The 144,179-nt window shown below is 40.2% G+C and overlaps 2 protein-coding genes across 6 annotated transcripts; both read right to left on the reverse strand.

Annotated features, from left to right (window-relative positions):
• Nucleotides 1-1,362: 1,362 nt before the first annotated feature.
• On the reverse strand, nt 1,363-17,298 carry pdcd5 (programmed cell death 5). The gene is made up of 6 exons (XM_060837668.1): nt 17,115-17,298; nt 13,546-13,589; nt 13,009-13,070; nt 7,966-8,057; nt 3,291-3,362; nt 1,363-2,199 (listed from the first exon to the last, which is right to left on the reverse strand). Exons 1-6 carry the CDS (start codon nt 17,178-17,180, stop codon nt 2,152-2,154), a joined length of 384 nt encoding a protein of 127 aa, XP_060693651.1. The 5' UTR covers nt 17,181-17,298; the 3' UTR covers nt 1,363-2,151.
• Nucleotides 17,299-23,546: 6,248 nt separating this feature from the next.
• dpy19l3 (dpy-19 like C-mannosyltransferase 3) lies at nt 23,547-97,674 on the reverse strand. Of its 5 annotated transcripts, none has more exons than XM_060837671.1 (19): nt 97,337-97,674; nt 96,546-96,669; nt 85,997-86,121; nt 74,887-74,977; nt 73,741-73,862; nt 73,451-73,596; nt 72,962-73,085; nt 63,816-63,950; nt 62,095-62,226; nt 58,648-58,749; nt 57,049-57,122; nt 53,794-53,952; nt 48,059-48,184; nt 44,975-45,086; nt 42,802-42,858; nt 27,186-27,268; nt 26,147-26,279; nt 25,247-25,405; nt 23,547-23,850 (listed from the first exon to the last, which is right to left on the reverse strand). In XM_060837671.1, exons 2-19 carry the CDS (start codon nt 96,637-96,639, stop codon nt 23,677-23,679), a joined length of 2,148 nt encoding a protein of 715 aa, XP_060693654.1. In that variant the 5' UTR covers nt 96,640-96,669; nt 97,337-97,674; the 3' UTR covers nt 23,547-23,676. The 5 variants fall into 5 exon arrangements, with proteins under 5 accessions (XP_060693654.1, XP_060693652.1, XP_060693653.1 ...); XM_060837669.1 differs by having other exon boundaries at nt 96,546-96,676; XM_060837670.1 differs by having other exon boundaries at nt 96,546-96,676; nt 97,280-97,346.
• Between the last annotated feature and the right edge of the window lie 46,505 nt (nt 97,675-144,179).

Below are 144,179 nucleotides of genomic sequence, written 5' to 3' on the forward strand. Positions count from 1 at the left end.
GCTGTACAAGAGACAGCAATTTTACAAGGGAGAGGAGCAGCAAAGCTAGGCCCCAAACCCTACTGAGCAGAGATTTAAACAGCTGAATGGTTTAATCTTATTGGCTTGAACTCTTAATGAGAGTTTATCTACAGTGTTAAGTATTTAGATTACTTGCCAAACATCCCAATATGCTACTATGTGCTTTTGAACATACAAAATAAATTTAATATCCATCTGCTTTATTATCTAAACTACCAATTTGCATTCACTTCCCTTCCAACTGTAGTAGTTCTTTGAGGAAGATAGCAAGTGGGTCTGATAACTATTCTGTACAATTCATGTAAAATTTGTGTCAATCATAAAACAGTGGATGACAATTTTTTAATTCACTGTCTGTGTGCATCTCTGGCTGGTAAAAAGTGAGGTCTGCAGATGCTAGCGATCAGAGCTGAAAATGTGTTGCTGGTTAAAGCGCAGCAGGTCAGGCAGCATCCAAGGAACAGGAAATTCGACGTTTTGGGCAAAAGCCCTTCATCAGGAACCTGTCGAATTTCCTGTTCCTCGGATGCTGCCTGACCTGCTGCGCTTTAACCAGCAACACATTTTCAGCTCTGCATCTCTGGCTGGACCAGCATTTATTACCCAACTCTAATTGCCTAGAGGGCAGTTGAAAGTCAACTCTACTGGGGTGGATCTGGAGTCACATGCAGGCCATGCCAGCTAAGGAAGACTAATTTCCTTCCCCAAAGTGAACAAAGTGTATTGCACCTCCCCCCCCCCCCCCCCAACACAAACAACAATCCACAATGGCTTAATGGTCAGCCTTACACCCAAAATTCCAGATTCTTTGAATTCAAATTCCACTATCATGTCAGAACCTGTCAGAACATATAGTTGAGTTCAAAGTTTGGGAGAAGATTTGTAGCTCGGGTGCTCGTTGTTGTGGTTCTGTTTGCTGAGCTAGGAATTTGTGTTGCAAACGTTTCATCCCCTGTCTAGGTGACATCCTCAGTGCTTGGGAGCCTCCTGTGAAGCGCTTCTGTGATGTTTCCTCCGGCATTAATAATAGTCTAGTGAAAATACAACTAGGTCATTGCCTCTCCAAAAATCTTTGCGGTTTTGATGATCTTGCTGCCTATGACTGGAGATCATCTCATATGGTAGACTGGATTTATTTTTAACTCAAACAAAACCAAACTTTAAAAGTTAATCAATTTTCCATTGATCCATACCAAATAGCCATACACATTATTTGTGTTTTGAGTTACACTGACTCAATATCTATTTCTCTCTTTACAGCTCCAGCTGGTTCTGTTGTACATTCACTGCATCTTGTTTTGATTTCAGGTTTCTAGCAGTATTTTATTTCAGTCAGTGCATATTTCAACAATCTACAACAAGCAGTAATTTCAGACTACACCCACATAACCGAAATGAAGTACATCTTTATTATTGTACAGGCAATGAGGTTTGGACTAAATTTGGGAATTGATTGAAAGGTAACTTTTTAAATTAAATTTCAGAATTGTTACCCACATAATAACAAAACAAAAAAGGCTAACTGCACATTCCCAGTTGGGAGTACATTGTGGCCCATAGAGTCTATGGACTGAAAATCTGTTTGTCAACAATTTTCCATAAATGCAGTCCCTAAAGATTAAAGTTAAAAAAGAACAACACTTAGGTGTGCAAAACAAGTTACATATTTCTTTTCTTACACAAAATCCCCAATTTACATGTCATATTTGTTTCTAATATTCCACATTGTAGCAGTTTAATTCAAACTTGATTGAAATGAAACTGCAAATATTTCCTCCATTTAGACATCAGGATTACCTGCACACAATTGTACTTGGCCTTAGTGGCTGTTCTCAGAGTAGTAAGTGGGGTAATCAGAGAAGTTGTTTGTCAAGGTGGTGTTCCGTCTTTTCAAAAAGTCAGTCATGTAAATTTCCGCACAACCACCGCCTATGCCTTCTAAACAGCATTCTGAACCACCAAGTTATCAAGAATTTGTTATTTCCACCCACAGATATCAAACTATACAGAGAAAAACTCTCTCAGTAAACAAGGGGAAAAATATCAAATGCATCCATCCATCCTCTCTCAGCATAGTTTTCTCGCTGTAATTCCCCATATTATTAAATTAAGTTTTTGGATGTTCAGAAGTCAGTAATCGTCCTCTTCATCAGAATCCATTACTCTTCTTCTGTTAAACTGAAACAAAGAAAGTATATGAAAAGTGTCAGTTTTTCCAAAACTCTGTGTGGTTTCTGTATCCAGTTCAGATCCTATTTAGTTCAATGCAGAGCGTTTATCTAATGATCAAGTCGCTCTTCCAAATATTTAACTCCAAGCTCTACCTAAAGAGCAAAGTTTGCTCCAAGTTTGAGATAATTTGTGGGGAGAAGGTAGCTGCTAATCTAAAAGCTCTATTTCCCAACAAAGAATATTTAAATAATGGGAGCAGCAAGATTAGTATCTGATCACACAACAGTGCTCCAGACTTTAAGCTGCATTTGAGAAAAATAATCCACATGCTTACATTCCCTGAATCGTGCAGATGTTTTAAGATCTATTTATGAAAAGCATTTTTAATTTGTTCAAAAGATCAGCAAAGATAAGCACTTCTATAAAATTTTATTTTCCTAAATGATTAGTAGTGGAATTAAGCCTAGGAGACTTCCATATTATGAATAAAGCAGAAAGGTATCGCTGTATGGTAGACCTGTAACCAATACAATTGGCACATTTGTCTCAGATGTTTGAGACACAGTTAAGAAAATTGCGCTCCCAATCAACCAAATAATCTAACTTTTATTGGGGGAGTATTGGTGGTGGGGGTGGGGAAGAGATCATATTTCTTTGGAAAATGGGCACTTTACAATTCAAGTCATGGTTTAAATTGCCTTTTTAGGTTGATAAATGGCATGTTTGGATTGTGTGGCTTATCATGCAGCATCTTAAAGGAATGTTATTTATCTCAATAGTGGGGTTTGGGCACATTTCAAATTCCTTTAGTAAAATTACAGGATGTTTTAGATCCTGGTCTATATCTTTTGATTTTAATTTTCAAATTGTCCAAAACAAACACTTTACACAATTTCATCTAAATAGCTAAAGCATCTATTTTACTTTCATTTTCAAAAGATGAATGCATCTGTAGCCCCACTACACTTCAAATTGAACCAGACTGTTTTGCTAAAACAGTAAGATAATAAAACAGATTTTTAAAGATGAAATATATTAGAATTTAAGTCATTAGGCAATACAATCCGAATATATCAGTTACAAATATCAGCAATTACCTTGACAATAGTTTGCTTTCCCGTTTGTTGGTTGACCTTCTCAAGGATTTCAATCAATTCTAATTCAGAAATCTAAAAACAAACAGTATAATAAGGTTTTCTATGTTTGTCGTGAGGTCATGTCATACTTTGTGTTCATGTGTGAACTTAAAATAAATGAGGAACAATACATTCCAGACAGCCACAACAACTGGCCTCATATTCTACTTAAGTTAGGATTTACTGTAAACTCAAACATTGAAAAATATTTAAAGTATTAATTAGCTTCTTCATCTCCCATCTTGTCATGGGGAACTTCCCAAGAAGCCTTTCACCCTTCACATCTCTGAGCACAGCACTCAGAAATACCAGCGGTTTTGCGCAATCATCATTACTAGGTAGCTTTTTCTCAGTGGTCAGTATAGGCTGGGACAACTAGCCACAACCAGCCTCTTGATGGTACAATTAGAGAATGATAAGAATGAAACTGTATCCTACATTTCATGGTCGACCATGATGGGATCAGCAGCACATACCATGTTCAATAAACACCAAAACTTGAATTATTTTCATCATGTTAGTTTGCTAAAGGTAACTGCAGTCAATTAAGACAAAAATAAAAACATTTTCTAAATGCATGAAAAACAGTAACATTAAAACATAACTAAGAGTATTAGAATAGGTGGCCTTTGAAGCTCTTCCTTCCATTCAAGAAGGTCAAATCTAATGAACAGCCAGAAATTGTGTTACATATTGGCACCAATGATATAGCCAGGAAAAGGATCAAGGATATAAAAAGTGATTTCAGGGAGTTAGGATGGAAGCTGCAAAGCAGGACGAACAGAGTGGTGTTCTCTAGTTTACTACCGGTGCCACGAGATAGCGAGGTGAGGAACAGGGAACGGGCACAGCTCAACACGTGGCTGCGCAGTTGGTGTAGGAGGGAGGGCTTCAGATATGTAGATAATTGGGATGCCTTCTGGGGAAGGTGGGACCTGTACAAGAAGGACGGTTGCATCTGAACTGGAAGGGGACCAATGTCCTGGGTGGAAGGTTTGCTTGAGTAGTTCGAGAGGGTTTAAACTAGTATGGCAGGGGGGTTGGAACCTGAGCTGTATACCGGAGGTGAGAGCTGATGCAGATGAGGTAATAGCAAGAGGTAGACCAGCTAGTGGGAAGGATTTTCCTGGCAAGGAACCAAGGGATCAGTTAAAGTGTGTTTGCTTTAACTCAAGGAGTATCAGGAATAATGGGCCGAATGGCCTTACTTCCACTCCTATGTCTTATGGTCTTATAAAAGTGATGAACTTAGAGCGTGGATCAGTACCTGGTGCTATGATGTTGTGGCCATAACAGAGACATGGGTTTCTCATGGACAGGAATGGTTGCTGGATGCTCCAGGGTTTAGAGCATTTAAAAAGAATGGGGGGGGAAGGAGGGAGGGAGGGAAGAGGAGGGTGTGTAGCACTACTAATCAGACAGGGTATCACAGCTACAGAAGCTTCCATTGTCGAGGAAGATCTGCCTACAGAGTCAGTATGGGTGGAAATTAGGAACAGCAAGGGAGCAGTGACCATGTTAGCGGTTTACTACAGGCCCCCCCCAATAGCAGCAGGGAGATTGAAGAAAACATAGGTCGGCAGATTTTGGAAAAGTGTGGACGTAGTAGGGTTATTGTAATGGGTGACTTTAACTTTCTCAATATTGATTGGAACCTCCTTCGAGCAGAAGATTTGAATGGAGCTGTTTTTGTAAGGTGTATTCAGGAGGGTTTCCTAACTCAGTACGTTGACAGGCTGACGAGGGGAGAGGCCATTCTAGACTTGGTGCTCGGAAACGAGCCGGGGCAGGTATCAGATCTTGTGGTGGGACAGCATTTTGGAGATAGTGACCACAACGACCTCACATTCTACATAGCTATGGAGAAGGAGAGGATTAGGCAAAATGGGAGGATATTTAATTGGGGAAGAGGATTAGACATGAGTTAGGAAGCATGGATTGGGAGCAATTGTTCCATGGTAAGGGCACTATAGACATGTGGAGACAGTTTAAGGAACAGCTGTTGCAAGTGATGAATAAATATGTCCCTCTGAAACAGGCAAGAAGTGGTAAGATAAAGGAACCTTGGATGACGAGAGTGGTGGAGCTTCTCGTCAAAAGGAAAAAGGTAGCTTACATGAGGTGGAGGAAGCTAGGGTCAAGCTCAGCTCTACAGGATTACAGGCAGGCGAGGAAGGAGCTCAAAAATGGTCTGAGGAGAGCCAGGAGGGGACACGAGAAAGGCTTGGCAGAACGGATTAGGGAGAACACAAAGGCATTTTACACTTATGTGAGGAATAAGAGAATGGTCAAAGAAAGAGTAGGGCCGATCAGGGATAGCATAGGGAATTTGTGTGTGGAGTCGGAGGTGGTAGGGGAAGCCCTAAATGAGTTTTTTGCTTCTGCCTTTACGAAAGAAATGAACTTTGTAGTGAATGAAACCTTTGAAGAGCAGATGTACATGCTGGAATGGATAGAGATAGAAGAAGCTGATGTGCTGAAAATTTTGTCAAACATTAAGATTGACAAGTCGCCAGGCCCGGACCAGATTTGTCCTCGGCTGCTTTGGGAAACAAGAAATGTAATTGCTTTGCCACTTGCGAAGATCTTTTTATCCTCGCTCTCCATTGGAGTCGTACCTGAGGACTGGAGAGAGGCAAATGTAATTCCTCTCTTCAAGAAAGGAAATAGGGAAATCCCCGGCAATTACAGACCAATAGGTCTCACGTCTGTCGTCTGCAAGGTGTTAGAAAGGATTCTGAGGGATAGGATTTATGACCATCTGGAAGAGCATGGCTTGATTAAATGCAGTCAACACAGCTTTGTGAGGGGCAGGTCATGCCTCACAAATCTTATCGAGTTCTTTGAGGATGTGACTAGAAAAGTTGATGAGGGTTGATGAGAAAAGTTGATGAGAAGTTGAAAAGAGGTGAATCTTTTCTAGGTTCACTAGAAAAGATGATGTAGTGTATATGGACTTCAGCAAGGCATTTGATAAGGTTCCCCATGGTAGGCTCATTCAGAAGGTCAGGAGGAATGGGATACAGGGGAACTTAGCAGTCTGGATACAGAATTGGCTGGCCAACAGAAGACAGCAAGTGGTAGTAGAAGGAAAATATTCTGCCTGGAAGTCAGTGATGAGTGGTGTTCTACAGGGTTCTGTCCTTGGGCCTCTACTGTTTGTAATTTTTATTAATGACTTGGATGAGGGAGTTGAAGGATGGGTCAGCAAGTTTGCAGATGACACAAAGGTTGGAGGTGTCGTTGACACTATAGAGGGCTGTTGTAGGCTGCAGCAGGTCATTGACAGGATGCAGAGATGGGCTGAGAGGTGGCAGATGGAGTTCAACCTGGATAAATGCGAAGAGATACATTTTGGAAGGTCGAATTTGAAAGCCGAGTACAGGATTAAGGATAGGGTTCTTGGCAGTGTGGAGGAACAGAGGGATCTTAGTGTGCAGGTACATAGATCCCTTAAAATGGCCACCCAAGTGGACAGGGTTGTTAAGAAAGCTTATGGTATTTTGGCTTTCATTAACAGGGGGATTGAGTTTAAGAGTTGTGAGATCTTGTTGCAGCTCTATAAAACTTTGGTTAGACCGCACTTGGAATACTGTGTCCAGTTCTGGTCGCCCTCTTATAGGAAAGATGTGGATGCTTTGGAAAGGGTTCAGAGGAGGTTTACCAGGATGTTGCCTGGACTGGAGGGCTTATCTTATGAAGAGAGGTTGACTGAGCTCGGACTTTTTTCATTGGAGAAAAGGAGGAGGAGAGGGGACCTAATTGAGGTATACAAGATAATGAGAGGCATAGATAGAGTCGATAGCCAGAGACTATTTCCCAGGGCAGAAATGACTAACACGAGGGGTCATAGTTTTAAGCTGGTTGGAGGAAAGTATAGAGGGGGTGTCAGAGGTGGGTTCTTTACACAGAGAGTTGAGAGAGCATGGAATGCGTTGCCAGCAGCAGTTGTGGAGGCAGGGTCATTGGGGGCATTTAAGAGACTGCTGGATATGCATATGGTCACAGAAATTTGAGGGTGCATACACGAGGATCAGTGGTCGGCACAACATCGTGGGCTGAAGGGCCTGTTCTGTGCTGTACTGTTCTATGTTAATCAACTCCGCCTTCCCACATTACCGTCACAATACTCAGTACTCAAAAGCTAATTAGATCAATTAACTCAATGCATCAGGCACTGAGAATTGCAGTGCATAACTCTACACAGTTTAAAAAAAAGGATTCTCATCAAACTCCTAAACGAGGTTATCTATGGCCCCTTTCTGGACAGCCCAGCATCCACCCTGCCATGTCCTTAATAATTTTGTCAGTTTCAACCTCTCATTCACCTGAATTCTAGGGAATAAAAGCTTTCATTGTTCTTTAAGGAGAGGTTGAGCAATCACCTCATCCAAGGAATCTAACAAACTTTACTGTACTTCCCCTGATGTAGGTCCATTCATCCTTGGATAAGAAGGCTGAAAATATACACAGCATTACATTTCTCACTAATAACTGTTGTAAAATAATCCCTTTGTATCGTACTACATGCATTCTTAATTGCTTCCTATAGCTGCATGTTAATTTTTTTATATAAGACAAAAATGATGAAAACTCAATTTTAATAAAGAGAAGCGCAGAAGTGATAATGCCTTACTTTTCTACCAAGCTGCCCAAACCTTGCCATCTGTATAAGGTAATTCTCCACCGATTTGGCTTTCTCAGGCTTCACCAGAGCCAAATTACTCACTGGAAATGAAAAAATATAAAATGACATGAAGGACACAGGAAATATTTCAATGAAGATTTCTGAAAAGGCCAACAAAAAGATATTTGCTAACCAAGGCATTTTGTAAAATCAGAATGCATCAATACTTTTTAAAAATTTCCCAATCATTATCCCACTTGCTGGATGAAAGGAAATGTTGTATTCTTGCAATGCTGTGCAAGAAGTAATACAACATATTGCTAGTTGGAAATGTTATTCACACGAAGCACTAAGGGTGCAAAACATCCATCTCACAACCCAGCAATTCATTTCACTTGAACTTCAAAGTTAAAAAAATTACAGGTAAATTTGCTTTTAGCATTTAATCACAGGAAATTTTAGTTAACCAGACAATTCTCACATAAGTTACTTACAAGACTAATCCTTGAACTATGCCTTTTAAGAAAAAAAACTATACACAATAGACAAGGGTATAATGCTAATTTTTCAATCATGAACAGTATATGGGCACCACCAGATGAGCAACAATGAGTAAATGGTTCTTTTACTTTCATCACCTGATATCCAAAACCCCAGTAATACTCAGTAGGATAGGCAGCGTCTGTGAAGAAAGGAACAGTTAACCTTTTGGTGTGATGACTTCTCATCAGAACTGGAGAAACTTCAAGATGTAACAGGTTTTAGGCAAGTACAGAGAAGGTCTGTGGCAAGATGAACAGCAGGAGAGGTAAAACAAAAAAAACGAAAAATGCTGTGAACTAAGAGATGGCAATGAGACAAGCAAAGAAACAAAAAAGCTGTTGAGGTGGTGAAAATGGAAATCACAGAATCATCATCAATAGCTGTTACCTGCTAAAAGATTTACACAAAGGTTTTGAGCTGAAACTGTTGAACTAAACATTTAATCCTAAGGGCTATCAAGTGTCTGTTTGAAAGATGAGATGCTGCTTCCAAAGATTACATCTATCTTCAATGAAACAGTGCAGAATGCTGAGGTTAGCGAGAATGGAACGGAAAATCAGAATTGTTGGCGAGTAGCTCCAGATGATATTTAGGAATTATTGGCACACACACAGGATTCACCCAATCTGCACCTGACCCATCCAACCCTCTCTCATCCACTAAATGTACAGGAGGTCATACATAAATACTGAATGCAATACACTAAATTGAAATGATATGCAATTAGCACTTTCATCTGAAAAATACGTTTGGGACCATGGATGACAGAAAGTAAAGAGGTAAAATGCAAATATTGCATTTCTGATCTTGCCTGGGATGATAGCTTGGCTGGGGTGCTCCTTTCAAATGCAAAGGGCACTGGAAAGGGAAAGAGGAGTTTGGTGGTGACAGCATGCAGGAGGTGGTGAAAATGAAGAGGACAAAATGTGGAATAGAAGGTGAAAATAAGGGAGACCAGACTAAGGTTTTATGTGGTAAGGAAATTGAAGACCAGAAATTCAGGACATAGGATGGATGTTGCGAGAATCCTGTTAACAAAAGTGGAGGGAAACACACATTTCGTACTGGTTTGGAGGTGGGATTGACGAATTTGGATAAAGAAGCTGGAAAAAAATAGATTCTTTGAGGAAAGGCCATAGGATGAAGTATAGTTAAGACAGTTGCGGAAATGAGTGGTTTCTACTAGATGCTGGTTGATAGCCTATGCCTACCCCAACCACTGAAATGGAGACAGAAAAGGGAAGAATCCAAAATAGGCCACTAGAAAGCAAGGGCAGGATGGGACCTGAAAGCAACTTAAATTAAAGTTTCCAGTTCTGGACACCACAGGAAACACCACTGATACAATTGTCAATATATTCGAGAAAGAAATACAAAGATAAAATGCACCTCAGTAAGTCTGCAACACCAATATTCAAAACTGAAGCTGGTCCAACCCAGGCGTGTACAGGTCCAACCACACCATTTATTGAGGATGCGAAAGGATTCAATGGACAAGCTATCCTATACAAGAACGAGTTCAGCATGGCAGAGATGATGGGGTGGACACGACCAGCTAGGTCTCTATTTAAGAGAGAGATGGTATGCTTCAGACTCTTGTGCCTGGTGATAGATGACCGGAAAATGTGATTGGATGACCGGAAAATGATGAAAAGGATGTGGATACAGCCTGAAAACTGGAAACCATTAAAGTGGCAGAGGATGTCAGAAGGGTTGGTCAGAAAAGTTGTAGGGAACAAGTAGAATCTAGACGTGAAGAAATCAGTTGTATGTGACAAGAACAGAGCGAAACAATGACTTGGGAAGGAGATAGAGATAGAGTGAGCATTCATGTGGATCTCCTCTCCATTGGGAAGAGGAAATACAAATTGGGAGATTGCTTTACAACCACCTCTTCACACTGAAAACATCACCCTGCTTCACTATTACAGTTAAGCTTAATTTAATGACAGGGAGCAGCACCTCATCTTTGAATTGTGGATATTATAGTTCCTGACACATCACTACATTCAATAATAGCAGACTGTAGTCTCTGCTCACATTTTTCAGGATAGCAGCAATTTTGTTGTGCTTTCCTCTGGAAACACCTTTTATTTCTTTGTTTCATTGTCATCTCTTTCCACTTGCAGTATTATCATTTGGTCATGTAATCAATCCTGAACTCCACCATGCATCTGTACTTGCTAAAAACATGACACGTTTCTATTTTTCTCTAGTTCCAAGGAAAGGTTATCAAATTGAAATATTAACTCTGCTTTTCTCCACTGCCTGACCTGTCTTTATTTCATATTTCCAACATCTGCAGGATTTTGCTTCAGTATCAAATACGTATTCAATTTGTTCTTTGGCAGTTATGATCATGTGCAAATGACCAGATTATCGAGACATTGGTAATTAAATTAACTGCTAGAACCATTAGTTATATATATTATCACTGTAACCACTAAACATATCCATTAATGGGATGAGAATTTTAACCAAGGTTTGAGGAATGGAAGCCAGTATCAGAGTACTGCATGTACTACACCAGTGTGTAAGACAGGAGAGAGGAAGCAGAGTTGTGGACAAATTAATGTGTCCAGTTGGTGGAGCATTGGTCGGCAGAATTCTTGAAGAGCTGAACCTGTAAATGACAAAGGCACAGTGCTTCAGCAACAAATGAGTTAAAGGAGAGACAGGTGTGGAGGATACTGGAGACTGAGTTGGTGGCATTCGTAAAAGAGAGGATATGGAGTCAGAGGCTTAGTTTTGGTCAAATATATTGCTGGGGTTGCAAAGTAATAATGGAAGGAATAGCAGTTGAACTGGCAATGGTATAATTTGTGATAGATTTCAAAGTCAGTGGCCTTTGTCTTCCCAATGTTTAAATGGGAACCCATCCATAACTGGGTAGGGCAAGCTACATGATGATACAGAGGCCAAAAGGGTTCTGAGAAAATGTCCGAGAGGTTGAACTTGATTTACAGAATACATGTGAAACATTAATCTACATGTCTGGAGCACATTGCTAATCAGAGAATCAAGGAATCCCTACAGTGCGGAAAAAGGCCATTTGGACCACTGAATCTGCACTGACCTTTTGAAAGGCATCCCAAATAACTTCAGCCTTCTACCCTAGCCCCATGGCTACTCCATCTACCCTGCATATTGCTAGACACTACAAATAATTTAGCATGGTCAATCCAGCTAATCTGCACATCTTTGGACTGTGGTCGGAAACCACAGCACTCAGAGAAAACCCACAACATGGGGAGAAAGTGGAATCGAACCTGGCACTGTGAGGCAGCAGTGCTAACCACTGAGCTGCCCTTATGATTTAGACAAATATGCAGAAGCAAATGATTCTTTGTAAAATCCTGAAATAATGGAGCCGGGGCCAGGAGAGAGGGCCCTGCCAGAAACGCTTTGGCTGCAAACAGATAGTAAAAGTGTAAACAGGCAGGAACAATGCACCAAATTGGACAATAGAAAGGAAGCATTAACAAATCTCACCTACGTCAAAGATTATTAAATGGTTGAGAAGGATGAGAAAGAACAATGCACATATCGAAGGATTTCATTTATAACTTAAATTAGCTGGTTTGAGGGGCAACTTGATTGAAAAGACTCAAACACAAAGATAAAGGAAAGTTCAGCACAGATTTGAAAAGACAATGACATTGCCAAAGACAGGTATGCTCAAGTTGTAGCTGTAATTTGTGAAGACAGAGGATTAGATGTGTTTTGCTTTTGATGATAGCCAATTTGTGAAGAAGGGGTCTGTATCAGAGGAGAGGAAACTGTTGCAATGACAAGAAAGAAGCCTAGAATGATCCTTGGGTGGTGTCTGCTATCGGGAAAATTCGAAAATGCAGAGCTTGAAGTGGCCAAATCATATAAAGCTTGGCCTAATTCAATTTTGTCTGAGATCCAGTAAACCTGAGGAACTGAAGATAGGCATCATACCAAACTGAATGTCCAGGATGAATAGGAGTAACAGTGCGCTGGTCACAAGGACATCAAATGAGATGGTGAACTACTAACTGTTAATCTTTAAAGAGAGTTAAGACAGCTTATTCCGCAAAGGTGAATAAAGAAGAAAGTGGAATAGAATGAAGGTAGGCCAATGTCAGGGATAAGAAGTACAAGGAAATGGTAAAGAATACCTGTCAGATTAGAAAGTTGAGATGGCTGTAAACATAAGAGAGAGGGGATGGTTTTGATAAAACAGGAGGGCCATGAAATCAGAAAAGAAGGCAAGAGGAACAGAGATTAAGGATGAGTTTGGTAAGTACAGAAGCTGAGGGCGGAAGATAAGATGAATATCTTGATGAGAAACTGAGAATGTGGGTCTTTCGTGTTGCTACTGCTTGCTGATTTTGACCAAAAGAAAACTTTGATAATGTTTTTCATCTAGTGCCTGGAAATCATTCTGTTACACCAATCATTTTAAAGACCTTACAGTCTAGTAAGTCACTTTCGACAATATTTTGTAATTTGAGTTGTAACATGCAATCTTCTATTACTTACATCTAGCACGAGCAGATTGATCTAAGACCTGAGCAAGAATACTGTTCCTCATTTCTGACTCCCTGCAATCACAATTTATTCACAATAAGAAGGCATAAATAAAAAAATGCAACACTGCATTACTTCCAATAAAATCAAAAGCAAGAAAATATATAAGTTACTAAAGGAGGACTACAGCAGACTTCTTACAGTAGAATCAAAATATGAACTTAAAGTAATCAGAAAAGTCAGAATTAATGATGCCTTCAATAGTAAACTCTGATAAAGAAACCAAGTTTAAAAACAGGAAAGCACATCAATGACTGTGTAAACCCCTTTACACTGGGTGTGTTAAAACGTTAAATCATATCAATTATTTCTCTAAGGGACCATAAAAGATAAATGTGGAGGAAATGGCATTCATCCCATCTCACTATTCCATGACCTCCTCCCCCTCACAAATCCCTTTTATGGGCAGGCTTTTTTTGAAAATGTTCACTCATTTACCCTTTCGCTGGGAGGTACAATTGGTAAATCAGGCAGTCTGTGATTTCTTACCGCTGTTTCGCTTCTTGCTGGTTTTGCTGATCATCAGGTGCATCCTAAATTCAGATAAGATAAACATAATTAACAAACAGTGACATCTGATGCCCAGATTCTGACTGATTTAACAAGTTGACAATTAATTATGATAACATGTCTAAGACATGATTATTGAAGAACCTTGCAATACCTCTGCTAGGTAATTGTGAGGGGAAAGATATAAAAGGGACCTAAGGGGCAACTTTTTCACACAGCAGGTGGTACGTGTATGGAATGAGCTGCCAGAGGATGTGGTGGAGATTGGTACAATTGCAACATTTAAGAGGCATTTGGATGGGTATATGAATAGGAAGGGTTTGGAGGGATATGGGCGGGGTTCTGGCAGGTGGGACTAGATTGGGTTGGAATGTCTGTTCGGCATGGACGAGTTGGACCGAAGGGTCTGTATCCATGCTGTACATCTCTATGATTCTAAAAACCTGTCACATGATTGGAATGTTTTCATCTATCAAACAAATTGTAAATGGCAACAATCAGTAACTGATAGCCAGACAGAGGCAAATCAAAATACATGGGGCACTGCACCCCAAAAGTCCATGAATTGCCCACGAAAATTAATTTGCAAAACAACCAGGGAAAAGTCATTCATATAAACAGTATAGAAGGAAATAGTGAAGAGTTGCTTCTGTAATCACAGGCTATTCAATCCTGTGCTGGCTATTGATTGCTCATGACTGAACTTATCGACAGCAAAGGTGGGAGGGAAAGAGCCTGCGCTGGAGAAGCAGTGACTATTTAAAAAGTCAGAGGTGATTGAGCACCTTCTACTGGGAGCCGATAGTGTTGCACCATTCAGAAGCCAAGGTCAGGAAGATTGGGACAAGAGTTCCTTTGGCAAGATCCAGGAATTCTGTCTGGTGGATCTGAAGTGTGGTGGGGGACTTGCTACAGCAGTGTTCAGAGAGGAGGAAGGTGGCTCTAAGAATGGAATAGAGGAAGAGAAGAGAGAAGGAAGCTGCAAGAGAGGTGTGGGGATTAAAAAGGCTCAAAAGGGATAAATGAGAGGGTTGGGAAATGAAGTTTCCAAGGAAAGGCTTCAAAGGAAACAGAAGTTTTAAACCTGTTAACAAACAAATACTCAGTTAAGTGGGATCCAAGAAAATTTTAAAACACCAACATAATACATTCCTTGAACATGAATATAGAAACTCCAGGATTGTATAAATGTAGGAGTCACTATTAGGAAAAAATGTAGTGGATGCTACTGTAATATACACTTAATTGTTAAATCTACATCCAAGATTAAGATCCAAAATGTAGTAAATAGGGTTTTAATTGCTTAATTAAAACATTCCAGCTTCATTCAAGTACAATGGAGATGCATTGGCCTCACCAGTCTATGCAAGATGTATTTAGGGTAATGGCTTTTCATATGTAGAAGTGTTTGTCAGCTTTTTTGGAAAAATCTTTATTAGTTTACACCTATTGTCTTGCAGCAATTTAAATACTGCCATGTCTCAGAAATTATTACTTTCTTTGAGATTCACTACTCAGAGTAGAAATTTCTCATCTTAACGAGGAGTTGATAATTACATATCAATTAATTATTCAAATTTGCTTTCATCTGCTTCCAAATATCAACACAAATACAAAAATCATGGTTGCTATGTGACAGCATCACTTATAAATAACTGAGTTACAGTAAATGAAAAAGTAGCCATTAAAACCCCGGAAACACTCAAAAAACATATTCTGAATAAAGATAATGTTTACACCGGTGTAGTAGTTTATTTGTGTAAACAATTTATGCCTATAATATATCCCAAAAGCTAAAGGAGGGATTTCAACACATTTGATGCACAGTTAAGGTATGATCCAAGGAAAATCTGATTAGTTTTAGGCAAATGTGTAATTCCAGATTCTGGAATTTTTGAAAGGACCCAGTAATATTAGGAGATATGGCAAGTTGATTATTTCAAATGTTCTGGTTGTTTTACGTGGAATGTTGTTGACTGTCTCAGCTGCTGTGGTAGAATTTGTCAAAGCCGTCAAATGTGGGCAGAGTTTTCAGTTTCCGTTCTGATGAAGGGTTACTGGACTTGAAATGTTAATGCTCATCTTCTCTCCACTGATGCAGCCAGACCTCCTGGGTTTCTCCAGAAACTTGTTTTTGTTTGTTTCAGATCTCTAGCAACCATAGTTCTTTATTTTATTTCAACGTAGGGTGTTGGATGTGGATTGGCCTGAAGTCTCTTCAATAAGATGAAAGCCCTTCATAAAAATGTCAGGTTTGTGCTAACAGGCAGGAAAAAATTCTTAAGGAAGAGCTATGTAAATGTAATAACATTGAGTTAATAAAGTGTGGCAGAGGTGTGCATTCTACTGATTGCCCTCTTCACTTGCTCCTTTTGAAATGCTAATTTAAATCACATCTTGCCACATTATTCACTAGTGTTTCACTAACATGTTCTAAATAGTGCCTCAGCATTATATTTTAACATAAGCTTATTCACAGAATAAGGATTTTGCTTTCCATGTACGAGACACCAGGCCAGAAATTTTTACCCTCTGGTTTTGTCTATTCTTAAGATTCAAAGCCAACCAAGAACCATTTTCCTGTCTACAACAACTAATATGTCAACTCCTAGTCATGAGATTCTGACAAAGGGTTATTAAGCTGAAACATGGTTTCCTACCATAAAATTTGCCTGATTTGCTGATTGTTCCAGTATTTTATATTTCCACAAGCCATTCCAGACACCTGATTGTTCTATGTGTACATATAGGAATGAAACAGAGTTTAGATTGACTAGCTAGTAGCAACATAAATTTGATTATTAAAAGGTGGACTTGTGTTGACTGTTAGGGGCTTTTATCTTCCCTAGTGGGTCTTTGTAAGGTAAGTGACAAAGCAAACTGTCTAGCATACTACAGCCATTTGCATTTCTTCAGGCATTTCTTCCTTAACACAAGTCCTTGAATGATTAATTATTGAGACAATGTATTTTGACAGCAAAATATTAAGTATAAACACAACTAAAACTGCCAACAATTCTGAGTTTAACAGTTTTGCTTCACTGTGTATTGTAAACATTCTAACAATCTGGTCATGAAATCAGATCATAGTAAATGGCTGGTGCTAGTGAACATGTGACAACTTGAGAATTTCTTGGCTGCCTTAAAAAGGGTAAGTCAGCTGGTATCTTTGCTGCAGACAGTAACCAAACTTCTTTCCAGCAGGACAGGGGGGAACCAATGCGAGACAGCCCTCCTCTGGCAGAATAACGTCCTCTATCTCAGAGATGGTCACAGGTGAGATGCTGACAGGATATTATTCAGCAAGGAGTTAAAATAAAAGCATAGGGAAAGGTGAGTGAAATATGCAGCTAACCAAGACGTGAGGGGAGTTCCAGACCATCTGTGCCTCAGCAGAAGGTCAGGGAGCTCCCCTGCACAGCCTCGCCAGCTCCCAGGCAGTGATGAAGGGGAACACGGCCCACTACAGCGGCCAGATCACCAGGCTCCCGGGGGTGAACTCGGCCTCCACACTCTCAGCACCCGCTGTTCACGGCGAGCGGCCTTACCCCGCGATGTGCCTGGAGCTCAGCGAGTCTCTGCCGCCGAATCATTTCCAACTCCTGATCCTCCATCGTTAAAGGCCTCCGTTCGGTTTTTAAAAAAATGCAAAAACACACCGACTACCAAATTACCGCAGCGCGGCCAACGGGAACTCTCAGATTAGCACCACCAGCGGAATCTGATTTAACTACAGCACCCTCCACCGACAGCGCCTCTGGCGGAATCTGATTTAACTACAGTATCCTCCACCGACAGCGCCACCAGCGGAATCTGATTTAACTACAGTACCCTCCACCGACAGTGCCATTACAGGAATCTGATTTAACTGCAGCACCCTTCACCGACTGCGCCAGCAGCGGAACCTGACCTAACTGTAGCACCCTCCACCGACAGCGCCACCAGCGGAATTTGGTTTAACTACAACACCTTCCAGCGACAGCGACATTACAGGAATCTGATTTAACTACAGCACCCTCCACTGACAGCGCCACTAGCGGAATCTGATTTAACTACAGTACCCTCCACCGACAGTGCCATTACAGGAATCTGATTTAACTGCAGCACCCTTCACCGACTGCGCCAGCAGCGGAACCTGACCTAACTGTAGCACCCTCCATCGACAGCGCCACCAGCGGGACCTGACTTAACTACAGCACCCTCCACTTAGTGCTTCTGGAGGAATCTGAGTGGAAATGCCCCAATTATCAGCATAATTTGCACTGCACTGAAACTTGTAGAAAGGAAGAGTTCCATTTATAGCAGAGTTTCTCAAATCTTTTCATATTGTGACCCATTGGAAGGCTGGAAATTGTTGCAACTGCTCTGGGATCAGAGAGAACCAGTGTGGCTCGTGGTCGTAGGTGTCTACATCGATAAAGACTCTTTGGCTACTCTGATCCAATTTTCCACCCTTTGGTCCATGGATTTGCATGGCCTGGCTTTGCAAATTCACATCTAAATACTATTTACATATTATGTGTATCTGTCTCTACAACCCCACCAGACAGTGAGTTCCCAATTCCCTCTAAGTAACAAAAACTTAAGATTCCCTTTAAACCTCCTGTCTCTCACTGAAAATCTGTGTTTTGGTCATTGATCACTCTGCTAGAGGCAGAATTACTTCCTGTCTACCTTGTCTATGTCCCTCAGAATCCTTATACATTTCAATCATGTCTTTCTCAGTTTCCTCTGGTATCCAATCTCTCTTCATAACTAAAACTCTCCAATCTAGGCAACATCCTGGTAAATTTTCTCTGCACTCTTTCCATTGCTATCACATTCTACCTTTGATGTAGATTCCACAGCTGCGTACAATACTTTAGCAGTGGCCTAACCAACCTTTCTTCAGTATTGTTTCAACACAAGAATCAGTTCATAGAGCACAGCAGGCCAGGCAGCATCCGAGGAGCAGGAGAATTGACGTTTCGGGCATAAGCCCTTCTTCAGGAATGAGCCCCAATTCTCCTGCTCCTCAGATGCTGCCGGCCTGCTGCGCTTTTCCAGCACCATACTTTTCAACTCTGGTCTCCAGCATCTGCAGTCCTCACTTTCTCTCAGTTCATAGAGAACTAATTCCCAGAAAGAAATGTTAGCTGGAATGTTCGTTTAAAAAAAAATTCATTGGAATACCAGATGATTTCTTGTCTCAGAATTAATCGTATATACACAGCAAATTAAATGGATTATCCAACCCATTCTAGTGATGTTGTCCCATTAATATTGGAGTAGTTTTCATTCAATTAAATTCAGGTGGAGCACTGAACCTCGCTGTCTACATCCTGTCCTTTAAACAATTCTTAAAAGTGAACACTTGTAAGATGTGAGGAGAGTTTCAAGCTATGGGTTTTCTGTCCTTATTTTGTTGCATATGAAGCTTGTAGTGTCAAAATGTTGTCTGATGATTGCTCCTCTGAAGATCCTTGGGACACTTGCTAAATCTAAGTACTTATATAAATGCATAACCAAACTACTGAGGATTCTATAATTCTGAAATAATAAAAATGCTGCAAAATCTCAGCAAGTCAGACAGCAGAGCTGATCAACTTGAAACATTAACTGTTTCTTGCCATAGTTGCTGACTAACAGAGTCATAGAAATGTACAGCATGGAAACAGACCCTTTGGTCCAACCCATCCATGCCGACCAGATATCCCAACCCAATCTAGTCCCACCTGCCAGCACCCAACCCATATCCCTCCAAACCCTTCCTATTCATATACCCCTCCAAATGCCTCTTAAATGTTGCAATTGTACAAGCCTCCACCACTTCTTCTGGCAGCTCATTCCATACACGCACTACCTTTTGTGTGAAAAAATTGCCCCTTAGGTCGCTTTTATATCTTTCCCCTCTCACCCTAAACCTATACCCTCTAGTTCAGGACTCCCTGACCCTATCCACGCCCCTCATAATTTTGTAAACCTCTATAAGATCATCCCTCAGCCTCTGACACTCCAGGGAAAAACAGCCCCAGCCTGTTCAACCTCCCCCTATAGCTCAAATCCTCCAACCCTGGCAACTTCCTTGCAAATCTTTTCTGACACCTTTCAAGTTTCACAACATCATTCCGATAGGAAGGAGACCAGAATTGCACACAATATTCCAACAGTGGGCCAACCAATGTCCTGTACAGCTGCAACATGACCTCCCAACTCCTGTTCTCAATATTCTGACCAATAAAGGAAAGCAAACCAAAGGCCTTCTTCAGCATCCTATCTACCTGCGACTCCACTTTCAAGGAACTATGAACCTGCACTCCACCTGCTGAGTATTTGCATTTCTTTTCTATATCAATAGAAATACAAATTATTGTTCATTCTATTGCTTCCATGCCTTCAGCATTTTCTTTGGAAAGACTGTCAGCAGTTTGCCATTTGGAACAATAGCAGAGAGAAATAAATCTTGCTTTTTGAACACTTGGGGAATTGAGAATCTTTGGGAAGAGATATGAATAGCTTAGTATTTTCTGTAAGAGCTAAGTCAATGTAATTTAGGTTAGTGATTGCTAGATTCTGAAGCGGCTCAGCTCAACACAGCTGTGTTTGTTATAGTTTTGATGTTACGTAGAGCCACGGGGGTCACAATTTTCTCTTCGTATCAGGAGATAGTACTGATCTGTCATTGTAAACATTGCAAGAATTTTGGGTGGCAGGCTGTACTGGGGTTCAGCTCTCACTGCCCTGGAGATGAGTCTGCTATATGATGGGCTAGTGGACATAGGCCCTAAAAATCCTTAGCTAGGTGCTTTGAGGCATTCAGCAGCTCTGTTTTAGTTAAACCTTCTGACCATTTTAAAAGTCCCTCACCCATCTCTTCACCTTTACCTTCCCTCATGGTCATCATTAACCTATCAGCTGTCTCCCACCATCCACTTTATGTACAGAACTCACTAGCCATACTATAGCGGTTGGAAGTCATTCATAAGCCCATAAAATTTTAAGTAAATAAAATGATTTTAGAATTGCCATATTTCAAATGAATACATAAAAGCACAGAGGAAAAAAACATTTACATATGGTTATTATACTAGACTACCCCTTGAATAGTGTGAAATGCACTTTACCTTTTTATCCATTAGATTATGTTGTGCCCAAATCCAAATTTGTTAACAGTTCCAGAATGGAAACCCACAAATCATTAAGCTCTTAAGTAAGAAGCAATGAACTAAGCCCTTGGTTATTCACTATCCCTTGTGGATACTCATCTTACCCAAACTCAAATGATGCTTTGTTATTACTTTAAGCCAGTCTAACAAAGCTTCCTTGAATTAACAAAAGAATGAGTTTACGATTTACAAAATGAGAAATAACATGAAGTGTAGAACTAAGAGTGCAAAAACATAAAAGTAAAAATTAAGATTATTCGTATTAGTTTCTGATTTGTTCATAAAGAGCAGATAAGACGAAGTACAGTCTGTTACTTGATGGCACTTGTAGTGTTGACACTGACAGTTGACCAGTCAGTTTCGAGATCCATGGTTTTTCAGGTTAGTTGAAATTCTGTTCTTCTCACTCTTTTCCTTAGTGACTAAATCCATATTCACAAAGATGGCATTTTACCTGCGTTGCAAGGGTTGTTTAAAATGACTATTCTTAAAACTGGCCCTTGCAGCATTCTAGGAGAAAGTGAGGTCTGCAGATGCTGTAGATCAGAGCTGAAGGGCTCTGATCAGATTCCTGATGAAGGGCTTATGCCCGAAACGTTGAATTTCCTATTCCTTGGATGCTGCCTGACCTGCTGCGCTTTTCCAGCAACACACTTGCAGCATTCTAGCCCTGAAACTATCATGTTTGGCTAATATAGATAGACTAGTGTTTCATTCAGCTTTTAATCCTGTTTTTTTTGTACTCCTTGTAACATGTTTGCAAAAGGTGTCTTTCTGCTGGGCAGTTAGACCCCTCCCCATCTCTTGTTATGTTTCCCTGTTTGAAGTTTCCCTCATAGTTTACAAGCGAGACGTTCCATGGGTTTCACAGGACTTTGCTAGTCACTGAATTTATATTCACCTTTTTAAAAAATGTGTAGCAGTTCATTTTTTTTGAGAAGAAAAATACAAAAAAAACACAAGGGCACAGATTTCAGGTCATTGGCAAGAAAAGCAATGGTAACGAGGAAAATATTTTATACAATGAGTGGTTATGATCTGGAATGAATTAAGTGGCTATTTGAGGTGGAAGCACATTCAACTGGGGCATTTAAGACGGTGTTAAATCATTATCTGAAAAATAGAACTGTGGAGAATGATGGGGAAAATGGTAGGGAATTGCTACCAGGTGAACTGCTCATCTGTAGTGTTGGTACTGACATGACAGGTGGAGTAGCTGCCATTCAGTAAGGATTCCCTTGATGAATGCTTTCTTAACGTAAAGTGTTTGTAAAAATGGCTCATATTTAGTTCAGTTGCTTCAATATTCCCACATGACAGCAGTGAGACTGTGAACAGGTACTAAAGATAAGTGTCTACTTGAAAAGTTACTAAGGATTCAGTTTGAAGGATTACAGAATTCAAGAGGTTCAATGTTTGACTCCTTTACAACTTTAAGTTTTGAAACCTGTTTAAAGTATTTTAATAAGTTATAATTTGGTAAGAAAGGACAATATCCATATGAATAATAATTTTTTTTAATACTTAAAAATTTTGCTAAACAACGGAATGGAATGAAACAGTTAATGCACACTGGTCCATTTCAAAGTCTATATTTGCTGTACAAAGTGGATAAAGAAATTAAACATACTTCTAAAAATATAAAATTCAGTAGTGACACTAGTAGCATTTTTCAACTGCAATGTTGCCACAGAAAACCAATTGTTTCATTTCACATAAGTTAGCAGTTTGAAGACAAAATTACAGAATCAAGTACCAATTGGAATATTTTTACATTACTACAACCTAATATCTATAACCTTATAAGGGGTGAGCTCTGGACTAGGAAGAGGTTTAATACTGGCAACGAGCAGTGTGTGTTTTGTGTCAACAGAATAATACACTGGGTTATATTACCTCAATACTGAAAAGGACAACATAGGATTAGGGTTTAACTGGTTAAGAGAAATGGTCAAAGGTAGCTGTTTTTTAAAAAAAAGCTAACCACTCTGGTTTCCAGAAGTGTGGCCGATATTATACAACACACCTCAGTAGTGTTAATCTTATTAGTTGTTGCCAGTATTTAGTTACAAGCAATAATTTTAATCATGCAATTACTGTATCCAAAAATCTTATCAGTTTTACATTCAGCTGAACTAAATGTTTTCCAGAAATGGATAATGCTACAACATATAGCCATCTATTCGGAGGCTTGCATATGTATTTGGTGGGAAAAGCAAAACTATCAGCTAAAATTTCCTCCATTGTCAGCTGAAGTGGTCCATTAATTCAGTAATTTTATAGGACACAAAAAGGCTCAACAGTGGACAGAATCATAATAAAAATATTTCTTACATTGTGATACTGCCCAACAACTTTAATCATTTAGTTTGGCACAATTTATGTAGAGGTGTTAACATGCTATAATTTAAGACCATTTACATTACCAATAATCTGTTCACAGATTTTAACTGAAAGTGTAACTTGTTTTACATGAATGGTTTACAAAAGAAATTGTTACATGACATAAAGCATAGAATGCATACAAGTATGTGATTATGCAGATAAAAAAAAACTGTAAGAAATGTGTCTCCAATGGCAGTATGGATTAACAATTCAAATAAATACAGCCATTAATTCAAAGACAGGATAACAAAAGCCCTTTTGCTGATATCTGTAAAATAACATTCAATTTCTAGGAGAAAAAGTCAGCTTGTATGAATGAAATATGAATTATGTAAAATGAATAGAAACTTAAAAGAAAAATACACTGTTTGAACTAGTAAAACATTCAAATGAAAAAGGACTTTATCTGACTATTATCTTAAGTTTCAATCCAAAGTGTATGATAATTAATTCTGGAATTCAGCTGATAAGTACTCAATTCCAAACGCAAGATTAGTCCTTCCATAAATGCAGTTTTGTATTTTCTATTTGTATAGCCAACACCTATTCTTTCGCAATGTAATGAATAGCTGCAAACATTCTAATAATGTACATTTTTCTTCTTCTTTAGCTTGTAAACGTGGAATGTTTTGTTTTTAAACACACGAGAGAAATAAAGTGTATAGGGAGGTTTACCATATTTTATTTCATCACAAAAGCGTGGATAAGGAGAAAGCTTCAAATCAGGATCATTTGCTCCAGGACCATCCATTACCTGCAAAAAGGATAATTACATTTATGTTTTAAGAAATCTGACCTTAAATGAGCACAGCGCAAAAAAAAATACAAGTCACATTACTATATAAATATCTGCGTAAATCAAGTTTCTTGACAATGGAGTTAGATTGTTCTGCATGTTGCAATTTAATGAGATGAATCAATTTATTTTAACAAACAAAAATATATATCAAACCCAATACCATGGATGGAACCTTGCGGTCCTGAAGGTGGTGGGCAGAGAGGCAGGAACATAATTTAATTAGGCAGAATGGTGCAGTTCCCCACTGCCAGGCACAAGTGAAGACTGCAGATACTGGAAACCAGAGTTTAGATCAGAGTTGTGCTGGAAAAGCACAGAAGGTCAGGCAGCATCCGAGGAGCAGGAAAATCGACATTTCGGGCAAAAGCCCTTCATCATTCTGGGTGGGAAGGTCATACCTTGACCTTAGTCAAATATTAATTTCTTAGTTCTTCATGAAGGGGCAGTGCTCAGAAAGCCTGTAATTTCAAATAACTCTGATCACACACAGAACTCTACAGCTCTTTAAAGTCAAAACTTCATACAATACGTTTCAACAATCTCTCCCAAGACCTCAAAACTGGCTACTCTATCATCTTCCCCCTTCTCCACACAGTCTCGTAACAACCCAAGGTTGGTATAATTAATTGATTTCTCTCATTACTCTTCTACACAATCTCAGTTGTATTCTGCACTTTTTGCATCATACTATCTTAGGATGTTATCTTGTCTTCTTAAAAAGAAAATGGAAAAATGTCTGCAGACAAGCAACATAGAACTATAGAATAAATGCCATACAGGAGTCATTTGCCTGTCAGGTCTCTGCTGGCCCCCTAGAAAAGCAATTCTCCTTATGAAACAACCTACCATGTCCCATGATCCTTTACATGTTAACTTTTAAATAATGATCCAATATGCCATTTGAATGCTTTTATAGGATGCACCTCCACCAGAGTCTCAGACAGCGCCACAACCACTCAATGGCCAAAGAAAGTTTGCCTCATATCTTCATTGCTTCTTTTGCTAATTATATTATTTGGTGGACATAGATTATTCTGATGATTAATTGCTAATTTGAATCTTTAAAGCAAGGTTTGTTTGTAAATCCAGGTAATGTAGCCATTTGAATTGGGAGGTCAATTACTTGTAAACTTCAGGGTCTAGGCCAGAACCCCAGCTTTGTAATTCTGAAGCAGGAATTTCCAGGCATTCTCTAGATGACCAGCAGATCTACCATCATTGAATGAAATTATTTTTCATATATTTCATAAATCACCAAGAAAGATTTACTGGACAATTTTTAGAACTACTGAAATGACAAGTCATGCCTTTATAAAATAAATCTACAAGGCTAAAGACAAATGTTACTTACATGACCATTTGCGACATCAAGCAGGTCTCTCAAACGGCAGCCTCTACTGTGTCTCCTTTCATAACAAATACTGTCCTCAAGGAGAATGTAGTCTGTTCCATATATCCGTAGGATATTGTATACCTCTTCTGGAGACCTCTTGGAGTATATCTGATAGATCTTTATAGAGGACAACATAAGCGTTATCAAATTCAATTTAAGGCTAATGATTGTCTTCTAATCAATTGTGTCAGCATATGCCATCACAGACTCTTCCTGTCTGAAATATCTGTTTGTAAATATGACTGAACATTTGTATGTCAGACCCTTAAATTTAACAGCGATATAGGATCTCGTTCCTAAGTCAGATGTTCATTAGTTGGGGAGCTAGTAAAAAGGATATTAATTCGTAAAAGCTACCTTTATTATTAGAAATTAACATCTAACCTTCTAGCTAATTTTATGGATATGCTTATTTGTGGAATAAGACAGTTGGAAAACATTAAATTAAGGCACGGTATAGAAGGGATACCAAAGTAGGGGGATTCTGGGAGTCGGTGTAAAGTTTTAAAATTACTCAAATGAAGTAAAAAAATTAGACGTCACTCTCTCCCAAATTTAAAAAAAAGGGAATGTAACAGTATTGAAATATAATGGACATTACTTTTGTAACTATGTAAAATTAGCAAGTGATAACCTAACCTTGGTTGGTCAAGGAAAGGATGGGCATACATGAGGCTGAAGAGAATCAGATTAACTGATTGCAGCCAGAATAAAGAATGCCCTGACTTTGCCTTGTTCATGGTATAGAAAAAGGCCATCCAGAGATAAAAAAAAAACAAGTCAAGAGAAAGAAGCTTGAAGATCAAAAGACCAAAGCTGAGAGAAATCAATATGACCAACTGTTTGAGAGATAGTTACCTGTTTTGTTCTTTCTCTTAACTTTTTGTCTTCATAGTGAGGGTGATTAGTTATGGATCTCCCAGTACACAGTTTGACCCCTGCTAATAATTGCATACTTCCAGCAAATACCGCATTTTTGGATGTTTTTGACCTATGAGCAGAGAAAAAAAACTATATTCTAAACATTAATATTTAGGTTTCTTTATAGGTAATTTTTTTGGTAGCTTTAGTTTTTAAAAAATACATGCTTAACTTTCTCATAAAATGAGTGCAAGAAACACATCCTTGATGATCATGAGAAGTTCAATTATGAAAGCACAAACTTCAAGAACTGGAATCCTAACAGGAATTGCGTCAATATTTTATTAATTCATTCAAAGGATGTGGGCTTCGCTGACTGGGCCAGCATTTGTTGTATGGCTCATTCCAGAATAATGTCTCCTTCCAGCCTCACCAGGACAAATCCTGTAAATTTTAAAATGTCATAGATTCTTCCCTTTGACCAGAGACTGTGCTACCCCAAAGATCTATAACCTTCCCCTCTCAGTGGACTGCACTAACTGCAACAAGACCACGGTCTCAGTCCAAAAATGGAGACAGGAAGTCTGCCTGCAGTCAAGCTAGACTCTGCAGCTTGGTTCTCGGGTGTGGAACATTTAGCATGTTGCTCTCACTAAGTTTCATTCTTGACCCCAGTCTCCATGGTAATCAAGTCACATATGTAGGCTTGTTAATCAGAAGTAGTATCAAATCACATCACATCTCTTCATTTCTTAATTTTATGATGAATTAAAAAGAGTCAGTCCAAAACCTTAAATTTCATATTCATAACTCAAAACTCCTGCACAAAATTTCTCAGATGTCCTGGAACAAACCACACTGCTAGACAGTAGTTCATTGACTTCTACTATAATCTGGAAAATTCAACCCAATAAACTGTAAAAGCATCAACTCAAAAGCAAGAAACATAAGTTATGAGTCAGGCTCAGAAACTTTGCACAACTTTGATATTAAAAATTCAAAGGCAATTTTATAGGTAGAAAATTATTTAACTTACTTTATCCAGTTCATTAATTCAACTGTATCAGGGTCATAAAATTCCCTCAGATCTGACAGTTCAATCATTATCTTTGGCCAGAACTACAAGAACAAGAGACCAAATAATGAACGAATATAATGATTCTGTTCCTTTTTCTCACATTACCAGTACTTCTGAAAAACAGCAGATGTGTAGCTAAAGTATATTCCCCCAAAGGATGCCACGTTCTGACAAGATCACATGTATGGGGGTTATTAAGGACTGAAGCTTGATCAAAGTGAAACAGATCACTGCAATGTATTCAAATACTTTGCTCCACTGCATCAAAGATCCAGCAGCCATTTACTGTCCAAGAAAACCCAAATTCAAATATCTGTTTAACTGAGTCAGGCTATCAATTGTAAGCACTACATTACTCATGCAAATGGGTATGAATGAATTTAAGTATTTTTCACAGATATATACAATTAATTAAGAAGATCCTGACCTATGCAAGGCAATATATTAAATTTTAATTCATAAGATGCAGTTATAAACTTGTAATAGGTCATGTGTTAACATGCCTACAATTTACTTGGATAAAATAGACCTGAAATTGCAAGATAAACAAATAAACTTTCACAATAGGTCAGATGTGAGCATTAACTCCATATTTCCACACTGAATAATTATAGCTATAGCTATAATGTACTCAATAAGCCTTTATAAAACCAAAAATGGAACTTCGGTTTATTAATAAACTCTACGTATAAAGGACAAAAAATGTAAGATCACATGTCCAAACGTGTACAGGTAGTTTTTGGATAATGCGCATTCCGGCAATGTGATTTGGCTATAACGTAGCTGAAGAATTAGGGAACAGTATTTTCAAAAACACTTACCTCTGTTCACAATAATACTATTCCAGTGGGGACCGGTTTGCGCGCTTTGTGCTGCGCATGTGCTGAACTCCACACTGAAGTCACTGTGCCATTCTGCGCATGCGCAATGTCAGCGCCAGTCTTTGTGCCGTCCTGAGCATGCGCGATAACAGCTGCTGACAGCAGCTTTCTGTGAGAGATACTGTACAGAGAAGCAGCTTTCTTACATTTTTTTAAAGTATACTGGGTTAAATTTACTTTTATTTTATTAATAAATATGATTTCAACCTTCATTCAGGCTGTGCTACACTTTGCGTTAGACTTTTGGGTGATTTTTAAACGATCCTGAGTGATATTTTTTGCTGGTCTGCCCCTAACCCCACTTTTCCATAGGCCCCGTTACTTATATTGAGAGATTTTCATTTAAACGAGGTTTCGCTGGAATGCAGCTATGGCATTATAGGAGAACTACTTACATATGATCTATTTGTGAACTTTGCACTGTTTGTAATATTGAAGAAGTGTGAACTTTACAATGTATTTTCCCATTAACAAAAGTTAGAATACAAAATCCATTTCAGAACTAGCCTTAGCATAAATAGTTTTAATCCCTACAGTCACAGACAAAATGGATATGGAGTAGAATACTGTTTTCCAACAACAATCCATTAACACAAACTTGGAAATGTTAGTTTGTTAAGCTCCACACCTGAATTAGCATTACTTCTGTTTGAAACCATAAATATTCTCTGAAACATTTATTGCAACCAGTGAGCTATAACCAACAATTGATGAAACACCTTATAAAATGCAAACAGATGCTAAATAACTAAAACTAGGGCTCACTTAATTTTGCCTGCAGAGCAGATCAAACAAAATACTTGTAATCTAAGGAGATCAACAGATAATGACAAAATGGAGATCCATCTGTGAAAGCAACATACTCATGTGATTTCTTTTTCACTGATACTGATACCTTAACTGATTCTTCTGTCTTTTGTTTCCTGCATATTTAACTGGCTTTTCTGCTGCATTAAAATTTAAAGCTACTTAATATAATTAAAACTGACAGATGCAGAATATCTCAAAAGCAAGAAATAAAAATAGATACACCAAGTGGAAGAGTGGGACTGGCGTTTGAGTGAGCAAAGGCCAAACCTTCTTGATGTTATTGATTGACATGAGACCTGTGTTAAAACCTGGGACTCATGTCCTGTTGGTCACCAGCCCAGTTAAATACTGTAAACGAGCTGTTGGCTGGCTGCCTCCAAGTAAAGAATAGATGGTCACTCTGAAAAGGTATGAAGTAGGATTTCAAAAAGCTGGTGGGAAAGTGAAGGGGACAAACCTGGTCAAGCAGACCCCCATAAATAGTAATACAAAAACAAATGTTTGGGCTTGTCACTCCTGTGTGAGGAATGTTTTCTCTAACAGAGTTCATTCTTGGAATGTGTATGTCACTGGCAGGGGCAGCACTTATTTTTCATCCTTGAGAAGAGTGTGGTGATCTACCATCCTGAACACAACTGAGTGACTTGTTCGGCCAGTTCAGAGGACAGTTAAAGGTCAACCACATTACTTTGGAGCCACATACAGGTCAGACAAAGTAAAGAGGAAGATTTTGCTTTATGACAATTCAGTAACTGAAACTAGTTTTTTTTATTCCAGAATTACAAAATCAAATGAATTTAAATTAGCTGGCTGCCATGGTGGGGTTTGAACTCACGTCAGTCATTCATTAGTCCAAACCTCTGGATTGCTCATTCAGTGAAATAATCACTATGCTATTTGTTGCACTTTCAATTGATGGCACTACTGTACAAGTCAGATCCTAGAATTAAACTTCATTTCATCGATCACAGGTTGTAGGTTTCATTTTTTGTATTCAGTTTTTATGGTGCTTAGACTTAAAAATATTTTCCACGTTGCAGATGTTCTTTACAACAAAAATGAGGAAAGATATGATAAAACAAACCTGTATCCAGTTAGAAAGATACACTCAGAGATGTACAGCATGGAAACAGACACTTCGGGCCAACTTAGCCATGCCATATCCTAAATAAATCTAGTGTCATTGCCAGTATTTGGCCATATCCCTCTAAATGCTTCCTAATCATATAGCCACCCAGATTTCTTTTAAATGTTGTAATTATACCAGCCTCCACCACTCTGGCAGTTCATTCTGTACATGCACCACCCTCTGCCTGAAACAGTTGCCCCTTAAGTCCAGGTTAAAATTTTCCCCTCTTACTTTAAACTTACAGCCTCTAGTTTTAAACTCCCCTCCCCACCCCATCCCAATCAGGGAGAAAGACCTTGTCTATTCAGCCTACCTATGCCCCTCATGATTTTATAAACCTCCATAAGGTCACCCCTCAGCCTCCGACAGTCCAGGTAAAAAGTCCAAGTCTATTCAGCCTCTCCCTAGAGCTCAAATCCTCCAACCCTAGCAACATCCTTTTAAATCTTTTCTGAACCCTTTCAAGTTTCATAATATCCTTTCTGTAGGAGGGAGACCTGAATTGCACACAGTAGTCCAAAAGTGGCCTGACCAATGTCCTTTACAGCCACAACATGACCTCCCAACTCCTATACTCAATGCAATGACTGATGAAGACAAGCATACCAAATGCCTTCTTCATATCCTATCTACCTGTGACTCCACTTTCAAGGAACTATGAACCTGCACTCCAAGATCTTTTGTCCAATACTCCCCAGGACCTCACCATTAAGTGTATAAGTCCTGCCCCGATTTTCCTTTCCAAAATGCAGTACCTCACATTTATCTAAATTTAAATCCATCTACTACTCATCGGCCAACTGGTCCATCTGATCAAGATCCCTTTGTACTCTGAGGTAACCTTCTTCACTGTCCACTGCATCTCCAATTTTGGTGTCATCTGCAAACTTACTAATTGTACGTCCTATGTTCACACCTAAATCATTTATATAAATGACAAAAATCAGTGGACCCAGCAGTGATCTTTGTGGCACACCACTGGTCACAGGCCTCCAGTCTGAAAAGCAACCCTCCGCCGCCACCCTCTATCTTTGAGCCAGTTCTGTATTCAAATGGCTAGTTCTCCCTCTATTCAATGTGACCTAACCTTGCTTATTAGTCTACCATGAGGAACCTTGTCAAACTATCTTAATACAAACAGCAAAAACAAAGTTTAATCTGTTCCCCATTGCAACCGTTTCATGGATACGCAATTTCAGAGAAATTACACTTCTCACTCAGTTTTATAAGTCTTTACTAAACTGACTTCCCTCAATTTTTTTCATGGAATTTATTATTCCTGTCTGAGTCTGCTTGCAAACACCTTTCACAATTCTGATGGTCAAGCCTTTTCAGTTCCAAGCTCTTCTGCTTATAAACTCCACAACTAATGCACTTAGGCCAGGATGACTCTTGCCTGAACTAAAAGGCTAATTTATCTAATCAGAGAAACTACTCGCTTCTGAACTGAACTCTTGATTCTCCTGAATGGAATTCAATACTAAGACAGATAGCTTTCAGGTCTATAAACTCAGAATTATAAACATTCCATCAATTAACACACATGACAGGGGTCTGCCAGGCACTTGACTGTAGTCACATGCCTCCTTGGAATTGATACCACACTGGCCACTATTTCAATGGGTTTTCTGACCAGTTTTTTAAAAAAAGTCTTTGCATTGACCTAGATTCATGCGTCTCTATTTCAAAATATAACATATATGGTATACACCTTTCACAATGTAATATAAACATGAAGTAGGGATGTAATAACATATAGAAGCATGATTTGCATAACTAATAGACTCCGCATAGTCGAGTAGACATATCAGTTTTCTAAAATAAATGATCAATTAGGGTGGCGATGCTGGCTGTGAATGGAATAGATCGGATCTATAAAGTTTATGGCAATTTTAACTGAGCACTTGCTGTTAGATAGGTGGGTTAAAATCAGCCTCTATATGCCAGGAGATGTTCAAAATGCGAAGTGATCCGCAGAACGTAATTGAAAAATGGTAAACATTCACAAAGTATTTTCATCCTCTTATTCAGAAATTTATGTTGTGCACGCATAGACTCCAAGGACGAGATAGTTAAAAAAATTACAGATCAAGAGAATTTGGTCTTCATATGCCCAATTAATAGTTTCACATTACCTCAAGACTTAGCTTTGCTGTTTGCCGAAACTGAAACTTATTTTAAAGAATGTTTTGTAATGGGATGCTCTGAAATAGGTCATGTAACAGTATCATTGGAACTGTAGGAACGGATTTAAAAATAAGAAAAGCTGGAAAGTAAAAATTGGTACCTTTCACAAAAAAACTTCCATTCAGCAATAATTTTGAGTAAGGTTCCTGTGTGAACAGTAGTTCAGTAGTAATGCTGCCAAATCAGTTGGATACAAGGCTAGACTAAGGCTCTAGAGCAATACATTCAAATTTCAGTAACGGTTTTTCAAAAAATAAATCTGGAATGAAAGGCTAGTCTCAATAATCATGATCACACAAATACCAGGTTATTGTAAAAACCCATCTCGCTTACTGACGTCCTCGGGGAAGAAAATACACTGTCCTCATCTGCTCTGACCTACGTGTGACTTCTGACACACAACAATATGGTCAACTCTTAACAGCCCTTTGGAATTGGCTTAGTAAAGTGCTCTGTTGTATCAAAAAACACCAATTAAAATACTATATATGGACTGTAGTGGGTCAGCAAGGCAGCACATAACCTTATCATGGGAAATTCGAGATGGGCAATAAATGAGACTTCCATAACAGAATGAGAACAAATGAAAAATATGAACACATTTTTAACAAAATAAATTCTGAAGTTAAGGACAGAAAATAAACAGCAGGTCCATCAGCATCTACAAAGGTAAAATATAACAATAATTCAGTTGTGCATCCTTCACCAAAACTGAAAAGTACAAGATTAACAAAAGGCCTTGTAAGGTGAAGGTGAGGAAAAAAATGGGTTTGGGATGGAAGAGATAACATACATTCTAATAACCTAAAGGGTTTTAACTGGTTGAATGACCTTCAGGAACTTATCAAATGATGTAAAACAATCACTTGAATAAATGATTGAAAAGGTAGATTAAAGCAATGTGTACTAAGGGATAACATGACTAACATTAATGGTCAAAGGCTGCAGAGTTCCTGGGAAATAGAAGAGATACTCCTGCTGAAGCTATTGGTTGGTTAAAACAGAGTAGGAAGCAAAGGTGTAGAAATCAGGATGAATCTAGAAGAGATGGCATGTGATAAGGGGATCAATGGCACTGACCCAACTGGTCTAGGCTGGAGTGTAAACTCAACACAAGCACCCTACTATCTAATACCAGTTTCCACACTGCCCCTCCCACAAAGGTAGGTAGAGTGGTCGAGTAAGAAATGCAGTACATTGTTTAGAGAAGATACATATAAATTTCTGTTTCCCATTAAATAAATATTTTTGGAGTTCCCTAGTAATGTTGAAAGTGGTATAGACAGAGGTTGTTTCTCCTATAGCTTCATGGGAAAATGCCAGAATGGTCAACAGATAGAAGTGGTCATGGTAAAACACAGAGAAAATGGAATTATTCCACAGGCAGATGGATTGCAAGGTTTCTGGGATGGAACGTGTCAACAGTTAGTGAAAGGAGCCAGGATGAGAAAACGCAAAACAGGCCTGCAGTTCCCAAAAACAGAGGAAAAATAACTGACATACACTAGAACTGATGCAGAGCAAACCAGTCCATGTTGAAGTGCTTACTCCATGGAATTAACCTACAGTTCTCATTATCTCCTACCATTTTGCTCCTTTACTTCCTTATTCCACTCTCTAAGATGTTCACATAAAACTTCTTAACATGTTTTCTACCATAACCCTTTATGTGGCAGCAAGTTTTATATTCTCACCACTGTGTTAAGGCATTCTCTGCTAAATGCTTAAATTAATTTGTTAGTGACTATCTTACATTAATGCGAACCTATTCACAACTGGAAAGTGTTTCTCTATTTTTACCGTATGGAATTACTTTGTGATTTTAAAGACTCCATTAAGTTGGATCTTCATTTTCTGTTTATAGACAAAAGAACGCAACCCACTCAATCTTTCCTGATAGCTACAGCATCTCACATGTGGTAATCAACATTCCCATTAAGCTGCATGGCCACTCCAAGGTACCATGCATGCCAGTGGTGTGCCAGCACCATTTCCAGAGTTACTTCCGGTTTCGGAAGTCACCACCACGCGTGGACCTGGGAGGTTTGCACAGAAGAAATGTAGCTGGTGGCATTAACTTTTTTTTGTACACTTTATCCCTACTTTTTCTCGGATTGTTACCTTTGTGCTACCATGAAGATACCACTTTCTTAACTTCACCTCTCAGATTAAATATCACCAGTTATCTCTTTCTAATGAGAGCAGCCTATGGTCCTCTGGGATTATGGTGACTTGAGTTTATTATTTCCTTCTATTTTCATTTTATATTTCCTCCTTGTCTTCCAAATTGTCTTTTCAACCTCTTTCCAAACCTTGTTCTTCAAACCCACTTCCTTGATCAAACTTTTAAACACCTTTTCCAAATTGTCTTTGACCAGGTGTCAGTTCTTGTCTGAGTATGAAGCATAATTCAGCTGTCATTGAAAAAAAATTAAGCTCACAAATGTATCCCTGACACCACTGAATTACATAATTACACAGAATTTAAATATAACAAAGCAGACCATTCTCTCAATCAGTCTATGACAGTGTTTATATTCTACATGAGCTTCTTCTAAATCTCACCCAAATTCCTTTCCACTTCATGCACTTATCTGGCTCCCCTAAATGTTGCTTCAGCCCATTTCGTAAGATCCGGAGGCGGAGAAGTCAGAGACAGAGTGCATATAGTCAAGTCAGATTGTTATGATCCCAGCTGATGTTAATAATGGACAAGTCAGGCTACTGAGTGACACCTGGCATATGTTTTATTTTTGCAGTTTGGTTACCATGGTTGTCAATCACAATGTATTTACAAGAGGCTACCAATGTTCTTGTAATTAAAGAACACAAGTTTATTATGCAAAACAGAAGCAAAATTGACAAATTTAGAAAGATAAACATTAACACCAAAATAAAAATTCAACCCTTCTCCCAGAAATATACTTTACAGATACTCAAGCTAGTAGAGTATCACTCCTATATGACCGTCTTAATTTCTTTCTTAACTGACAAGTTTGCATGAATTCTTTTGGTAATTTGTTATAGCTTCACTAGATGCGATTCTCTTCATTACTTTCTCTTGTATACATATAGCAGTTTTTTTCACTGACGTTCCCAAATAAACCTTAAGAAAAGGCCCATCTATTAATGCAATTAAAACTCTTTTAGAACTCCTTTCAGGCACTGAAAACCTGGATTGCCATAAACCAAACCACTCTTCTCCTGTATGAAATGATTCTTCCTAATTGAACTCTGATTGTGACTCACTGTTTATCATTCTGTACATTTTGAAGGTTCAACTTTGTAAACAGTTCAACAATTAACTCCCTGGCTAGTTCATCAAGTCATTTAGATCAAGTCGCATGCTTTCTTGGAATTATTTAACTATTCAAAAATTATTTTCTGAAGTTATCTTTGCAGAACTAAAACTCAAAATCTGTTTTACCTTAATTTTAAAATCCAAGTTCCAAAATCATAATGTATAATCAGAATTTTTTTGTCATAGGATGGATATGTACCTGATCCCTGTTGCCCTTCCACTTCCACTGGAATTAAAATTTGGGTGGGAAAATTCATGACTGACTTTCCTCTCACTTTAATTGTAACTGTTAAGTGGCCAATAAACAATCATTTAATTTTTCAGCCTACTGCAGGGATTAACCAAGTGCAGATGGAATGCTGACAAGTGACAGCCAGTTGCTTTTTTGGGGGAGGGGGAAGAAATGGATTAAAGGCATCATTTCCTGATTGAGAGCTTGGACATTGAGCAAGGAGATAGATACTGAAAACTATTTCCTTTCCCTTGTTTCCAACTCACCCTACCTCCATCTCTTGATGATTCCCATGTTGTATCTCTAAACTCCAAGACCTAGGTCTCGGCTCACCCCTTTCTAACTGGATTCTTGACATCCTGACCTGTAGGGTGCAATCAGTCAGAATAGGTGACAACACCTCCTCCACCATAATCCACAATGCCGTTGCCCTACGAGGCAATGTGCTTAGCCCCTACTATATTTGTTATATACTTATAACTGTGTGGCCAAATTCCACCCTGACTCCATTTATATGTTTGCTGGTGACACCACCATTGTAAATGGGATCACAAATAACGATGAAACAGAATATAGGAAAGAGATTGAGTGTTTAGCTGCATGGTGTAAAGACCCAACAATTTCTCCATCAATGTCAGGAAAATGATGTCAGGATGCAGAGTGGAAGGCACGCCCCTGTCTGCATCAATGGTGCTGAGTTGGAGATGGTCAAGTTCTTGGGGATGATGACCACCAATAATCTGTCCTGGTCTACCCATGTCAACATTATGATCAAGAAAGCACAACGCCTCTGCTTCCTCAGGAAGTTAAGGAAATTCGGCATGTCCACAAAGACACTCACCAATTTTTATAGATGCACCGGAAAAAAACACTTTATCTGGATACATCACAGCATGCTGTATGGTTCCCATGTTCCCAAGCCTGCAAGAAACTACTGACAGTCATGAACACAACCCAGTCCTTCATGCAAACCAGCCTTCCGTCCGTTGACTTCACCTATACTTACTGCTAACTCGGGAAAGCAGCCAACATAAAGACCTCCTCCTACCCCAGTTATACTCTCTTCCACCTTCTTCTGGCAGGTAGAAGATATAAAAGTTTGTATACATGTATGAACAGATTCAAGAACAACTTCTGCCCTGCTGTTATCAGACTTCTGAATGGACCTCTCAAATGTCAATTTTGATTTCTCTCTCCACAGCTGTAACACTAAAAGGACTTATCTTGAGTGTCAGGGCCTTCATTTGCAGCAGCAGCAGGAACAGACAGAGTAAAGAACAGAGTGGGAGCAGTCAAATTGTGCTCTGGGAAGGTGAGTGAACCAATATTTGGGCAGCAGCTGAATCTGAGACACTACATGTGTGGGGGGTCTCCCACTTGCCGCCCTCCTCTAACCAAACAAAAACTCTGTGGTGTCTTGATGAGGTAAGATTATTCAATTTTTTTATTGTGTGATTGGTCAAATCTTTTCTTTCCTTTTTAATTTATCTAAGTTAAAACATAGTTCAGCTTAAGATTAAAAAAACGGCAGGAGATCTCAGACCCGTGTTATGCTTCTCTTACTCAATGTGGGAGCTCAGGGATGTGGCTGATGTCTCTGATTCCTTCACACGCAGGAAGTGTGTCCAGCTGCAGTTCTTGTTAGACTGCATGATGGCTCTGGAGCTGAGGATGAACTCACTTTGGAACATGCCTGATGCTGAGGAGGTTGTGAAGAGCACACTTACTGAATTGGTCACACCGCAGATTAGGATTGCTGAGGGAGAACGGGAATGGGTGACCAAAAGGCAGAGAAAGAGCAGGAAGACAATGCACGTATCCCTTGTGGTTATCTCCCTCCAAAACAGGTACATCATTTTGGATAGTGTTGGGGAAGATGGCTCACCAGGGGAAGGCGGCTCACCAGGGGAAGGCAGCACTAGCCAGGTTCATGGCACCATGGCGGACTCTGCTGTAGAGAAGGGTGGGAGAGAGTGTGGAAGGGCTATGGTCATAGGGGATTTAATTGTAAGGGGAGTAGATAGGTGGTTTTGTGGTCGATAACAAAACTCCTGAATGGTATGTTGCCTCCCAGCTGCACGGGTCAGAGATGTCTCAGCTCGGCTGCAGGACATTCTTAAGGGGGAGGGTGAACAGCCAGCTGTCGTGGTGCATCTAGGCACCAGTGATATAGGTAATAAATGGGATGAGGTCCTACGAGCAGAACTTAGGGAGTTAGGAGCCAAATTAAAAAGTAGGACCTCAGGAGGTAGTAATCTCAGGATTGCTACCAGTGACACATGCTAGTCAGAGTAGAAATGAAAGATTTGGCAAGATGAATGTGTGGCTTGAGAAATGGTGCAGAAGGGAGGGATTCAGATTTTTGGGACATTTTGATTGGCTCTGGGGAAGGTGGGACTATTATAAATTGGACAGTCTACATTTGGGCCGGACTGGAATTAATGCCCTTCAGGGTGCTTTTGCTAACGCTGTTGGGGAGGATTTAAACTAATGTGTCAGGGGAATGGGAACCAAATGAGGAGGTTAGTGGATGGTAAGGAGGTAGTGACTAAAGCCTGTAAAGAACTAGATAATGAAATCAGCGTGACTAAGGGGAAGAGTAGGCAGGGGACAGATGATGAACACAAAGGGACTGGTGGTCTGAGGTGCATTTGTTTTAATGCAAGAAGTGTAGTAGGTAAGATGGATGAACTTAGGGCTTGGATTAGTACCTAGGAGTATAATGTTATTGCTATTACTGAGACTTGGTTGTGGGAAGGGCATGATTAGCAACTAAATATCCCAAGATATAGATGCTTCAGGCAGGATAAGGGGGAGATAAAAGGGGTGGAGGAGTTCCGTTTGTGGTCAGAAAGGATATCAGAGCAGTGCTGAAAGAGGGCACTATGGAGGATTCAAGCAGTGAGGCAATATGGACAGAGCTCAGGAATAGGAAGGGTGCAGTAACAATGTTGGGGCTGTACTACAGGTTCTCCCAACAGCGAGCATGAGATCGAGGTAGATTATGGAAAGATGTAGGAGCAACAGGGTGGTGGTGATAGGAGATTTTAATTTTCCCAACATTGACTGGGATTCACTTAGTGTTAGAGGTTTAGATGGAGCAGAATTTATAAAGAGCATCCAAGAGGGTTTTATAGAGCAGTATGTAAATAGTCCAACTTGGAAAGGGGCCATACTGGAACCTGGTGTTGTGGAATGGGCCCAGCCAGGTGTTGAAGCTTCAGCAGTGGATTACTTTGGGAATAGTGACCACAATTCCATAAGTTTTAGAATACTCATGGACAAAAGACGAGAGTGGTCCTAAAGGAAGAGTGCTAAATTGGGGGAAGGTCAACTGTACCAAAATTCAGCAGGAGCCGGGGAATGTAGATTGGGTGCAGCTGTTTTGAAGGTAAATCCACATTTGATATGTGGGGGGCTTTTAAGGAGAGGTTGACTTGAGTACAGGAAAGACATGTTCCTGTGAAAATGAAGGATAGAAATGGCAACATTAGGGAATCATGGCTGACAGGTGAAATTGTGAGACTAGCTAAGAGGAAAAAGGAAGCATACATAAGGTCTAAGTGAAAGAAAACAGAAGCAGCTTTGGAAGAGTATCGGTAATGTAGGACCTATCTGAAATGAGGAATTAAGAGGGGCCAGGAAATATCTTTAACAAACAAGGTTAAGGAAAATCCCGATGCTTTTTATTCATATGAGGGTAACTAGAGAAAGGGTTGCCCCACTCAAGGACAAAGGAGGAAAGTTACGTGTGGAGTCAGAGAAAATGGGTGAGATTCTTAATGGATACTTTGCATCGGTAATTAACAAGAAGAGGGAGATGATGGATGTTGAGGTTAGAGATAGATGTTTGTTTACTTGAGGTCAAGTTGGCCAAGGGAGGTGATGTTGGGTATTCTAAAAGGCATTAAGGTGGACAAATCCCCAGGTCCAGATGGGATTTATCCAAGGTTACTGAGGGAAGCGAGAAAGGAAATAACTGGAGCCTTAACAGAGGGCTTTGCAGCATCCTTGAACACAGATTAGGTCCCGGAGGACTGGAGAATTGCTTATGTTGTCCCCTTGTTTAAGGAGGGTGGCAGGGATAATCCAGGTAACCACAGACTGGTGAGCCTGCATCAGTGATAGGGAAGCTGCTGGAGAAGAGACTGAGGGATAGGATCCATTGACATGTGGAAGAAAATGGACTTATCAGTGATTGGCAACATGGTTTTGTACAGGGAAGGTCATGTCTTACCAACTTAATAGAATTCTTTGAGGAAGTGACAAAGTTGATTGATGAGGGAAGGGCTGTAGATGTCATATACATGAACTTCAGTAAGGCGTTTAATAAGGTTCCCCATGGTAGGCTGATAGAGAAAGTGAAGTCGCATGGGGTCCAGGGTGTACTAGCTAGATGGATAAAGAACTGACTGGGCAACAGGAGACAGAGAGTAGTCGTGTGAGTTTCTCAAAGTGGAGAACTGTGACCAATGGTGTTCCACAGGATCCGTGCTGGGACCACTGTTGTTTGTGATGTACATAAATGATCTGGAGGAAGGTTTTAGATTAATTAGATTACTTACAGTGTGGAAACAGGCCCTTCGGCCCAACCAGTCCACACCGACCCGCCGAAGCGCAACCCACCCATACCCCTACCCCTACATATACCCCTTACCTAACACTATGGGCAATTTAGTATGGGCAATTTAGCATGGCCAATTCACCTGAACCGCACATCTTTGGACTGTGGGAGGAAACCGGAGCACCCGGAGGAAACCCACGCAGACACGGGGAGAACGTGCAAACTCCACACAGTCAGTCGCCTGAGGTAGGAATTGAACCCAGGTCCCTGGCGCTGTGAGGCAGCAGTGCTAACCACTGTGCCACCGTGCCGCCCTTCAAGGTGTAGGTGGTCTGATTGTCACTAAGATTAGTGGATTAGCAGATAGTGAAGGGCACTGTCAGACAGATTGGAGTTGGGCAGAGAATTGGCAGATGGAGTTCAATCCGGGCAAATACGAGGTGATGCATTTTGGAAGATCCAATTCAAAACCGAACTATACAGTAAATGGAAAAGTCCTGGGAAAAATTGACGTACAAAGAGATCTGGGTATTCAGGTCCATTGTTCCCTGAAAGTGGCAATGTAGATCAATGGAGTGGTCAAGGAGGCATACGGCATGCTTTCCTTTATTGGACGGGGTATTGAGTACAAGACTTGGCAGGTCATGTTCAGCTGTATAAGGCTTTGGTTCAGCCACATTTGGAATACTGTATACAGTTCTGGATGCTTTGGAGGGAGTGGACACAAGGTTCACCAGGATGTCGCTTCGTGTGGAGGGCGCTAGCTTTGAAGAGAGGTTGAGTAGATTAGGATTATTTTCATTAGAAAGAAGGGGTTGAGGTCTACAAAATTATAAGAGGTATAAACAGGGTGGATAACAAGAAGCTTTTTCCCTCCCCCGAGTGGGGGACTCAGTTACGAGGGATCATGAGTTCAGAATGAGAGGGGAACAGTTTAAGGGAGATATGCATGAAAAGTTCTTTACAGAGAAGGTGTTGGGTGCCTGGAACGCGTTGCCTGCGGAGGTGGTAGAGGCGGGCATGATAGAATCCTTTCAGATGTATCTAGACAGATACATAAATGGGCAGGGAGCAGAGGGATACAAATCCTTAGAAAATAGGTGACAGGTTTAGATAGAGGATCTGGATTGGCACAGGCTTGGAGGGCCAAAGGGCCTGTTCCTTTGCTGTAATTTTCTTTGTTCTTATTCTGCATTCTGTTCTGCTACGTAATGCACTTTATATGGTATGATCTGCCTACATAGCACGATAAACAACACTTTTTGCTGTATTTCAATACATGGGACAACAATAAATCAAACTCAAACTACTCAAAAAATCAATTACCTCTGGCCGGAATCCTAGGCCCTTGGATTATGAGGCTACTGACCTAGCAGGAGCTACAGAGTTGAAAAATGTGGTGCTGGAAAAACACAGCAGGCCAGGCAGCAACTGAGGAACATGAAAATTGACATTTCGGGCATAAGCCCTGAAGAAGGGCTTATGCCCAAAACATCAATTCTCCTGCTCCTTGGATGCTGCCTAGCCTGCTGTGTTTTTCCAGCACCACATTTTTCAACTCTGGTCTCCAGCATCTGCAGTCCTCACTTTCTCCTAGCAGGAGCTACAGTCTTCTATGTGGTGCTACTGACTGCAAGAGAAGCTAGTCTGCTTGACCAGGCTCCTCCAGCATCCTTGGGGACCTGATTCTGGACTGACTACCACCGGTGCTTTATTGGCAGAAGACCCAGCAGGCAGCATTCCCTCTTAGCTGCAGCTGCTCCGGGAGTCCAAGCGTGCCAATTGGCTTGCTGACAAAGTGATTGCTGGTTTGGAAGTTGCTGCTGCACATGGATCTTGGGGGAGGTCTCCACAAAAGAAAAATAAATCTGAGGGAGGGTAGCACAGGTCTTCATTAGAGATCCACACCACCACTGGGAGATTATGCCTTTAAATTTGAAAACCTTTGTTAGGTTACCTCTCAGTTTTCTCTTTCTATAGAAAAGTGTGTTATGGAAAAACATGAAATAGATAATAGTTGTGTCTTTTCAGATCTTCTTCTACACTTGTCCAATGTTTCCTTAAACTTCTTGCAATGTGAAAATCAGAAACATGTATGATACTCAAGCATGCCCTAACCATGATTCCTATATATATTTGCTTTTGAATTCTATTCTGACAAAACTAACCTTACTGCTTTTCATTCTACAGTTTTCTTAACTAGCTTTGGTGCATTTAATGATTTTTGTATCTGTATTCCAAGATCCCTTTCTGCCTCTACCCTATTTGGACAAGTTGGTCTCATTATTTCATCAAGATAGACTACATCATACCTATCTATAAGAATGGTACTCCATTTGTAGATTTCCAAGTGATTCTGATAATCAGTTTTTAGTAAACTAAATCATAAATTAACACATCAGAAACTTAACATGGATGAGCTAAATGTTTTCATTTTCTCAGGTATAATATGTAGTGGAGTGAGACTTACTTCATGATAAAGGTAAATGAAGATTAATATAGGAACTGCAAACCTCATCACACGGACCTATAAAAATAATTAAAGATATAATTACATAACAATACATTAGAAAGAGACTTACATGATAGTCATTTTCAAATAGGTCAGAAAACAAAGCAATGAACAGTAAAGACATTAGAGTTCATTCAAATGGTGTAAAACAATAGCATTAATTATATCCAGTAAAACGTTGGATTAACTTTTCAAATAACTTAGATACGCTATTCAACATGGATTCAAAGTGAAAACATCCTGTTTAACAGTCTTCCAGGCATTTTAAAGGCAATGGCATGCAAATACTGTTAGGGTAAGCACACAACCTAGTGTAGCTAGCTTTTTAAAAGGCATCCAAAAACCTGTAAGCAAGAGTCTATAAAATTAAGGTTAGAACAGTAGGAAATTCAAATTAAGTCTTCAGATTTTTCAACAAATACTAAGTAGTTACGTCAAAGTAGATTTCCTCAAAGATCAGTAGAGAGAGCAAACTTTCTAATTTCCATCATTGCCTTGAATTTAGAAATTAAATGCAAGAAAGTCACATTAGTGGATATTACTAAAACAGGAAGAAGTAATTGCTTCTCCAAGTTAAAATCAACTGGAAGAAATAAGTGGACTGATCAATGATAAACTAACTCCACATTCACTCATTCAATACAGTCATTATTTATCAGAAGAGTTGAAATTGTATATATTTTAAAAAAACCTCCAGTACACTGGTTTTCATCTAGACTAGTTGTTACATGGTTCATAAAAAGTATAAAATAATTGCAATTTTGAGAAAAATATGCAGTATAATTATCAAACTGGAATGGGTCTGAAGTAAATTATTGTTTGAAATGGCGCATTAATTAAGTAATTAAGTGAAAGTAATCTTGTTTTATAGAAAGAAGCAGCTTTCAGACCACTGACACCACGTAGCAAGGTATAATTACTATTTAAATTCAAATAATTAGAAGCATCAAAATATAGACACTTACCAATTTTAGGCTAACAATCCAAACAAATTAACAGCAATTGTCTTAATTTATAAGCCCTGTACTCTTTTAAACATATGTTGGATGCACAATGAAATCTTAAAATATAAAATCTCATCACACAGTTGCATTTGTTTGCATTACATTAACTTATAGTTACTGTGAATGGTTTAATAGAAGCAATTACTGTTACCACACAATCATAATTCTGACAGCCTGCGGCAGCAGCAGGAGCGATTTACAATGGCCTGCAGCAGCAACAGAAGAGACTCAGGGCTTTGGGAAGGAGGCCCCCTTACCTTATGGAGACATCACTTTAGGGGTCATAACTTTAGAAGTTTCAGATCTGGATGCTTCTCTCCTTTTTGGCTTTTTAAAAAAATTCTGTTTTTTGTATCTAAGATGTTTGCTTGTTTTTTAATTTGGGTTTTTTCTGAAGATGGCATTGGAGAATGGCAACTTTGTACAATTTTCACTGTACTTGAGTACATGACAATAACATCTAATTCTGAAAAAACCTAATTCTAATTTTTGCTGCACCTAATTTGAGAAATTCATATAATTGCAGTCACAATTCCTATGTAAAATCTGCATGTAATCATATTCTTAGTGAAATAATATTGACATCATGCAAAAAAAACCTCAGCTATTAATTAGACCACTTATGACTCCTAAATGTAGGCAACAAAGAAGGTCCAAATAAATTACTGCAAATTGCTTTGGCCAGGCATGCTCAAAGTGCTAGGATATCGTTGTACTGATTTAAAATACAAGTATTAAAATGGTTATGGATTAATATAGTACTTGAATATGTTTAGTGCTTAGTGATGCTAATGGGGTAACACGTTAGAATAATATATTTAACTTATTCTTAAAGAAATAGATATGCAACATCTGTCATTCCAGAGGGTGAAGAAATCGCAGATGTCATCTCATTTATACAAACACATTTGATAGTGCAGAACAAAACTAATGAAAAAAAGTCACTTTAACAAAATATGCAAGTCCACAATTAATAGCCACATATACACTTACTTTCATTATGCAGAACAATGGACATACATATTCAATATTCTATCAGGCATTTTGTTAACAAAATACATTAAATATAAACTTGAAGTTTGAATTCAAAAATAATGGTGCACTGTGTCTGTGCAAATGGCACTAACCCACTGAGGAGAATGTAGTCGAATTGCTTTGAGACTCAGACTCCATAAATGGCTGCTACAAATTGCTGCTGATGCAAAGACACACATATGAGATGTCCAGAGATATTTCATCCTGTAACAAAGAACAATTGAGCTAAAAAAACTGAGGTTAATCACAGGATCTTCTCTATCTACAACAACTACTGCCTAGAAAGACACGATCAGCAGGTCCATAGAAACACAACTGTCTGCAAATTCTTCAGTCATGCAGCATTCTAACTTAGAAATATATTTCAGTTTCTTAATTATTGCTAGTTCGAAATCCTGGAACCTCTTACATTATAACACTATGGGAACACCTACATGCGTATAGCAAAACTAAACTCAAAGTTGTAGAAGAAAATAGGGAAGGTAAATACATATTTCAGTAAAGCCCTTTATTTAACTTGAGTCATAATACAGAAAAAGCATCAAAGTGCATTGTAATGAGCATCATATGTATTAGTTCCCTTAAGAAGAATGAAGGAATCATTCCAATATTGTTAAATTTGAATTTCTGCAAGATAATCTTTTGAAAATTACAAATACGTTACAATATGAATCATAGTTTAAGCAACATTATAACATTTACCGTTAAGTTATCTAGCATTTTAATTCATAAAAAATCAGAAGGAGGACTAATTAATCCATCAAAACTTCATTGCAACTATTACAATTGCTTGGATTTATTTAGCTATTATTTTTATATATATCACTTTATGTATGTAAAGCACTTAGCAATTGTCAGTCTGCAAAAAGAGGGTCTGATAACTAAAACTTGCTGTCAGAAACACCTTGATGGAGATAAGTGGTGAAGAGGCAGAGTGTTTATGATCTGGATGACTGAAGACATGGCTGTAAATGATAGGGTGAAAGGAATGGGAAACAAACGAGCTCAGAATTGGAGGAATACACAACTCTTGGAGGGTTGTAGGGCTGGAAAATGCTGCTGATAGGGTGTTGTAAGGGCCTGGAGGTCTTTGAATTTGAGGACAGGATTTTACATGAATCATTAACCCTAGACCCAGAGCCACTGTAGGTCAGTAAGCATAGGGGTGAAATGTGAACAAGTCCTGGTGCAAATGGAGATGCAGGCAATAGATTTCTGGTTGATCTCAAATTTATGAAGAGTGGAAGGTAGGAAGCTAATCAGGTGGGAATTAAAGTAGTCCCATTCATAAATAACAAGAGCATCAATGAGACTTTCAAGACCAGACAAGTGGATGCAAGGTCAGACGAGGGCGATGTTGAGAAGAATGAAGTAGGTGGTTTTTCTGATATGAAGTAGAGAAAACTCAAACAAGACAATGTTGTGATGAGTCTGGTGAGCTTGAGTCTGGCATAGGCGAACTGATTCAGTTGGAAGGGAATAGATTCTATACAAAGTTTGTTTGGAATAAATTGTGATTGATCCAGATCTGAGCAATAAGGAGAAAGAAAACAGAAATAATGGAGCAGGGTATGGAGGGAAAAATCAAGAAGTGGCACACAACTGGACACAGGGAAATTTGGATGACACAGACATGGCAAATATTTGGGGAAGAAATGTCCTGGTTTTTAAATCTCTGCTGGACAGACAGTAAGATAGAGTCCAAAGTTAAAATCAGAGATCCCGTGGAAGAATGAGGTTGATTTTCAGAAAGTGGAGCAAATTTGGCCTAAGTAGGATCTAGGATCAACGGCAGATATAGGCAGCGTATGATCTAGTAATCTAATGATCATACACTAAGTTTACTATAGATTATAGATACATATCCATATAATTAGCCTACACATGGAAATATTAATGGACTAATTTACTATGAGATTACAGGATTTGAAATGTTAAAAAATGCCTGCATAATTATATTTCCTGTGTAACTAATTTATTAATAGCACAGGTCTTCCAAAAGGAAGATAGTAATTGCAGCAGCATAGACAGTAATTGCGGCAGCAACCATGTGGAAGTCCAACTACACCAATCCCTGCAATTACCAGAAATTGAAAATTCTGACATGCAATTACCTAGCATCTGGAATCCTCCACGTAATTCTCCAACTATGACGTATAGTCAGAGGCTTCACTTGGTTTTGACTTGCCTGAATAGTTAGCCAGGAAAGGTAGTAAAAATAATTTCTGCTGTAACTTATGGCAAACTATAAAACTAACAACCTTTACTCACTCACTTGCAATCTTTCTCCAACTCTAGAACTAAAACTCCACACACTGCTAACCTGAACCCCCAAATGTGCTCACCTTCCAAAGACCAACACCTTCTTCACACCCCCTCCACAACCTGACTTGACTGCCTTGATCCAATGACCCCGGAGTCAACACCCCATGGACCTGACACCCCAACCCTGACTGCATCTTAGCCCAAGCAAATTGAGCACTTCTCCCAATTCCCCACATATACCCCCTCTGATCCAATACTTTCTCCTCCCACTCCATTTCTCGAGGCCCAATACCCCATCCACTCTGCCTAATAGTTCTTCTGCCCACCAGAAACCAATACCCCATATACCTGGCCAAATCCCCTCAGAGTTGACAGATCTCCTCATCCTGAAGCTGACCTGCCCACTCTCTCGACTGGATCTGCCCTCACAGCTTCCAGCTCACACAGGCACAGTCCCTAACCACTCTAACCTCCAACCCACGCTGACCCACTAAGGACCCTACCCCATCAATTGCTTTCTTTCAGTATCTGTGAATGCAGCTTCAAGACTTTTAATCTACTGAAAATGGCACCTACTGCTAGAAAAGCAGCCTTTGTCCTGGGCCTAAGTAGAGTCCTGGACTCACCCTGCATTGGCTGGGAAGGCTCCTGCCCAGAAATTTTCAAAAATCTCAAAACATAAGTGGGCAAACTTTAAATAAGTGGGCAACTTTTAGACTGATCAGTGTTGGAAATTGGGATTATGACTCATACCTGAAGATTCGGGTTAATATTTGGTCTGTACTTGCATATTGGGCCAGTGAAGTCAGGGTTTTAGAACTTTATTTTGTTAAAATTCTATTTTAATTTATTTTGATTTTCAGAAAAAAACACCCACAAGACATGTGAACTAATGTCATAGATTACAATACCTCATTGTACTTAAAGCCAGCAGACCAAATAGCACATTGTGCAGTAGATTGTAAGCCATGTCGGGCCTCAACATAGTCATGTTCTGTTCTTTAATGGATGTGCTCTGGATTACAGCTGAACTATAGCTGGGGGGGGAAAATTACAGTTAAGTTAGTTAGTGATAAATGAAGGAGTCAAGCTGATTATCAATAAGTAAATATGTTGCTTGCAATGACATCAGCTCAAAATATTGAATTACTTCCATTTTACTAATTCCTGACCTTAAGTTATTTAAAACAAAACTGCATTGAGTTCAAAGTTTCACAAAGCATATGTTCATATAACATTGCTTTCTGTTCTCTTTGTGCAGGAGATAAATGCTGTACAGTTAAAAAGCACCATTGTAGCAAATCACACAGAAGTGTGTCGGAACACAGGGAAGTAGAGGAAGAAAAGGATTAATGCAGTACCTCTGTGCCCATCCACAATCACTCAAATCTTTCTCCAATTCTCCCAGAGCCTTCAAATCTCATACCTTTGCTAAGACCTGTGACCAGGAAAACTTACTCTATCAAGGCTCATTGTTATTAGTTCACCGGTCAGTGCAACATTGAGGGCCGAAAGGCTGTTCTGCATTGTATTGTTCTATGTTCTAGGTTAGCTGGCTTTGAAATCTCACAAAGATTTTGCAATATGCAATATATTGAGGTTGTCATCAGCTGTGAGATGTGGGACAAGCTTTTGACAAGTAATGCAGGATTAATCATCAAGGTTACTTTAGACTGGTCAACAAACTCAGGTTAGAGGTGGTATTTAACACATAATATTGCAAGGAGGCAATTAAGATCTTCCAAGTAACTGATGAAAAGAAATCTGGAACTGAAAGCTAGTCTCAGTAATGGTGACCATGAAGCTACTGTTAATTGTCGTGGAAATCCATCTGGTTTACTAGCTTCCTTCAGGAAAGGAAATTTGCCATCCTTATCTAGTCTGGACTACATATTTTAGATTTAGATTTTATTGTCACATGTACTCAAGAACAGATGTATAGAAGTACAGTGAAACGTTTTTCATGTCAGGACACAAGGCGCCATGTTAGATACTAAGGTACAAAAAAAACTTAGGTACACAGTCATCAACAAACAATGAAATTCACAAGTAATCTTGGAGGAACCTGTTTAAGAGAAATCACAGCACAGAAACTGGTAAGTGAATATTTTAAGTGTAGCCTTACAGTAAGTCTGCAGTAGTAAATAGAGTGGGTTCTTTCTTGATTATATGTTATATTGAGATATGTCTCTTTATTAAACTTAAAAATATAAGCCATAAGTATTAAGTTAGCCTGAAGCAGTGTTTTGTAGAGCACTTAGTCATTGCTATTTTTGGGTCTGTAGATTGAAAAAAGCAAAACTGGTCTTTAGTAGAATGATATGCTCTTCTTGTTGGATGTGGGAGTTTAGGGAGAGTTTACATGCTACTGAGGATTATATCTGCAAAAAATGCCATTGGTTGCGAATCCTATCAGATCGAACGGATTGGTTGGAGAGACAGTTAGAGGCAATGAGGAATTTACAAGAGCAAGGGGATGTGATGGAAGGGAGATAAGTTGCAGATACAGTCACGTAGATGGGTTAACTCCAGGAAAGTTAAGAGAGGGATGCAGGTGGTGTAGGGGTTTTCTGTAGCCATCTCCATTTCAAACAAATATACTGTTTTGGAAAATGTAGAGGTGATGGATTTTCAGGGGCATGTAGCATAAACATCCAATTTTCTGATATTGAGACTGGCTCTAAATATAAGGGGAACGTCGGGTTCCAAGAGATCGATTGTTTTTGGGGAATCTCTAGTCCAAAGCACAGACAGATGTTTTTGTGGCCAGCAGCGAAAAATCAGAATGGTGCTAAGATCAAGGATGTCTCAGAGAGAGTGCAGAATGTTCTCAAGGGAGAGAGGGACCAGCAGGAGGTCATTGTACACATTGGAACCAATGACAGAGGAAGGGAAAAGGAATGAGATTCTGAAGGGAGAATATATAGTTAGGCAGGAATTTAAAAAGGAGATCTTGAGAGTAGTAATATCTGGATTACTTCCAGTGCTACAAGCTAGTGAGGGTAGAAAGAGGAGGATAGAACTGGTGAATGCATGGCTGAGGAACTGTTGGATGGGAGAAGGATTCACATTTTTGGATCATTGGAATCTGTTCTGTGGTAGAAGTGACGTATACAGGAAGGATGGATTGTACCTAAGTTGGAAGGGGACTAATATACTAGCAGGGGAGATTTGCTAGAGCTGCTCAGGAGGATTTACGCTATGGGGGGGGGGGGGGGGGGGGGGGGGGGGGAGAGAGGAAGAGAAAAACCCAGAAAGATAGTGAGGAAAGAGATCAATCTGACACTGGTACAGTTGAGAAAAGAAGCGAGTCAAACAGTCAGGGCAGGCAGGGACAAAGCAGAGAACAAAGTGGGACTGATAAATTAAACTGCATTTATTTCAAAGCAAAAGGCATAACACAGAAGGCAGATGAACTCAAGGTATGGAACTGGGATATTGTAGCAATTACAGAAACATGGCTCAGGGATGGACAGACTGGCAGCTGAATGTTTCAGGATAGAAATGCTACAGGAAGGACAGAAAGGGAGGCAAGAGAGGAGGGGGAGTAGCAGTTTGATAAGGGATAGCATTACAGCTGTACTGATGGAGGATATTCCTCGAAAAACATCCATGGAAGTTATTTGGGTTGAACTGTTAAATAAGAAAAAGAGATGATCACCTTATTGGGATTGCATTGCATACCCCTAGTCAGAGTGAAATTGAGAAACAAATTTGTAAGGAGATCTCAGTTATCTAGAAGAATAATAGGGTGGTTATGGTAGGGGATTTTGACTTTCCAAACATAGACTGGGACTGCCATAGTGTTAAGGATTTAGGTGGAGAGGAACTTGTTAAGTGTGTACAAGAAAATTTTCTGATTCAACATGTAGATGTACCTATGAGAGAAAGTACAAAACTTGACCTACTCTTGGGAAATAAGGCAGGGCAACTGACTGAGGTGTCAGTGGGGGAGCATTTTGGGGCCAGTGACCATAATTCAATTAGTTTTAAAATAGTAATGGAAAAGGATAGACCAGATCTAAAAGTTGAAATTATGAACTGGAGTAAGACTAATTTTGACAGTATTAAGAAAGAAACTTCAAAAGCTGATTGGGGGTCAGATGTTCGCAGGTAAAGGGACAGCTGGAAAATGGGAAGCCTTCTGAAATGAGGTAAGATTCCAGAGACAGTATATTCCTATTAGGGTGAAAGAAAAGGCTAGTAGGTAAAGGGAATGCTGGATGACTAAAGAAATTGAGAGTGTGGTTAAGAAAAAGAAGGAAGCAAATGTCAGATATAGACAAAATAGATCGAATGAATCCTTACAAGAGTATAAAGGCAGTAGGAGTATACTTAAGAGGGAAATCAGGAGGGCAAAAAGGGGACATGAAATAACTTTGGCAAATAAAGTTAAGGAGAATCCAAAGGGATTTTACAAATACATTATGCGCAAAAGGGCAAGTAGGGAGAGAATAGGGCCCCTCAAAGATCAGCAAGGTGGCCTTTGTGGGGAGCAACAGGAGATGGAGGAGATATTAAAGGAGTATTTTGCATCAGTGCTTACTGTGGAAAAGGACGTGGAAGATAGAGAATGTTGGGAAATAGATGGTGACATCTTCAAATATGTCCACATTATAGAGGAGGAAGTCCTGGATGTCTTGAAAACATACAAGTGGATGAGGACCTGATCAGATGTACCCTAGAACTCTTTGGGAAGCTAAGGAAGTGATTGCTGGGTCACGCTGAGATTGTTGTATCATCGATAGACATAGGCGAGGTACCAGAAAACTGGAGATTAGCTAATGTGGTGCCACTGTTTAAGAAAGGTGGAAAGGACAAACCAGGGAACTGTAGACCAGTGAGGCTGACCTCGGTGGTGGGCAAGTTGTTGGAGGGAATCCTGAAGGACAGGATGTATTTGGAAAGGCAAAGACTGATTAGGGATAGTCAACATGGCTTCGTGCATGGGAAATCATGCCTCACAAACTTGATTGAGTTTTTTGAAGAAATAACAAAGAAGATTGATGAGGCCAGAGTGGTGGATGTGATCTATATAGACTTCAGTAAGGCATTCAACAAGGTTCCCCATGGAAGAACTGGTTAGTAAGGTTAGATCTCATGGAATTCAAGGAGAACTAGCCATTTGGATACAGAACTGACTCAAAGATAGAAGACAGAAGGTGGTGGTGGAGGATTGTTTTTCAGATTGGAGGCCTGTGACCAGTGGAGTGGCATAAGGATCAGTGCTAGGTCCACGACTTTTCATCATTTATATAAATGATTTAGATGTGAGCATAAGAGGTATAGTTAGTAAGTTTGCAGATGACACCAAAATTGGAGGTGTAGTGGCCAGTGAAGAAGATTACCTCAGATTACAACGGGATCTTGATCAGGTGGACCAATGGGCTGAGAAGTGGCAGATGGAGTTTAATTTAGATAAATGGGAGGTGCTGCATTTTGGGAAAGCAAATTTTAGCAGGACTTATACACTTAATGGCAAAATCCTAGGGAGTGTGGCTGAACAAAGAGACCTTGAAGTGCAGGTTCATAGCTCCTTGAAAGTGGAGTCACACATAGATAGGATAGCGAAAAAGGCATTTAGTATGCTTTCCTTTATTGGTCAGAGTATTGAGTACAGGAGTTGGGAGGTCATGTTGCGGCTGTACAGGACACTGGTTAGACCATATTTGGAATATGGCGTGCAATTCTGGTCTCCTTCCTATCGGAAAGATGTTGTGACACTTGAAAGGGTTCAGAAAAGATTTACAAGGATGTTGCCAGGGTTGGAGGATCTATATGGAGAGGTTGAAAAGGCTGGGGCTGTTTTCCCTAGAATGTTAGAGGCTGTGGGGTGACCTTCTTAAGGTTTATAAAATCATGAGGGGCATGGATAGGATAAATAGACAAAGTCTCTTCCCTGGGATAGGGGAATCCAGAACTAGAGGGCATAGGTTTAGGGTGAGAGGGGAAAGATATAAAAGACACCTAAGAGGCAACTTTTCACACACAGGGTGGTGCGTGTGTGGAATGGGCTGCCAGAGGAAGTGGTGGAGGCTGGTACAATTGCAACATTTAAAAGGCATTTGGATGGGTATATGAATAGGAAGGGTTTGGAGGGGTATAGGCCGGGTGCTGGCAGGTGAAGTTGGACCGAAGGGTCTTTTTCTATGCTGTACATCTCTATGACTCTAGTAACAGAAACAGAATTAAAAAGTTAAATATTACTTCATAGAATAAGTATAATTTTTTTAAAAATTAAGGTAATGGTACCAGATCCACAGCAATGTTGGAATGGAAATGGAAATTTGTGATGGGCAATAAATGCGGCCTTGGCTAACGACCCATATCCCATGAAAAAATGTACAAAAAGTGGCCAAGTAAAGATGACAGATGGGCCTTCATTCACAACGCTAGCAGCAGCAGAGAATTCAAGAGATCTCCATTGTGTGATGTCATCAGAAGGGCGAATTTGAATGCATTTTTTTGCAGGTCGAGCATAAGGGACTCAACAATGGAAGAAAATTCTTCAGCGCAGCATTTGTGAATCATTTACTGTCAGTGGTTGCAGTCCACCTCCATGCACAAATAAGTTATAATTCTTTTTGATTTCATGATAAAGAGTAATGCTGTCAAAATATTTAACACATGAAATAACTATACTTACCTGAGATTCTGAACAGCAACAATTATAGCAATGACCACTGTGATAACCAGAATTAAAATATATGAAGGCAAAATCAGTGTGTTCAAAAGTCTTTGGAAAGTATCAGAAGGCAGAAGGCCAAAAGCTTCTTCACACAGGTATAACTTAGCATCAAAATCCCTAAACATGAAGAGAAAAAACATTTCAAGTCAATATATTTGCATACAAGGGGTGTTGATGATCTCAATCTGGTACTAGTTTACCTTATTAAATTCTCTGAAGTAAACATTTTTCAATATATATCATGGTGTTCATGTATCCTGGTGGCTAGTTTTCTGCCCGTTTGTCTAATGTAATGTTTGTTACAGTCCTTGACTGGTATTTTGTATATGATGTTGGTTTTACTGATCATTGATACAAGGTCCTTTAAATTCATCAGGAGCTGTTTCAATGTGTTTGAAGGTTTGTGGGCTACTATGTTGCCTAGGAGTTGGAGTGGATTAGAGATTCCCTACAATGTGGAAACAGGCCCTTTGGGCCAACAAGTCCACACCCACCCAGACCCCTTTCCCTCTGACTAATGCACCTAACACTGTAGGGTAATTTAGCATCTTTGGACTGTGGGAGGAAACAGGAGCACCCGGAGGAAACCCACGCATACAGTGGGAGAATGTGCAAACTCCACACAGAGTCACCCAAGGTGGAATCGAACCTGGGTCCCTGGTGCTGTGAGGCAGCAGTGCTAACCACTGAGCCACCGCGCCGCCCAGTAGTCTGGTTATCATCTCCAAAATGTCTTGGATGTATGGTAGTGTAGCTAGAGTACCTGGACGTGTTGTGTCTTTCTAATTAGGTTTGTTGTTGAAGAATCGATGGACAAGCCACCAGGATACACGAACACCAACTAGCCACTAAAAGACATGACCAACTATCACTAGTATCCTTACACACAAAGAGGGATACCAGTTCAATGGGCACAATACATCCATTCTGGGACAGGCTAGACAAAGGCATGCACAGGGATTCCTAGAAGCCTGGCATTCAAACTGCAACTCCATCAAACACATCAATTTGGACCCCATTTACCAACCTCTCAGAAAAAGAACCAGAAGCGGTACCACCCATCACAACAGACCAAGACACGTTAATAGAAAGCAGGACAGAACACCAGCGCTGCAACAGTGGCTCACTGATGATGTTACCTAGCATGGTGACAAAACGTCTGAGAACAATCTACCAGCTCAGCAAGCAAACTTACAGTCAATTCAGTTTCTAACAAAACAACATATTTTGGAGATTTAGCTTCCCCCATTTCCACCTCCCACTTTGTCTTATCAAAATGCAACAGCTCACATTTACCTACCTCACGCTGTAGCAAGCAGCTATTGAGGCAAACATTTTACCACTTAAAAAGGAATTTTTCCATTTTAAAAATATAAGTCAAGGAAAAAGCAGCAAAACGGAATTACTCCAGTACAGATGCAACAGACTGAATGTCTCTCCTCTCCTCCCAACCCCTAACGGTGTAAATGGTATGATTCTATGAAAGGAATTAACACAAGTATTAAGCTAACAGTTATTTCATAATTAAATTCAACTCTCCTTTGTTCTCAATAATCATAGAAAATAGAAGGACACCTTGACAAAGCAGCTAAAGAGAGGCATAGAGCTATAGCACGGAAATAGACTCCTTGGCCCAACACTTTCTTGCTGACTAGGTTTCCTAAACTGAACTAGACCCATGTAATAAAATGGATTGATACTTACATTTGGCCCATATTCCTCTAACTTTTCCCATCCATGTACCCGTCCAAATGTCTTTTAAATATTGTAATTATACCTGCCTTTACCACTTTCTTTCTAGTTATACACTACCATGAGAGAGAAAACATTGTCCCTCATGTTTCTGTTAAAACCTTTCTCCTCCACCTTAAACCTATGCCCTCTAGTTTTGGACTCCCCTACCAGACCTTGGCTACTCACCTTATCCATGATTTAATAGACCTGTATATAGGTCCCCCCTCAACCTCCTATGCTCCAGAAAAAAATGTTCTAGCCTATCCAGCCTCTCCTTATAACTCAAACTTTCCAGTCTCCATAACACGCATGCAAATTTTTTTTTGCATTTTCCAGTTTAATAACATCCTTCCAGAGAAGGGTGGCCAGAATTATATGCAGTATTTAGTGGCTTCACCAATGTCTTGTACAGCTGCAATATGATACCCCCAACTCCTACATTCAATATTCTGCCGAATGAAGGGAAGCTTGCCAAGCGCCTACCTACTACCACTTCCAAGGAACTAGGTACCTGAACCCCTCGGTTCAGCAACACTCCCCAGAGCCCTATCATTAACCATATTACTCCCGCTTTGTCTTATCAAAATGCAACAGCTCACACTTACCTAAATTAAACTCCATCTGCTATTCCTCAGGCCACTGGTCCAGTTGATCTTTTAGATATCAACTATCCACTATAGTGCCAATTTTGCTGTCATCTACAAACTTACTAACCATGCCTTCCATATTCTCATCCAAATTGTTGATATAAAATGACAATCAACAGTAGATCAGCACCAATCCTTGCAGCACACAGCTAGTCACAGGCCTCCAGTCTGAAGAACAACCTGCTACTACCACCCTCTGACTCCTGCTGCCAAGCCCAATGTTGTATCCAATTGGTCTAGCTCTCCCTGAATTCCATGTGATCTAACCTTACTAACCAGTCTTCCATGTGGAACCTTGTTGAAGATCTTGCTGAAGCATGAGATACCTTGGCCTTGGAAATAGAAAATAACGTATGACTAGCATTTATGTTGTGCCTTTTTAAAGCTACTAAATGTCCCTACAGCCAATGAAGTACTCAGATGATTATTATGACCATGTATCACTTTGAAAGTCAGTGGTGGAATCAGATTCCAAAGAAAATTTTAAAAAGGTAGTTCGACGTGAACTTGAAGAGGACTAATGTTCAGGATTATGGGGATAAAGCTGGGAAGTGGAACTGAATTGTGTGGTTCTTTCAAAAAGCTAGCACAAATCTGATGGGTAGGGTAGCCTCCTTCTGTACTGTTAAGAATTGATCACTTTATCTTGCTACAGCAACTTGATGTATCATGGTTTGCATGAATATTATAAGCACATTTTTACCTCAGGTTTGAAGTCTGGGGGGAGAGGACAGATCACAACTGTAGTCATGCAGCTAGTCTTCTGTACAGGTTGTGAAATGTAATAAGTTGGATTTACATTTGTGTACTATAATAAAAATTGAACTTGTACCTTGTTGCCCCAAATCCAAACTTTGCTTTAAGGAACTTAAAAATATGTTCATCAGATTCAAGCCCTAGAATTTTCTACAATAAAAAGGAAGACACTGATGAGTTCACATTAGCAATACCATTAAATTGTTTCCATTCAACACTATTTATCATGGGTTATTCAATCACAAGTTACAATCCAAGATATCAGAATGTAAATAGTTAACAAATGAGAGAAGCTCTGAAGAATTGAAAAGGAATAGAATAATACAAATAATTCAACAAGTATTTCTGTTGCTACACTTAAATTAGATTTTGAAAATGTGGATTCATAGAATAAATTACTGATTTATGCATAATGAATTATGCACAGTAAATTTATTCCAACAAGCAGTTTTGATGTTTGGGAATGTGCTATCTATCTAGTATTTCTTCTGTAAACCTGTATAATAAATAAGAGGTTTGAATAGAACATAAATATCCTCACAAATGGACTGTTGGGTCAAATGGACTGTTTATTTTGATTAATAACAGGATAATTAAGGGGAAGATGCATGTTATTTCACATTGGCAAAAACAACACAAAATGTTGGAAAAGCTCAGCATCTCTCGGGTGAGAAACAGAATTAATGTTTCAAATTTAGTATGACTTGTCTACAGAATTGAATTTTAATGTATACTTGTTAACTGAGGTGGAGTAGCAGCAAAGGGTGGGCGGTGTAAAGACCTACTGAAAAAGATAAAAGGTTGCTAATGGTGGTGAAAAAGGAAAAGAAATGTAAAAAGAATGTTAAGCAGCTGTTGAAGAGAGATAATTGATCCTCTCCATTAAGAATCAAAAGGTGTGGTGCTGGATAAAGCACAGCAGGTCAGACAGCATCTGAGGAGCAGGAGAGTCGACGTTTCAGGCATAAGTCCTTCATTAGGAATGTGGAAGGAGAAGGGGACTGAGAGATAAATAAGGGGTGGGTAGGCCTGCCTGATCTGCTGTGCTTTTTCCAGCAGCACATCTCCCCCTCCAGGGACACTATCCTTCCACATTCCTGACAAAAGGCTTATGCCTGAAACATTGACTCTTCTGCTCCTCAGATACTGCCTGACCTGCTGTGCCTTTTCCAGTGCCACACTTTTATACTCTGACTTTCCGGCATCTGCAGTCCTCATCATCTCCTCTCCATTAAATGCAAAGTAAAGCATGTGTCTGTGAGTGTACCTGTGTGTTTCTTTTTGGGGGGGGGGGGGGGGGGGGGAAGGAGAAAGGAAGAAGGAAGAGACAATGTAAGAAAAATGGAGAAGGAATGTAGTCAGTTCCTCAAATTTTGGAATTCAGTATTGAGTCTTGACGTTGTCATATGGAAAATAAGGTATTGCTCCTCAAACTTGCATCGTGACTTGTTGAAGCATTATTCTGAAGAGTCAAACTGAACTTGAAATGTTAACTCTTGTTTCTATCTCCAAAGATACAGCCAGACTTGCTGAGTTTGTCCATCATTCTGTGGTTGCTTCAGATTTCCAGCACACACAGTATTTTGCCTTTACCAAAATAAAATCTGGAAGCAAGTTGTTTTGGAGTTTCCTCAAAGTTTCACAAAACAGACTTCGACTAATTTTACTTACATACCTTAGTTGCATTATTTGCTAGGATTGCTAAGCTGAATACTACAATTAAATGCAGCAATAGTTTCAAAACTCTTGCAAAAAAACTGCCAGACTTTAAATTCCTCTAAAAGAAAAGGAAAGATAGCAACATTAGATTTCTCATTCTCATAAAAATATGACAGCAAATGTAACAGAGAGAGAGAGGTTCAAACTCAAAATTATATGATTTGATAATTCCAAACGTTTAAGTTATCCCAATTTGCTTCAATATTGTACTACACTGACATTGTCTTGATGCAAATCAATATTATTTCCTTGAAGGCGCAATGTCTCTTAAAAAGATGAACATTTCTTCTACTTTTCTCACCTCATGACAGCCCTGAGTTCTTGCGCTCTCACTCACTTTAGTTAAGTAAAGAATGGAACACATTAATGAAATAGCATCCTCTTGTGGCCATTTGTGTTATGTTTCATTGATTCCGGAATAAAGTAGTTGGGTGTTTGAGTTCATGTTCTCCAAAAATAACACAAATGGCAAGAAGATGGGATTGTGAATGTCCCTGGCTGAACAAATTTGAGTCGGAGAGACCTTCAGCAAACCAGTAGTAGAACTGACAGCCCTTCTGCTTGCTGAGAAATAATTTTTAAAATCTGGACTTGGTGAAAATATGAGAATGGTTTTTGACAAGGACTGTGCGAACAGGTATTAATGGGAGACTGGCAGTGCACAGTCACAACCAAAGTCTGTCAGTGCTTAAATGTGGAGCAACTTACGATGTTTTTCACTTCTAATAATGTCCTGATATTCCTGCTAATGTGGCTGTTAATAGGCCTGTGGGGAATATTTCTGAGTGAAGCAGGCCCAGAGGTGTGTGAAACAATCAAAGCTTAGCTCCTGCTAAACCAAAAGTCTTGCTGTCAGACATTTTTCTTCATTATTCTTTCCTGGGATGTCAGGCCAGCATTGTTTCCTACTCCATATTGCCCTTAAAATAAGTCATTTGCTAGGTCATTCCAGGGAGTAGTTAAGAGCCAATTACATTGCTTTTGATTTGGACCACGGAGACCAGAAGAGCAAAGAATCACAGATTTTGTTCTCTAAAGGACATTAGTGAACCAGGTGACATAATTTGTACATAAATAAACTAAAATCCCTCATATTTCTCAAATGTTAATTTTCCATGTCTCCTCGTGCTTTGTGGGAACGCCCAATGATTGCAGCATTTGGTGGTGAGAGGCTGCCGATCTCCAATTCGGGAGACTGCAGATGGTGTTGGTGGGTGATCTCAAGAAGTTCCAAACTTCAGGATGCAATATCTTAATCACAGTAAGAAAATCCTTAATCCTACAACAAGGGCTCTGGTGGAATGTGAGGGATCAGAGAAAGAATGTCATCAATCCTGAGACAGGATTGTTGGCTAATGCTGTCTGGAGTAGTTGCCACTCTTTTGGAGGACACCTTAGCAATAAAAAAAAAACGAACACATGAATTAGAAGCAGGAGTAGGCAATGCAGTCCCTCGAGCCTGTTCTGCCATTCTAGATGATAGTTGTTTTTGCTGTAACCTTAAATCTGCTTCCTATGTATCCTTGATAACTTTTCACCCTTTTGCTTAACAAGAATCTGATTATCTATGTCTTAAAAATATTCAAAGACTCTGCTTCCATCACATTTTAGGAAGAGAGTTCTGCAGACTCACGACTTGCAGAGAGATTGATAAATACTGCTGTGACGTTTTGGACACTGCTTTGAACAGTGATATTCGGAGTCATGGCGACAGTAATCTGAGCTTCCACCATGGCACTCAGAAGCTGGACTGCAATGAAAGCAGTGACATCAGTGAATAGATGCTGTGTCACAATGAGCTCCACAGATGTTGATGGAAGTGGCCACACATTCTATGTTAGAGAGGATGAACTCCAATTTCAATGACAAGATGGTGCTTGACTTCTCCATGTTCTTGATCATTGGGTGCAGGCTTTCCAGTGCTGCAAGTATTTAATTACATGCATCTATCTGCTTTCTTCTGTATCCGAGCCCTCAGTAAAGTCCTCATTTGATTTGTCTGCAGTAAAACCTGTATGCAACATTGCTCTTTAGCTAATTAGCATCTGAGCTATCCTCGCCCGACATTCTTCACTTCTGTGTACCTCCAACTGGAGTTTTGTTTGACGTGAGGAGAAAATAGGTGTAGAAGGGAGAACCAGACCAGATACAAGCCAATTCAATTACAAAACAGGCTCAAGGGGCCAAATTATGTTATCCTGTGCCTAATTCTTGTTTTCTTGTGTTGGTACCTCCCCACTATCCTTGCCTCTGTCTCAGAAATAGCTGTCAGTCTCTGAGCTGGTGGCTGTGACCTTAAGGTCAAGTGATATTGCCATTTCATCTTTACTGTCCTCTAACTTTCTGCACTGACTGGCAAGATTTCAGTTCCTGAATTTCAAAAATGAAAAAGGGCAAATTGAATTGTGTTAAAGGGAGAGGAGAAAGTGCACGCTTATACTACCCGCAGCTTATATGTTGGGAGTGATAACTAGGTTAAGAGGGGAAAAAAGTATTCAACCTAACAGGAATGAAGGGCTTTTGCCCGAAATGTCGATTTTCCTGCTCCTCGGATGCTACCTGACCTGCTGTGCTTTTTCAGTACCACTCTGATCTAGACTCTGATTTCCAGCATTACAGTCCTCACTTTTGCCTACATATACCTAATGTGTGTATCATAGTTGAATGGCTGCTGGTATGTGCAAATCCCGATTTGTGAATATGTGATTTAACAGTACTAAGGGTAACGGTGAAGCAAAGCACATTAATTAGAGAGTTGAATACTGGTGGATAGAAAATTGGTAGTATATGGAGATAGAGAGAATGGATCAGTGGATTAGGCTATGGTGCAGTCACAATATACCATAAAAATATTAATTCACTGACCACTATACTCAAGTCAGGTCATTAAATTTATTCCTGCATATGTCCCATTTTGTGGAGAATGCGTCATGGCATTGAACTCCACCAGTGCCTCTTCTTTCCACCTCACCCATTAACATTTTCAGTTCATTTCACTCTCTTAGATTGGACCATTGTTCAAATCACCATATAGTCACTTGTGAATACAATCACCACTTTTTGCAGCACATAATGCATCTCCCTTTTAAATGATACCTTTAAAGTGATTAGCCACTCATGATATCAGGCATCCTGCTAATTTGTACAGCCAATGATCAATGTAAATTACGCTTGCTACAACCAGCTATCATTCAAAAGACCAGGAAATGGCAATATAAAGATGTAGCTTGCATCACAAGGGAGTGGCACAGGTTAAAAGCAAGCACATTCCAACAATCTTTTCAGCAGTTTGTGAATTACTCCCTGTATATTCTTTTTAATTTAGGATATTTCCTACCTGTATTTCAAAATCAGTATAATAACTATATGAAATGAAGTTTGCATTCAATAATGTTATTACTACCTGCAGATGCCGCACTACTAAAGCAGCCAGAATAAAACTTAGAACCAATGACCCCAGGAGCATGGAGTTGTTAAACTGCAGGATCCAGACAAGAAGTAAAGAAGCTATATGCACAAGGTATAGTGATGTAACCTGCAATAGAAGCAATATGATTTCAATGAATTGTTTTGTAAACAGAAACGTGCAAAAGTATGAACCATACAATTAGAATTTCTCACACAAAATAAATTTTGAAATCCAAAAATACAGAAAACTGTGAACCACATTTGTTCATTGTATTAAGATTTTAAAAGAAAATAATGCTTTAAATTTCTCACATTTACTAAAAGCAGACAGCTAAATGTGGCTTTTTCTAACAAAACTTTAGAATCTATAGTGATCATAGTAGTTATCTATTTTACAATGACATTCAGCCTTCTCCTTATTTATTCTGTTTTAACAAGTATCTGGCCAGCAAGTTTAAAAATTGCCAGAAGCCAACTTCTAGGTAATCACCATCTCAAACACTAAATTAAACTGACTTTTTAATTGAAAGCTCACCGAAGGTTTAGTTTTAAAATAGATTTGGTATACTTTTTAACTGTACTTTGAAAGCATTACATTAAAATAACTATATGTGATGGCCTCAAGTAGGAGCATGTGGATGTGGGAAAAAATACAGATAAATGATCTTACTTGTTTTAAGCAAGCGCTTACAATACAATACACCACAGAACAGGCCCCTCTGCACACCCCCCCAATTCACGTATCTATTAAGATACACTTTAAATGTTGCTAACACGCCTGCTTCCACCAGCTCCACTGGCAGTGCATTCGAGGCACCCACCATCCTGTGTGAAAAAGTTTCCCCACATTTCTCCCCTAAACATTCCCTCTGTCACCTTGAATTTGTGCCTTCTTGTAGTTGACCTTTCTACCTGGGAACAAGTCTCTGACTATCTATGCCTCATAATTTTGTAGACATCTAACAGGTCGCCCCTCAGCCACCTTCTTTTCAGTTTTAGTTCGAGGATTGTGCAGGATTTCTGTGCCCAGTTCCTCTCTTCTCCAGTGATTTAGTCTCCGACATCCACATGTAATTTGTGAATTCAGCAAAGGCATAACTGAAAGAACTGTGGACACTAAGTTGCTGGAAAAGCTCAACAAGTCTGGAAGAGACAGAAACAGAGAGAAATCAGAGTTAACATTTCCGGTCGAAAGACGCTTCCTCAGGACTCAAGTTCCGAGAAAGGGTCACTCAACCCAAAACGTTAACTCTGATTTCCCTCCACAGATACAGTCAGACCTAGTGAACTTTTCCAGCAACTTCAGTTTTTGTGCCTGACAGTTCAGGGAGAATGCTTAAATGAAAATGGTAATTTTATTGAACAGTTCATTCTTTCTTTCTATAACACTGAACAAACCAATCTTCTAATAGACACTACAGTGAAATTCAAATTTCACACCATCACTGCAAAATTAATAACCTTTGCAAAGCCTGTAAGCATTCCCTTTGAAATGGTTTCCAAAACCCAGAAGCTTATACACAAACTGACTAAGTTCCTTCCTCCATTCACAGGGCTTCTTCATACACATGTTGTCTATTAATCTCCACCCATGCAATCCAACACTGAAATCAACTTGTTGAATTAATCTGGATTCTTCTCTCCCAGGCTACGTTTCTTATGTTATCTTATACATGCACACACAAGATTTATTGCACAGTGTTAACCACATATTACCTTTGATGCAGGCACCATATCTAAACAGTCCATGGAAAAGAGAGCCAGCGCTTGTATTAGCAAGATAAATTGGTTAAACTGCCACGTAATGCAGAAAAGGAATGTTGATATCATAATCAATGTGAATGACCACCACTGAAAATACAGGAAAAGGATAAATTAAATCATAAACAAGGAATGATATTCATTTTGAGCATTTATGCATTCTAATTGCAATGTATTTTTAGTGGTTCAACTCTTCATTTGTCAAGTTATCAGAATAAGTAAAATCTGAGAACCTGAATACATTAGGTATGAAATCTACACAAAGTGGAAAGTTTAATCTCAACTCCCAAGAACAATACAGTGTTGTGTATGTATAGATGGATAATATTAAAGTTTAATTCAGTAAATCATTTCCTTTTTGTTTGGTGATTTTGTTAGAGTGCATTATAAGACTAGGCTTTTGGCTGTGCCATTGTTGAAAATGTACCAGGAAACCTTTGTCACTTGTGGCCTGAGGAGCACAATGACAAAGCTGATGCTATTAGAAAGCAAGATTTTTTTAATAATGATTGTAATAAAGTGGAAATTTTTGAAGTGAAATGGGGAACTGACAATTTTTAATGCTGTTAGGAATTTTTTTGCCATATTTGGATAGTGTACTGAAGATTAATTTTCCTAATATTTGCAGAGATTAATAACTTTAATTAAACTTACATTAACTTAAATTTAACTGAGAAGTAACAGTATTTACTGAGGTTCTGCAGTGAGTTACATAGCTAATGTGTATGTTCAACAAGGAGAAAGGAAAACGCTGAACAGAAACTAAAATAGATGGCATGAAGAATCAACCAGCGCTGCTGCCCACCACCCTGACTTAATCAATTTTCAGACTTAGAGGGAGTGCAACAGGAAGTTGTCAAGATAGCATGGCTGATCGGTCATCACTTGTAAAAACTAATTAACATGAAATAAGTGCAGTCTGCTCATATGCTGGCATCATGGTGCACTGAACATCATGATGTGCACAAGTGCTGTTGATGTCAGTAACATATGTGCAGATGCATTCTAAATCTGGTCAGGCCAGTTGACATCACTGGCCCTACCTGTGCACATGCAGGGGTCAATGGTTATTTTATTGGCCATTCTAAGTAGCACATTAAAATGCTGGGGTTATAAGATCATAAGACAGAGGAACAGGAGTAGGCCATTTGGTCTTTCAAACTTGATCTGCCATTCAAGAATATCGTAGCTGATCTAATTGTGACCTTAATTCCACCTCCTGCCTGTGCCCTCTCCACAACCCTTTACTCCCTTGTGCGTCAAAAATCTATATAAATCTACACTGAACATATTCAATGAGTCAGCCTCCAATGTTTTCTGAGGAGGACAATCTTTAAAGACTAATTACTCAGAGAATAAATTTCTCCTCATTTTAGTCTTAAATGGGAGATCCCTTGAACATAAACCCTAGTTCTAGACTCACCACCAAATAGAAACAAACATTCTCTCATAATCAACCTTGCCAAGCCTCCTCAGAACATTGTATGTTTCAATAAGATCATTCTTGATTCTTCAAAACTCCAATAAGTACAGGGCCAACTTGCGCTATCTTTCCTTTTGAGACAATCCCTTCATCCTAAGAATTAACCTAGGTGAACCTTATTTGAATTACTTTCATACAAGTTATACTTCCTTAAATATGGAGACAAAACATGTACACATTACTTGGCCTGACTAATGCCTGTACAGCTTCAGCAAAACTTCACTACTTTTGTATCCCTTTAATGAATATCAACATTCCATTTGTCTTTCTAACTACTTGCTGTATCTACCTTGTGGCCCATGTGTAAGGACACCCAGATTTTTCTGTACCCAATATCCTGCAGTCTCCTTTCATTTAAATAATATTCTGCTTTACTGCTGTTACTCTCGAAGTGGACATGTTTCCACATTATACCTCATCTACCAACTTTTTCTTCCCTCCAATCCAGTGACTATCTATCTATATCCTTTTGCTGACTTTTTGTTTCTTCTTCACAATTTAGGTACCAAACTATTTTTGTATCTACCAGAAAATCTGGCTCCAATACACAGTCTACCGTTTCATCCAAATCGTTCATAGAGATCTAAAATAATTGAGATGCTAGCACTGATCCCTGTGGCACCCTACTAACATTCCCACAACCAAACTAATAGACCACTTCCAACACTGTGAGGTCCCACCTTGTGTGGTACCTAATGTGACACTTTATTGATTGCCTTTTGGATATCTGAATATACTGTGCAGACAATGGGGGACCAGGCAACAAGGATGCAAATTGTTATATCCTCAAAGAACTTTTCAGAAATGTCAACATGATTTCCCTTTCACAAAAGCATGCTGACTCTGCTTGAATAGAATACACAACAGTACAGCACAGGAACAGGCCCTCATCCCATTATGTGCCAATACATGCCATTCTAAACTAATCTCATCTGCCTGCACATGGTCCATATAGTTCTATTCCCTGCCTGTTCATGTGTCTGTCTAAATGCCTCTTAAACATTGCTATTGTGCCTGCTTCTATCACCTCCCCTGACAGCATCTTCCAGGCAGCTACCAAGAAAAAAGAACAAAGGGAACCAAGAAAATTACAGCACAGAATCAGGCCTTTTGGCCCTCCAAGTCTGCGCTGATCCAGATCCTCTATCTAAACCTGTCACCTATTCTCCAAGGATCTGTATAGCTCTGCTCCCTGCCCATTCATGTGTCTTTCTAGATATATCTTACATGTTATTGCACCTGCCTCTACCACCTCCGCTGGCAACATGTTTCAGGCACCTGGGGATTAGTCCACCTTAAAGCCTTTTAGAATACCCAATACTTCCTCCCTCCTTATGTCAACCTGATCAAGAATAAACAAAAACCTTTCCCTTACCACAACATCCATCATGTCCCTCTCCTTGTTGAACACCAATGCAAAGTGCCCATTGAGAATCTTACCCATTTTCTCTGACTCCACGCATAACTTTCCTCCTTTGTCCTTGACTGGGCCAACCCTTTCTATAGTTACCCTCAGATATGAATAAAAGGTGTTGGGACTTTCCTTAATCCTGTTTGCTAAAGATATTTCATGACCCCTTTTAGCCCTCTTAATTCCTCGTTTCAGATTAGTCCTACTTTCCTGATATTTGTTCAAAGCTGCTTCTGTTATCAGTCGCCTAGATTTTATGTATACTTCCTGTTTCCTCTGAGCTAGTCTCACAATTTCACCTGTCATCCATGGTTTCCTAAAGTTGCCATTTCTATCCCTCATTTTGACAGGGACATGTCTCTCCTGTACTCTAATTAACTTCTCTATAAAAGCCTCCCACATATCAAATGTGGATTTACCTTCAAACAGCTGCTCCCAATCCACATTCCCCAGCTCATGCCAAATTTTGGTATACTTGGCCTTCCCACAATTTAACACTCTTCCTTTAGGACCATTCTTACCTTTGTCCATGAATATTCTAAAACATACGGAATTGTGATCACTATTCCCAAAGTAATTCCCTGCTGAAACTTCAACCACATGGCTGGACTCATTCCCCAACACCAGGTCCTGTACGGCCCCTTGCCAAGTTGGACTATTTACATTCTGCTCTTTAAAACCCTCCTGGATGCTCCTTACAAATCCTGATCCATCTAGACCTCTAACATTAAGTGAATCCCAGTCAATGTTGGGAAAATTAAAATCTGCTATTACCACCACCCTGTTGCTCCTACATCTTTCCATAATCTGTTTACATATTTGTATGTCTAGTTCACGCTCGCTGTTGGGAGGCCTGTAGTAACAGTCCCAACATTGTTACCACACCCTTCCTATTTCTGAGCTCTGCCGATATTACCTCACTGCTCGAGTCTTTCATAGTGCCCACCTTCAGCACAGCTGTGATATCCTCTCTGACCAGTAATGCAACTCCTCCACCCCTTTTACCTCCCTTTCTATCCCATCTGTAGCATCTATATCTTGGGATATGTAGTTGCCAATCTTGCCCTTCCCACAATCAAGTCTCAGGAATAGCAATAACATCATACTCCCGGTACTAATCCAAACCCTAAGTTCATCTGCCTTAGCTACTACACTTCTTATATGAAAACAAATGCAGCTCAGACATCTGTCCTTTTGCATTCATCATCTGCTCCCTGCCTACTCTTCCAGTTAGTCATGCTGATTTCATTATCTAGTTCTTTACAGGTTTTAGTTACTACCTTCTTATTGTCTACTACCCTCCTCATTTGGTTCACATTCTGCTGTCACATTAGCTTAAACCCTCCCCAACAGCGTTAGCAAAAACACCACATAGGACACTGGTTCCAGTCCGGCCAAGGTGTGGACCATCCAATTTGTACTCGTCCCACCTCCCACAGAACCTGTCCCAATATCCCAAAAATCTGAACGGCTCCCTCCTGTACCATCTCTTAAGCCAGAACTCATCCTGCCTAATCTTTCATTTCTATTCTGATGAGCACATGGTACTGGCAGCAATCATGAGATTACTACCTCTGACGTCCTGCTTTTTAACTTGGCTTCTAGCTCCCTAAATTCTGCTTATAGGACCTCATACCATTTTTTATTAACCTTGATCATTGGTGCCTAAATGCACCACAACAGTTGCTGTTGGCCCTCTCCCTTCAGAATGTTCTGAGACATCCCTGACCCGTGCACCTGAGAGGCAACATACCATACGGGAGTCTCATTTTTGACCACAGAACAGCCTATCCACTCCACTTGCAATTGAATCCCCTATGACTACAGCCCTTCCACCGTTTTCCCCACCCCCTTGAACAGTACAGCCAGCCATGTTGCCTCGAACCTGGCTCCTGCTGCCTTCCCCTGGTGAGCCATCTCCCCCAACAGTATCCAAAATGGAGGGAGATGACTGCAGGGGACACCTGCACTGGCCTCCTGCTCTTTCTCTGCCTTTTGGTCACCCATTCCCTTTCTCCCCCAGCCATCCTAATCTGTGGTGTGACCAATTCACTAAACATGCTATCCATAACTTCCTCAGCATCACGGATGTTCCAAAGTGAGTTCACCTGCAGTTCCAGACTCATCATGCGATCTAACAAGAGCTGCAGCTGGACACACCTCCTGCACATGAAAGTGTCAGGGAGATCAGCCACGTCCCTGAGCTCCCACATTGAGCAAGGGGAGCATACCACATTTTGTAAACAATAAAAACTTGCTTTGCACATCTCCTTTACATTTTCCCCTTCTCACTTTAAACCTATGCCCCCTAGTATTTGACATTTCCACCCCAGGGAAAGATTCTATCTATCCACCCTATCCCTGCCTCTAATAATTTTATAGAAGCCTATCAAATCCCCATCATCCTTTGGCCCTTAGCTCTTGTAAAAACAATCCAAGGTTGCCAACCTCTCCATGTAACTTATACCCTCCAGGCAACTTCCTGGTAAAGTTCTTTTACATCATCTCCAAAGCTCCCATAACTTTCCTATAATGTGGTGATCAGAACTGCACACAATACTCCAAAAGTTTTATGCAGATGCAACATGACTTGCCAAATTATACTCAATGGCCTCATTGATGAAGTGTGCCGTATGCCTTCTTGGACACCTTATCCACATGTTACCACCTTCTGGGAGCATCGGTGAGGACTCGTTGGGCCAAATGGCCTGTTTCCTCACTGTTGGGAATCTAATCTAAGGTTCCTGCCATTTTCTGTATACTTTCTTCTTGCATTTGACCTCCCAAAATGCATCATCTCACTTTTGTCCCAATTAAATTTTCTCTGCCATTTCTCCGTCCAACTGATCTATATCCTACTGTATTCTTTGACAAATTTCTTCACTACCTACAACTCGAAGTGTTGTGTTGTCTGCAAACTTACTAACCAGACTACGTACATTTTCCTGGAGAAAGTGAGGTCTGCAGATGCTGGAGATCAGAGCTGAAAATGTGTTGCTGGAAAAGCGCAGCAGGTCAGGCAGCATCCAAGGAACAGGAAATTCGACGTTTCGGGATTCCTGATGAAGGGCTTATGCCCGAAACGTCGAATTTCCTGTTCCTCGGATGCTGCCTGACCTGCTGCGCTTTTCCAGCAACACATTTTCAGCTACCTACCTTTTCCTCCCAATCATTGATGTAAATTACAAAATAACAGACATCCCTGCACTGATCCTTGTGGAACACCACTGGTCACAGACCTTCAGTCAGAAAAACACTCCTGCATAACTATACTAAGTCTTCTATAACCAAGCCAATTTAGTATTCAACTTAGCAACTCACCGTGGATCCTGTGTGACTTAATCTTCTGAGAAACCTACCCTGATGGACATTGTCAAATACTTTAGTGAAGTCCATGTAGACACCATCCATTGCCCTACCCTCATCAATCATCTTTGTCACTTCCTCAAAAAAACTCAATCAAGTTTGCGAGCCAAACTCTCCCCAATGCAAAACTTTGCTGACTATCTCTAATAAGTCCATTTTTTCAAGAGTAAAGAGTAAATTGTGTCCCTTATAACCTTCTCTAATAATTTTCGTACCAACAATTAGGCTCACTGACCTAATTTCCTGGATTATCCCCATTGCCCTTCTTAAACAAAGGAACAACACTGGTTTTTCTGCAGTTTTCTGGGACCTCACCCGAGGCCAAAGCCTATACAAAGATCTCTGTTAAGGCCCCAGCCAATCTCCTCCCTGCTTCCCTCAGTATCCCAAGATCAGGCCGTGAGGACTTAGCTACCTTAAAGTCTTTCAAGACACCCAACACCACCTTCTCAATGTCGACATGTCCCAGATAACTCAACATACTCTCCCCCCTCATCTTCCCATCATCCATGTCCTTGTCCTTCTCCTTGGTAAATACTGATGCAAAGTACTCATTAAGGACTTCACCCACTTCTTATATCTCCACGCATAAAATTCCCTCTTTTGAATTTGAGCGGAATTACCGTTTTCATGATTGTACTGTTATTTTCTAAGTGCCCTCCCACTACAACTTATCAAGGTTTTATTGTATTTTTCCAATGATGTTAGGCAAACTAGTCTATTATTTCTCATTTTCTGTCTCACTCCTTTCTTGAATAGTGTTGTTACTTCTGAAGTTTTCAAGTTTGCAAGAACATTTCCAGAAGGAAGAGAATTATGGAAGATTATGAACAATGCATCAATCTCTGCAGCCACTTCTTTTTAGATTCTAGGATGCAGGTTGTAATGTTTGGGATTTTCACTTGAGCTTTAATTGCAAGTCTTAAGTCAATTCAACAGAAACAAAGAAGATATTTTGCCAAAGTTTTCATCATTTACTCATCAGAACATTTGTAAATAATACCAATGTAAAAAGGAAATGTTATATTATACGAGGAGAGTGCTGATGATTGGTCGAGGCATTGCCATGGCGCAAAAACCCAAGGTCTGTATTAACAAAAGACTATGTCTATAATTATAACGACCTTTGATTTTAACATTCAATAATTTAATTTACAAACATAGTTCCAAGAGTGAGAAACTTCATTTGTAAGGAAAGACTGGAGATGGTGACACTGTTACTTCCTTAAAAATGAGAACAAAGAGGATTGAAGAAGGCAGACTGGTGGACGTGATCTATATGGACTTCATTAAGGTGTTTGACAGGGTTCCTCATGGTAGACTGGCAAACAAGGTTAGACCACACAGAATACAAGCAGAACTAGCTATTTGGATACAGAACTGGCTCGAAGGTAGAAGACAGAGGGTAATGGTGGAGGCTTGCTTTTCAGACTGGAGTCCTGCGACCAGTGGTATGTCACAAGGGTCAGTGTGTTGGGTCCACTGCTTTTTATCATTTATATAAATGATTTGGATGTGAACATAGGAGGTATAGTTAGTAAGTTTGCAGATGACACCAAAATTGGAGGTGTAGTGGACAGCGAAGAAGGTTATCTCAGATTACAACAAGACCTTGATTAGATGGACCAATGGGCTGAGAAGTGGCAGATGGAGTTTAATTTAGATAAATGTGAGGTGTTGCATTTTGGAAAGGCAAATCAGGGCAGGACTTATTACACTTAATGGTAAGATCCTGGGAATGTGGCTGAACAAAGAGACCTTGGGGTGCAGGTTCATAGTTCCTTGAAAATGGAGTCTCAGGTAGATAGGATAGTGAAGGCGGCATTTGGTATGCTTTTCTTTATTGATCAGAGCATCGAGTACAGGGGTTGGGAGGTCATATTGCAGCTGTACAGGACATTGGTTAGGCCACTTGTGGAATATTATGTACAATTTTGTTCTCCCATCTATAGGAAGGATGTTGTGAAACTTGAAATGGTTCAGAAAAGATTTACAAGGGTTGAAGAGTTTGAGCTATAGGGAAAGGCTGAATAGACTTGGGCTGTTTTCCCTGAAGCATCAGAGGCTGAGGGGTGACCTTATAGGGTCTTATAAAACATGAGGGGCATGGATAGGGTAAATAGACAAAGTCTTTTCCCCAGGTGGGGGGGGGGCAGAATTCAGAGCTAGAGGGCTTAAGCTTAGGGTGAGAAGGGAAAGATTTAAAAGGAACCTAAGGGGCCACTATTTCACGCAGAGGGTGGTGCGTGTATGGAATGAGCTGCCAGAGGAAGTAGTGGAGGCTGGTACAATTACAACATTTAAAAGACATCTGGATGTGTACAAGAATAGGAAAGGTTTTGAAGGAAATGCGCCAGGTGCTGACAAATGGGACTAAATTAATTTAGGATATCAAGTCGGCATGGACAAGTTGGAGCGAAGGGTCTGTTTCCGTGCTGTAAATCTCTAACAATCTAAAAAGATGGAAAGGAGATTTCATCGAGGTTTTCAAAATCATGAGCAGGCTAGACAGAATAAATGGGGAGAAGCTGTTCCTGAAACAAAAGGGCATAGAAAGAATAGGAGGATATAGATTTAAAATAATGTGAGTAGAAGCTTTTTCACACAGGGAGTAGTAGACTATGGAACGCATATGAATTGTCTGTAGGCAAGTTGTATGTGGTACTCAATCAACAGTAGGATGCATTGAACACCAATATTTTCTTAATTAGTCCTACTTATTTTAATCTTGAGTTTTATCATATATTTTGTCTTAGAATACAAGCATCTCAACAATTACAATGCACACTTCCATGCTGAGTCACATTCAGTTGCTTTACAACAATAAATGTCGATACGTACCTGTTGACTAGGTTTGACTTGTGGTTTAAGGTAATATGTGAGTGCCATTATTTGTAATGCAAAAAATGGAAGTGACCAATTTTCCCTCAGTGGAATGGTGAATTCCACCCTTGTTGTATCCACTCTATAAAAATCAAACAAAAATAATTGTAAATAGGAATTCAATTTATATGGATCAGTACTTACAGTTTCTATAGCTCAGGGCTTACCAAAGTGGGCTCTGGGATCCCAAGGGACGTCACAAAATAAACAATGGGGGTATCAGCTCCCATGAGCCACAGCCGCCTTGAAACTCTGGACAGAAAAGATCTATGAGGGCTAGAAAAATCACCTCCTCTCTTAATTCTCACCAAGGGGTCACAACAATGCTCAAACCTCAAAATAGGGATATATTCACAACGAGTGATTTTGTACTGAGTACATATAATGATGATATTTTTCATAAATATGTTTTATAATGTTTCTACACCAGCAGGTATTGATGCCTACCTGTTTAGAATGTACCATATAGCTGCCAGTGCTCCTGACATCCAGGTTCCACTTAGTAACCAGCTGGTAATATACATTGAAGTTACATAGAGGGCCTGGAGTCCAAATACGGTGTATAGGTAGAAGTAGACTGGTTCCAAATATCTCTGTTAGAAATATGAGAGAAATAATCTTCACAATACTTGAGAACAGCAAAAACTAACACAACAACTTACTAAAGCTTGGAATAATCTGCAGATATTCTAATTCAAATACATTCATTGTATTGCAAAAGCTGATTTGGGTCTTACCTCAATAAATAACATTTTGTACAATATGCTTAGGACAACCTCTTGGTAAATGTTCATCCGCTTCAGCAGATTTATTGTTCTCCTTGATTCAGTTTTGTTGTCATACAAGAGTTCCTTCAATCCTTTACATAACAAAACACAACATTTGTAAAAATGAACAGGAATCTAAGAATAAATGTGAAGACATTAGCACGTGATATTCATTTTTAAATATCAAAACATCCTACAAACATGGTAACTGCTGTAGACACCATAAAGTACTGTAGCCTTTCTTGTTTTTTTGGTTTTGTCTCAGTAAAGGGATACATTAAAAACTTCTCCCCTTAGAATAACCCACTAAAGACTCCAATATCATATTCAGAGTGTTTATAGTTATCATGCTTCAATTCCTGAAAAAAAAACAGGAATTTTTTTTAATATTAACTGCAAACTTGGGGTTTTAAGAGATTAAAACAAATGTTCAAAGCTTAATTTCTTTACAATTTGCATCAGTATTAGATTCTACCGAATCGTTCAGGTTTTAGAATTAAACCAACCAACAAAACTGTTCGAGCAATCAGACTTACAGAGTAGGTGAGTTGTCTCATAACCAATACAGGGAAGGTTAGTATTGCAAGTGTTGGAAATATAAATTATTGATATTATATTGTCTCTTATACAAAAGTATACTGTAAAAATTAACAGTTTGTGCAAATCCAGTGCTCCTGACATCCAGGTACCACTTAGTAACCAGCTGGTAATATACATTGAAATGACAGAGGACCTAGAGTCCAAATCCGGCATATAAGTAAAAGTAGACTGGTTATTGCACAAACTGTTAATTTTTACAGTATACTTTTGTATAAGAGACAATATAATATCAATAAGAATGCAAAGCTATTATATGAAAAAAAAATTTCTTTTTGAATGGTGTTTCCAATTAAACCAGAGGAAAAAAGCATCAGTTTGGTTAGATATCTTATAAACTGACAGTAATAAAATGTCCCAGTGGAGTGCACATCAAAAATTGCATTTATGGTGCATGAAGCGCCTCTAATATTTCTTATACATGCCGTTCGTAGTTGCATACTTACCCCAACTTTGATAGTATTAAAGTATAATTTACAGTAGTGTCAACACAAACCTTAGAAGTATGTAATGAATCACCTTGGGTTATGGTTGGGGCCTGCAGCATCTGCTTGTAATATGAATAGTATAGGCCACACTCTGTCCTGAAGGAGATTTCCTGTTCAACCACCTGCACGTAAAACAGATTGCATTTATGTTCATGAAGTGAGTTAATATTTACTTACAGAACTAAATTGTAAGGTACACTTAAATGTTATCTTCAAAAACATTAAAAAACTAGGAAGTTTTTATCTTAGTGGAAACAGGATGCAGACTACTTCATACATTTCAAATAAAGGAACTGCAGATGCTGGTAATCAAAAACAAAAACAAAAACAAAAACTTCTGGAGAACTCAGCAGGTCTTGCAGAGAAAAATCTGTGCAAAGAAAATCAGAGTCGAGCTTTGTGTTGAGTGACGCTTCTTCAGAACTTCAGTTGACTTGCTCCAACGATTTATCTTTTTAATTCATACAAATAACTGGGTTGAAAAATTTGTTTTATGGAACAGACTATTTGCTGTTATCATCTTAAAATATTAATATAAAATATTTTAAAAATATTTAGTAATTTTCCAAACAATTAATATTATTTGTAAGTATCAGGTTAATGAACACAAAGAATCCATCCATTTATAATACCAGCTGACACAGAAAAACAGTATGTTTCTAAATTCCAAATTTAAAATCTTCTGTTAGATTAGATTAGATTCCCTACAGTATGGACACCGGCCCTTCGGCCCAACAAGTCCACACCAACCCTCCAAAGAGTAACCCACCCATACCCATATCCATATTTACACCTGACTAAAGCATTTAACACTATGGGCAATTTATGACGTGCAAGTCACCTGACCTGCACATCTTTGGATTGTGGGAGGAAACCAGAGCACCCAAGGAAATCCACACAGACATGGGGAGAATGTGCAAACACCACACAGACAGTTGCCCAAGGCGGGAATCAAACCCGGGTCCCTGGCGCTGAGGCAGCAGTGCTAACCACTGAGCCACTGTGCCACCCCTTTTTGCCAATAGTAAGGATGGTCAACATTTTGTGAACATTGCCAATACAAAGAGTTCGTCAGTCTGTCCCTTCACTTCCATGACCACTTGATCCAGGATAATACCTCTGTATTCAAAAACAGAGAGATCTCATGGAATGCTAAGTTGGCCTGAACCTTCCACATCCAGAGTGAGAAAACAGTGCTATTTTTTCCTATGAATCTCCATTGCTGCCTGCAAGTGCTGGGATTTTGTCAATAATTGATAAGAGTCCAAGCTGCCCTCCACATTTTCTGCATCATCCTGCCAAAATTGACACAAGTCTCTGCTGAGTTCTGTAAGCAAAACGTTCAGAAGCTTCCAAAAAAAAACACTGGCAGCCTTTTCAACTTTGAAATATATAGCCGATCTGATGACTGATGATGAAAAGGTAGAACTAAACTTTAAATTACGAAAATGCAACCCATTAATACTGGATCTCGAAATGACTACTGCATATTGAAGAAGGACTTCCTTGTATCCCAAAACGTTTGCACAAAAATACTACAAAATACTTAGGGATCACATAGTCATCATCTGTAAGACACAAAATCCTCCAAAGCCAAAAATATTTTGAGTGGAAGATAGCCTATCTAGAACAAACACAAGAGACAGAATTAGACAGTAGAGTTAAAGCTCCAACTGGGTCATGGGAAGTTAAATAATTTGTCACCCTTTGACAGAAGGCATTCCCATGCACTGAAGTGAGTATCAGGATTGTTAACAAGTCCAGATGGGTTGGTGGTAGCATTCTAACCTCCACGTCAGAAGGTTGTAGATTCTGGTTCCATTCCAAAGACTTGACTGTATAATATAGGCTGACACTTCAGTCTTACACTAATGCAGATTCAGTCCCAACTGACAATAGCAGGCAAGTTCAAAAATGTGGGATGCTTTCTGCCTGCATTGTTCACTATCGGAAGCAGAGCCGTAAATGGAAAGTAAATGGCAATCTCAGTTATGCCTCCCATAAATCAGTGAGTTTGCAAAACGTTCTACTTCAATGTAGAACTTCTAATCACCCGCCAGAAAGCCAAAGGCAATCTGATGAGTTTTAAAGACATTTGGATAAATATGTAAATAGGAAAGGTTTGGAGGGATATGAGTGAGGAGCAGGCAAGTGGGACTAGTTTAATTTGGGATTATGATTGGCATGGACTGACTGGACCGAAGGGTCTGCTTCCGCGCTTTATTATTCTAACTTCCCTCCCATCCTGCCCTAAACCATCTCAAATATAAATAAGCGTGGCCAGTTACTGGATTCTTAAATGAATACTAAACTAATCCATGTAGGTTTCATCTGGGTGACAATCACACAGTTAACAAAAACAGCAAGAGACAAAAGGTCCATTTGTCAATGAAGCTTTTCGTCATGGATTTATAAATTAAAGGCTACTGAGTTGCTAAGAATCTGGATCTTCTGTTTTGGAACTGTTAATGTAAAGTCTTACTTTTGTGATGTTGATTCTACAGCCATAGCTGCTGACTATTTCCACAATTTTCTATTTCTTCTCCATGTTTCTTTTTTGATAGTAATCTTAAATATACAATATACAGGGCATATGTAAATGTAGTTGAATTTTGATGTTACTGAAAAACTGAAGATTGCAGATTGCACTTGGATAGCATTGAAAACATGAATGTTCAAGGACATAAATGTGCTTCCTCAAGCAGTAACATAACAACAGCAAGGACAATAAATTTAAGGGATTACTTTCTCAATAAAACCAATATTTTGAGTGGGCAAACACAGGAGTCAATTTGAGTACTTTCTCAATGATTAATAAAATGGTCCAAGATGAAGCACACAAATATCTTATTCCTGATAGCATTTTTTTGAGAAAGATAATGATGAACAAAGAACTTAATTCTGATATTAAAAGTAAACAAAATAACCAATATCATATACAATATTTTAAGACTACTGCCAGTTTCTACATACATACAGCTGGCCAAATAAGTACTCTCACTTCTACAGTGAGATGAAATACTCTAATTTATTAGCATGTTAACTGAAAGCACAACTGCTGCCTTTGGAAACCATTTTCTTCCAAATATATCAGCAAAGAACTCACCTGTATATTTGAAAACCATAGGAAATTCTCATGTAGTGACTGAACATACCAGGAGTGAAAGCATCCTAGAATTACTCCCACTGAGAAACCTAGCAATGGGATAATCTCTATTGTCTGCAGAAATGACCAGATTCTAGTTGCTGCCCGTTCCCAAGATGAGGTGTAATTGTTTTCATGAGTGGCAACATGAACAACAGTTAGTTTATCATTTCTTTCCAAACTATACTGGGATGCAACAGCAGAAGTTTTGAATTGATGTTTCCTCTTCCTCAAAGTCATGATGATATGCCATTGAATGTAACAAAATCTCAATAGTCTTTCGCTCTCTGCCTCAAGGCCATAACAGCGGTACACTGCTCTGTTCAATGTAGCACCTATCTTCATTAAAAATCCAATGCACAAGCAGGCAATATGAGTCACGCTGTGATTTGCTGTAGAGTCATAAATTGGAATCTTTCAGTCTAGAACATCACTTCATTTAGAGGTTGCCAATATCCTCTTAAACTTTTACAAACAGCCAAAGTAGAAAATGTAAACAATGCAGAAACCACAATACCATGCAGCACACAGGTAATGGTCTATACTGCAGCTTACTGAGTTTGACAACAGGAATGCTAGACAATCGAAAGTGCTGTAGATTTGTAATAATAATTAAACCTATCCAAAATAAACAGGAGTAGAATTATCCAAAGTTCATCTTCCAAAATGCACAGCATTTAGAGTCAGTATCATGAAACATCACAGAAAGGAGGCCATTCAGATCATCAAAATCTGCACTACCTCTTCCAAAGAACAATCCAGTTAGCCCCACTCCTACTCTCTCCCACACTCCTTCAATTATTTTCATCTGCCAAAAATTTTACCTGCAGACAGTCCTTACTCCTGTGGTTTACAAACTCGATTGTGGTCTTGCCCTATTCCATTGATGTTAGCCTCTTCAGTCTTACAACTCCTCGAAATAACTTTGCTTCTCCAATGCTGGTCCCTTGCACATTCCCAATCTGTTTTTTCTCCACTTACCACTGGCCACTGTGTCATTAGCTTCTTGGACCCTAACTCTAGAATTCTCTCCCAAAGCCTACTAATCTTTAAAGGCATCGTCAAACCCACCTTTTAGACTATGTTTTTAGTCACATCACTCCTTTGAACTGCCTCTGACATTCTACTATTTTAAAATGACTTCTTGTAGTTCCATGAAACACTCGCTTCAATTGTTTCACTGTATGAAATGCATACAAACTCAATCTAAAGTAACTATGCTGCTTTGCTGAAATTCCATTACAGGCAAACTCTACTCACTCAGCTTCCTTTATACTCTGTTAGTCTCTCCCAAATCATACTACTTAGCAGCTAAAAATCACACTTGCAAGCATTAGCTTATTCTAGTTCTAATACTTTGGATTGGATACAGCTGTTACATAATTTAAATAATTAACTCCAAGCTGCTACACAACATATTAGCAGAAGCTGTGGATCTAATCTGGCTACATCCTGGAGAAAAGTGTCAAAGCACGGTAGCGTAGAATAAGGTCTAAGGTCAAACTAATTTCTGTTTGGAATGATCACCTGCCATTGGCTAAGCAAAAGCAGCTCAGGCATGAGCACAATACTGTCATTCAAAGATCCAGACATAGTAGTGTTCAGTGTCTGTAGGAAAGGAAAACAGCAAAATTACTTCAACCCAGCTTCTATAAATGCAATCCTGTGTACTCCAAGATAAATAGCAAGTACCAAGAAACAACAAGTCATAGCATCACACCCACTTCTCAAATGCCTTTTACACAAATATTTTTGAATATGCACTTGCTTCTTAGTTACAGGAGGTTGAAATTCCCAACCAGGATGTAGCCAGGGTGGGCCCACCATGGATAATAATGTGTTTATGCAGAGGCTTAGGGGCAAGAGGTATGTAATTAAACTAAGCAACAGCTGTACCCAACCAAAAATGCACCAAGCTGCAATGTATGCACCATGACAGAAAGGAAGTTTTCCAACAGCTGCTTTTCTTTCAACTTTTCCATATAATTTTCCAAGAGAGTCCAAATGCCGTGCCAAAAACACTTCTGAAAAACTATTCTCAAGAGTCTTCGACAGAACTACTGAAAAAAAATCTTTTTAAGTTGAGATATTTATTGAAAAACCAAATTGGCATAAATAAATAAAATGTAACATTTGAAGATATTTCCTATTCAGTTGTCTATTCATTTAAAAATAATCATGAATGCTCGTCTTACAAATTTTATTAAGTTCTTTTAAGCTGTATGCTCGATTACACATGTACCACATGCTGTGTACACATGTACTATATAATGCTTCAGGGATATGCTCAAGGCCTCACTGGTAAACTGCAGCATTCCCACTGACACCTGGGAATCATGGAGCCAAAACTGTCCAATGTGGAGAAGGAGCATCCGGGAAGACATTGAGCACCTGGAGACCTGCTGTCAGGAAAAAGTGGAAGGCAGGCATAAACAGCGGCTGTCACACCAATGTCCCACCAACCTCTTCCCATGACCATATTTTGCCCCAAGTCTTACAGAGTCTGCAGAAGCTGCATCAGACTCACCTACAGGCTCACTCTGAGTGTGGGACAGAGTCATCCTTGTCTGCAAAGGACCACCAATGAATGAAATGAAAATATACTGTGAAAAAAGAAAGGAAGATATTGTCTATATAGAAGTCAAACAGCTTACATCAACACGGGAAGGAGACACTGTATTAAAGAGTATGAGGAGGAGTTAAGCAATTCCTGATGAAGGGCTTTTGCCTGAAACGTCGATTTTGCTGCTCCTCGGATGCTGCCTGAACTGCTGTGCTCTTCCAGCACCACTAATCCAAAAAATGGATGGAGATGAGGGATAGTAGGGGAAAGAAGTCACTTGTGTAAGTGATCTATGGCTTAACAATTACTACAATGTGGGACAAGAATCTTAGAAGAAATATTGGATGCTTTCAATAAAGTGATAGCAATATCAATGAGTGATTTTAATCTACATGTAAACTCGAAAGAACAGATTAATATTAGTAGCCTGGATGAGGAGTTCATAGGATGTTTTCTAGATAATTTATTTGGCAGCACATTAGATAATATGTTATATTAGACTTGGCATTAAGTAATGTGACAAGATTAACAAATGAGCCCACAGTAAGAGCACCCCTCAGTAGCAGCAAACACAATAGGATTGAATTTTACATCCAGCTTAAAAGGGAGAATATTGGATCCAAGAATTGTATTTTAAATGTAAACAAGGGCAGTCATATGAACATAAAACCTGAACTAGCTGAGGAGAATTGGCATACCAAGCTAGGAGATAGATCAAAAGTGAGACATCTAAGGTCACATTTCTAAATACTCAGAATAAGTATATTCCTATGATTAAGAAGTATTCTAAAGGGGTGATTCAACTAAATAAGTTAGGGAAAGAAATTATGAAAAGATGAGTGGTAGGTCAGATGACTGGCCAGAATATAACAAATGGAAGAGAATGCCTAAAAGGTAGGAAGAAATTATAGTATCAGACGGAAGCTAAGTAGGAATATAAAAAATGGATATCAAGAGTTTCTAAATAAAAGGAAAAGAATAAGAAAACTGAGTGTTGGGTCTCAACAGTGTAAGAAAGCAGAATTAAAAGTGGAAGCTATAACAGTTAAAAGCAGGTCAATGTGTGGAGGTTTGCACCACTACTGTGCATACAAAGGATGCCACTTAATCCTGGAATCTCTACTCTGGATGACTGAAGGATGCACTGAGACTATGTGATGGATGAGGAGTGAGAACCATAGCATTGTACTGAAAGAAGTGAACTTTCTGCAGACGGAATGGTATCTTCAGCATCCTACAGCACAATAGCACTGGCCAAGGTAACACAGGCAGAACTTCTTTATGAACCTTGTTCAATGGAATGGAACTGCATGAAGTCATCTTTCACTGAATGTAAATGTTCTGATACTGATGAGACCAACATCCCTTGTGTAATTCCAACTGTAAGTCCAGCTTAACACATTAATATACTGTTCATATTAATTAATAAAAGTTAAGATTATAAACAAATGGAAGTCTTTGTAGCATCTGATGAACCCTTATTCAATTATGGTGAAGTTTTATACAATATAGGTGGTATTGAAAGGATAATTAACACTCAGACAGAGTTAAAACATTGTCAACTGCTAAGGATGGCTAGCCTCTATACCTCCTTTCTTGTAGTTGCAGCTAAAAAGGCATTTATTCAAACAGATGATGACTAATCTGAGAAAATATTTACAATGATGTGACGTTCATTTCATAAATGTGCCCTTATAATGTTTTGTTTTCCTTTCACTCCTACTAGGTATAGTTGCAATCTCAGTATCTGCAACTAGAATGAAGGGAGCATGGTGTGCAGGTCTGTGTGTATATCTGGAACATACAGAGTGTGCTGGACCCGAGTGTCCATGGAGCTGCCAACATATCCATAGAGGCAACTAGACACTTGCATGCCAGAAACAGAACAATACAGATTGCATAGGTGGACTCCTTCAATCTTCACATTGTTTTCCTGAAGTGCCTCCAACAAACCCGTCTGCTGTTTCAGTTTGTGGTTTTTAATAAAGATCTTGATGGTAGTGATTTTTGAGAAGATTTGTAGCTCAGGGTGATGACAATTATGTTAGCTTGCTGAGCTGAAAGATTTGTTTTCAGAAATTTGTCACCATCATTAGTGAGAGTCTCTGATGAAGCGCCGGTGGTATGTCCCGCCTCTTTATTTATAGGTCTTGGTTTCTTAAGGTGCGTAATGTCATTTATGGTTCTTTTCTCCCCCCAAGGGAAGGTAGATTAGATCTAAGTCGATGTGTTTATTGATCAATGAGTTCTTAATGTCTTTTGCCTGGACTAATGCAGGTACTTGGTCTTAGCTGTCCTCAGAGTACTAGTGACCTGAAGTGTTTTTTCCTCAACTAGGCCATCACATGCCCACCAGAATGTGCCCAACTCTACTCTAGCTAACGGACCCACCAAGGTGTCAGTATCCGAGCAGGAGACAGCCTTACTGGGACTTTTTCTGAGGGATCTATGGCTTATTCCATAAGCCTGGTGGGAGTGTGTGGGGCTGAGGTATAAAAATACCACTGTAACCAACGGCTCTGCCACACCACTGTGATGTCATCACCGCCAGCTGTGCAGTCATCTGGCAGCCACCTTTGCTGCTCTTCTCAGCACTGGCATGAGATATGCCGATTTGTATTTCACTCATACCCTCAAACCATTCTGAGTAAATTCTTTGTGAACTGCCTATGTCAGGGCAGTTGTCAACTGCAGATTGGTGACCAGCTAAAATACTACACAAAATTTCAGTAAATTATCTGTATTTGATTTTTCTGATTTTAACACTAAAACTGATTTTAAGTTGCTGAGAATAGAACTTGGGGAAAATAAAATGAGCAGCTATATTGCCAAAAAAAAGTGCAAAACAATGGAAAACTTTAATACAGTGTTCAAAGTTTAAGAATATGGTTCTCAAAGAAAAAAGTAAAATGCTAAACACTAGCAAGATTTCATGGATGAATAATGACATAACTGATCATGAACGAATTGGAAAGATATATATATTGAGCAGAGGCAGCAGAGAGGTGAAATATGAGAAGATCAGGAGAGTATTAAAGAAAACAAATTAGGATGGCAAAGATTAAAGCATTAAGGAAGACAAAACAAAATGCCAGTGATAAAACATAAACACATCTAAAAAGGAAGAATGGGGTTAGGACCATCAAGTATAACCTCAGAGGTAACACCAAAGAGACAGGAAATATTAAATAATTATTTTGCTTCACCATTTAAGCTGGCAATTAAGTAAATACATTTTAGATATGAGCGAATATATTGAAAAGAAGATCACTCTCAGGTCCAGACAGATTGCATTGCATATTTTAAAAGAATCCAGGGAAGAACTAACAGAGGAATTACTGCACAGTGAACAACTTGTTCGCAAAATGTGAACTGCTACAGGTCTGGAGGATAGCTAATGTAATTTAAAGGAAGAACAGAACTATCGACCTGTGTATGATTAATGGCAAAGAAAAAAAACATTGACAATCAAGGTGAGCAAATTGTCAATGCAACTTGAAATATTTGATTTTTTCCTCTCTGAATCCTGTCACCTAATGCCATTATTACTTGATCTAGCATTCTGATTTGTAACATCAGATTTCCTTAAGGGAATGCAATAGTGGTCTGACTGGGTAAACTGCAGGTCCAAAGACTGCTGAAAATAATAGTGTTAACATGTGCCATGCTAGATTTTATCAGCCTTTTTTCCAAAAATAGGAGTAGGTTAAATCAATAGGAGAGAGTGTTGTCATCACCTAATCTAAAACAAGTAGTCTTTCTCTAGCCTTTAACTTTGTGCTTATGGCCATTACCTAGCTAGATCTATCCATGTACCATTGAAGAAGAAGCACTATCCAGCATCATATGCTTAAAGGAGCCCATGACTCTCATATTCAACACAGAACAAAAGCTGCTGGTGCCTTTGAGACTCTTGTGTTGTGTTATTTCAAGGTCTTTGTCTCTCTACTTCAGGCAATTAATCACATAATTTTACTTTGTGACATAACTGAAGCATGTATTAACTGTTCATTGGGTACTCATGGGATTCATTTATCTACTATTGTTTTCATCTTGTCTTCTGCTTTAGCAGCCAAATCTGCTAAGGTTCATTTGTCTCATTTTTAAAAAAATCATTCCATTGCATTGATGCCTGCATCCAGTATCTGGCCATTATCAAATTTTCTACTAGTTGTGCCATCCCGTTTGTTTCAAAAAAATTGTAAGGAAGGATTACTTCGACAGGAACCTTTTCAAGGCAGTAGATATCTGGTCCAACAAGGATTTCCTGTCAGAGAATTAAACACCAGTTTGATTCAGGTGCTTAGTCATGGGATACCTTAGCAGAATCCAGCAATTTTAACAGTAGTACTAATCCAGGACTCTACAAGTGGAACTTCATCAATATTTTATAGAACGTGTTTAAGTCCATAATATGTTCCTCCTTGGAATGACCATCTGCCTTCAAAGGCTATCATGTCTTATAGGCATTTATCAGGTCATCTTCCTTACACATTTCATCCAAAACTCAGAAGACAGCAACCTATATCATGACCAATTGGTGATCATTCAGCTCAAAAAATACTTTACTTTCGATAACAAGTGATTTTGTCAAGGCAGTATCTTGTTTCCTTCTTGGTAGGGACTCAGTCCACCCTCAGTGAGTCACTTATTTCCTGTATTGGTTGTGTGGTTCAAACTGAGAACACTGAAAGGTGATCACATCCTGATTACTTACACTTGTATTCTGACAATTTTAGTAATGGCCATCAGGAATGAAGTTTCTGCCTGATTTCTTTTCTTAACTTCTAATCTTCATCTTTAGACTTGCAGGTTCTATTTCAGAAAGCCAGTTGATGAAGTGTGGAACTACGGCCAATCTTTTATACACATCTACATGAAAAATTATATCCCCTGAGCCAACAACTACAATTTTGGTCTATATCACTCAAATTAATTCCCATATCTTGCCAATCACCCATTTATAATTAAACACAATTAACACAGTCAGAGAAGAGTGTTTCAATTGACTGTGATTTAGCTGTTTAGGAGTAAAAGAAAAAGGACTAAAACAAGGAGACTTGTAAAAATAATTTTTGAAAAACAAAACATAGAAAATAAAATAAATGGCTGCCTATGTTTTATTCCCCTATGTAGAATCATCTAGTTAGCCCACATCAATGTTGAGACTGGACTGGTCCACATTTGGCATGTTATCAAAGATCAATCTGCAGTGTTTTAAGCTCAATGTAATATTTCACTTAAAAGTATATACGTAATTAATGGATGAGATTTCCAGTGGAAAATATTCAATGCAAAAAATTAAGCCAAATTATAATCGAGGAGAAGAAAATTCAAAATCAAAACAACTGCCTTTTTACAAAAAGGAATGACCATCCTCAATGCCATTTTGCTCATTCAACTTTAGCTGTATTAACGGATTTCAGCCCTTACCTGGATTGAAGAAAACCACAGATCATTCTCATGCAAAGTTGCAAGATAAACTGAGGTTAGAAGTCCTAAGAAAATTGCCAGAAATCCACCAAGCAGGAAAGTTATATTCTTCAATACCAGTGGACCTATGGAATTACACAATTGTTTATAAAAATAACCAATAATTCTTAAGAAACCCACTTGTTTGAACAGTTATTTCAGTGTTTTTATTGCATTGTTTCAAGAATAGATAGGACTTGAAACCTTAAAATGAAACCCATCACAGTTGGAATGGCATGTTACAATAATTGTAATTGAAATTGAAGGCCAAAAGCTCATAACTATATCAAGTATTTTCCAAATGTCTAGCTATTATGCGAAGTATAACACAAATAAGAATAGGCAATTTCAGATCATATTTAAATGTTGTATGTAACTTAGTAAAATTGTTGGGGAGAAGTGATAATAGCATCCTCAGGTGTCTTTGGCATTTATATTGTAATGCTACTTTTATGTGAAAAAGTTCCCAATTTGCCCTGTAGCCAGAAATGAATTCCAGCAGTAACAATGAAAAAGAATACATACACATCAGTAAACAGTTAACTGCAGTTTTGTTCTAATAACAGAGCTTTTGAAAAAGATTGATACAGTTCAGAAAACAAATAGTGTTATGTTGGCCTGTATCAACAGCTTAATGTTCTGTATATCAATGATGTGAAGAAACAGCAGATTTGCTAGAAGCAGCTTTAGTAACAGAGTTTCATCAAGTTGGATCCATTAACACAGTCAAAGCTAGGCAGCAACACCACAATTTAAATGTGGTATTTGAGGAAGCAATAAGAGAGAGAAAGGAGTGGTGCTTGGTAATTATATAGGTAAAAAAGTCACAGAAAGCTATCTGGTACATGGAGAATCAGTATTTGGAATATTATGAAAACCAAACCTTGTACTGCACTGGCAACAGTTCAGTACATAGACAAATTAATCGGAGTCAAGATATGTCATGGATTAGACACAAAGTGGCAATAGGCTTGGCAAGGAGCTCAACTTTGTGGATAAATTGAGAGATAAAGTACACAGAGTAAATTGTCTCAAAGTGTATAAACCTTTACACATGAAAAGTTAGTGAATGAAGTTACCAATGTACAGATACACATACACTTACATAGAATTTATAGCACAGAATCCGGGCATTCAACTCAACAAGACCATGCCAGCTTTTATGTTCCATAAATGGTGTCATCAAATCATATCAGCACATTTTTTCATACTTTTATCCCTCACCTATGTATTTAGTTATAAGATGCATGGATGCAAGTTATCTCAACTACTCCAATCAACTGATGCCTTTCCAGAATTATCTAGGATCCAATGACAAAAGCTACTATAAACAATACTATAACCATATAAACAATGATGATAATTACTCACCTATTTAATTTCACAGAAAAGCTATCAAACAGTTAATTACATTTATTCCAATTTGAGAATTCTACAGATTCTGTTTGACAGACCTCTTGAAAACCTTTACTGTCTTGAGTTACTATCAAGCTTATATTTTCTTACTGAAATATACATCGGCCTTTCTAATTGTTTTCTCTTCCTAAACAGTAATTTGGTTTCTAACCAAAGATCATTAACTTCTCCCCCCACCACAGATTTCAAATGATTTACCTGTAATTACTTAAGGTTACTTTGTCTCCCTTTTATAAAAAAAGTTATATTAATCTGTCTCCCGCTCTGAAACATTCACTCTTAATAGAATCCTAAACGTTTTCCTTTTAGTTATCACTCATCACATTTTAAGCATGAATGAAGAACCACCTTCTCACAGCCTTCTCAGTTAAATACACCTGCCAACTTTTGCTTTATGGTGGTGATGTTACAAATCACTCATGATGCCCATCTGAATTGCTTTGACAATATCACTTATACGTGCATGTAGTAATCTGCAGCTATGAATAGTCATGAGAACCTCCAACTTGCCTCCCATCACTTGGCTGACCAGGAATATCTCCCTTTCTTACCATCCGCCAAAGGGAAGTCTTGGAAGAATTTTCAGGTTAACTAGGCTGAAGAAACTAAATGCAAGGTATACAAATTTGCTGATGAAATTAAGGTAGTTGGGAAGAGGACAGGTAGAATCTGAAAAGGGAAGACTTAAATCCCAGAACTGTTATGGCACAGGAAACCATTTGATCAATTATGTCTACAACAGTTTTAATAGCTCATGCCAATCTTCTGCATTTTCCTTAAGATTAAGTGAAAACATATTGACAAATGCATAGAATGGGTGTAAATGTGAACTTGCCCACTTAGGAAGAATACAAAAGCAGCATGTTATTGAAATGGAGAAAGACCTCAGAACTAGTTAGTAAGATTAGATCACATAGGATCCAGACAGAACTAGCCAATCATGTACAAAACTGGCTTGATGGCAGGAGACAAAGGATGGTGGTAGAGAATTGTTGCTTAGACTGGAGGCCTATAACCAGTGGTGTGTAGCAAGGACAGGTGCAGGATCCACTGTTGTTTGTCATTTATCAAAACAATTTGGATGAGAATATAGGAGATATGGTTCGTAAGCTTGTGGATGACACCAAAATTGGTTGTACAGTGAACAGTGCAGAATGCTATCTAAGAGTACAATGATCAACTTGGCCAGTGAGCCAAGGAATGGCAGATGGACTTTAATATAGATAAATGCAAGGTGTTGCATTTTGGCAAGCCAACCAGAGCAGAACTTATGCAATTAATGGTAGGGCCCAAGGGAGTGTTTTTGAACAGAGATACCTCGGGATGCAGGTACATAGCTTCTTGAAAGTGACAAGACAGTGAAGGCATTTGGCATACTTACCTTCATCGGTGAGAGCACTGAGTACAGGAGTTGGAATGTCATGTCATGGTTGTATAAGACATTGGTAAGGCCACATTTGGAATGCAGCACACAAATCTGGTCACCTTGCTACAGGAAGGATGTAATCAAATTGGAAAGGGTGCAGAAAAGATTTGCAAGGACTTTATTGAGACTGGAAGGTTTAAGTTATGAGGAAAAGCTGGATATGCTGGGACTTTTTTCTCTGAAGCATAGAAGGCTAATGGGCGACCTTATAGATGTTTATAAAATCAGGAGGAGCATAAATAATTCCCCAGGATAGGGGAGTTCAAAATCAAAGGGCAAAGGTTTATAGTGAGAGGGGAAAGATTTAAAAAGGACCTGAGGGGCAACTTTTTCACACAGAGGGCAGGTGGATATGAAATGAGCCACCAGATGTAGTGGTAGAGGTGAGTAAAACACTTAAAAGACAGGAACACGGATAGGAAGGGTTTAGAGGAATTTGGGCCAAACACAGGCAAATGGGAATCGTTCCGTTTAGAAAAACTGGTCAACATGGATGAGTTGTGCCAAAGGATGTGTTTCCATGCTGTATCACTTTATAAAGATCCTAAAAGGAATTGACAGGATAGATATTGAAGTGAAGTTTCCACTTGTGGGAGAGATTAGAACTAGGAGACACATTTTAAGAATGATGGGGTCACATTTTAAGAATGACAGATTTCCCATTTTAAAAAGGTAGAAATAAGGAGAATTCGTTTTTCTCAGATGCTCATGATTCTGTGGAATTCTCTTCCCCAAAGCATTTTGAGTATTCTTAAGGCAGAGGTCAACAGAGTATTGATTTAGAAGGGTGTCAATTGATTTCAAGCGAGGCAGTAATATGGAATTAATGCAACAATCAGATCAGCCATGACCTCATTGATCGGTGGAGCTGGCTAGAGGGACTAGTTGGCCTACTCCTGCCTCTAATTCATATGACTATCAGTTTGTGGCAGGAATGAAGCTTGCTTGGCCATCAAATGATGTAGCTGGAAAAGCGCAGCAGGTCAGGCAGCATCCAAGGAACAGGAAATTCAACGTTTCAGGCATAAGCCCTTCATCAGGCCTGACCTGCTGCGCTTTTCCAGCAACACATTTTCAGCTCTGATCTCCAGCATCTGCAGACCTCACTTTCTCATCAAATGATGCAGTGCAACTTACTAAGTTTCTGACCTAGAAGTAGGAATGCTACCCACTGCACCACAAAACTTGCAGAATTTCTACTTATCCTTTATGCAGAGTTCTCACTCAAGATGCATTGTTTTGTTTTCCTAATGCGTCTGTATAATATTTTATTCATTTCAAAAATTTGAAATTCTAATACTCCTTTCTTACTTTCTTCCTTCCTTTCTTACCCTTTTTCCTTATTTTTTCACAGTTGTTATTTCACATACCTGTTAAATGCACAGGTTCTTTCAATTCCAAATAAAATAAAAGCTAGAGACACTCAGGGGATATGAAAGCCTCTGAGAGAGTAACATGGATTTCAGCAAGTCCTTTGTAAGGTCTTACATGGGAAACTGAAAGACATCAGAAGCTCATAGCATATAGGGTAAGTTGGCAAGTTGGATCCAAAACTGGCTTAGTGACAGGGCAGAGTTGGTGGTGGCAGAAGGTGTGACTGGATCTCCGTATGCAACAGCAAACAAGGATCAGCACTGGGTCCTTGATTATTTGTGATATTCATAAATTATGTGCGTGAGTGAGTGAATGAGTTGGGGGGGGGCATAGGTGGAGGGGGGGAAGCGTTTACAGATAGTACATAGATTAGCTGAGTAGTGGATAGTGAGGATGAAGGTGTTAGGTTACAGGAATATACATACGAATTGGTTAGATGGGCAGATCAGCGGCAAATGGAATTGAACCCTGATAAATGTGAGTAGATATACTATGGATGAAGGAATAAGACAAGGGAGTACTCAATGAATGGCAAGACATTAGGAAGCTCAGAGGCATCTTGCAATGATTGTCCAAGATCCCTGAAAGTGGCAGGACAGGTTCATAGTGTAGTTAAGGTATACAGGATGCTTGCCATTATCAGGTCTGAAGGTAGATAAATAACCTGGACTGGATGGACTACACCCAGAGTTCTGAAGGAGATAGCTGAAGAGATAGTGAAGGCATTAGTAGTAATCTTTCAGGAATCACTGGAGTCAGGGTTGGTCCCAGAGGACTGGAAAATTGCTAATGTAACCGCTTAACTCCCACTTTTAAGAAGAGAATAAAGCAAAAGATGAGAAATCACAGGCCAATTAAATTTTGGACTCCATTGTGGAGGGAGGAAATTTCTGAATACTTGCAAGTGTATGGTAAAATAGGGCAAAGTAGCATGGTTTCATCAAGGGGAGGTCATGCCTGACAAATCTGTTAGAATTCTTTGAGGAGGTAACAAGCAGGGTAGACAAAGGAGAGCGAATGGATGTTGTTAACTTGGACTTGCATAAGGACTTTGACAAGGTGCCACAAAGGAGGCTGCTGAGTAAGGTGATGTAGAGGCAAGATACTAGCATGGATCGAAGACTGGCTGTCTGGCAAAAGCAGAGAGTGGGGTTAAAAGGGTCCTTTTCAGGATAGCAGTCGGTGTTCCACAAGGGTCGGTGTTGGAACCACAACTTTTCACTTTATACATTAATGATCCAGATGAAGGAACTGAGGGTATTCTGGTTAAGTTTGTAGATAATACAAAGGTAGGTAGAGGGACAGGTAGTATTAAGGAGGTAAAGAGGCTGCAGAAGGATTTAGACAGGTTAGGAGAGTGGACAAAGAAGTGGCAGATAGAAAACAAGGTGGGAAAGTGTGAGGTCATACGCTTTGGTTGGAAAAATAGAAGCATAGAGTATTTTCTAAATGGGGAGAAAATTCAGAAACCTGAAGTGTAAAGAGACTTGGAAGTCCTAGTCCAGGATTCTCTTAAGATTAACTTGCAGGTTGAGTCAATAGTTAGGAAGGCAAATACAATTTTGGTATTTATTTTGGGAGGACTAGAATATAAAAGCAGGAATGTACTTCTGAGGCTTTAGAAGACTCTGGTCAGACCATATTTAGAATATGGTGATCAATTTTGGGCCCTATCTCTCAGAAAGGATTACTAACCCTGGAGTGGGTCCAGAAGAGATTCACAACAATGATCCCAGGAATGAATGGCTTAACATATGAGGAATATTTGAGGAATATAGGTCTATACTCAATGGAGTTTAGAAGAATGAGGGGGGATCTAATTGAAACTTACAGAATACTGAAAAGCCTGCATAGAGTGGACTTTGGAAACATTTTCATTAGCAGGAGAGGCACAGCCTTAAAGTAATGGGAAGACCATTTAGGACTAAGAGGAGAGTGGTTCCTCTTCAGCCAGAGAGTGGTGAATCAATGGAATTCATTGCCATAGAAGGCTGCAAAGGCCAGGTCATTGAGTATTGTTAAGACAGAGATAGACAAGTTCTTGATTGTTAAGGGGATCAAAAATTGTGAGGAGAAGGCAGGAAAATGGGTTTGAAAAATTTATCAGTCATGATTGACTGGAGGAGCAGACTTGATGAGACATTCTTGTCAATAACTTATCCTATTCTTATTCCCACATTATACTCATCATGTTATTTACTGTCACTGCCCCTAAGGCTCTCAGCCATATTGAAACCATTTGACATATTTCATTATTTCTAGTCATATCTTGTAATATATTTTACTTTATAGATATATAAATATTACTTTAATAATGACTATTGAACACATTTATGAATTCCATTCTCTTCTCAATCTTCACTTGTACCAATGTGTTGGAGAGGTGGAGAAGTATGCCACCACAAGATTTTGTGGAGTCAATAATTATAACCAAGCTAGTGACTAATTAGTCTTCTCAGTGCATTGAAGAGTCATACAGCACGGAATGAGACTCTTCAATTCATCCAGGCCAACTAAGTTTCCCAAACTGAATTAATCCCATTTACCTGTGTTTGGCCCCCATCGCTCTAAACCTTATCTATTCGTGTATTGTCCAAATGCCTTTCAAATGTTGCAACTGTACCTGCATCTATCAATTCTTCAGTTCAAGGCAAGGACTGATTAGGGATAGTCAACATGGCTTTGTGCATGGGAAATCATGTCTCACAAACTTGATTGAGTTTTTTTGAAGAAGTAACAAACAAAATTGATGAGGGCAGAGCAGTGGATGTGATCTATATGGACCTCAGTAAGATGTTCGACAAGGTTCCCCATGGGAGACTGAATAGCAACGTTAGATCTCATGGAGTACAGGGAGAACTAGCCATTCAGATACAAACTGGCTCAAAGGTAGAAGACATAGGGTGGTGGTGGAGGGTTGTTTTTCAGACTGGAGGCCTGTTACCAGTGAGTGCCACAAGGATCAGTGCTGGGTCCTCTACTTTTTGTCATTTACATAAATTATTTGGATGCGAGCATAAGATGTACAGTTAGTAAGTTTGCACATGACACCAAAATTGGAGGTGTAGTGGACAACAAAGAGGGTTACCTCAGATTACAACAGGATCTGGACTAGATGGGCCAATGTGCTGAGAAGTGGCAGACAGAGTTTAATTCAGATAAATGTGAGGTGCTGCATTTGGGATAGCAAATCTTAGCAGGACTTATACACTTAATGGTAAGGTCCTAGGGAGTGTGGCTGAACAAAGAGACCTTGCAGTGCAGGTTCATAGCTCCTTGAAAGTGGAGTCGCAGGTAGATAGGATAGTGAAAAAGGCATTTGGTATGCTTTCCTTTATTGGTCAGAGTATTGAGTACAGGAGTTGGGAGGTCATGTTGCAGCTGTACAGGACATTGGTTAGGCCACTGTTGGAATACTGCATGCAATTCTGGTCTCCTTCCAATCGGAAAGGTGTTGTGAAACTTGAAAGGGTTCAGAAAAGATTTACAAGGATGTTGCCAGGGTTGGAGGATATGAGCTATAGGGAGAGGCTGAACAGGCTGGGGCTGTTTTCCCTGGAGCGTCAGAGGCCGAGGGGTGACCTTATAGAGGTTTACAAAATCATGATGGGCATGGATAGGATAAATAGACAAAGTCTTTTCCCTGGGATCGGGGAGTTCAGAACTAGAGGGTATAGGTTTAGGGTGAGAGGGGAAAGATATAAAAGAGACCTTAAGGGGCAACTTTTTCACGTAGAGGGTAGTACGTGTATGGAATGAGCTGCCAGAGGAAGTGGTGGAGGCTGGTACAATTGCAACATTTAAGAGGCATTTGGATGGGTATATGAATAGGAAGGGTTTGGAGGGATATGGGCCAGGTGCTGGTAGGTGGGACTAGATTGGGTTGGGATATCTGGTTGGCATGGGCAGGTTGCACCGAAGAGTCTGTTTCCATAGAGTCTCTATGACTCTATATGAACCAGCCACTGCGTGAAAATGTTGCCTCTCACATTCCTGTTCAACCTTTCTCCTCTCACTTTAAAATTTTGACATCCAATTTTGAACTCCCCAATCCTAGGGAAAAGATCATTGCTAATCACCTTATCTATTCCCTTCACGATTTTATAAACATCTATGACTTCCTACACGCCGATGAAAAAAAGTCCCAGGTTATCCAGTGGTTTTAAGAGTTGTATTTTGTCCTTTTTTGAATGAAGAAAAGTTGAGGCAGAGCGTTAAGCGGTTTGCTCATAGCCAATAAAGTAAACAGCTTGTCATGCTTTGTTTTTTTTTAAAAGTTGGAACAATAGAAGCAACCTGAAATGAGTGGCATCAGGCTCCCACAGAACCATGATTTTTAGATTTAGTTTTCAGCAGTTGCCAGGGTCTTGGAGCTGGATGTGGAAGCTCGTATTCCTTTTTCTGTCACAGCTAAAAGCTGAGGTTCTCTTCCTGCTTCTAGAATTGAACATGAGACAATCTATTTTACTGAATTTGCCTTTTCCAGGGTTTTTATAGGGTGTGACTATATTGGAACAGTTAATTAGAAGTTAATATACATATTATTGTGTTAAGCATTTCAATAGTTACAATTAAGCCTTTTTCTCTTTTTATTTTGTCTGCATTTTAACTGTAATGTAAAAATAAAGAGTGTTTTGCTTAAAGTTGAGTAATTTAACCAATCGAATTGCAGTTATAATGTAATGCCTTTCGTTTATCTTTAAAATAAGAAAAGCTTGCTTCCAGATATTTCATCACCCTACTTCAGGGGACCTCAGGTGAAGCACTGCTGATAAGTCCTGCTTTCTATTTATATGTTTGGGTTTCTTTGGGTTGGAAATGTCATTTCCTGCTCTTTTTCTCAGAAGGTGGTAGATGGGGTCTAACTCGATGTGTTTGTTGATGGCATTCCAACCGGAACTCTATGCTTCTAGGAATTCTCATGCGTGTCTTTGTTTGGCTTGTCCTAGGATGGATGTGTTTCCCAGTCGAAGTGGTGTCCTTCCTCATCTGTATGTAAGAATACCAGTGAGAGAGGGTCATGTCTTTTTGTGGCTAGTTGGTGTTCAGGTAACCTGGTGACTAGTTTTATGCCTGCTTGTCCAATGTAGTGTTTGTTATGGTAGTTTGTAAATGCATTAGTTTTGCTTGTTGTTGGTATCGGGTCTTTCAACATATACTACAGCACAGAGGAACTACGCAGAGCAGAGGAAAATCACCTATACTGTGTATTCAAAAAGAATGGGTACCCAATGAATGCAGTCCGCCAATTTCTCAGCAACAAACCCAAACAAGAAATCAAAACACATCTAGAAACCCTAGCCACTCTCCCCTACATCAAAAACATCTCAGAAATCTCTCCCAGACTACTCAGACCCCTTGGCATCATGGTAGCCCACAAACCTACCAATACACTGAAACAGCAGTTAATAATGCACGTGAAACATCCCATACAAACAAGCAAAACTAATGTCATTTACAAAATACCACGCAAGGACTGTAACAAACACTACATTGGAAAAACAGGCTGAAAACTAGCCACCAGGATACATGATAAGCCAAACAAAGACACGCATGAGAATTCCTAGAAGCATGGCATTCCAACTGGAACTCTATCAACAAACACATCGAGTTAGACTCCATCTACCACCCCCTAAGAAAAAGAATAGGAAGTGATTTCACCACAGGAAATGACATTACCAACCCAAAGAAACCCAAACATATAATTAGAAAGCAGGACGTCTCAGCAGTGTTTCGCCTGAGGCCCAATGAAGATGTTACCTAGTAGGGTGACGAAATGTCTGGAAATGAACCTTCCAGCTCAGCGAGCAAACCTACATCCTGAACCTCAATCTGAGCTACAAATCTTCTCAAAACTCGATAAGAAAACATTAGCCAAGACCCTAACTTTTTAATATAATTTGAAAGGTTTGGTCCAGCCCATATCATCCAGCCTCTCCCTATACTCAAACCCTCATCCTTGTAAATCCTTTCCGCATCCTCTCCAATTTAATTATAACCTTCCTGTAGCAGGGTGACCAAAACTGTACACAGCACTCCAAAGGTAGCTAATGTCCTGTACAATCACAGGATGGTATCTCAATTCCTATACTCAATGGTCAGCAATGAAAGCAACATCCCAAATGCCTTATTTACTACTCTCTACCTGCGACATAACTTTCAATGAATACGTATCTTTATTCTACAACACACCAAGGCCTATTATCTCCTCTTTTTAACAAAAAGGCAGTTTCTAAAATATTATTTTAAGTAGTTTAAAAAAAAACCTTTCACATCCACATATGGAAAGCCTACCAGTTTTTGGCTTTGTTTCGGGCTGCTCATCCTCCTGTTGTTTTGGATGTTCTTCAGTGCCTTTAACAGTCTTCCTGCGTTTCAAAAATGTCATGGTCTAACTTGAACAGCTTCTTAGAGACTACTGATCCCTGAAAAGTGATAATAAGTATCAATAATTATATCTCACCACAAAATCTTCTATTTCAGTTTTGCATTGACAGTACTTGCATTTTATTAATTATAATCAATAATTAGTTCCATGGACAACTAAAATGCTTTTGCATGTTTGCGTGTCTTGTGCTAATAAAAGCATAAATTAGTGGTGATTGATTATCAATCTTGAGGTCCATTAGTGTCAAGATTGTAGGGCCTTTCACTGACAGTAAATATTATACAACTATAACAACGTGTCATTATAGTGGGGGCGTTGCGTACGTGTGGACCCTTTAAAATATTTTTAACGCAATCATAAACAAGCGCAGGTTATTCCTGTTCCAGCCATTTGCACTCTCTATCCTCGGTCAAAACCCAATTCTTTTTACCTGCCAATTAAATAGTCACATTGTAATATAAGAAAACGTAGCCGTCAATTTGCACACAGCAAGCCCCCTGAAACATCTACGTGACAATGAGCAGATAACCTGTCTTGGAATGTTGATTGCGGGATAAGCATTAGCCAAGATATTGTTTAATTTAAAAATAAATCCCCTGCCCTCTTCAACAATAGTGACAGGGGATATTTTATTGTCTACCTGGGAGGTTGGATGGGGCCTGGGGTGAACACCTTTATCAGTAAGAGCCTTACCCACCCGCAAACCATTGGCAGGCTGTCAGCGGATTCCAGGACAGATCCCCCGGTGGGTTTAACTATATAAAACCTCTTTTCCCTGACTCTATTACAGAAAGGCGAATATTGAGTACAGAATCTCCTCTCAAAGTAACTGCACAAGCGACATTCTGGGGAAGGGGGGTGTCTCAATGCAGGCGATTTCTATTTCCGGGTCGGAGGTCTATTTGGAGTCTCCATGGTAACCGAGGCGGGATGGTCGCCGTCTCCCCCCTCGAGCGGCTTCAGGAGAATCCTCCTTCCAACTCCCGCTCTCCGCTTCACCCGAACCTGTTGTTGTAACGGCCCAGCGCCAGTCGTTAACCGCGGTCAGCAACACCTACTGGCGGCGAAAACAAAGGTTGCCCTTTTCCCCCCCTGTCCGTTATCGCCGTTAGAATAGACAGGCTCCACCGTGAATCCCAGCAAAGTCAATGTTCACAAATCTCGGTGCAGTCCCAATGCTCGACGTCTCAAAGCGAAACATGGAACTGCGGATGTTGTCAATCTGAAACACCTGAGTTCAGAAGGCGGGGGGGGGGGGGGGGGGTTTGCTCGAGTTGTCTCTACTCTCTCCTTAGATGCTGCCAGACTTGTTTAATTTCTGCAAGAGTTTTTGGTTTTTGTGTGCTTAACTGATTTTTGAGTTAAAAAATGAGTTAACTGAGTAAAAATCTTCTAGGAGAAAGTGATGACTGCAGATGCTGGAGATCAGAGCTGAAAATGTGTTGCTGGAAAAGCGCAGCAGGTCAGGCAGCATCCAAGGAACAGGAGAAGGGCTCATGCCCGAAACGTCGGTGCTCCTGCTCTTTGGATGCTGCCTGACCTGCTGCGCTTTTCCAGCAACACATTCTTAACTGAGTAAAGTCAACTTGACTACAGGAATAAATTGGCCTGAGAGAAAAATAAAATTTGAAAAGAAACACAATGTTAACATTCTCTTATACTGGTGTAGTTATGTCAGGCTGTTTATGGGTCCCGTTCCATTGAAGGATTGGAATATGTTTAGTAAAACATGCTTATTAGTGATACTACTTCATTGACAGCATAACAATGGAATCTAGAGGACTCTGCTGAAAGGATGGAGAATCAATGCTGCAGTTACACAATATCCTGGTTCGTCTCCACTTGGAGTACTGTGAGCAGATCTGGGCATCACACTTTATGAAGGGTATATTGATTGTGGAGGGAGTACAATGTAGATTTACAAGATACCTGGACTTCAGGGGTTAAGAGGTAAGATTGTACAAATTAAGCCTGTTTTCTCTAGAATTTAAAAGGTTAAGGTGTGATCTGATCAAGGTCTTCAAGATATTAACAACAAAACACAGAGTAGTGATAAATGATTTCCGCCAGTTGGGGATTTTAGAACAGGGGGCATGAAGGTTAGGGCCAAATCATTCATGAGAGACTTAGGAAGCACTTCTACACACAAAGGTGGCAACTATTTGGAACTCTTTTCCTAAAATGACAGTGGATGCTAGATTGGTTGCTAATTGTAAACCTGAAATAGATACAATTTTCTTAAGCAAATGTCTTAAGGGATATTGGCCAAAGTTAAGTATATAGAATTAAGCTACATATCAGCCATGATCTGACTGAGTAGTGGAACAGGGTCAAGGGGCTGAATGATTAACCCTGTTCCTATGTTCATATAAAATATAAAGCACCTGTAATAATGTAGGTGATGGCAGGGGGAAGACCCCTAAAAATGTCATTGTTTTATGAAATGTTGAAAACATATTTTGTGAAAACATATTTTGCATTGAAACGGTTAGTTCAAAATCTTTAGTCTCAGTGGCATAGAGGAAGCAATATTCTAAGCATTCATTTAAAATCTGAATTCAGTATTTGATAGCTTAACCAACAGTTCTCGTTAAAATTGAAATTTTGTTTCTCTATTAAATGTCTAATCCTGGTTATATTTTAGTACCCTTTGAAAATTGATATTAAATCATATGCTACATCACATAACCATTATGACAGCATCATGCCACAGTTTAAATAAAGGCAAATGCAGTTTTGGAGTGTATAACAACGACCTTGACATCAAGTCAACAGAGGTAAAATATTCAACTCCTTCAATACCTTTGAAAGTTGTAACACTTTTTTGTTTTAGGACAGAAATAGATAGTTTAGAAGAAAGCAAAAAGAACAATTGAAATGATCTAGAACTAAAGATCCAAGTTCTTTGAGGGTATTTTGAGGAGGCTTGGTTTATTGCCTTTGGTTAGGGTATACTGTATGACACAAGTAGTTAAACATTATATGAATTTATGGAATGAACATTCTAACTGTCAAAATAACAAGATACAAAGGTAATGCTGGAAATCCTTCTGAGGCCAGTAAGATTGAAATGACTCAAAAAAGTGATGGATTTAATTACTTAAAAAGAACAGATGGAATTAGTGTAGTTCTGAAGGATTGAAGACCATTTCAGGATTAGAGTTGTATTTGAAATAATAGTAAGTTTACAATGGTCAATAAAGCAATGGCAGAAATTTGAAGTACTATGATGCTTTAGGTGAAAAGGACCCATTTCAGCCATGGACTTCTGAGGTCTACTTTGAATCCCTAATTGAGAGCACGTTACAATGCAGTTCTACACATAGTGCAGCAGATGTATGAAGCATATATTAAGTGGTTAATTTAAACTATAGATATTGTCTATAACATAAATAGAATGCTCCAGACAACATATACTCATATATACTAGATATGCAAGGAAATACCAAATACAAAAATTTTAACTTGAAGCACATTGTAGGCGTGCAAGGTAGGTGGCAAGTCCCATAATATCCACCATTCAGATCCAGGAAATTTTATCTCCCAGAGATTTAAATTTGATTGGTGGATTATATTTATAAATAGATTGGGATTTGGGCACCCATTTATGGTTCCTACATGACTCCCAAGGCCATATCTTAAAATTAGGCTGTATTTCTTGCTTTGACTTGTCATTGCGTAAAAAATGAGGTCTGCAGATGCTGGAGATCACAGCTGAAAATGTGTTGCTGGTTAAAGCACAGCACGTTAGGCAGCATCCAAGGAATAGGAAATTCGACGTTTCGGGCATAAGCCTGATGAAGCAACACATTTTCAGTTGACTTGTCATTGCATAAGTCCTCAAGATTTCTTGGCTACTGAAATAAATTGCTCTTCCTATTTTGAAATTTCAAATAATCGTAACTTCATATTCTTCCTTCAATCTTGATATATTATGTTGTCAGCTGGTAAACTACTGTGTTTCCACTATAAACTGTTTTGCTCCATAAAATGCATAGAAGGTTTCCTGTACTTTGTCAAATGTTTTCATTGTGTACCAGTACGATTTCTTATCTCATGTGAATGAGTTACTGTTTCTTCTGGTATGTTGCTGTGATCAAAGTGTTGTCAGCAGTAAATTTGAAGATTATCTGACAATGCCTTTGTAAAGCATAAAGTTAAAAATCACACATCACTAGGTTATAGTCCAACAGGTTTAATTGGAAGCACACTGTGCTTCCAATTAAACCTGCTGGACTATAACCTGGTGTTATGTGATTTTTAACTTTGTACACCCCAGTCCAACACCAGCATCTCCAAATCATTTGTAAAGCATAGCCATTGCATAACCAAGAAGAGAAAATCTGGCTGCCAGATCTTGATATCTTTTAGGAACTTACAATTAAATCAACACTAAACCCTAAAATGTGTGTACTTACTTAGATTTCTAAAATACATTTAATAAAGTTCCATACAAAAGCTTTAGGTGTATTAAAGGATAAAATGAATAGAAATTTATTCGAGAATTGTTCCCAACTGATTATAAAAAATGCAGTTTTGAGTAAGATTTTAATCAGAGGTGGGGCTGATACTGTTTAATGTATATCAGAAATTTAATTCAAATTAGTCAAATGATCAGGTGATTCAGAGAAGCAATGTACTTTTGAAGCAGCTCAGAATATTTAATTGGGTAGAATAATGACGTGCAAGATTTAAAGCGAACTATTATAAAATTTTGAACCTGAGAATGAAACAAGGTGGCATTCATCATCTCTAATAGTTAGGGGCAAAATTGAAAGAGAATAAAGAATACTAATGAGCTCAATCCTGAATATATCCACTGGATGCAGAGCAGCAATCAAGAAAACAAATAAAAATGTTGACATACGTTCCTTCTAAGCTATAGGTTAGAGGAAGTTGTAATGAAATTATACTGTGCTTGTAGTCAGACCACACTGAGTTTTATGTTCAGTCTGATCACAGCAAAATAAAAGCAGCATTGAAGCGTAAGCAGTAGTGCCGAGAAAAGGCTGATTATTGTATCAAAGGTTTGAGTTGTGAAGAAAACATGGAGAATCCTGGGCTTTTCAACTTGTAAAGATGGTCACCTGAGAAAACAGACAAAAGCCACTGGCTAGAACAAATGAAAGGTAAGTTTAATATTCAATTTGAGAAGTTATTCTACAAAAGAACAATGATCAACATTTGGAAAGAAATTACAAATAAAACAGTAAAAGTGAAACCCTAGAGTTTTAAAATAATGATTAGTATTGCGTAGGAGTGTATGAGAGAACATTGATATTTGGTGGATGAACTAAGATGGGTTGAATCTCTATCATCAGTAATTGTCTTGTGATTCACAGTGTAAGGAAAAAGGAACAAACCTGAAATCAGAGTGCAGTCAAAAATAAAGTGCATTGGAAATGGCTGAAAATGTGTTGCTGGTTAAAGCACAGCAGGTTAGGCAGCATCCTAGGAACAGGAAATTCGACGTTTCGGGCCAGAGCTCTTCATCAGGAATGAGGAGAGGGTGCCAGGCAGGCTAAGATAAAAGGTAGAGAGGAGGGACTTGGGGGAGGGGCAATAGAGATGTGATAGGTGGAAGGAGGTCAAGGTGAGGGTGATAGGCTGGAGTGGGGTGGGGGCGGAGAGGTCAGGAAGAAGACTGCAGGTTAGGAGGGCGGTGCTGAGTTGAGGGAACCGACTGAGACAAGGTGGGGGGAGGGGAAATGAGGAAACTGGAGAAATCTGAGTTCATCCCTTGTGGTTGGAGGGTTCCCAGGCAGAAAATGAGGCACTCTTCCTCCAACCGTCGTGTTGTTATGTTCTGCCGATGGAGGAGTCCAAGGACCTGCATGTCCTCGGTGGAGTGGGAGGGAGAGTTAAAGTGTTGAGCTGGTTGGTCCGGGCATCCCAGAGGTGTTCCCTGAAGCGTTCCGCAAGTAGGCGGCCTGTCTCCCCAATATAGAGGAAGCCACATTGGGTGCAGCGGATGCAATAGATGATGTATATGGAGGTGCAGGTGAATTTGTGGCGGATATGGAAGGATCCCTTGGGGCCTTGGAGAGAAGTAAGGGGGGAGGTGTGGGCGCAAGTTTTACATTTCCTGCGGTTGCAGGGGAAGGTGCCGGGAGTGGAGGTTGGGTTGGTGGGGGGTGTGGACCTGACGAGGGAGTCATGAAGGGAGTGGTCTTTGCGGAAAGCTGATAGGGGAGGGGAGGGAAATATATCCCTGGTGGTGGGGTCCATTTGGAGGTGGCGGAAATGACGGCGGATGATATGCTGTATACGGAGGTTGGTAGGGTGGTAGGTGAGAACCAGTGGGGTTCTGTCTTGGTGGCGGTTGGAGGAGCGGGACTCAAGGGCGGAGGAGTGGGAAGTGGAGGAGATGCGGTGGAGGGCATTGTCGATCACGTCTGGGGGGAGTCTGTGGTCCTTGAAGAAGGAGGCCACCTGGGCTGTACGGTATTGGAACTGGTCCTCCTGGGAGCAGATGTGGCGGAGACGAAGGAGTTGGGAATAAGGGATGGCGTTTTTACAGGGGGCAGGGTGGGAGGAGGTGTAGTCCAGGTAGCTGTGGGAGTCAGTCAGTTTATAGTAGATGTCTGTGTTGAGTCGGTCACCCGAGATAGAAATGGAAAGGTCTAGGAAGGGGAGGGAGGAGTCTGAGACAGTCCAGGTGAATTTGAGGTCGGGATGGAAGGTGTTGGTAAAGTTGATGAACTGTTCAACCTCCTCGTGGGAGCACGAGGCAGCGCCGATACAGTCATCGATGTAGCGGAGGAAAAGGTGGGGGGTGGTGCCAGTGTAGTTGCGGAAGATGGACTGTTCCAAATATCCTACGAAGAGACAGGCATAGCTGGGGCCCATGCGGGTGTCCTACGAAGAGACAGGCATAGCTGGGGCCCATGCAGGTGTCCTACGAAGAGACAGGCATAGCTGGGGCCCATGTGGGTGTCCTACGAAGAGACAGGCATAGCTGGGGCCCATGCGGGTGCCTACGAAGAGACAGGCATAGCTGGGGCCCATGCGGGTGTCCTACGAAGAGACAGGCATAGCTGGGGCCCATGCGGGTGCCTACGAAGAGACAGGCATAGCTGGGGCCCATGCGGGTGCCTACGAAGAGATAGGCATAGCTGGGGCCCATGCGGGTGCCTACGAAGAGACAGGCATAGCTGGGGCCCATGCGGATGTCCTACGAAGAGACAGGCATAGCTGGGGCCCATGCGGGTGCCTACGAAGAGACAGGCATAGCTGGGGCCATGGCTGAAATGTACATGCTAACAATGATGAAAACCCATCAACAGAGCATGAAATCTTGTCAGCAGATGATAAAATTACATCAACAAGCAACATTAGGTCAACAGCAGACAGCGTAAGCAGCTTGCCTTAGCATGAGCTTACTCATCAAAGCAGCGTGTGTGAAGAAACAGCAACTCAATCAAAAAAATGTACAGAAGTGAAGAAAAACAACACTGGAACGCAGTACAACATTTAATAAATTACTACTGGAAATGTTGAATGAAATATATGGAAGCAAAACAGATTCTGGTGGAAACATAGTACGGTTAACCAGTTGGAAACAGAATATAATGTCAAAATTGATGGAAATATTAACTAAATATTGCAGAAGAATATATAGATATAAAAAGGATTCTATTGAAAGAGAAACAGATTATTGATGAGCAACATAGCATAACCAATGAATGTAATGAAATCCTTGAAAAAAATTAGAAAAATGTTTGAGTCATTTTTTTTGAAAAGGAGAAGTGTACTAATGATCAGGATCCCATGACAGTATGGAAATTTTTTCTAGCATTTCATTAAAAGTACAATCAACTGTATAATGATGCTTGTGAAACAGAATTGGAAATCAGTTTAATCAGAACTTCAGATTGTTAGGTTAGTATAAAGCAGACTTTAAAGTTAAACTTCTGAACTCATCATAATTTTTGAAATTCTAACAAAGTGTCCTCAACGTAGGCCTAATATATTAGCATAATATCAAAACCTTAGGTAGGTTATTGACTATTCTTAAATGTTCTCTGAAATCTTACCAATTTTGGACTGGTTGTTGACAGAATATTGCAGTGATATTGAAGATGTAGTGAAAAATCCATTGGGGTTAAATATTGATTTCTAAACAATAAACATATGCAAATCTCTTCATTTATATTTTGTTTTCAAAAATTTCATATTCAGCACCACATAGTTGTGGTTACAAAGTCAGAGGTATCTCTGCACGTTACCTTGTAGACCTGATCTCATATTGTTCATTTTAATGTTCCAATATCTTCAACAGATCTATTCATTAGGCAAAAGTGAGGACTGCAGATGCTGGAAATCAGAGTCTAGATTAGAGTGGTGCTGGAAAAACACAGCAGGTCAGGCAGCATCTGAGGAGCAGGAAAATCAACATTTTGGGCAAAAGCTCTTCATCAGGAATGAAGGCAGGGAGCCTCTGAGGTGGAGAACTAATGAGGGGGAGGGGAAATGAGGAAACTGGTGAAGTCCACATTGATGCCCTGGGGTTGAAATGTTCTGAGGTGTTTTTCCTCCAGGCATCAGGTGGCGAGGGAGTGGCGGTGGAGGAGGTCTAGGGCCTGCATGTCCTTGGCAGAGTGGGAGGGGGAGTTGAAATGTTGGGCCACAGGGTGGTGGGGTTGATTGAAGCGGGTGTCCCGGAGATGTTCCCTAAAGCACTCTGCGAGAAGGCATCCAGTCTCCCCAGTGTAGAGGAGACCGCATCGGGAGCAACGGATACAATAAATAAATATTCAAGTGAAACATTGATGAATGTGGAAGGCTCCTTTGGGGTCTTGAATGGAGGTGAGGGGGACAAGTGTGGGTGCAGGTTTTGCAATTCCTGCGGTGGCAGGGGAAGGTGTCAGGAGGGGAGAGTGGGTTGTTGGGGGCGTGGACCTGACCAAGTAGGTTTCGTGACTACCTGGTCAGGTCCATGCTCTCCCAACAACCCACCCTCCCTTCCTGGCACCTTCCCCTGCCATTGCAGGAATTGCAAAACCTGCGCCCACACCTCCCTCCTCACTTCCATCCAAGGGCCGAGTAAATATTGACGAACATTAACTTACTTTATGTTAGCAGGATCAGGAATTTTTGTTTTATTTGCTTAAGGGAAAAACCCAGAGCTTGGAAAGTTTTTTTTTCAGTTCATAGAGCTCCTAACTCGAGTTAAATATATGGAACAGCCCTTCTTGACAAAAGAGATAATACAGAAACAGCTTACCTTTGTGCAAAGATCTTAGTTTGAAAGTTCCAGACCAGAAATGTTTGGTTAGAACTCTGAGGGGTTTTTCAAATCTGATAAAGCTCTGTTGTGTGAATACTTGAGGAAGGCTATCAAACTCTTTAGAAAGGCAATTGAAAGAAACCGTTAAGTTAAACCTATGTAACAGAGAAGGAATTCTCTCTGGTGTTTGAAGTCTGTAACAGGATGATGGTGTGATAGATGGCATTGTATTTTAGCATACGTTTTGAGATCTTCCAGATTGTGTTATTTGTAAATAATTTGGTTTATTCTATTTCATATTAATTTATTTTATGAAATAAATTGCTATTTTATTGTTCACCTTTCTAACTAAAAACAAAAAAAAAGTCGATCAAGGCAGGTTTCAGTCTGATATTTGACCTGTCTGGTAATATCAGCTGGGTTTGTAACAATTGTTTGGAATACTACTGCCCAATTCTCGTGGAGGACAATTTCTAGTACTATTCATGTGATAGTACTATTCCACTAAACGGGACAGTCTCAGCACTGATGCACCAATTCAAAACTGAACACCTCAAGCCTTTGTGAGCCATCAGCAATGGTAGTATTGTATCCAAACCCAGTCTATGAACATATAGCTTAAAGGTGGCTTAGCATACAGATATTTCTGTAGTCATTTGGTAGCATAGAACTTATTTTTAACTTATAAATTACAGTAAATTAAATAGTTTTAAAAAATATAGCCAGTTTTTGTCTAAATGTTTGTCTACATGTATGTAGAGATCAAATGTATAATATATATTTGGAACCTTTGCTTGTAGCCCGACAGTGCTATACAACATCAAAAGAATGTAAGGAATGTTAAATGCATAACATCAAGCTCTAGTTCTGATGCAGATAAAGATTTACATCAACAAGAAAATTATGATATAAAAGAAGGTGCTTCCCTACAAACAAGAAGACACAATCATCCTAAAGTGAATAAAAGATCACGAAGTAAGCAACCTAAGCCTTTTGTAGCAACAGATGGTGTGCAACAAATAGTTAGGCCTAGCCTGAAGCAACTGCATTATTAGAAGAAAAAAGAAACAGGAAACCATAAAGGAATTTCAGACATGTCTGAGAACACTTCAGAAGTAGATGATTCCACCCCCCCAGCCAAAGCAGGTATGTTCAGATCAAGAGATATATTGAATAAATATCAAATTGTTAAGCACTGGATGTCACAATTAATTAAGGCTTTCATTTTTGAGATGAATTGCAAGAAAATTGTAGATCATTTTTGATGCTGATGTCAATACTTGGTATTTGCAGGGAAACTTACTTGTGACCACATTGTGTGGGAGTTGTGTATTTAACATCTCTGAACAGATTAATGAGAAAATATCTGAAACAAATTGCACAGTTAAAAGAGGTTCTTAATTACAGTTTTAAGAGGATTGATAAGGACAGAGCAGTAGAAGTGATCTATATGGACTTCAGTAAGGCATTCGAGTAAAAAGTGAGGTCTGCAGATGCTGGAGATCAGAGCTGAAAATGTGTTGCTGGTCAAAGCACAGCAGGTCAGGCAGCATCCAAGGAACAGGAAATTCGACGTTTCGGGCCAGAGCCCTTCATCAGGAATGAGGAGAGTGTGCTAGGCAGGCTAAGATAAAAGATAGGGAGGAGGGACTCGGGGGAGGGGCGATGGAGATGTGATAGGTGAAAGGAGGTCAAGGTGAGGGTGATAGGCTGGAGTGGGGTGGGGGCTGAGAGGTCAGGAAGAAGATTGCAGGTTAGGAGGGCGGTGCTGAGTTCGAGGCAACCGACTGAGACAAGGTGGGGGGAGGGGAAATGAGGAAACTGGAGAAATCTGAGTTCTCCAGTTGGGTTGGTTGGGTTGGTTGATCCGGGCGTCCCAGAGGTAACCCAACCACCCCGTGGCTCAACACTTTAACTCTCCCTCCCACTCCACCGAGGACATGCAGGTCCTTGGACTCCTCCATCGGCAGAACATAACAACACGACGGTTGGAGGAAGAGCGCCTCATCTTCCGCCTGGGAACCCTCCAACCACAAGGGATGAACTCAGATTTCTCCAGTTTCCTCATTTCCCCTCCCCCCACCTTGTCTTAGTCGGTTCCCTCGAACTCAGCACCGCCCTCCTAACCTGCAGTCTTCTTCCTGACCTCTCCGCCCCCACCCCACTCCGGCCTATCGCCCTCACCTTGACCTCCTTCCACCTATCACATCTCCATCACCCCTCCCCCGAGTCCCTCCTCCCTACCTTTTATCTTAGCCTGCCTAGCACACTCTCCTCATTCCTGATGAAGGGCTCTGGCCCGAAACGTCGAATTTCCTGTTCCTTGGATGCTGCCTGACCTGCTGTGCTTTGACCAGCAACACATTTTCAGTTCAGTAAGGCATTGGACACGGTTCACAAGGGTGACTGGTTAGCAAGGTTAAATCTCATAGAATACAGGGAGAACTAGCCATTTAGATGCAGAACTGGCCGAGAGGTGGTGGTGGAGGGTTGTTTTTCAGACTGGAGGCCTGTGATTCGTAAAGTGCCACAAGGATCGATACTAGGTTCATTACTTTTCATTATTTATATAAATGAATTAAATGTGAGCATAAGAGGTATAGTTAGTAAGTTTGCAGATGACACCAAACTTGAAGGTGCAGTGGACAGCAAAGAAAGTTACCTCAGATTACAACGGGATCTTGATCAGATGGGCCAATACATTGGAGAGTGACAAATGCACTTTAATTTAGATAAATGCAAGGTGCTGAATTTTGGAAAAGCAAATCTTAGTAGGACTTATACACTTAATGGTAAGATCCTAGTGAGTGTTGCTGAACAAAGAGACCTTGGAGTACAGGTTCATAGCTCCTTGAATGTAGAGTTGCAGGAGTTGGGATGTCATGTTGTGGCTGTACAGGACATTGCTTAGACCACTTTTGGAATATTGCATGCAGTTCTGGTCTCCTTCCCATCGGAACAATGTGGTGAAACTTGAAGGGGTTCAGATAAGATTTACACGGATATTACCAGGATTGGAGGATTTGAGCTATAGGGAGAGGTTGAATAGGCTAGGGGTGTTTTCCCTGGAGCATCGCAGGCTGAGGGGTGACTTATAGAGGTTTATAAAATAATGAGGGGCATGGACAGGGTAAATAGACAAGGTGTTTACACTGGCGTGGGTGATTCCAGAACTACAGGGCATAGGCTTAGGGTGAGAGGGGAAAGATATAAAAAAGACCTAAGGGGCAACTTTTACATGCAGAGGGTGGTGTGGTTGTGAAATGGGCTGCTAGAGGAAGTGGTGGAGGCTAGTACAATTGCAACATTTAAAAGGCATGTTGATGGGTATATGAATAGGAAGGGTTTGGAGGGATATGGGCCGGGTGGTGGCAAGTGGGACTAGATTGCATTGGGCTATCTGATTTTTGCTTAAAAATGTGTTGCTGGAAAAGCGCAGCATGTCAGGCAGCATCAAAGGAGCAGGAGAATCGATGTTTCGGGCATAAGCCCTTCTTCAGGAATTTGGTTGGCATGAATGAGTTGGACCGGAGGGTCTATTTCCGTGCTGTACATCTCTGAGTGTATAATTGGCTCAGTTGATTTCCAAGAGGGTTCTTTGCTGGACATTGAGCTTGTTATGGCAAAGAGACAGGATCGTAGTAGGATCTTGACTTAGCATAATTTCAGGAGATGTAGCACCCTGCACACATTAAAATATTCCCTCCCTTACCTGGGAAAGTTTTGCTCATTGTTGAGACATAGTAACTGTTGAAATCAATACAGATTTCTCATGCTGTAATTATGTGGTTATATTTAGTGACATGGTGACTGTGTGGTTAGTACTGCTGCCTCACAGCGCTAAGGACCTTGGTTTGATTCCAGCCTTGGGTGACTGTTTCTGTGGTGTTTGCACATTCTCACTGTGTCTTGTATGGTTTTTTTCTGGATGCTTTTGTTTCCTCCTACAGTCTAAAGACATACGGGTTTGTTGAATTGGCCATGCTAAATTCCCCCATAGTGTCTAGTTGTGTGTAGGCTAAGTGGATTAGCCATGGTAAATGCAGGGTTACGGGAATGGAATGGGGTTGGGTGGGATGCTCTTCAGAAGGTCAGTGCAGACTTGATGGCCAACATGGTGTCTATCTGCAGGGATTCTGTGACTTTATAATATTTGTGTTGCCAGTTTGGCTCAGTTAATATCACTTCCAGTATTCTCAAGCTCAAGCTAATGTTGGCTGTTCAGTAGCATCAAGCTACCATTTTTTGCTTGAAACATTAATCAGAGGTCTATCATTATACCCAAGCAGATGTAAAATATTTGAAGAAGAACAAAGAGTTAATTGGCTATCTAATGTTAGCTGTAGCCCAATTTATAGTGCAGTTGTTTTAGGTTTAAATTCCACTCCTGGCTTGGACACAGATACCCAGATTGACACTCCAGTTGTATTTTGGTGAGAAGTTACACGGAGAACCCATCTATCTGCCCAAGTCACTGTACGGTCTTATGGTACAATTACAAAAATGAGCAGGAGGGTTATTCCCAGTGCTCTAACCAACATTAACCAAAGCTAAACCTTCAATTGACATCACAGAAAAGTAGATAAGTTTGTTGAGTGCGAATTAGCTATCTTGTTTTCTACATTACGACAATGATGAGAGTTCAAAAATGCTTTATTGGCTGTAAAGTGCTTTGAGATATTCAGTAGTTATGCAATGTAGTATGTAAGTGCAAGTTTTTATTTCTTTTTCTACTCTATAATCCCTTCCCCAAACAGCTGCACAAAGATAAATGAACTGATTTATCATCTTGTTGTGCAAAATTGGCTTTCATATTTATATTTGACAATGATGACCGCATTTTAAAGAACAGTTCATTGACTATATACTGTATTGAGAAAGTGTAAGGATACGTTAAACTTCTGCATAAATGTGTCAGATTCTTAATTTATCCAAGTACGGGGAGAAAGTGAGAACTGCAGAAGCTAGAGATCAGAGTTGAAAAGTGTGGTGCCAGAAAGGCACAGGGGGTCAGGCAGCATCTGAAGAGCAGGAGAATTGGCGTTTCGAGCATAAGCCCTTCATCAGGAATGAGGCTTGTGGCCTAAGGGGGCTGAGAGATAAATGGGAGGGGAGGGGTTGGGGGGAAGATAACTGGGAATGTGGTTAGTAGATGAAGGTGAGCATGAAGATGATAGGTCAGACAACAGTTGAGCGGATAGTTGGGAAGGAAGGTGGACAGGTAGGGCAGTTCAGGAGGGTGGTGCTGAATTGGAAGGTTGTATTTGGGATAAAGTGGGGAGAGGGGAAATGAGGAAACTGGTGAAATCTACATTGATCCCATATGGTTGGAAGGTCCCAAGGTGGAAGATGAGGCATTCTTCCCCCAGGCTTTGGGTTGTAAGGATTTGGTAGTGGAGGAGGTCCAAGACCTGTATGTACTTGGTGGAGTGGGAGGGGACTAAAGTGTTCGGTCACAGGGTGTGGGGTTGTTTAGTGTGGGTGTTCCATAGATATTCTCTGAAAAGTTCCACAAGTTGGTGTCCTGTCAACCCAATGTAGAGGAGACCACATCGGGAGCAATGGACACTGTAGAGGAGACCACATCGGGAGCAATGGACACAGTAGATGAGGTGTATGGAAGTACAGGTATATCTCTGTTGGATGTGAAAGGATCCTTTGAGGCTTTGTACAGAGGTAAGTGGGGAGGTGTGGGCACAGGTTTTGTACTTTTTGCAATGGCAGGGGAAGGTACCAGGTGTGAAGGGTGGGTTGGTGGGGTGGGGGTGTGGACCTAACAAGATAGTCATGGAGGGAATGGTCTCTCTGGAATGCAGATGGGTGGGGAGGAAAATATATCCCTGGTTGTGGGGTCTGTTTGTAGATGGCGGAAATGGGAGAGGATGATGTGATGTATCTGGAGGTTGGTGGGGTGGAAGGTGAGGACCGCGGGTTCTGTCCTTGTTGCGATTGAAGGGGGTGGGGTTCAAGCGAGAAGGCACAGAAAGTGGAGGAGATGCTCTGGAGGGCATTGTTGATCCATTTGGGAGGAGAAATTGGGGTCTTTGAAGAAGGAGGCCATCTGGGATGTTCTATGATGGAATTGGTCCTCCTGGGAACAATGCGGTGGAGGCTGTGGAATCGAGAAGAAGGGATAGCATTTTTACAGGGGGCAGGGTGGGAGTCAGTGGGTTTGTAGTAGATGTCAGTGTTGAGTTAGTCTCCAGAAATGGAAATGGAGAGGTCCAGGAAGGGGAGGGAGGTGTCTGAAATGGTCCAGGTGAACTTGAGGTCAGGGTGGAACGTGTTAGTGAAGTTGATGAACTGTTCAGCCTCCTTGTGGGAGCATAAAGTGGTGCCGATACAGTCATTGATGTAGTGGAGGAAAAGGCATGGGGAATGGTCCTGGTGTAGCTGCGGAAGATGGACTACATTGGACAAACAGGCAGAAAACTAGCATATGAATACATGAACACCAACTAGCCACAAAAAGATACAACCCTCTCTCACTAGTATCCTCACATATGTATGAGGAAGAACACCACTTCGACTGGGACAATACATCCATCCTAGGATAAGCCAAACAAAGATATGCACAAGAATTCCTGGAAACATGGCATTCCAACTGGAACTCTTATCAACAAACATATCAAGTTAGACTCTATCTACCACCCCTAACTAAAGGAACAGGAAATGACTTCACAGGAAATGACATCACCAACCCATAGAAACCCAGTCATATAAATAGAAAGCAGGACTTATCAGCAGTGCTTCACCTAAGGCCCACTGAAGATGTTACATAGTAGGGTGATGAAATGTCTGGAAATGAACCTTCCAGCTCAGCGAATAAACCTACATCCAGAACCTCAACCTGAGCTACAAATCTTCTCAAAACACGCTAAGAACTTCCATCTTTTTCATTTGTAGTTCCTGAACTTACCCACACAGATTCAATGCCTTCTGACTTACCATTTATTGCTAATAGATTTTATTTCATTTCTGACTAACAAGGCAACCCGTCCCCCTCACCATCTGCCTGTTGTTTAGATAATCACACTCATCTGAGAATTGAGAGTGTGGTGTGTGGTATCCTGTTAAAGACCAGTCATATAGGACGTATAGGATCCCTAAAGTGTGGAAACAGGCCATTCAGTCCATTGAGTCCACACCAGCCCTCCGAAGAGCATCCTACCCAGACTCGCCCCTACCCTATCCATATAACCCTGCATTACCATTGGCTAACCTATCCTGTCTGCACATTCTAAACACCATGGCAATTTAGCTTTGCCAATCTACCTAACCTGCACATATTTGGACTGTGGGAGAAAACCAGAGTACCTGGAGGAAACCCGAGCAGATGGGCAGAATGTAGAAACGCGACACAGACAGTCACCCAAGGCTGGAATCGAACCTAAGTGCCCTGAACTGTGAGGCAGCAGTGCTAACCACTGTGCCACTCTTCCTTGATATAACTTTGTATACAGGTGTATAGTCTGTTGAATAAAATAACATGATGGATTTAAATAAGAAAGTAGTCCAAAACCTTAAAATAAAATGAAGAACTGTGGATCTTGAAACATACAAAAACAGAAATTACTGGGAAATTTCAGCAGGTCTGGCAGCATCTGTGTCGGGAAATCGGAGTTAATGTTTCAAGTCCCTTTTTGTGAAGACCTGCTGAGTTTGCCCAGAATTTTAATTTCTGGGAGTCCAAAATCTTGATGAACCCAATGTGATACTTTCAAAAAGGGTATCTGAAATAAACCAGCAAGTGCTTGAAATATGGAGCAGGTCTGGCAGTATCTGTGGAGGGATAAATCTTAGACTTAGCTCATTACTGTCCCTGAATGTTAAATTGCAACAAGGAAACTGGTATTGAGTCATTGGATGGCAAGGCAGATCACCTAAACCCTTCCTCAAATAGCTTCACAAATGTATTCTGTTTGTTTTTGGTGGGAGCACCACACATTGCTTCATTGTAGTTTTACCTTGTATTGGACATTTTAAGTACTTCATTACTGTCGTTTCTTTAAGCATTCGTCGTTTTAAGTATATTCATTTTTTACGTCTGTAAAAATGTGCACTATTTTGGATACGTAACATTTTTGATCTGTTTTAAACTGAGTTTAAGACAAGATAGATTGATGTGTGACATGCTATTCCAAGCACGCAAGAAATGAAACTTTCTTTGAAGTTTAAGGGTTCGATACTATCTTGGGATTGACAGTTACTGAATTCAAAGCAAGTTGATATTATTAGTAATAAATCATGGGGAACAACCCAGGTTAAAATGAAGAGGTGAGCACACTTGATTATAATGATTAGGAACTGAAAGATCCTACTCAATACTTCAACTAATTTCAATCAGATGTTCATTTAGGCTTTATGGATTTAGGAAATTGAATCCAGTCAGAATTAAATGAGTCAGTACAGACCATAAGGATCAAAAACAAAGGGTCATAATTTTAGAATTAGGTCTAGGCCTTTCAAGATCAAAATTAGGAAGCATTTCTGCACAGAAAGGGTGGTTGAAATCTCCCCAAAATATTTCAAGAATGGGAAACATTTAATAAATGTTTATTTGAGTAAGGAACATGAGAAAAGACTCAGTTCGACTATAATTTAATTGAAAGGCAGAGTGATTTAGAGACTTACTCTTATTCTTAATGGTTCTATATTATTGAATGAATTTATGCATTTACTTTGCAGAACCTGACAAATCGGAGAGTTCTCCTTCTGTGATCGCAACCGCAGAAAAAAGTGAGAGTTACACAAAGCCAAAAGCTGAGAAAAAGAAGGTTTCAATTGAAAAGCATTCAAAACACCAGAGAAGGTGGAAGCTGTAAATTAATTTTAACTTGATTTAGAAGATTTAAGTAACTTCTCTTTTTAGTGAGTTTTTAAAATTTCCTTTCTGTCAGTCACTTAAGTTGAAGTCTTCACGTGTCATGGATTAATTCCTGGAATATGAGTCAGTTAGTGTACTCTTACAACTTTCTAGTAACAACATTGTAAGTTTTTCCAAGGTGAAGTATTTGAGACCAGCTGCCTGTTATATCAGCTTTCCGTACCTAGGCTCATAAATGATAAATATTCACTCCATTAGGTCAAGGAGATAAATATTCACTCCATTGTCTTGCATCAAGCTAACTTCTTTAATGAGCTATAAATTCAAGCAGAGAGGTGAGAAAGGAATACTTTGCTTAAGTAATATTTCACATTGTGTTTCAACTTATATTCTAACATTTTTAAACCATATTTACTTATCTCAAGTCATGTGACTTGAAAGGTAAATCACTATTTTTTTCTGAATGTGTCTAAAGTTAACATTTAATGCAGTTACTGGAGGAGAAATTTTCATTTGAGGAGTCTGTATTAATGGAACATTAAGGGGTAAAAATGTAGCTTTACTGCCTATTAACCCAGACAATCAGCCTGCTGTGATTTTCATGGTGAATCAACATTAGGTGACTGAAACATTTACTTGTATAAAGTTAGAATTTAATAGCCACATGGGCAGACATGCAATGTGGATACTCCATTCATGTGCACTGTCATTCCAATCAGGAAATAGCCAAAAAATGTTTCTCCTTATGGTTTCAGAAGTGTACCACAGGCCATCAGGGTCTCCTTATATATAGGACCGCAACTGCATTGTCTCATCCAACCTTCAATCCAAGGGTCTAGTTGCATGCATCTGGTAGATGAGTAGGATTTATGAGGCAGAGCTTTATGAGTTTTATTGGCATACCTGCAGCTTTCCTCCAAATTTGAAGGAGGCCAGGCTCTGAAAATTATGCTCTTGCTACCCATTGGCATACTAATCTATAGCTTAAGTAGAAAATACTGTTTGCGATGAACTTCTTTGGTTCCTGCTGCTGCTCTTCCAGTTCTCCAGTGTCTATCACATCCCCTCTCTGCCTGCTGTGCAGAGTACAGCAAGCTAAAATTACATGGCACTCTCTGTCCAGATGGTACTGCAAGGCCCCTCACCCACAAGACTGATCCAAGAATTGGAACCTCATCTTTAGAAGGGCTCCAGGAACCTAATGGATGAATCATGTTGACACTCAGCCTTTCAGTCAAGGGATTGTATAATGGAATCATCAGCAATGGTTACTGTGGATAGTTATTGTCTCACGGTATTCATCCTTGTAAAGCATCAGCCCCTTGAAACAAATAGGAACCTGGGAGTTCTCAAGGATACAGGCATCTTGGCAACTCCCTGGTTACCTGATGCAGACTTATAAGATAGGGATCACAGATAACTTGTACATTGATGAAATGGAAGCTTTTCCCGTTGATGACGTCGCATTATAATAGTGTTATCAATGTGAATAGTGCATAATTTTGGAACCCTGCGTTTGGGTTAAGCTAGTTATGTTAGCAAAACATATACTCCCTGTAGAGATTTGTGAAGATTTGAGAAAGCCCAACAGGTCCCCAGTGGGTTCTTGGAAGCAGCCAATACACAGCTATTACCTTGACTACCACCAGGATGGAATGGCCACCTAACCCATCAAGTTGCAGATCTCGCTCCAGCAGATAACATAGTTCCGTGACAGTGTCATAGGGCATCATCAAACTGTGGCAGCAATGTGCCTTGCTCTGGGAAATGGTATCAAGGGCAATAGACTGTTGGCCTTCAAACACTGTTCCATGTCCCATTTCGGGTATGACCTCTTCATGTGCAGGCTGTTCCTCAGCCGCTGAGGGTTGCTGCTGGTTCTGGGCTTGCTGGTGCCATAGTGAGCCACAGCAATAATGACCTGGAGATGGTTGGATCCGTTGGCAAGGTTCCAGTGAACCTGCATAGGAAATGAAAGTGTGGAGACGGCCATTCTTTATTTCCACTGTACATTTGCTGTTCAGATGAGAATGGAAGCTAATACAGGTTGCATTCAGGTCACTGCTTAGCCTGGCTATCAAGGACTGCCCCACCATTCCCCTCTACCTCAAGCGTCCATGTTCTTTGGTTCCTTACATTTCCTGTTAACTACATCAGTACTCCAAATGTTCCCGCTCACCTCTTTAATTTATATCTTCATCTTTCAAAATTACCTCTTGAGCACCAGCCCTAAGGCCATATAAACTATTGTGGAGACAGTGAAGTCTGCAGATGCTGGAGATCAGAGTTGAGAGTATGTTGCTAGAAAAGCACAGCAGGTCAAACAGCATCTGAGGAGCAGGAAAATCGATGTTTCAGGCTGGAGCCCTTCATCAGGAATGAGGCTGGGAACTTCGGGGGTGGAGAGATAAATGGGGGACTGGGGAAAAGGTAGCTGAGAGTGCAAAAGGTGGGATAGGTCATGAGGGCTGTGCCAAGCTGGAAGGTTGGAACTGGGGTAAGGTGGGGGAAAGGGAAATGAGGAAACTGGTGAAGTCCACATTGATGCCCTGGGGTTGAAGGGTCCCGAGGCGAAAGATAAGACATTCCTCCTCCAGGTGTTGGATGGTGAGGGAGTGGCAATGGAGGCAGCCCAGGACTTGCATGTTCTCGACAGAGGGGAGGGGGAATTGATATGTTCGGTCACGGGGCGGTGGGGTTGACTGGTGCGGGTGTCCAGGCGATGTTCTCTAAAGCGTTCTGTGAGAAGGAGTCCAGTCTTCCCAGTGTAGAGGAGACCACATTGGGAGCAACAGATACAATAAATGACATGTGGAAGTGCAGGTGAAACTTTGAATGATGTGGAAGGCTCCTTTGGGGCCTTGGATGGAGGTAAGGGGGGGGAGGTGTGGAGCAGGTTTTGCAATTCCTACGGTGGCAGGGGAAGGTGACAGGAGGGGACGGTGGCTTGTTAGGGGTAGTCGCGGAGGGAACAGTCTTTGTGGAAAGCGGATGGGGTGAGGAGGGAAATATACCTGAAGTGTAGGTGGTGGAAATGTTGGCAAATGATGCGATTTATGCAGAGGTGGGGTGAAAGGTGAGGACCTGGGGGGTTCTGTCCTTGTTGTGGTTGGAGGGGTGAGGTTCGAGGGCGGAGGTGCGGGACATGTATGAGATGCGTTGGAGGGCATCTTCAACCACATGGGAGCGGAAAGTTCGGTCTTTAAAGAAGGAGGCCATCTGGTATGTTCTGTGGTGGAACTGGTCCTCCTTGGAGCAGATGCAGCAGAAGCAGAGGAATTGGGATAGCAGTTTTGCAGGAGGTAGGATAGGAGGAGGTGTAATCCAGGTAGCTGTGGGAGTTTGTGGGTTTGTAAAAAATGTCAGTGTTGAGTCGGTCCTTGTGGATGGAGATGAAGAGGTCCAGGAAGGGAGGTGAAATTGACAAACTGTTCGACCTCCTTGTAGTTGTGTTGCACTAATCCTCCCACCCCCTCCCAATCAAAGCCAGAGTGGGTGTGGCCGTCAGTGATTCACCTCCATCCCCTTCTTGCAGTAATCCATGTCCTTTCAAAGCACTATTGTCTCTCACCACTGTATGTTGAGTTGTTGCCCTTTACAATATTGTCCTGTCTGTAGACGGTTTGTTGCCTCCGATCTCCACAGTTGACTTGTCCCGGTTCCCTACCTAAGTGGTAGCTCCTAATTACTCCACCTTGATTTTCAATAGCACAGCCCTAGGAATGATTTGCATGGGCAGCTCTGATTGATGAGTGACTGGGACACCGATTGATCTCTGTGCAGAACCCTGCCAGCCCTATGTGTCCAACTAACCATGTTCGTGCCCCTGGACTGAGATCTGGTGCTGTCTTTGATTGATTCTGGATACACTGCCGCATGTTGTATATATGACATTGAGGTAATGTGGTGCCATCCCCAACATGTCTGGTGCTTTGATCACTGCCAATAATCATGACAAGCTGTATGGCTTTGTGTCTACACTAAATGGCAAGGCATACAGAGGTACAATGGAGCCTTTAAGTTCTGAATGAATTAACATGGAATATAGAACTGTACGGGACAGAAACAGACCCTTCAACCCATGATGGTGTGCCGAACATGATACCAAATTAAAATAATCCCTTCTGCCTGCCGTTGGTCCATATTCCTCCATTCCTTGCATATTCATTTGCTTATCTAAAAGTCTGTTAAGTGCCCCTGCCATATCTGCTTCCACCACCACCCCTTGCAGCGCATTCCACACTTCTATGACTTTCTGTGTAAAAAACTTGCCCCTCACATCTCCTTTCGACTTTCCCTCACTCACCTTAAATGCATACCACCTCGTTTTAGGCATTTCAAGTCAGAGGAAAAAGATTCTGATCATCAACCCTATCTATGCATCTCATAATTTTATAGACTTTTATCAAGTCTCCCCTCAGCCTCCGCCACTGCAGAGAAAACTATCCGAATTTTTCTCACCTCTCGTTATAGTTCATACCCTCTAATCCAAGCAGCATCCTGATAAACCTCTTCTGCACCCTGTGCAAACACTCCACATCCTTCCTGTAATGTGGCGACCAGAATTGAAAGCCTTACTCTAAATGTGGTCTATCCAAAGTCTTATAAAGCTGCATCATGACATCTTGATTCTTGTACTCAGTGTTCTGACCAATAAAGGCATGAATGTCAAATGCCTTCTTCACTATCCTATCTACTTACATGGCCTCTTTTGAGGAACTATTGATTTGAACCCCGAGATTTCTCTTTATATCAGTGCTGTTCAGGGTCCTGCCATTAACTGTATACTTCATATTTGATTTCCTGAAGTGCAGCACCTCACATTTACATGGATTAAACTCCAACTGCCATTTCTCCACCCATATCTGCAACTGATCTATATCTTGCTGTATCCTTTGACAACATTCTACACAACTTACAACTCCACTGATTTTTGTATCATCTGCAAACTTGCTGACCCACCCATCTACATTTTCATTCAAGTCATTTATATATATATAATATATATATATATATATAAAAACAAACAGCAGAGGTCCCAGTAGGGATCCCTGCGGAACATCATTAGTAACCGACCGCCAGTCTGAAAACCAACCTTCCCTCACCACCCTCTACTTTCTATGGGAAAGCCAATTTTGAATGCATGTTGCCAACTCACCGTGGATCCTATGCATCTTATTCGTCTCGTTGAGCGACCTTGCTGAAAGCCTTACTAAAATCCAAGTGGAGAATATCCACTGCTCTACTCTCATCGATCACCTTCATCACCTGCTCAAAAGATCAACAATTTATAAGACGTGACCTGCCCTGCACAAAGCCATGCTGATTGTCCCTAATTAAGCCATGCTTTTACAAACGCATATAATGCTATCCCTAAAAATTATCTCCAGTAGCTTCCCAACTGATGTAAGACACACCAGTCTATAGTTTCCTGGATTATCTCTATTTCTCTTCTTGAATAAAGTTGGCAAAGCACCATAAGGTAAGACATAGCAGAGATGCAATGAGTATCCAATTAAATGCTAAATGAGTGAGACTTAAGAGAGCAAGCTAAGACCTGCCCTGGTCCTATTCATGAGTTGGATGATTGTTCATGGATGTTTGAGATTGCTATCCAAGACGGAGGCCTAGAGGAGCAAACAGTGAGCTGGTCTTGCCAGAAACTGGTGCATTTGCATTTCCCTCTGCCGCTTGGATGGATAGGAAACTGCATATAAATGAGGCAAGATTAACTATTAAAGACATGTAAATAGGTGTCCTGCTGCTTGCTAGTGAAATTCTATCAAAACTTGGTTTCAGAATCTGGCTTTATTTGTTCTTAACTTTAAAAATCTAATATTTTCGATCTTGCCATATTTACCCAATTGACCATCCATTGCCATTTCATTCAGAGCTGCGAAAATTAGCGTTTTGTTTTCTCAGGTAGACAAGTGGAGAATGTGACATATATCTGTAATTCTTTAATACACCATTGCTAGGCATTACAGCTATGAGGTGATTCTGGCGCACAGCACCGAGTAATTGCACAAAATCTCGATATGCATACATATGGCTCAAATAATCTATATTCCTTTCTTCTGTTTGCTGCAGACCTTCCAAAATAAAAGAGAAATGGGGAGCATTGTCACCATACCTGGACAAAAGTGAATTAAACTGTGCTTTAGCTGAGGTAAATTTATGAATTTATTTATAATTAACACAGAAAATAAAGCGACCAAATTGAAATTATGAGCGGAACATTAAGCATTTCAGATAACATTCTACAAGCAAGAAGCTGAAAATGTGTTGCTGGACAAGCGCAGCAGGTCAGGCAGCATCCAAGGAACAGGAGATTCGATGTTTCGGGCATAAGCCTTCCTGAAGAGGGGCTTATGCCCGAAACGTCGAATCTCCTGTTCCTTGGATGCTGCCTGACCTGCTGCGCTTTTCCAGCAACACATTTTCAGCTCTGATCTCCAGCATCTGCAGGCCTCACTTTCTCCTACAAGCAAGAATACAACTCTTTAGAGTTATGAGACCCAACAAGACCTATGGTTTCTTGTACAAGCATTGTGCAGATGATCAAAGGTAAGTTATGTTTATAAGTCTCTTGACAAAAATTTCCTTTGCATATGTAGAGCATTCAACAGTCAAAGAATGAACAAGTTGGTAATCCATCTTTTTGCACATTTGTTTAGTCAATGTGGTACAATGTGGATTCTAATCTTAATCTCCTGGTGAGACACTGGATATCCCTTCATTGGAGTTCTCACTTCTATGACCCTGTTTACCATAATTTCTCTCCTGGCGTCAACTTGTTCCAACACACAGATCTTTGCAATTCTCTGCGTTAAAAATCCACAAGCAATTAAATTGAATTTTTTCATACTCACTGCTCTTGTAGATGACCTGATTATTTAATCAGACTGGCTCTCCTCTCATCCTGAGCCATTTGCCTGGAATTTTCCATTGCCTTTCTCTTACAAGGTTAGGGTCAGATAGCAAGCTCTAAGTCTATCTGAGCCAGAATAAGAATAAAATTTACATTGGTATGATGCTTATTCACAACTTAATCATCTCGCAAATTGAACTTTTCCATCTCCAAGCCTGAATATTCCAGGAAAGGAAAAATAAAAGTAAAATTATTATTTATAATTTTAACCTAAACAAATTACTTGGTGTTAGAACTTAGATGCTCTAATGAGATATGATTTTAGCTTGAACTCAGTATTTTTTGTATTTTTGCAATCTTTTGGTTGAGTCCTAAACTATATATTGTATGAGGGCTACACACATTTGTACCCTTAATTTTTCAAATTAGTGATTCTAAAAGCTTCCTTTTACGTATTTAAGTTCAACACAAAACAGGAGCAAAATCCTAATCTGATTGAACAGCAATAATAGATATTTAAGAATGTTTATTCTGCTTAGGCATCTCTTGAAGGCTACATTTTTAATTCCAGAAATACCTGTTGATTTGTGATATAACTGATTTGAAGAGGAGTTGTATTATACTCAAAATGTTAACTTTTTCTCTCTCCAGCGATGTTGCAGATTTGCAAGATTTCTGCAGTGTTCTGTGTTTGAGATTTCTAACATTTGCGGTATTTTGCCTGTCATAACTCCATTCACTATGAACCCTCCCCGCCCCCACTTTCTTTTATGCGAGACATTAAATGGAGCATTAATTGAATAATGATCGAACAGAATGAGCCCTAGGGGTCATGGTGTGGATATGATCTAACATCAGCTGAGAGAGAACTGAGGAGAGATCTCACTGGGGAGGAAGTATGAGTTTGTACAGATCCATGACTGTACATACTGTTAGTCTGTAAGTAAAAGGTTACTGTTAAAATGTGCACAGAATTAATTCAGAGCTAAACAGACCTCTTATTACCATGACCAGAAGATGAAACAGCAATAATCTGAAAACATTTATAAACGTGGTATACTGGAGTTAGCAGATGTCACTTTATTTCATTCTGTCTTTCATAGCCTTCAGTGATCCAGTATGAGTTCAAGAGTAGAATTACTGCCAGTGGAGTTGTTGAACCACACATCTCCTTCAAGATGGACAAGTAAGTAAAGAATTTTTGTACATCATATGCCCTCATGCAGAAAGGGTTGAGAAGAGAAGCCTATTAATTAGCCTCTGAGTCCAATTGGCCCAGACCAATCAGATTTTATTCAATGCTGAGGAAACTTTTAGAAACGATTACTCAGGGTAAAATTAATAGTCGTGGAAATCTATGGATTGATTTAGAAAGGTCAGTGTTGATATTAGGCGAAAATCATGTCTAACTAACTTAATGGAATTTTTTGGAGATGTAACAGTGCATCAATGAGAGCAAGGTTGTGATGTGGTGTACATAGACTTGCAACAGGAGTTTAACAGACCTGTCAGGAAGATTATAGGTTATAGATGTGGTAAAATCTGAATAGTACTTTGGCTGAGGAATAGGAAACAGAGTCCTGGTTACTGAATATTCTCTGTGTTGGAAGAATGTTTGAGCTCCCCATGGGTCAGTAATGGAACCTTTGCTTTTCCATATATGATTTTGATGTTGGTGTTAAGAGGGCAATTTCTAAGATTGCAGATGACACAAAACAAGGGAGAAATATTAGCTGTGAGGGGGATGGAGCAATGTGGAACTTCAAAAGACATTGACACATTGGTGGGGACAGATACATGGTAGATGAATTACTGTGCAGGGAAGTGTGAGGTGATGTATTTTGGTACAAAGAACAGAGCAACAGTATAAAATGAAAGGTACTATTCTAAAGGGTGTGTAAGAACAGAAGGATCTCTGTCTATGTGCATAGGTAATTAAATGTGGCAGGTCAGTTAGACACAGCTATTAATAAAGCTAAGCTTCATTAATAGGGGAATAGAATGCAACTTATAGAAGACACAGATTAGACCTCAGCTGGAGCACCGTGTGTAGTTTGGGCAGCACATGGCTAGGAAAGATGTGAATGCATTGGAGACATTTATAGGAATGATTCCAAGGATGAGACACTTCTGTTATGAAGAAATATTGGAGAGGTTGGGAGCGTTTTCCTCGTAGAGGAGAAGCTAAAGTAAATTTGATGGAAGTTTTCAAAATAATGAGGTGTCTGAACAAAGTGAATTGGGAGAAATTGTTTCCATTCTTAATGGATCAATAAGCAGAGGGCACAGATTTAAAGTATTTTACAAAAGAAGCACGTGTGAGGTGAGAAAAACCTTTCGAGAAAATAAAGGCTGATGCCTGGAGTGTGGTGAAGGCAGGTTCAATTGAGGGATTCAAGAGGGCATTAGGTGATTATTCAAATTAAATAATTGCTGGGTTAGTAGGGTAAAGGTAGGAGATCGCACTAATTTAAAATGCTACAGAGCTGGTGTAGACATGGTGGGCTGAATGGTTACCTTTTACACACTAATAATTCTGTGATTCTGTCTTTCCCCTCCCTTCAGTCTCCAGTTCTTTTATATCTTCCTCCCCACACTTCCCTGTCTTCTGGTTTTACTGTGGTCCATCCAGCTCCCAATAATTAACAATTTTCAAATCATTCTGTCCACTATCTAAATCTACTCTACTTTCTTTATTTAACAAAGTTTTTTGACCTTCAGCATTGCGGTCCTCCTTTTTGCTTTGTGTCTGATTATTTCTCACCATCCAATCTGACCTGTATCACTCTGTCAAGGCAGTTTTGTCAAGTGTTTCTCATTCACTGCTATGTGTAATATTATGATGAATAAGTGCTTATTTCATGAAGCTCAAAAAAGTATTTTACATTCTGGTTGAGTATCTGTATTGTGCAGAATACAGCAGTTTGCTACAGGATTGCGGCAATAGCACGGAGTTCTTCATTAGTTCCATCACTGATTTGTATAAGAACTATTGAGTTGCAGGCCCCACCAAATACACTGGTTATTGCATGTATGATTTAATAGTTGGTATGATACTAATTCAAGTTGAATCTGAGCATAAAAACACCATTACAACTAAGGTTGATGAAGTATTTATATGCAATGAGCTATATTTTAATTATAGCCTAAAGCTCTTGAAGCTCATGAGATCATTATTTTAATAAATTAGTGGAAAATCCAAATTTTAATTCCTGTGCAATTTACTTCTGAGTTTGGAGATTTGTGAATATGTAGGTTGACCCAGCATTAGTACAAATCAAGAACAAAAACTGAAGTTGCTGGAAAATCTCATCATGTGTAGCAACAACTGTGAAAAGAAATCAAAGTTAACATTTCGGGTCCACTGACTCTCAGAACCTTCCTCTGAAGAAGGGTCACCAGAATCAAAATGCTAACTTTAATTTATTTTCAGAGATACTGCCAGATATGCTGGCTTTTCCAGCAACTTCTGTTTTTGTTTCTGATTTAAGCATGCACAGTTCTTTCAGTTTTTATTTAGTGCAAGTCAGTTCAAGTCAATAATTTTGACTCCATTTATGTATCTTTATAAAGGTATGCCCAAATCCCTACGTTGTTCCTTTATTTCAAGGACCTCCCTGCTTCTCCATCCTTTCAATGAATAGGAATATTAATGAGCATCCACACTGAGATTTGAGACTGTCAACATTCTTCCCTTGTATGTTACACAAATATATTTTACACATGAAACAATTGCTAAAGTTTCCTATATTCAGATTAATATGAGATGAGAATAGAAGATGATGATGATGATGATGATGGGGATAGATGAAATGAGATGGGAGGAGGTTCATGTGGAATATAAATTTCAGGATTGACAAATTGAGCTTTATTGTTGTGTGGTCTGTTCTGTTTTACCGAGTCATTGCAATTCAGTATGAATTGACTTCTCTCTTCTATGCAACAGCATGTCACCTGACCTTCTGACTAAGCAACTGGAAAACTGGTAAGGAAAAGAATGTCATTACATTAAACAAATGATTTTTCGAAGCATATTTGTATTTAAGATTAACTAAATGTTAAGTTCTCCCATGTCTTAGTCAGAAAGATGTTATGTTAGCCACCTTGGGACAAAACTCCCACTTCTCAGCAATCAATTTTTTAAAAATTATTAATTAAAGAGATTAGGGCATCATTGGCTAGGCCAGCATTTATTGCCCATACTAATTCCCCAGAGGGCAAACACATTGCTGTGGGATTGGAATCACATGTAGGCCAGACCAGCTAAGGATGGCAGTTTCTTATCCTAAAGGACATTAGTGAACCAGAAGGGTTTTTCCAACAATTCGAGATTTTTATTGAATTCAAATTCCACCATCTGCTGTAACCATATTTGAACTCGGGTCCTCTGGATTAACAGTCCAGCAATAATACCACTGGGCCATTACCTTCCCTGCAGCACACTATAAGTCATGATCATTGTTGGTGCTACATCCATCCACCAGCAATCTGTCAGTGCATTCAGATTCAAAGTAGGTGAGGAGTAGGGAGTTGAGTAAAAGCTGGAGCAGGCCCTGAGAAGGGAGGAAAGGAGGGAGTGGGGTGAATGGAGCTTGCTGCTTAAGAACTGGCCTCATAAAGGGCCTCAGTTAGCTAACAGGTAGGTAGGCAGGCAGACAGAGGCCACCTGCCACCTTCCCTAGTGTGTGTAAAACAGTGGCAGGGCTGGTAGGCAGGGGGCATGTTGCTTATAGCATTTTACCGATCCCTCATTACTGGGGAGTTGAGGGAAGGGTGAATGTGGGGTTTGGTGGGTGGAGAAGGTGTGGTTTGTAACCAAAAACTAGTCCATAGAATAAGCTATAACCGATAGATTAAAGGAGCTTAATGACCTACTTCTCTATGTCTTCACGTTCTGAAAAACACATCGACTTTTTCATTATTGTGACGAAGCTGCTCCTTTAACAAAGTTATGCTATCCTTGGCATTTTTTCAGAGGTCATAAATGACACAGACTCCAAAAAGTTGGAGTTGACAGGTTTTAGGACCAGTTTGAAAATAGTTAATAGATACTGCCTCAGACAGAATGCTTTCAAGTTTAAAAATACATTTGTACAATGAAAGAGGAGTGACCAGTTCTCCCAGCTTGGCTTTTCTCTGGTTTGGTTTGGCTTTTAGCAGTAATGTGGAAAAGGCTGCTGAACCCAAAGAAGCAGGTTCAGACTGGTACTCTCTCTCTCTCTGACTTTTCTCCTGTAAGATCCTGTTTTTGATTTTACGTTTTGTGCTAAGGGTGTTTATGGGGGATTGTTACAAGTATTTGGAACAGCATCATTAAGTTGGGATGATCTGTTAGGTTTTCAGAGAGGTTAAGTTATTCAGTGCTTTGTTTTCTGTTGTTTATATTTCATTCAGTCATCTTGTAAATAAATTCTATTAAGTGGTTTGACCTGTAGCATTTCTCCTGGAATGTCTGCACGTAACCAAATTACTGTGGTTATAAAAGTTATATTTAAGCAAATCAAAAATGTTAATAGATTGAATGTTTATGTTTATGGGCGGCACGGTGGCACAGTGGTTAGCACTGCTGCCTCACAGCACCAGAGACCTGGGTTCAATTCCCGACTCAGGCGACTGACTGTGTGGAGTTTGCACGTTCTCCCCGTGTCTGCGTGGGTTTCCTCCGGGTGCTCCGGTTTCCTCCCACAGTCACAAAGATGTGCGGGTCAGGTGAATTGGCCATGCTAAATTGCCCGTAGTGTTAGGTAAGGGGTAAATGTAAGGGTATGGGTGGGTTGCGCTTCGGCGGGTCGGTGTGGACTTGTTGGGCCGAAGGGCCTGTTTCCACACTGTAAGTCTAATCTAAGTCTGTGTTACAGCTGATTAAAACAACCAGTAAGTTAAGGTCTGGGCTACCTTCTTGAAATATTTTGAGCGGTCTAACCTGGTCTGTAACACTATGTAGTATGTGCTAATGTGTGACCCAAAACACTCACTTTATACCAGGTTATCCAAATTTTCCCAGAGATCAGCTACTCTAGCGCTGTAGAAATGAAGAAATGCAGCTGAAAAAGCCTTAACTGTACACTAGGTGCTGATTGTGCATCTTTGCTAATGCATGTTGAGGAGTTAATGCTGTTTCTTTTTGTTCCTTGGACGTGCCTCTAATCTTGCTGTCTCTCTAACTGATATCGCCAGGTGTAGTTTTGAAGAAAATTGAACTGTGATGCAGTTGGTTGACCTGGGTATTTTTTTTTTAATTGATATTTTTCTTATCTGTCTGCACGTAACCAAATTACTGTGGTTATAAAAGTTATATTTAAGCAAATCAAAAATGTTAATAGATTGAATGTTTATGCTTTAACAAATCTAATCTGCATGGCTTTGATTTGTACAGATTGCAGAATATTTAAGCAGAAGGAATGACTGGTGATTCTCTTTGGGCCTGTATTTTTCATTATTTTTGTATCAACCTTCTTAATTAATGCAATGCTAACAAATTGCAACACTATTAATATGGCAGGAGGCAGTGTCTTTTGTTTGTGTCGGAGAAATTACCCAATTGAACAGAGATCACACAAGCATGATTTGGGTGAAATTGACAAACTGATTATTATAAGTGATATTGCTGGAATAGAAATTGATGAGGCTGACAGAGAACTGACATTCTGTACAGGTAGACCAAGGGTTCTCTTCCTCGAGCAGTTTTTATAGTAATGTGGTGTGAATTACAGAACAATCAAGAGTAAAACACAATCAATGGGAGGATAATCAGCCGTCAGCAATCAGTCCACGATTGAGTCAGGAGACTCCGATCCTGTGTGAGAGTAAGTGCTAATGTCTCTCATCCTGGCATCAATGGGTTTCCAATGAGGTTAGTCTGCAAGCAATTTGCTGCCTTTAAGTCTGAGCACCCTTTGTGGAGTTTCACATAAGGAGTGAGGCTGCCGTCAGGGCCTCCGGTGCAGTTGTGCTTACAGAGGGCTAGGAAGTCTATTGTCAAGCTGTCTTGGGAAGTGTATTCCTCAGTCTGAAAGTGGCTTGAGTCATCTTCTGTTTGTTGCCTAGTGTCTTAGCTAGCCTGTTTGGTCAAGGCTGAGGCACTCTGGGTAGTTTTTGTTGTGGCTTAGGTAGACATGGTTCCTTATGTTATTTGTGGCCCATGCTGTAGATGGAGAGGGTAGCAGATTTTCGCCCATAGTTTGATTGCTTATACTTGATACTGAAACTAAGTACCACAGATTTACTTACACAACCAAAGAAATCTTTTTAATTACTATTAAGACCTTGGGAATTTAGTTCCAAACTTGTATTTGTTATTACATACTTACAAATGCACGAGAGTACATATCATTAGAATTTGAGGAATATTTGTTCATAAACCACCATGTTGCAATGTAAGCTATTGTGACAATCATATTTTTCTAAATTAGAACAAGAATATTAATTCAATACTACCTTTAACATTTCAAATTGGTAACATTTTAAAATAATTTCTCTTGAGGAACAGGAAATTATCTGCATCACACAAAAAGGGAAAATTCCATTCTGATAGGCGAGTCAACATTCCATCTGGAGCTAAACGAACAGAGCAAAGGTAATACAGTATTCTTTATTAAGCAGCTAAGCAGTTTGTTTTTTATAGGACTCAATCTTCAAGTTGCAAAATATTACTGTATTATACATCCTGTTGGAACATCATGAAGCCAAGATCTAAATTATTATCCTGTATTTTATTAACTGATTTCAGGAAGGGATTATTTTCTACCTAAACATGTTCATGCATTCATGTAGAAAGTAGAATAGATATAACACTTGAAACCAAAAACAAAAATGATGGAAAAGCACTGGCCCAAAAATTCAGAGCGTTTCTTCAGCATAGTCCCAGCCAAAATAAAAACAGTAGTCGTTTCCCATCTCAGCATACCCCTCCATAATGACTGGTGACATTTGAACGAAGTCCCTGTGATCCACAAAAATATTTTGGACATAGCTTTATCTTTTTGATCATGACAATACCATTCAATTCCTACAGTGTCACTCTTCATGGGACTGTCCCCTATTTTTACCATTTGTCTAGCATTTCCGAACATTTCTTCTCCCTCATATTTCCTGTGCAATTTGGAATCCCATCTTCTCTTTGCCATTGGCCACCAGGGTGATAAGGAATGGAATTGCAAATAAGCTGTGAGATGCCTGCCTGGACATGTTGAAGATGCCTTCACTCTCCCTACTTCCACAACTTAATCCCCATTCCCATGTTTCTCTCTATTCACATTTACATTTTCTTTGTTCACTTGTATACCTGTAACAGTTATTAGTTTACTCAATTATTCCGTCATGTCCATTTCTGGGAATATGTTTATTCGCCCCAGTTCTGACATTTTTATTTGCATGAGATTGCCCCTACCTTTGCTCTCTGAGATCTAAGGAGCAGAGTTTTGAGTATATCTGTCATTCAATTCATTTAGCTATCCATCAGCAGAACTAGACTACATCAATTTAATTGAGAATTCTACCAAAACTAGCCCCCAACTCCAGTATTATTCCAGTGAGCAAAGATAACCTTTACTAAACGCATTGATCTTTAAGTTTTTATTTGGTATGGTATCAAAGAAAATGGATCAAAATGTGTGCAGTTGGAATTGAAAGACTGATCAGCTTTGATTTGACTGGTGGAACAGGCTTCAGAGAGTAAATAGGCTATTTCTGGCTCTACATTTTCAATGATTAACAGATTCTATGAAACCCTTTTTCCTTTCCTGACACCTTCACTTCCAACAACACATGTCAAAATGTGTGGACTTTAGTATCACGAAGTTTAGGACCATCCCATTCAGATGCTTCTGCTGCTTCCCCCCTTCCCTACAACCCACACCTCTTCCTAGTTCCTGTTCCATTTCCTCTAATGCCATTCAATAGGATCACAGCTGATCTCACCTCAGCCTCCACTCTACTCTCCTGCCCGCATACCATAACCCTTCAACCAGCTACTAATTAAAAATCTGTCTACCTCCTCCTCAAACTTACTCACTGTCCCAGCATTCACCACATTCTGGGGCATTGAATTCCACAGATTCACGACCGTTTGAGAGAAGTAACTTTTCCTCATATCTGCTTTAAATCTGCTACCCCTTATTCTAAAACTATGACCTCTCATTCTAGATTGCCCTACAGGACAAAATACCTTCTATAATGTCTATGTTGTCAATCCCTTTTAGCATCTTATATACTCCGTTAGATGCCCCAGAGAGGTTTTGTTCCTTTCTGAAGGCAAAATTGAGGCTTCCTGCCTTATGCAGATAAGTGGAGGCTTCTTGTTTTCTTTCTCATGAAATTAACAATTTTCTGCCTTTCGTGGCTAAATAGACAATTTTCATGCTTTTCAATGACTTTTCTAAACATTGCTTCGTGTCTGCAGCCTTAAGAAATTTTGATCTCCAGTACCATGATTTACATTATGAATAGAACATAGAATGGTACAGCACAGTACAGGCCCTTTGGCCCTCGATGTTGTGCCAGCCTTTTATCCTACTCTAAGATCGGACTAACCTACATACCCTTATTTGTACTATCTTCTATGTACCGATTCAAGAGTCACTTAAACGCCCCTAATGTATCTGACTCTACTACCACTGCTGGAAGTACATTCAATACAACCACCCTTCTCTTTGTAAAGAACCGATCTCTGACATCTCCCTTAAACCTTCCTCCAATTACCTTAAAATTATGCCCCCTCATTACATTTCTGCCCTGGGAAAAAGTCTCTAGCTATTCACTCTACCTATGCCCCTCATTATCTTGTACATCTCTATCAAGTCACCTCTCATCCTTCTTTGGTCCAGGCAGTATCCTGGTAAATCTATTCTGCACCCTCTCTAAAGTTTTCACATCATTTTAATGATGAGATGACCAGAACTGAACACAATATTCCAAGTGTGGTCTAACCAGGGCTCTGTGAAGTTGCAGCATAACCTCGTGGCTCGTAAACTCAATGTCCCTGCAAATGAAAGCCAACACACCATACACCTGTTTAACAATTGTATCAAATTGGATGGCAACTTTGAGGGGTCTATGGCCATGGACCCCAAGATTCCTCAGTTCCTCCACATTGCCAAGAATCCTGTCTTTAACCCTGTATTCGGCATTCAAATTCAACCTTCTAAAGTGAATCACTTCACATTTTTCTGGGTTGAACTCCATCTACCATTATCCACGCAGTTCTGCATCCTGTCAATGTCCAATTATAACCTACAACAGCCCTCCACACAATCCACAACACCACCAATCTTGGTGTCATTGGCAAGCTTGATAACCCACCTTATCCAAGTCATTTATAAAGATCACAAAGAGCAGAGGTCCCAGAACCGATCCCTGTGGAACACCATTGGTCACTGAGCTCCAGGCTAAATACTTTCCATCTCCCACCACCCTCTACCTACTTTGGGCCAGCCAATTCTGTATTCAGACAGTCGGATTTCTCTGTATCCCATGCCTCCTTACTTTCTGAATGAGCCTACCAAAGGAAACCTCATCAAATGCCTTACTAGAATCAAATACACCACATCCACTGTGTTTGTTACATTCTCAAAGAATTCAGTAAGGTTTTTGAGGGTTGAACTCCCCTTCACAAACCATGCTAACTTTCTCTAATCAAACTATGGTTTTCTAAGTAACCTTTCATTTTTAGCATTACTTCAAAAGTCTTTCAACTATTTTCTTTTATTCGACTCTGCTTTAACTTGTCCATTCTGTTGTTTTAATTCTGCTTTGTGACATTCATGTCACTGTGACTTTGATATAAATTACTTCTGTGTACTACTACTTACTGTAGCCATGTCGCATGCTAGCTGGCAGCAGTGCTCATTGTGTATTGAAAGTCATCTTTTTTTGAACTTGGAACTTCCTTGGCCTGTGTTTTGCTTGTTGATCTGAAGTTCTTCCCCTTGCCCACATGGATTTTTAACTTCATTCATGCATTTCTGATAACTTTGTTTCTCAGCCAAACTCTAACAAAGAGTGCACCTACAGATTCTCACTGTAAACTGATCTTTTAGCTGTTTCTAGTTCATACTGCTTCTTTTCTGTGCTTATCTCAAAATGTCTGTAGATTGGAAGAAGCAAAAATGCCCTTTAGTAGAGTGATATCCTCTTCTTGTTGGATGTGGGAGTTGAGGGAGAGTTGACATGTTACTGAGGATTATATCTACAATAAATGCTGTTGGTTCCGAATGGATCAGTTGGAGAGACAGTTAGAGGCAATGAGGAATTTACAAGAGCAGGGGGATGTGGTGGATGGCAGTTATAGAAAGGGGGAAATGTTGCAGATACAGTTACATAGATAGGTTAATTCCAGGAAAGGTAAGAGAGGTAGGCAGGTAGTGCAGGAGTCCTCTGTGGCTATCCCCACTTCAAACAAGTATGCTGTTCTGGAAAATGTAGGAGGTGATGCATTCTCAGAGGAATGTAGCACGAACAGCCAAGTTTCTGGTACCAATACTGGCTCTAATGCAATGAGGGATATGTCAGGTTCCAAGAGATCAATAGTATTAGGGGACTATCTAGTCTGAGACACAGACAGATGTTTCTGTGGCTAGCAGTGAAAGATCAGAATGGTGTGTTGCCTCCCTGGTGCCTGGATCAAGGATGTCTCAGAAAGGGTGCAGAATGTTCTCAAGGGGGAGAGGGGCCAGCAAGAAGTCATTGTCCACTTGGAACCAATGACATAGAAGGGGACAAATGATATTCTGAAGGGAGAATATAGAGAATTATGCAGGAATTTAAAAAGGAGATCCTCGAGAGTAGTAATATCTAGATTACTCCCGGTGCCACAAGCTAGGGAGGGTAGGAATTGGAGGATAGAGCAGATGAATGCAGAGCTGAGGAGCTGGTGTATGGGAGAAGCGTTCACATTTTTAGATCATTGGAATCTCTTCTGGGGTAGAAGTGACCTGTACACAAAGGACAGATTGCACCTGAATTGGAAGAGGACTAATATACTGGCAGGCAGATTTGCTAGAGCTGCTCAGGAGGATTTAAACTAGTAAGGTGGGAGTGAGGGATGGAGGGGAGGGGTGGGTGGTGTTGTAGCAGTGGGACCCAAGGAGATAGTGAGGAACGAGATCAATCTGAGACTAGTACAGTTGAGAAAAGAAGCAAATCAACCAGTCAGGGCAGGCAGGGACAAAGCAGAGAACAAGGTAGGACTAATAAATTAAACTGCATTTATTTCAAAGCAAGAGGCCTAACAGGGAAGACAGATGAACTTAGGGCATGGTTAGAAACATAGGACTGGATATCATAGCAGTTACAGAAATGTAGCTTAGGGATGGACAGGACTGGCAGCATAATGTTCTAAGATATAAATTGCTACGGGAAGGACAGAAAGGGAGTGGCATTTTTGATAAGGGATAGCAATACAGCTGTACTGAGGGAGGATATTCTCAGAAATACATCCAGGGAAGTTATTTAGATTGAACTGAGAAATAAGAATGAGATGATCACCTTATTGGGATTGTATTATAGACCCCCTAATAGTCAGAGGGAAATTGAGAAACAGATTTGTAAGGAAATCTCAGTTATCTGTAAGAATAATAGGGTAGTTATGGTCAGGGATTTTAACTTTTCAAACATAGACTGGGACTGCCATAGTGTTAAGGATTTAGATGGAGAGGAACTTGTTAAGTGTGTACAAGAACATTTTCTGATTCAGTATGTGGCTGTACCTACGAGAAAAGGTGCAAAGCTTGACCTACTCTTGGGAAATAAGGCAGGGCAGGGGACTGAGGTGTCAGTGGGGGGTTGGGGGGGGGGGTGTGGGGGGGGGGGAGGGTGGCACTTTGGGGCTAGCGCCCATAATTCTATTAGGTTTAAAATAGTGATGGAAAAGGATAGACCAGATCTAAATTGGAGGAAGGCTAATTTTGAGAGTATTAGGCAAGAACTTTCAAAAGCTGATTGAGGGCAGATGTTCACAGGAAAATGGGAAGCCTTCAGAAATGAGATAACGAGAATCCAGAGGCAGTATGTTCCTGTTAGGGTGAAAGGAAAGGCTGGTAGATGTAGGAAATGCAGGATGACTAGAGAAATTGAGGGTTTGGTTAAGAAAAAACAGGAAGCATATGTCAGTTATAGACAAGATAGTTCGACTGAGTCCTTAGATGAGTATAAAAGCAGTAGGGGTATACTTAAGAGGGAAATCAGGAGGGCAAACAGGTTACAAGAGATGGCTTCAGCAAACAGAGTTAAGGAGAATTCAAAGGGTTTTAACATATACATTAAGGATAGAAGGGTAAGTAGGGAGAGAATAGGGCCCCTCAAAAATCAGCAAGGCAACTTTTATGTGAAGCTACAGTAGATTGGGGAGATACTAAACGAGTATTTTGCATTGGTGTTTACTGTGGAAAAGAACATGGAAGATATAAAATGTAGGGAAATAGATGGTGACATCTTGAAAAATGTCCATATTACAAAGGAGGAAGTGCTGGATGTCTTGAAACATATTATCTGCAGATAAATCCCCAGGACCTCATCAGGTGTACCTTAGAACTTTTCAGAAAGCCAAGGAAGTAATTCCTGGGCCCCTTGCTGAGATATTTATACTATCGATAGTCACAGGTGAGGTGGCAGAAGATTGGAGGTTGGCTGACTGTTTAAGAAGGGTGGTAAGGACAAGCCAGAGAAGTATAGACTGGTGAGCCTGACGATGGTGGTGGGAGGGAATCCTGAGGGATAGGATGCACATGTATTTGGAAAAGCAAAGACTGATTAGGGATAGTCAATATGACTTTGTACGTGGGAAATCATGTGCCTCACAAACTTGAGTTTTTTGGTGAGTAACAAGGAGGATTGATGAGGGCAGGGCAGTAGACGTGATCTGAATGGACTTCAGTTAGGCGTTCAACAAGGATCCCCATGGAAGACTGCTTAGCAAGGTTAGATCTCATGGAATACACCGAGAACTAGCCATTTGGATACAGAATTGGTTCCAAGGTGGAAGACAGAGGGTGGCAGTGGAAGGTTGATTTTCAGACTGGAGGCCTGTGACCAGTGGAGTGCCACAAGGATCGGTGCTGGGTCACTACTTTTCATCATTTATATAAATGATTTGGATGTGAGCACAAAAGGTATAATTAGTAAGTTTGCAGAGGACACCAAAATTGGAGGTGTAGTGGACAGTGAAGAAGGTTACCTCAGATTACAACAGGATCTTGATCAAATGGACCAATGGCCCGAGAAGTGGCAGATGGACATTAATTTAGATAAATGCGAGGTGCTGAATTTTGGAAAAGCAAATCTTAGCAGGACTTATACAGTTAATCGTAAGGTCCTATGGAGTGTTGCTGAACAAAGAGACCTTGGAGTGCAGAATCATAGCTCCTTGAAAGTGGAATTGCAGGTAGATAGGATAGTGAGGGTGGTGTTTGGTATGCTTTCCTTTATTGGTCAGAGTATTGAGTATAGGAGTTGGGAGGTCATGTTGCAGCTGTACAGCACATTGGTTAGACCACTTTTGGAATATTGTGTGCAATTCTGGTCTCCTTCCTATCAGATGGGTATTGTGAAAGTTGAAAGGATTCAGAAAAGATTTACAAGGATGTTGCCAAGTTGGAAGATTTGATTATAGGGAGAGATTGAATAGGTTGGGATGAGGGAGTCAAGGTGGCGGCGACCCATTAGTTCTGAGTCTGCTGAGTTCTGCATAGTACCCAGGCAAAGTGGGGTACCTACTCTCCCCTCACTTTTTAAACTGCTAAAAATAGCTTTTTCCCAGCAGTTATAGTCATTCTGCGTCAAACGTTTGCAGTTTGAAACATTTTAAAATGACCAAAAGCAAAGCCCATGGAGTTTGCAACAGACAGGGAACCCCCCCACCCCCCCCACCCCGCAGCAACAAATGTGTCCACGGCCACCCCAGGAGACTTATCTGCAGAAGTGAGCCAGATCTTGGAGTTTGTAAAGTTCCGAGAGAAGATCAACGCATCGATTGAAGAGACCCGGTCCAGGTGGGAGTCGATCTCGGTCATGCTGCAGATGTATGACCGAGAGATCGAGAAACTTGAGCAGCATGTTGGAGGGGTGGAGCAATGAGCCGCGGCCTCCGAGACTGCTGCTGAATCTTCCGTAGGTCAGGTCCGGGCTTTGGAACGTTGAGTCCGGGCCTTAGAAGAGCATATCAAGGTCGTCAGAAAAATATTCTGTTGCTGGGCCTTTCCCAACCGGAGAAGGAAGGCCAGTTTGTTGATTTTTTGGAGCAATGGCTCCCACAACTACTGAAGCTGGAGTCTGAATTAGGCCAGGTGCGGGTTGAGTAGGCCCACTGGGTTGCTGTACACAGGCCAGGGTCAGACCAGTGCCCCCGCCCAGTCCTAGTGCGATTCTAGAATAAGACGGAAAACAAATATTGCTGGAGGCTTCCAGAGTTTTGAGGAAGGGATCTCCAAGCCATGGTATACAAGGGATCCAAAATAATACTGTTCCAGGACTTTTCTCCAGTTGTGTTATGCAAGAGGAAGGCATTTGACGAGGTAAAGAAGCGTGTGAGGGATTTAAATATTCAATATTCCATACGATACCCGGCAACGCTGCGCTTCAGTCATGGAGGGTCTGTGCATAATTTCAGATCGCCAGAAAAAGTAAAAGAATGTTTGGATGTTCTCAAATAGACTGATGGACTTGAACTACATGGACAATGACTTTATTTTACCCCCTTTTGTTTTTCTCCTCCTCTTTTCCATGCTTCCCTGGAGAGGTTTGTTCTCTTTTTTTAACTCTTATCTTAATTCGTTTGGTTTAACAGATCGTTGGGAGATGTTTCTGGGTCTTTTTTTCCTTAATATTTGTTGGGATTGTAATTTTATATATTTTATTTTATATTGATGTCTTGTTAAGAGCTCCTAGGTAATAATATGGAGAGGGTAGGTTGGTTGCTCACTTCCAACTCTTGTGTATTAAGATATTGGCATTTGTTTATTTTACTTTGTAATGTCTGGACGAGGGCATGGCTCTAGCTGGAAGGTGTAATGGTGAGATTACTGTAAGATAGGAGTGCCTCCTATGGACAAAGGGGAAAGTCTCCTTTGAATTATATCTTATGTTTTTTTTCGGTGTAGTTCTTAGTTGTTTCGATTTAGTTGTTATAAAAGTTGTATTTTTAAATTTATGTGAATTGTTTATGGTCTCTATTCAATGCCTCTTGAGTGGGGTTCTTACTCCTGGGGGGGTCTTGGACTTTCTTGAAAGATCATGGCCAGTCATTTGCTTAAATGGTGCACCTGGAATGTCAAGGGGAGCCACTCACCAATTAAAAGGAAAAAGATATTGTTAAGTCTTAAAAAAGAGAGAGTTGATGTACCCCTTTTACAGGAGACACATCTACTTGATAGGGAACATTCGAAGCTGCAGCAGGGAGGATTTTGTCAGGTATTCTTTTCATCTTTTAGCTCAAAAAGTAGGGGACTGGCCATTCTTATCCGGAAGAATCTTCTCTTTCAAATGTTAAGCCAGATAAAAGATGAGTCCGGACAGTACATATTACTTAAAGCGCTAATAGATGGAGAGGGGTACGGGATTTTGAATGTGCATTGCCCCCCCCCCTTACCGGCACATCCTTTTAAATTTATAACAGTTGCTCTCTCCAAGTTGATAGATCTTGGGTGTGTCATATAATTATAGGGGGACGTTTTAATTGTATTATTGATCCCGAGGTGGATAGAATACCTAGGAGCTCTGTGGGTATATCTCAGAGATCTAGGCAGTTGGCTGATCTGAAAAAGGAGTTGGGACTGGCAGATGTGTGGAGATGACTTCTCCCTGAGGGTAGAGATTTTACTTTTTACTCTAACCCACACAAGTGTCATACCAGAATCGATTTTTTTTGTCCCCTCGACCTTTCTGAATTCAATATTGTCTTGTAAAATTGGGAATATATCTACTTCCGACCACACAGCAGTGTATATGGAGGTCAAGGCTAGTGATGACAAGATGAGTTCCCGACATTGGCGTATGGACCCTTTCCTATTGAGGGATAGTAAGTTCATAGATATTTCTCACAGGAATTTAAAATTTTCTGGGGTATGAATTCAGATATGGAGGAAAAAGTGAGGTCTGCAGATGCTGGAGATCAGAGCTGAAAATGTATTGTTGGAAAAGCTCAGCAGGTCAGGCAGCATCCAAGGAATAGGAAATTCGACGTTTCGGGCATAAGCCCTTCATCAGGAATCTGATGAAGGGCTTATGCCCGAAACGCCGAATTTCCTGTTCCTTGGATGCTGCCTGACCTGCTGCGCTTTTCCAGCAACACATTTTCAGCTATGAATTCAGATGTGGCCAGCAACCATTGGTGATGTGGGAGACTGCTAAGGCATATGCGCGCGACTTGGTTATCTCATATTCTGTGACCAAAAGGGAGAATAACAGCAGCTGCTTGAGGCTCGGCCAAAGGCAGCTGAGTTAGTGTATGTTGATAAGCCATCCATTACTAAATTACAGTAGATTACAGCCCTCGGGGCTACTTTGAATACTGCACTTACTCAAACAGCAAAGAGGGAGATACTGTTTGCGAAGCAGAGATTATTTGAGCACGGCGATAAGCCGGGCAGGTATCTGGCATACCTTGCCAGAAAGAAAAAGGCTCCCCAATCCATTATGTCTATTAGAGAGGGTGCTGGTACCTTGACTTATGAAACTAAAAAGATCAATGCAGCCTTTAGAAAGTTCTACTTTGAACTGTATAAGCCAGAGGGCTGTGAGGATAGATTGAGGAAGATGGAGTCCATTTTTAAAAATCTGGCCCTCTCGGGCTTAACCTCAGAGCAGGTGTCGCTTTTGAATGCCCCCCCCAACACCCAGGAAGTCCAGGAGGCAGTGAGGCAGCTCCAGAGCGGTAAAGCGCCCGGACCAGACGGATTCCAGGTTGAGTTCTATGAAGAATTCATAGACGAATTGGGCCGGACCACTTATAGATATATATAACTATTCATATAGTCAAGATAGCCTCCTGCCCACCTTGAAAGAAGCAAATATCTCTCTCATTCTTAAGAAAGGAAACACTCCGGATGAGTGTACTTTGTACAGACCTATATCCTTATTGAATGTGGACTTTAAAATCCACTCAAAAATGTTGGCATTAAGACTGGAGAGAGTTCTGCCATTCATTAGAAAATAGGATCAGACGGGGTTTATCAAGAGTTGCAGATCTACTGATAACATTAGAAGAGTGTTAAACATGGTACAAGCCTGCCAGCAGGCAGTGATAACAGGATTAATCTTCTCCCTAGATGCAGTGAAGGTATTCGATCGGGTTGAATGCCATATCTTTTTTATACTATGGAACGGTTTGGTATTGAAGAGGTCTTTGCCAAGTGGGTCGCAGTATTATATAACGACCCTAAAGCAGCGGTGACTACCAACGGCATAAGATTGTATAGCTTTAGTGTTGGCAGAGGTTGTCGTCAAGGATGCCCTCTCTCACCACTACTATTTACGCTAATGATTGAGCCTCTGGCGAAAGCTATCCGAACTAACCCTAATATAACGACCTCGGAGGTAGAATCGGGTAAGCATAAAATCATTCTTTATGCAGACGACAAACTTCTTAAATGACCCATCAACATCTGTGCCTCACTTAATTCAAGTGGTTAACTTATTTGGTATGTTCTCAGGTTAGAAAATTGACTTTACAAAATCAGTGGCCATGCCACTAGGAGGTCTTACTAGCATATCCAATTTTCTGGCTGGATCCTGTTTCCCCTTTCGGTGGTCACTGGGAGGTTTTCTCTATTTAGGAATTTTTATTACCCCGGTATTTGGTCAGCTATACAAAACTAATTATACGCATTTATTAGAGCAAATAAGGCAGGACCTCCAACGCTGGGAAGATCTCCTGATATCCCAGCTAGGACGAATAGCTTTGGTCAAGATGAATATTCTACTTTGCCTTCTATACCCCATGAGAATGCTTCCTTTGATGTTGCCGAGACAGGCACTGTGCAATCTTTATGGCTGGCTTGGCTCCTTTATCTGGAATTATAGACGGCCCCTTGTTAAAGTAGATAAGTTGCAGCTCCCACAAATAAAGGGAGATTTAGATTTTCCGGATTTCAGGAAGTACCAACTGAGTTCCCTTTTATCACATGTGCTGATTGGGTCTCTTGTGACCCACAACCAACTTAGCTGGATGTTGAGGCTTCCCAATCAAAATGTCCCCTCATAAATCTATTATTTATGGATAAGATGAGAGTTATTAAGGATCATTGTAAAAGCCAAATTGTACCGAACACAATCAAAGCTTGGAGGATGATGCGACAGGATGAGGGTAATTCACAGAAACCCTCTCCTTCTACTCTTATGGTGGGAATGTTGGGATTTCAGCCAGGCTTGACTGACGTTGGATTTAAAATTTGGGAGTCCAGAGGTATCTCCTGTTTGGGAGATCTGTTCAATGGGGAGGTCTTGATGTCCTTCGAACAGTTGCGTCAGAAGTTCGGGTTGCCTAACAAGGACCTTTTTTGATATTTTCAACTACAAGATTTCATACAAAAAAAAACCACATTGATGACTAATCTGTACAAGTTAGATATGGAAAGGAGAGTGCTTCGGCCAATAGGTGCACCCTCGGTCAGTACTCTCTACTATTCGCTAGGTAATAAGGTATCAAAGGACATGGAATGATTATATAAAACCTGGAATCAAGAATTAGGGATGGAAATCTCCTTAGAGTGTGGGAGGATATCTGGGAAAGTGCTAGGAAGATCTTATCTGTAATAAACTCAGGCTATTCAAGTGATAAATCTCCTGGCCCTGATGGGATACATCCCTCCTGAGAGAGGTGGCTGAGGAAATAGCAGAGGCATTGGTTGAGATCTTTCAAAAGTCACTGGAGGCAGGGAAAGTCCCGGATGATTGGAAGATCGCTGTTGTAACCCCCTTGTTCAAGAAAGGATCAAGACAAAAGATGGAAAATTATAGACCAATTAGCCTAACCTCGGTTGTTGGTAAAATTCTAGAATCCATCATTAAGGATGAGGTTTCTAAATTCTCGGAAGAGCAGAGTCTGATTAGAACAAGTCAACATGGATTTAGTAAGGGGAGGTCGTGTCTGACAAACCTGTTGAAATTCTTTGAAGAGGTGACAAGTAAGTTAGACCTGGGAAACCCAGTGGATGTGGTCTATCTAGACTTCCAAAAGGCCTTTGATAAGGTGCCACACGGGAGGCTGCTGAGCAAGGTGAGGGCCCATGGTGTTCAAGGTGAGCTACTGGTATGGATTGAGGATTGGCTGTCTGACAGAAGGCAGAGAATTGGGATAAAAGGTTCTTTTTCGGAATAGCAGCCGGTGACAAGCGGTGTCCCGCAGGGTTCAGTGTTGGGGCCACAGCTGTTCACATTATATATTAATAATCTGGATGAAGGGACCGGGGGCATTCTAGCGAAGTTTACCAATGATACGAAGTTAGGTGGATAGGCAGGTAGTACTGAAGAAGTGGGGAGGCTGCAGAAGGATCTAGACAGTTTGGGAGAGTGGTCCAGAAAATGGCTGATGGAATTCAACGTGAGCAAATGCAAGGTCTTGCACTTTGGAAAAAAGAATAAAAGTGTAGACTACTTTCTAAACGGTGGGAAAATTCATAAAGCCAAAGTACAAAAGGATCTGGGAGTGCTAGTCGAGGATTCTCTAAAGGTAAACATACAGATTGAGTCCGTGATTAAGAAAGCGAATGCAATGTTGTCACTTATCTCAAGAGTAAAAAGTGAGGTCTGCAGATGCTGGAGATCAGAGCTGAAAATGTGTTGCACTGCAGATGCTGGAGATCAGAGCTGAAAATGTGTTGCTCTGCAGATGCTGGAGATCAGAGCTGAAAATGTGTTGCTCTGCAGATGCTGGTTGCTCTGCAGATGCTGAATCCTCTTGCAAGGATGCCTTCCTTGAAGAAACTCTCTTCCTCCCTCTACAAGGATTTCAGTGAGTCCCTCTCTCACTGCACCCCCCAGGTCATCTCCTCTGCACAGAAGCTCTTCAGCCACGTTCTCAAACAGACTCGTTACCACAGCCACATCTCCTTCCTCAGCACCTGCCTACGGAACCGACTGATCCCACATGGACTCCGAACTACATTCCAACCAACACAATTTGGACCCAACCAGGACAACCTGTACCTACAACAAATCCGAAGCCTCCAGCAACAGACCTCCTTCCAGATCCTCCGCTCCACCCTTGCAGCCATGCGTCGCTACCTACATTCCCTGCAATCAGCCCTACCCCAGCTCAGGACAACACTCTCACAAACTTGTAAAGGACCTCTACTGTTCTTCATCTACAGAAGAATCCACACACTAAACAAACAGTTCTTCCTAGCCATATCAGAACCTCCCCCAAGTCCCTCCTCCCTACCTTTTATCTTAGCCTGCCTGGCACATTCTCCTCATTCCTGATGAAGGGCTCTGGCCCGAAATGTCAGATTTCCTGTTCCTTGGATGCTGCCTAATCTGCTGTGCTTTAACCAGCAACACATTTTCAGCACTTATCTGAAGAGAGTTGGAATATAAAAGCACCGCTGTGCTACTGAGACTTTATAAAGCTCTGGTTAGGCCTCATTTGGAGTACTGTGTCCAGTTTTGGTCCCCACACCTCAGGAAGGACATATTGGCACTGGAGCGTGTCCAGCAGAGATTCACACGGATGATCGCTGGAATGGTAGGTCTAACATATGAGGAACGGCTGAGGACCCTGGGATTGTATTCATTGGAGTTTAGAAGATTAAGGGGAGATTTAATAGAAACTTACAAGGTAATACATGGCTTGGAAAGGGTGGACGCTAGGAAATTGTTTCTGTTAGGCGAGGAGACTAGGACCCGTGGACATAGCCTTAGAATTAGAGGGCGTCAATTCAGAACAGAAATGCGGAGACATTTCTTCAGCCAGAGAGAGTGGTGGGCCTGTGGAATTCTTTGCCGCAGAGTGCAGTGGAGGCCAGGACATTAAATGTCTTCAAGGCAGAGATTGTTAATTTCTTGATGTCACAAGGAATTAAGGGCTACAGGGAGAATGCTGGTAAGTGGAGTTGAAATGCCCATCAGCCATGATTGAATGGTGGAGTGGACTTGATGGGCCGAATGGCCTTACTTCCACTCCTGTGTCTTATGGTCTTATGGTCTTAAAATACTACATAGGGCTCATATGGCACCAGAGCGACTTGCAAAGTTCAAGGCAGGAGCATCCACAATGTGTCCTAAATGTAAAATAGAAGTTGGTACTCTCAGTCATTGTCTGTGAACATGTCATAAGATTTGAAGATATTGTGACAGTATAGCGAATGCCTTGGTGAAGCTTTTGGAACGGAGATTGTGTTGGACCCAGTGTTGTCTCTCCTTTTGGGCTTTCCAAATTTTCCTTCTCTAGATGCTTACGGGAAGAAGCTATTTACTATCCTTTCTGTTTGTGCGAGGAAAAATATTTTAGTAAGTTGGATATTGGAAAGCCCCCTGGGACTTTTGAATTGGCATAGGACTGTTATGGAATATATTCACCTGGACTTCCTTATGAATATGGTGCACCAAAAAATGGAATTATTTTACAAAACATGACGGCCTTTGAACTACACCAATGCAGATGTACTGGCCATACTGTTTAGGGC

This window comes from Hemiscyllium ocellatum, chromosome 17 (genome assembly GCF_020745735.1).
Source record: "Hemiscyllium ocellatum isolate sHemOce1 chromosome 17, sHemOce1.pat.X.cur, whole genome shotgun sequence".
Taxonomy (NCBI): domain Eukaryota; kingdom Metazoa; phylum Chordata; class Chondrichthyes; order Orectolobiformes; family Hemiscylliidae; genus Hemiscyllium; species Hemiscyllium ocellatum.

Coding starts and splice junctions, on each gene's coding strand:
- pdcd5 (XM_060837668.1), bottom strand. CDS start 17,180: ATGGAGGATCAGGAGTTGGAAATGATTCGGCGGCAGAGACTCGCTGAG. Junction 13,590..17,114: donor AGCTCCAGGCACATCGCGGG/GTAAGGCCGCTC, acceptor ATCTGAATTTAG/GATGCACCTGATGATCAGCA. Junction 3,363..7,965: donor TTGGGCAGCTTGGTAGAAAA/GTAAGGCATTAT, acceptor GTTTGTTTTTAG/ATTTCTGAATTAGAATTGAT.
- dpy19l3 (XM_060837671.1), bottom strand. CDS start 96,639: ATGACATTTTTGAAACGCAGGAAGACTGTTAAAGGCACTGAAGAACAT. Junction 73,086..73,450: donor ATATGGTACATTCTAAACAG/GTAGGCATCAAT, acceptor TGATTTTTATAG/AGTGGATACAACAAGGGTGG. Junction 45,087..48,058: donor CTGGCTTTAAGTACAATGAG/GTATTGTAATCT, acceptor TCTTTGTTACAG/GATGAAATATCTCTGGACAT.